At 40.3% G+C, this 144,179-nt stretch overlaps 1 protein-coding gene across 1 annotated transcript; it reads left to right on the top strand.

Annotated features, from left to right (window-relative positions):
* Positions 1–42,129: 42,129 nt before the first annotated feature.
* On the top strand, positions 42,130–128,792 carry SLC5A1 (solute carrier family 5 member 1). The gene is made up of 15 exons (XM_032311020.1): positions 42,130–42,458; positions 48,891–48,962; positions 69,636–69,740; positions 70,358–70,417; positions 71,614–71,718; positions 83,947–84,052; positions 85,200–85,280; positions 86,516–86,736; positions 86,966–87,101; positions 88,535–88,642; positions 93,300–93,450; positions 96,215–96,383; positions 100,708–100,923; positions 103,306–103,411; positions 126,652–128,792. The coding sequence occupies exons 1-15, from the start codon at positions 42,324–42,326 to the stop codon at positions 126,867–126,869; spliced, it is 1,989 nt and encodes a 662-aa protein (XP_032166911.1). The 5' UTR covers positions 42,130–42,323; the 3' UTR covers positions 126,870–128,792.
* Positions 128,793–144,179: the final 15,387 nt, after the last annotated feature.

Raw genomic sequence — 144,179 nt, 5'->3', positions numbered from 1 at the left:
TAGGCATAGAATGAAAATTTTTTTATTAGTTTCAGGGGTGGAATTTAGTGATTCATCAGTTGCATAAAACACCCAGTGCTCATTACATCAAGTGCCCTCCTTAGTGCCCATGACCCAATTACCCCATCCCCCCGCCCACTTCCCCTCCAGCAACCCTCAGTTTGTTTCCTAGAATTCATCATCCCTTACAGTGTGCCTCCCTCTCAATTTTCAGCTTATTTTTTCTTCCCTTCTCCTATATTCATCTGTTTTGTTTCTTAAATTCCACTCACAAGTGAAATAATATGGTATGTGTCTTTCTCTGACTTATTTTCCTTAGCATAATACTCTTTACTTTCATCCATGTCATTGTAAGTGGCAAGATTTCATTCTTTTTGATGGCAGAGTAATATTTCATTGTGTATATATAACACATCTTCCTTATTCACTCATCTATTGATGGACATTTGGGCTCCTTTCCATATTTTGGCTATTGTGGACATGCTGTTGGACACACTGGGGTGCATGTTCCCCTTTGAGTCACTATGTTTGTATCCTTTGAATAAATACCTAGTGGTATAAATGCTAGGTTGTAGTGTAGCTCTATTTTTAACATTTTAACTTCATACTGTTTAGAATGAAATGTTAAACTGTACTTCTCTTATTACTACTGAAATGGAGCATCTTTTTGTAGGTTATCAGCCCTTTAGGTTTCCTGATTTTTTTTTTTTTAAAGATTTTATTTATTTATTTGAGAGAGAGACAGTGAGAAAGAGCATGAGCGAGGAGAAGGTCAGAGGGAGAAGCAGACTCCCCATGGAGCTGGGAGCCCGATGCGGGACTCGATCCCGGAACTCCGGGATCATGACCTGAGCCGAAGGCAGTCGTCCAACCAACTGAGCCACCCAGGCGTCCCAGGTTTCCTGATTTTGATTTGCTTATTCATATCCTTACCTCATCTCTCCTCCCCTCACTGGGTCATTTTTTCCCTTATTGAATTATAAAAAGTCCTATAAAAAGTTATATACTGGATATTTATTTTTGTGCATTTGTTTATTCTTTGTCCTCACAGACTGCATAGTCAAATGAAGAAATAGGCAATGGAGTTTGATGGGTGCTATGAGACGTACACAGGGTTAAAGGGGTACAAGGAGAACACTTAAATCAGATTTCTGGGGAAGTGGGAGGATTTCCAGAATTTAATCTGAGATCCAGGGGGATGAGGTAGCCCATTGGGGGCAGGGCCATATCTTCTTTTTCTTTCCCTAAGAACTTTCTTTTCTTTTCTTTTAAAAAGGATTTAATTTATTCATTCGAGAGAGAGAGAGAGAGAGAGAGAGAGCGAGTAAGCAGGTGAAGGGACAGACAGAGAGGGAGAGACTCCTGAAGCAGACTCCCCACCAAGTGTGCAGCCTGATGTGAAGCTCAATCACAACCCTGAAATCATGACCTGAGGTGAAATCAAGAGTCAGATGCTTAACTAACTGTGCCATCCATGTACCCCTTGAACAATTTTTTCCACTGAGTACCTTCCATTTTTTGAGCATTATTAAGTTTTTGTGAAAGTGAAATGGAATTTCAGGCAGAGGAGAGATTTTGGGTATGTAGGACCCTGTAGTATCTCTCAAATTTTACTCAGCTGAAGAGTCTAGGGGAATTCAGCTTCCTCTGTGTTCAATGCTTGGAATGTCATGAATTTTAGAACAGATCTAGGCCTAAGAGGCTGTTGGATCTAATCTTTCATCCAGGGCTGGAATGCCCTGTATAAATTCTTAGATAAGGGGTTAACCCACTTCTGCTGATTAGTCTTTGAAGCTCACACCTTCATGAGGCATCCCATTCTATTTGCAGATGAACTGTTGTTAGAACTGGGTTCTGTGCCCTTTTCACCCATTGTTTCCTGTCTGCCCACTAGAAATAAAAAAAATATCTATTCTTTCCACCTGATCACCCTTCAGAAACCTGAAGACAATAACCTTGTGCGTTTTGAGTCTCCTTTTCTCCAAATGAAACATTTCTAGTGCAATCAACCTACACTTTCATTTTAAGGGATTCATGGATCATCTTTTCCAACCCAGTGGGTTTTTGTTACAGACCTCCTGGGTCAGACTTATTTTTTTGAGGAACCTGAGAAGAAAAAGTAGCTCTAGATATCTTATATACCCTTGTGGGGAAAAAAACTGCCTTGGGCTATGGTTCTTAAACTTGATTGCATATTAAAACCACGTGGTGATCACAGCTTTGTAGTAAAGCTTGAAATCAGGTAATGTGATGCCCCCCATTTTATTTTTGTTTTTCAACATTTCCGTAGCGATTCGGGGTCTCTTCTGATTCCATACAAATTTTTGGATTATTTGCTCCAGCTCTTTGAAGAATACCGGTGGAATTTTGATCGGAATGGCATTAAAAGTATAGATTGCTCTAGGCAGTATAGACATTTTAACAATGTTTATTCTTCCGATCCAAGAGCATGGAATGGTCTTCCATCTTTTTTTGTCTTCTTCAATTTCTTTCATGAGTGTTCTGTAGTTCCTTGAATACAGATCCTTTACCTCTTTGGTTAGGTTTATTCCCAGGTTCTTGGTGCTATAGTAAATGGGATCGATTCTCTAATTCAGATGTGCATTTTGAAAATACTTTCTCCTAGACTGTGGCTTGTCTTCTCATGCTCTTGACAATGTCTTTTGCAGAGCAGAAGTTTTGAATTTTAATGAATTCCAACTTATCAGTGATTTATTTTATGGATTGTTCTTATCTGGTTGTATCTAAAAAGTTATCACACACCTAAGGTCACCTAGATTTTCCCCTACATTGCTGTGTAGGAGTTTTATAGTTTTGCATTTTCATTTAGGTCTGTGAACCATTTTGAATTAGTTTTTGTGAAGTATAAGGTTTGTTTACCCAAATATTTTTCATTTCTGTTGCTTTATCTTTATTCCTGAAGTTTTAAGTTTTCCTCTGGGGTTACTTCTCTTCAATTTAAAGAATTTCTTTCTGCATTTCTTTTAGAGCAGGTCTGTATGCTGTCAAATTTCTCTTAGTTTTCTTTAATCTGAGAATGTCTTTGTTTCACCTTCTTTCTAAGGACAGTTTCACTGGATATAGAATTCTTTATTTTATTTATTTATTTATTTATTTATTTATTTAAAGATTTTATTTATTTGACAGAGAGAGATCACAGGTAGGTAGAGAGGCTGGCAGAGAGAGAGAGAGAGAGGGAAGCAGGCTCCCTGCTGAGCAGAGAGCCCGATGTGGGACTCGATCCCAGGACTCTGAGATCATGACCTGAGCCGAAGGCAGCGGCTTAACCCACTGAGCCACCCAGGCGCCCTAGAATTCTTTATTGATGGTTCTTTTCTTTCAACAATTTAAAAGGTTGTTTTACTGTTTTCTAGTCTCTGTGATTTCTGGTGAGAAAACTGTTGTCACTCAAACTGTGTTTCCCCTATATGTAATGTGTTGTTTCAGCTAAAATCTTATGGGTTGTGGGACTGAGTCCCACACTGGGCTCTGTGCTCAGTGGGGAGCCTGCTTGAGATTCTCTCCCTCTGCCCCTTCCCCCACTCATGCCCTCTCTCTTTCTCAAATACATAAATAAATCTTAAAAAATTTTTTTTCCTGTTTAATTATTATGTATTTTGACTTTTTTTTCAAGTTTATTCTGTTTGGAGGTTTCTGGGGTTCTTGAATTGGTAAAATTTATGTCATTCTCCCAATTTGGGAAAATTCCAACCATTATTTCTCCATTATTATTTTTTCTTCCTGTGCCAGTCTTTTCTCCTTTTCTTCAGGGACTCTAATTTCCTGAAGGCCAGGCCTTTTGGTATTGTCCCACATGTCTCTGAGGCTTTGTTAATTTTTTCAATTTTTTTTCTTTTTGTTTTTCAGATTGGATACTTTTTAATTCAAAAATCTGCAAATTTCTTATTTTCTCTACATCTTCATTCAGTTATTGAGGCCATCCAGTGATTCTTTTTATTACAAATATTGTATTTCTCTGTTGTAAATTTTCCATTTAGCTTATTTTCTATTGAGAATTTCTGTCTTTCCATTCATTCAAAAGTGTTTGTCTTTACCTTATACAGTATGGTTATAATAGTTTCTTTTTAAAAGATTTTATTTATTTATTTGACAGAGAGAGATCACAAGTAGGCAGAGAGGCAGGCAGAGAGAGAGAGAGGGGGAAGCAGGCTCCCTGCTGAGCAGAGAGCCCAATGCGGGGCTCGATCCCAGGACCCTGGGATCATGACCTGAGCTGAAAGCGGAGGCTTAACCCACTGAGCCACCCAGGCGCCCCTATAATAGTTCTTTTAAAAAAATGTTTTACAACTATAGATTTTTATTTATTTATTTTTAAAATTTAAATTCAATTATTGACATATAATATATTATTTGTTTCAGGGGTATAGGTCTGTGATTCATTAGTCTTATATAGTACTTAGTGTTCATTTCAACATATACCCTCCCCAATGTCCATCACCCAGTTACCACATCCCTTCAACGCCCCCCCCCCCCCGCCCCCCCGCCAATAACTCTCAGGTTGTTTCCTATGATTAGGAATCTCTTACGGTTTGTGTCCCTCTCCGGTTTCATCTTTTTTTTTTTTTTTTTTTTTAAAGATTTTATTTATTTGACAGAGAGAAACCACAAGTAGATGGAGAGGCGGGCAGAGAGAGAGAGAGAGAGGGAAGCAGGCTCCCTGCTGAGCAGAGAGCCCGATGCGGGACTCGATCCCAGGACCCTGAGATCATGACCTGAGCCGAAGGCAGTGGCTTAACCCACTGAGCCACCCAGGCGCCCCACTCTCCGGTTTCATCTTGTTTCATTTTTTCATCTCTTCTCCTATGATCTCCTGCCTTGTTTCTTAAATTCTACATTATCAGTGAGATCATATGATAATTATCTTTCTCTGATTGATTTATTTTGCTTAGCATAATGCCTTCTAGTTCCATCACGTCATTGCAAATGACAAGATTTCTTTCTTATAAAATCTCCCAGTTTTATTTCAATGCATATTCTAATATATGAGACTAATGCTTTATTATTAAACATTTATAGTCAAGATCTCTAACAGAGAGTTGTCTAATCATTCAGAAATAGTATATACATCCCACAGGCTTTCTGATATGATCAGAGGGAAAATACTTTTAATTATTATTTGATAAAATTGCTTATTCAGATCAAATAATATTAATTTAGGCTTTTTATCTTTTATTTATTTATTTATTTATTTATTTATTTATGTAATTTCTTTTCAGTGTTCCAGAATTCATTGTTTATGCACCACACCCAGTGCTCCATGCAATACGTGCCCTCCATAATATCCACCATCAGGATCCCCCAACCTCCCAGCCCCCGCGGCCCCCAAATACCCTCAGATTGTTTTTGCAGAGTTCACAGTCTATCATGGTTCGTCTTCCCTTCCAATTTCCCCCAACTCCCTTCTCCTCTCTATCTCCCCATGTCCTCTGTGTTATTTCTTATGCTCCAAAAATAAGCAAAGCCATATGATAATTGACTCTCTCTGCTTCATTTATTTCACTCAGCATAATCTCTTCCAGTCCCATCCATGTTGATACAAAAGTTGGGTATTCATCCTTTCTGATGGAGGCATAATAGTCCATAGTGTATATGGGCCACATCTTCCTTATCCATTCATCCATTGAAGGGTATCTGGGTTCTTTCCACAGTTTGGCCACTGTGGCCATTGCTGCTATGAACAATGGGGTACAGATGGCCCTTCTTTTTACTACATCTGTATCTTTGGGGTAAATACCCAGTAGTGTAATTGAAGGGTCATAGGGAAGCTCTATTTTTAATTTCTTAAAGAATCTCTGCACTGTTCTCCAAAGTGGCTGTGCCAACTTGCATTTCCACCAACAGTGTAAGAGGGTTCCCCTTTCTCCACATTCTCTCCAACACACGTTGTTTCCTGTCTTGCTAATTTTGGCTATTCTAACTGGTGTAAGGTGGTATCTCAATGTGGTTTTAATTTGAATCTCCCTAATGGCTAGTGATGATGAACATTTTTTCATGTGTCTGATAGCCATTTGTATGTCTTCATTGGAGAAGTGTCTGTTCATGTCTTTTGCCCATTTTTTGACATGATTATCTGTTTTGTGTGTGTTGACTTTGAGAAGTTCTTTATAGATCCTGGATATCAACCTTTTGTCTGTACTGTCATTTGCAAATATCTTCTTCCATTCCGTGGGTTGCCTCTTTTTTTGTGGACTGCGCAGAAGCTTTTGATTTTGATGAAGTCCCAAAAGTTTATTTTCATTTTTGTTTCCTTTGCCTTTGGAGACATATCTTGAAAGAAGTTGCTGTGGCCGATGTCAAAGAGGTTACTGCCTATGTTCTTTTCTAGGATTCTGATGGATTCTTGCTTCACATTGAGGTCTTTTATCCATTTTGAGTTTATCTTTGTGTACGGTGTAAGAGAATGGTTGAGTTTCATTCTTCCACACATAGATGTCCAGTTTTCCCAGCACCATTTATTGAAGAGACTGTCTTTTCTCCACTGTATATTTTTTCCTGCATTGTCGAAGATTATTTGACCATAGAGTTGAGGGTCCATATCTGGGCTCTCTACTCTGTTCCACTGGTCTATGTGTCTGTTTTTATGCCAGTACCATGCTGTCTTGGTGATCACAGCTTTATAGTAAAGCTTGAAATCAGGTCACGTGATGCCTCCAGTTTTGTTTTTCTTTTTCAACATTTCCTTAGCAATTTGGGGTCTCTCCTGATTCCATACAAGTTATAGGATTGTTTGCTCCAGCTCTTTGAAAAATTCTGGTGGAATTTTGATTGGAATGGCATTAAAGGTATAGATTGCTCTAGGCAGTATAGACATTTTAACAATGTTTATTCTTCCAATCCAAGAGCATGGAATGGTCTTCCACCTCTTTGTGTCTTCTTCAGTTTCTTTCATGAGTGTTCTGTAGTTCCTCGAGTACAGATCCTTTACCTCTTTGGTTAGGTTTATTCCCAGGTATTTTATGGTTCTTGGTGCTATAGTAAATGGAATCGATTCTCTAATATCCCTTTCTGTATTTTCATTGTTAGTGTATAAGAAAGCAAGTGATTTCTATACATTGTCTTTGTATCCTGCCACATGACTGAATTGTTGCATGAGTTCTAGTAGTTTGGGGGTGGAGTTTTTTGGGTTTTCCACATAAAGTATCATGTCATCTGCGAAGAGAGAGAGTTTGACTTCTTCATTGCCACTTTGGATACCTTTTATTTCTCTTTGTTGTCTGATTGCTAGGACTTCTAATACTATGTTGAACAAGAATGGTGAGAGCGGGCATCCGTGTCATGTTCTTGATCTCAACAGGAAGGTTGTGGGCTTTTTCCCATTGAGGATGATATTTGCTGTGTGTCTTTCATAGATAGATTTTATGAAGTTCAGGAATGTTCCCTCTATTCCTATACTTTGAAGCATTTTAATTAGGAAAGGATGCTGTATTTTGTCAAATGCGTTTTCTCCATCAATTGAGAGGACCATGTGGTTCTTCTCTCTTCTCTTATTGATTTGTTCTATCACATTGATTGATTTGCAGAGTTGAACCATCCTTGTAGCCCAGGGATGAATCCCACCTAGTCATGGTGGATAATCTTTTTAATGTGCTGTTGGATCCTATTTGCTAGGATCTTGTTGAGAATCTTAGCATCCATATTCATCAGGGATATTCATCTGAAATTCTACTTTTTGGTGGGGTCTTTGCCTGGTTGGGGGATCAGGGTAATGCTGGCTTCATAAAAAGAGTCTGGAAGTTTTCCTTCTGCTTCAATTTTTTGAAACAACTTCAGGAGAACAGGTGTTATTTCTTCTTTGAGAGTTTGGTAGAATTCCCCAGGGAATCCATCAGGTCCTGGGCTCTAGTTTTTTTGGGAGGTTTTTGATCACTGCTTCAATCTCGTTACTAGATATCATTCTATTCAGGTTGTCAGTTTCTTCCTGGTTCAGTTTTGGAAGTTTATAGTTTTCCAGGAATGCAACCATTTCTTCTAGGTTGCTTAACTTATTGGCACATAACTGTTGATAATAATTTTTTATAATATTTTCAGTGTAACAGTATTCATTGTTTTTGCACCACACCCAGTGCTCCATGCAATACATGCCCTCTCCAATACCCACCACCTGGTTCCCCCAACCTCCCACACCCTGTACCTTCAAAACCCTAGGTTGTTTTTCAGAGTCCATAGTCTCTCATGGTTCACCTCCCCTTCCAATTTCCCTCAACTCCCTTCTCCTCTCCATCTCCCCTTGTCTTCCATGCTATTTATTATGCTCCACAAATAAGTGAAACCATATGATAATTGACTCTCTCTGCTTGACTTATTTCACTCAGCATGATCTCTTCCAGTCCCATCCATGTTGATAAAAAAGCTGGGTATTCATCCTTTCTGATGGAGGCATAATACTCCATACATAGTGTATATGGGCCACATCTTCCTTATCCATTCGTCCATTGAAGGGCATCTTGGTTCTTTCCACAGTTTGGCGACTGTGTTCATTGCTGCTATAAACATTGGGGTACAGATGGCCCTTCTTTTCACTACCTCTGTATCCTTTGGGGTAAATACCCAGTAGTTCAATTTCAGGGTCATAGGGAAGCTCTATTTTTAATTTCTTAAGGAATCTCCACACTGTTTTCCAATGTGGCTGCACCAACTTGCATTCCCACCAACAGTGTAAGAGGGTTCCCCTTTCTCCACATCCTCTCCAACACATGTTGTTTCCTGTCTTGCTAATGTTGGCCATGTGTTGGATAATACTTTCTGATGATTGTTTCTATTTCCTTGGTGTAAGTTGTGATCTCTCCTTTTTCATTCATAATTTTATTAATTTGGGCCTTCTCTCTTTTCTTTTGGATTACTTTGGTCAATGGTTTACTGATCTTATTGATTCTTTAAAAAAAACCAGCCTCTAGTTTCATTGATGCTTTCTACTGTTATCTCTAATTTCTATCTCATTGATCTCTGCTCTAATCTTGATTATTTCCCTTAATGTGTGCGGAGTTGGCTTAACTTATTGTTGATTCTCCAGTTCTTTAAGGTGTAAAGGCAGCTGGTGTATTCTGGATTTTTCAATTTTTTTTGAGGGAGGCTTGGATGGCTATGTATTTCACCCTTGGGACCACCTTTGCTGTATCCCATAGGTTTTGGACCAAAGTGTCTTCATTCTCATTGGTTTCCATGAATTGTTTAAGTTCTTCTTTGATTTCCTGGTTGATCCAAGCATTCTTAATCAAGGTAGTCTTTAGCTTCCGGGTGTTTGAGTACCTTCCAAACTGTTCCTTGTGGTTGAGGTCCAGTTTCATAGCATTGTGATCTGAGAATAAGCAAGGAATAATCTCAATATTTTGGTATCGGTTGAGCCCTGATTTGTGACCCAGTATGTGGTCTATTCTGGAGAAGGTTCCATGTGCACTCAAGAAGAATGAGAATTCTGTTGTTTCAGGGTAGAATGTTCTGTATATATCTATGAGGTCCATCTGGTCCAATATATCATTCAATGCTCTTGTTTCTTTATTGATTTTCTGCTTGGATGATCTGTCTATTACTGAGAGAGGTGTGTTAAGATCTCCTACTATTAGTGTATTTATATCAATATGACTCTTTATCTTGATTACAGTTTTCTTATGTATTTGGCTGCTCCCATATTGGGGGCATAAATATTTACAACTGTTAGATCTTCTTGGTGGATAGTCCCTTTAGTAGTGTCCTTCTGTATCTCTGACTACAGTCTTTAGTTTAAAATCTAACTTATCTGATATGAGCATTGCTACCCCAGCCTTCTTTTGAGGCCCATTGGCATTAAAGATGCTTCTCCAACCCTTCACTTTCAGTCTGGATGTATCCTTAGGTTTGAAATAGGTCTCTTGTAGACAACATATGGATAGGTCCTGTCGTTTTATCTAATCTGATACCCTGTGTTGTTTTATGGGCGCCTTTAGGCCATTCACATTGAGAATGATTATTGAGAGATATGTTTTTACTGATATCGTGTTGCCTGTGAAGTCTTTGTTTCTATAGATTGTCTCCATATATTTCTGTTCAATGATATTCTTAGGATTTTTCCTCTTTTATAGCACCTCCCCCTTAATATTTCCTGCAGTGTTGGCTTGGTAGTCGCATGCTATTTTAAACCTTGCTGGTCTTGGAAGCTCTTTATCTTTCCATTCATTTTGAATATCAGTCTTGCTGGATAAAGTATTCTTGTCTGCATGTTCTTCTCATTTAGTGCCCTGAATACGTCTTTCCAGCCCTTTCTGGCTTTCCAGGTTTCTGTGGACAGGTCTGACGTTAATCTGATGTGCTTTCCTCTGTATGTAAGGGATTTCTTTGTCCTAGCTGCTTTCAAGAACTCCTGTCTACAATTCTGATTCATCATTCTCACTATCAGGTGTCTTGAGGTCTTTCTAGATTTTATGATCTTGGGGGGAGACCTTTCTGCCTCTAGGACATGAACGCTGGTTCCATTCATGAGATTGGGAAAATTTGCATGGAGAATTTGTTCAACTATATCTTCTAGTCTTCTTTCTTTCTCCTCTCCCTCAGGGATTCCAATAATTCTGACGTTGGAATGTTTCATGGCATCATTTATTTCCCTAATTCTGTTCTCGTGGCTTCTAAGCTGTTTGTTCCAGGTTTCTTCCTGATCCTTTTTCTCTATCTGTTTGTCCTCCAGATCACTAATTCTATCTTCTGCCTCAGCTACTCTAGCTTTTAGAGAATTTAGATTAGATTTGAACTCATTGAGAGCATTGTGAACATCATCCCTGGTAGCTTTCACTTTTGCCCTAATCAATTCCATTTTGTCATCCATGGCTTTCTCCAACCTAGCTATTGCCTGGATAGTTATTAGCTTGAATTCCCTTTCCAACATACTGTCTATGTCCATATCCAATAGCTCTGATGCAGAAGGCCCAGTCTCTGAATTTTTCTTCTGTTGGGCATTCCTCCTCCTAGTCATTTTGGTGAGAGATGGCTGAGCAGATGTGTAGCTGAATGTATCGACCATGGTGCAGGCAAGGTGCACCCTGGAATTCTTCTGAGCAATCAAGAGTCCCCACCCAAAAGAAAGAAAAAAGAAAAATAAAAGAGAGAGAGAGAGAGAGGAAAAAAAAAGGTAAAATAAAAGAGAAGGCCCAGCTGAAATGGGCCCGAAGGTAAGATTTATGAAGTATACAAACAAAAACAGACAAACAAAAAGACCGACAAAAGTAGATGACAAGTGAAAAAAAAATATATATAAGAATAAACAAACAAAAAAGAACCTCATCACAAAGAACCCCAAGTATAAGATTTATATACTACCAGGACAAAAACAAATACACAGAACCACTGACAGAAGAAAAAGATTGGAGAGTGGTTATAAATTCCCAGTGTGGGTGAGGAAGGTTATTTTTGTTTTTCCTGGATGTATCTTGATATCTTTGTTAAAGGACTCAACTTTCCTAAGATAAAGGGGGATCAAAAACTGGTTTATTACCCATAGGGATAGCATTGATTGGGGAAAGGGGATTATCTTGAAACTTATCTCTATATGAATATTAAGAAATAATAATAAAATAAAAAAATTAAAAAATAGAAAAGCAAAAGAAAAACAAAGGTATATATATCAAAAAGTTCAGGTTAAAAGGTTATTATGGAATTTGATGTACCAGACATCTCATTGTGATGGTAAATAGGTTAAAAATTTATACATATAAAAATATAATAAGAACCAGGATAGTGGGAACGAATTAAAAGCGAAAGTTGTATCTATGAAGTAGTGGTGGTTTTCCTCTTGTCTTTTTTTTTTTTTTGGTTGGCTTTTTGGGTGAGGGGCCTGCCATGTGGGTTTTCAGGCAATGATGTTCCTAGAGTTAAGTCCTCCTGCCCCCATCAAGGGGGTGGGCTCTGAGGAAACCGGTTTTTCAGGCTTTTGTTCTCTGGAGGTTTTTTGTTTGTTTGTTCCTTTGTTTTCTCTCCCCTTGGTGACTTTTGATGGTTTTTGGAGGTTTAGAGGAAAGCAAATTATAACCAGACCTCCCTCTCAGAGAGAAGCCTCAGTCTGTTCCCCTCTGGTTGCTCCAGAGCACATAAATTCCCCCTCTGCTGCTGGCAGAGCACATTCCTAGTCGTGGTCTCTGGGATCACAGGAACTCCCGCTTGTACCCCAAACCACAAGAAATACTAGCCTTGGCTGTCTGGGCAGGTCCAGACCACCAGAGAGTTCCCAAGCAGCGATAGCGCACTGAGATTTTCATGCTGGCCAGGGCTGGAAGTGCTCAGACTCTCCAGTCTGAGAGAGCACAGACTGGTGCCTGCGCATGTTCCTCTTTCAGGGGAGGGTGTGGGGCACGATTTAGACTCTGGTCACGCAGCGCACGCGTGGACAGTGCAAAAGGCTGTGGTTCTGCTGGCTGGCAAGCCTCCAGCGGCCTCACCCTCATGGGCGCAGCCACCCAGAAGCTCTCAGGGACCAAGACCTGGCTCAGCGCCAGTGGTGGTTGTCCTGGGTCGGTGGACTTAAGCCCTGTTCCTAACTGCCCGATTCCCACAATTTCCCCCTACGATCGTTTGCTCTTTTTGAGTGCTTTCAACCAGACTCCATGTTAATGCTGGTCCCCAATCACAGGGCACTCTCGAATTGGGGTATTACTTTCTAATGGGTGGCTTCTGATGGCTCCCTCCCCCTTTTGTTTATCTTCCGATATCAGTCCAATGTTCCCACTCCACTTTACCTGCCCACTGGCATCTTTTGCCCCCGTAGAGATCCAGAAATGTATAATTCTAATTTCAGGCTGATTTCATGGGTGATCAGAGTTCTTTGGTAGGTAATCAGCTCACTTTAGGGGACAGGTTGAAACAGTGCCTCCTCCTACTTCTCTGCCATCTTGTCTCTCCCATAGATGTCTTTCTATTTATGTAGTTGTTTTTTATTTGTCTTGAGTTTTTATTAATCAGTGGAAGAGATAGGTTTCATTGGGTTTACTTTATCTTCTTTAAAACCAGAAGACTTGAGAATTTTTCTTTGAATTTTCATGAATATTAATAGATGCAGGAATCTTGAAGCACAGCTGAGTCTTTGCAGAATGCCTAGTGATCCTTCTGGAACACTAGAGGATGGGAGACTTATGAAGTGCTGCTATGAGACCACCTCCTACTCACCTTATCTCCCTTGGGAGGCTGTCATGAAACAGTTTTTCATTGCTTACTGGAGTCTGATGAGATATGGGCTTTGCTGTTCTGCATCTCCTCAGAATAGAGCTGCAGAATGTAGAATCACTTAGCTGCAGTCAAGAATTAGCCCCTCAGCAATGGGATATCTCACAACTTACCTTGCAGTCATCTGGTTCTTTTTATTTTGATGTCATCTTTTGGTGTGTGGGACAAGTACCACAGGGAGCTGGCACTTATGCCAACACTTCTTTTTGCTCTTTATGTAAGTAATAAATTACCTGAATCTAAAAGTGGCTCATTGTATCTTTATTGACTGAAGTTGTCAGGCCTTGATCTTTGCTTTGTCTTGTCTTGTTTGTGCTCGACATCAGTTGTTATTACAAATGGGATCAGATGCTTACTAAAACCCATAATTGAAGATTAAAAAATATTTTATTTATTTATTTGACACATAGAGAGAAATAGCGAGGGAGAAAGCACAAGCAGGGGTAGTGGCAGGCAGAAGGAAATGGAGAAGAAGCCTCTCCACTGAGCTAGGAGTCCAACCAATCCCAGGATCCAGGGATCATGACCTGAGCTGAATCAACTGAGCTTAACCAACTGAGCTACCCAGGTGCCCCAAGTTGGACAATTTTTTAAAAAACATTTTTTTTTTATTGTGGGAAAATACATATAAAACAAAACTGATCATTTTAACCATTTTTAGTGTGTAATTCAGTGACATTTATTATGCTTTAAATGTTAGGCTGTTATTACCACTATCCATTTCAAGAACTTTTTCAACATCCAACACAGAAAATCTGTACCTATTAAGCAATAACTCCATTCTGCCCTCCTTTCATCCTTTGGTAATCTCTACTCAACTTTCAGTCTCTGAATTTACCTCTTTTAGATGCCTCAATATAAGTGGAATCATACAATATTTGTACATATATATGGCTTATTTTGGTTAGTATAATGCTTTCAAGGTTCACTTTCTTTGAACTTTTAATTTTGACAGGATTTTGGGGTGCCTGGGTGGCTCAGTCTATTAAGTGTCTGCTTTTGGCTCAGGTCATGATCCCAGGCTCCTGGGATTGAGCCCCGCATCAGACTCCTTACTCAATATTAGGGACCTGCTTCTCCCTCTCCCTCTGCCCACTGCTACCTCTGCTTGCGCCTCTCTCTCTCTGTCAAATAAATAAATAAATAAAATCCTTAAAAAATAATTTTGACATAATTTTAAACTTAAAAAAGTTGCAAGAATAGTACAAATAATTCTCACACACCCTTTACCCAAATCTTCCAAATATAACATTTTATCACACTGGCTTTTAATTTTCTCACATTCTCTTTCCTCTCTCTCCATATATATGTATATGAGTGTGTATACACACACACACAAACACACAAATAATTTTTTTTCTGGCCCATTTGAGAATTAATTGTAGGCATGATACCTCTTTACCCCTAAATACTTCAGTGTGATTTTCTTTTTTTTCTTTTAGAGAGGGAGAAGTGGGGGACGTGCAGAGGGAGAGAAAGAATCTTAAGCAGGCTCCATGCCCAGTGTGGAGCCTGACATGGGGTTTGATCTCACAACCCTGAGATCATGACCTGAGCTGAAATCAAGAGCTAGATGCTTACCCAACTGAGCCACCCAGCTCCCCCTATGGTGTAATTTTCTAAAAGTAAGGACATTATTTTTACAAAACTACCACAAATCAGGGATTAACATTGATGTAATACTACTAATACTACTAATTTATAATTAAATTATAATTTAATTTATAAATATTAAAGTAGTAATACTACTAATTTATAGACATTACTCATATTTTGGCAAGCATCCCAAGTGAAAAGAAAAAACCAGATCATGTGTTGCATTCAGTTGTCACATCTCTTTTTCTTTTCATCTTGAGTAGTTGCTTAGTCTTTGTATTGCATGATATTGCTATTTCTGAAGAGTAAAGACCAATTGTTTTGACCTGAGAGAGTTTTAAAAACTACTCCTGGCCTTCCCTTTACAATTTTCTACTAAATTGGGTAGAGGTGAGACTTGCACACTGGTATGTTAAAACTACAACGGATACAACTGAAATCTCCAGTTGGTTATAATATGGAGTCAGGCTGAGAAAGCCTGGGCTTTGGGACTTTAGAATAAGGGCAGAATCCTGCTGGGTGGGGTCAATTAGGTAAGGCAGGACTTTGACTGGGCCTCGAATGGTGGTTAGTTGGGCCAAAGGCACAGACTAAGATATAAATTCAGATGGCAGCTATGCCTCTTACTACCTGTGATTTGGGGGCAATTTACTTCACATTTCTTCATCTGTGAAACCTGGTAATAAAGCTTACCTTATAGGATTATTGCAAAAACTAAACTAGCCAATATATTGAAAAATGAGGTTGGGGGAAGATGAACCATAAGAGATTGGACTCTGAGAAACAACTGAGGGTTTTGGAGTGGAGACGGGTGGGGAGATGGGTGAGCCTGATGGTGGGTATTAAGGAGGGCACATATTGCATGAAGCACTGGGTGTGGTGCATAAACAATGAATCTTGGAACACTGAAAAAACAAAATAAAATGAAAAACATTAAGAGTGATCAAAAAGTGAAAAAAAAAATGACTAGCCTAGTGCCTAACACATAATTAGTAGCTGCCATAATATTAGCATGGTAGGGTTAGTATTTTCTTTCATATTGTTATTGGATGGAAGAGCATCTGAGCAGGAGTAAAGCTGTTGAGGAAGGAACAGTGAGTTATATAAGGAACATTTCTCCAGTAAGATGAGGGCTGTATATAGTTGACTCATCCTTGGTTTCCCCCAGCTGAACTATATGCAAAGTGTTGTTCAGGACAGGCTGGTGAGAATCAACAATGGGGTAGTTAAGGGAAGAGTGCTCTACCAGAGGAGTAGTGTCTAAAATCATTGGAAGTGGGCTTCATGAGTAGTAATCAGCTGGTGTTGTGAGGAGTCCTAGGAGGAGCATGGGACCCTTTTTTAGGAGTGAGGGCACAGCAAAATGTACCAGACTCTGAGAATTCTTTTGATGTCTTTCTCTTTTAAATACATACTGGGAGACTATGAGAAAGTTTATTTAAATACAAACCCACAAGATTATATGGTGGCCAAGAGTTTCTTTTTCAACTCATGACTTTTCACAAGACTATGGGACGTGACTCTCCAGCATCTGGCTTGGCTGCCTCCTCCTAACTGGATCTGGTTTAAGACAGGTCTGTTAGCTGCTCATGGCTCCCCTGCCCCAGGAGGGTGAATAGTGGGTCCCAAGGATATTCACATTTGAATCCCCAGAACCTGTAAGTGTTACTTTATATGTGATTTTGCAGATGTAATTAAGGATTGAGTTGGGGAGATTGTCCTGGGTTATCCCAATGAGCCCAGTGTCATCACAGGTCTTCTCATAAGAGAGAGACAGAGGGAGACTTGACACAGAAGACAGCAATGTGGTCACTGCAGCAAGATGGTCAAAGCTTTTGGCTTTGAAGATGGGAAAAGGCACAATGAACTGCAAGTAGTGAAGTTCTAGAAGCCAGAAAAGGCAAACAAATTCCTCTGGAGAAATTGAAGTCCTGCTGATAGCTCGATTTCATCCCAGTGAAACTGATTTTAGACTTCTGACCTTAGGGTCAAAATTGTAAGAGAATAGATGTGTATGTTTTCATTTTCAAATATGACTAATAAAAGGAAAATTTTTATTAAAAAGTGCTGAGTAACAAAATCAGGGTACAAAATTATATGTACATAATTTGCTCCCCAAATTATAATTATGTATGCCTCTGTGTGTGTGTGTGTGTGTGTGTGTATGCATACAAGTTGGGGGGAAGTTATACGTGCATACAATAACATAAATAAAACCTGTAAGGAAAATAGTAGAGTTTAACTTTGGATGTCGGATGATTTAAAAATACTTTTCAATAATCATATTCCATACCCTATGGAAATACTCAGCCACAGTTTGACAGTTGACATAGACGCAGCAGAGATGAGATCCACAGAATGAGGGATTTTTTTTTTTTAAAGAACAAGGGCGTCTTGATATCATTTGGCTTTCTGGATCCAGTCATGCATAAATCTAGCTCCCTTATTGCCCCTCCCATGATTTTGTTCAATATACAAATATGTTGCTTACACTTTGTTTTTTGCCTGTTTTGTTTTGCTTATATAGATTTAAACTGGGTTTTATCTCTTGAATCTAATCTCTGTGTTGTTTTAGGTTACCAGGTTTGTGGTAATTTGTTATAGCAGTTACAGGAAACTAATACATGTGCCCACTGCCATCTTCATGCCTCTTCCTTCTTGGAGCAGCTGGATAGTCAAGATGCCACTTTTGCATTTGTCAATCATACCATTGACTGTGGTTGAGATCTGGCCTATTACTTCTTCTCTAGGGCCACGTGCAATACTGAACCAGTTAATAAATGGAAAAGAATGAACCAGATATTTTGGGTTATATGATGCAAATAATTCAGATCGATTCAATGACTTTTTTTTTCCTAAGTAGCTAATTTAATACTGAATTAAACTATAGTTAAGAATACTCTATTATATACTTGAGAGTTGCTTAGAAAATAGATCTTAAATCTACTTTTGTTCTCAGCACGGTACAAAATGGTAATTATGTGAGGTGATGGAGGTGTTAACTAACTTTATTATGGTTATCATTTTGCAATATATACATGTATCAAACCATCACATTGTACACCTTAAACTTATACAATGTTATATATAAGTCAGTCATATCTCAATAAAACTGGAAAAATACTGAATCAACAAACTTGACTAGTATTATATTAATCAGGACTTTCCCCTTCAAAATGATTGTTTTAAAATGTAATTTATTTGTTTCTCATCAGATTAATCAAATTTATACTCACTGATGTTGCTTATTATTTTTTGTAAAAGATTTTATACATTTATTTGACTCAGAGAGAGAGATTACAAGTAGGCGGAGAGGCAGGCAGAGAGAGAGAGAGAGGAGGAAGCAGGCCCCCCACTGAGCAGAGAGCCCGATGTGGGGCTTGATCCCAGGACTCTGGGATCATGACCTGAGCTAAAGGCAGAGGCTTTAACTCACTGAGCCACCCAGGCACCCCTGATGTTGCTTATTTTTACCTTGAATTCAATGATTGCCCCTGTTCCCGCTCCAGTGCTCTGTGAATAGACTCTGAGACCATGTAGCTCCCTGAAATATCTGGGCTCCTCACCTTAGCTGTAAAAGGAAAATTTCCTTTTCAAAAGGTGTGACAGTGCTCATAAGGTGATCAGTGTTTTTTCTTCAGAGACAGGTTTGACCTGTAGAGGGTGGTGCCAGCCTCTTAGGCCAAATTCTTCCTGAATTGAGCAGGTAAAAACATGCTCCTGCCTGACTCAGCTGGAGGAACGGAGGAGTGCTATCCCAAAGCCTGATGTTCCTTTCCAAATAAAGCATCATGGAACTGGGGGTACCCTCATGAATCATCTGAGCACAATGAGCTCAGGGCAGAAGTGAGACTTTCCAAGTTTATATGCCATGATTAAGAGAGAATCCCAGCTCTGCTTTTGACCCAGGCTGTCTCTTATATGGTAAATACTTATTGAGCACCAGCTGTGTGCTCCAACTTGTCTGTATGCTCCTAGTCACAGCTGTACCTTCTTTCCCTCTAGCCCAGTTAGCTCCCGTCCCCTGGGTCATTATCACTGATCTTTTGTGACACTGCTTATATCACTCTTCTGGGGAGATTTTTCTAACTCCCTAGCTTCCAGGACACAGCCTTCATTCAGTGCCCTATCAAAAAGCTCTAGAGCACTGTGTGGGTGTCTTTGTCATAGCTCTGACTTATCAAACCTGCTGAAGGGTGAAATGGGGACCAATATTAAGGTGATGGCATGGGAGTGGAAGCCTTGAGTTCTGGTTCCAGGTAAACCAGGAGACCTCATTGGGCCTCAGTGTCCCAGTGGAGAAAGTTATGTCCTCTTTAGTGAACTTTCCAGGGATCACATTCAAGCTATGTAATTTCCAGGTCTTCAAGGAGCTTAGCGAGTTGTAACCAAGGAAAGCAGATTTATAAATGTAGACCAGTTGGCTTTCTGGGTGCAGTGAGCTGGCTTTCCCAAGACTTTAACTCTGGGCTCCTCAGTGAGGTAACTGAAGATCCATGATGGCTTTGTTACACATGTATAATCAGGGAGCTGTGATAATGGTATTCAATACTCTGCTCCAATTAAACATTTTTGCAGTGGGGTATGTTGGCATGACTTAGATTATCACATAAATTGTGTACCCTCTGAGAGGGGAGTGTGTGGTTTATTGACCTCTAAAAGAACCAGACTCATTATGTGATAAGGCTCAAGTTATGAGCCTTGCTAAAGGTCACAGGAAGGATCCAAGTGTTCTGAGCTGAGCAGAGCTCCCTGGAATCTCCTCTCCAACCCTCCACCCACAGGCCACCAAGACTTTGGACCCACATCAGAATCTGAGTCTGGTGCAGCTGGAAATGTGGGAAAAGGTGTGGTAGCATGATGTTGGGATCTCTGAGAGGATGAAGGAGGCCAATGAATCAAGGAGGTAGGGAGATGCTGGTGGAGCTGTGTTGCTGAGAATTTGATGGTTTCACAGAGGACCAGTAGGTCAGAGAGGGGAAGAGATTTGTTGGAGTGACACGGTGAGTGAGGAGTAGAGCAGGCACTGGAAGCCAACATTCTGAGTTCTTGCCCAGGGTTGTTTTTTTCCCCCTTCTCCTGGATACCTTCTCTGGGCACATTTTTAATTTCCTACTCCCTACCCCCTTTGCCAAAAAAATTGACCAAAAAAATTGTATATATTTAAAGTGTGCATTGCAATGATTTGATATTGTGAGCACATATTTTTAATGTGTGTTTAAGAGCAATGGGTTCAAATTCTAGTTCTGTCTTTTACAAGTTTCTTAATCTTTCCAAATCTCAGTGTTCTTATCTACAAATTGGGGATAATATTGCCTATCACATGGGGTGTTGTAAGAATTAAAGGGGGGTAATGTTTATAAAGCACTTGTTACAGTGGTGAATAAATGATAGCAAGCCATTGCTTAATGATAGTTCTTTTGTTGTTATTCTAACAATAGTCTCCAGAGAATCATCCCCTGGACATAAAGGAGTGAAGGTTTGATTCAAGGCCTTGAACTTCATCCTCTCCCTGGCTCTGCTCTCCTGCCCTGTATACTTTATCTCCTTTCTCCTACAGATTAGGACTTGTCCTGGTTGTGACCATCCCCTAACACACACACACACACGATGCAAGAAATCTGGAGGGCTCCAGGCCTTCCCAGGTCATATAAACATTTTTGAGGTGGTTTCCATATATGGTTTCTTGTACTTTCTGAGTCCTGCACTCTGGCCTTGAGTGGGGGCTGCAAAGTGATTTTGGTGATATTCGTGCTACCTCTTCCTTCCAACTTTTAGGGCAATTGACTTCCTCATTTACCACCCCTTTTAAAAGAGAGATTTCTTCCAAATGTTGAGGACCCCTTGTTCTCCCAGCCCTTCTATGGGTGTCACAGTCATATCCTTTCCCTTTTTGAAGAGAACTGTGCCTGTTCTTAATGGTTCCACACACTCCACCTTCCTTTGAGACTCCTCTGAAGATGGAGAGTTGCTTGCATTTGACTCATTTGGAAACTGAATCTCAGAGAGTTGAAGTCACTAGCCCAAGGTTAAAAAGCAAGTTAGAAGCAGACTCAGGACTTGAATTCAGGAATCTTCATTCTTCTTCCAAAGTTCTTGCCTTGTGTTAAAGTCCTGGAAGAATTCCTGCTACTGGATTAAGGGGCATCCAAGGCCTTTAATAACATAGTCTGGAGTCTGTCTCTCAAATCTTTATTCTCATTCTCTTCCTGTTCACCTCTCAGGGGGCTTGCATTTGCACTCTTTTTAAAAATTAACATATAATACATTATTTGTTTCAGGGGTACAGGTCTGTGATTCATCAGTCTTGCACAATTCACAGCACTCACCATAGCATGCACTCTCCCCAATCTCCATAACCCAGCCAACTCATCCCTCTGAACCTCTTGCCCTCCAGCAACCCTCAGTTTGTTTCCTGAGATTAAGAGTCTCTTATGCTTTGTCTCCCTCTCTGGTTTAATCTTATTTCATTTTCCCCTCTCTTCCCTATGGTCCTCTGTCTTGTTTCTCAAATTCCTAATATCAGTGAGATCATATGATATTTGTCTTTCTCTGATTGACTTATTTTGCTAAGCATAATACCCTCTAGTTCCATCTGCATTGTTGTAAATGGCAAGATTTCATTTTTTAAAAAAATTTTATTTCTTTTTAGCGTAACAGTATTCATTGTTTTTGCACCACACCCTGCTCCATGCAATCCATGCCCTCTCTAATACCCACCACCTGGTTCCCCCAACCTCCCACCCCCTGTCCCTTCAAAATCCTCAGATTGTTTTTCAGAGTCCATAGTCTCTCATGGTTCACCTCCCCTTCCAATTTCCCCCAACTCCCTTCTCCTCTCCATCTCCCCTTGTTCTCCATGCTATTTGTTGTGCTCCACAAATCAGTGAAACCATATGATAATTGACTCTCTCTGCTTGACTTATTTCACTCAGCATAATCTCTTCCATTCCCGTCCATGTTGCTACAAAAGTTGGGTATTCATCCTTTCTGATGGAGGCATAATACTCCATAGTGTATATGGACCACATCTTCCTTATCCATTCGTCCATTGAAGGGTATCTTGGTTCTTTCCACAGTTTGGCGACCATTTCTGCTATAAACATTGGGGTACAGATGGCCCTTCTTTTCACTACAAGATTTCATTTTTGATGGCTGCATAGTATTCCCGTGTGTGTGTGTGTGTGTGTGTGTGTGTGTGTGTGTGTGTATTACATTCATCTGTTGATGGAATCTAGGCTCTTTCCCTAGTTTGGCTATTGTGGACATTGTGGCTATGAACACTTGGGTGCACGTTACCCTTTGGAACACTACATTTCTATCTTTAGGGTAAATACCCAGTAGTGCAATTGCTGGTCATAGGGTAGCTCTATTTTCAACTTTTTGAGGATCCTCCATACTATTTTCTAGAATGGTAGCACCAGCTTGCGTTCTCACCAAAAATGTAGGAGGGTTCCCCTTTCTCTGCATCCTTGTCAACACCTGTCATTTCCTGACTGGTTAATTTTAGCCATTCTGACTGGTGTGAGGTGGTATCTCACTGTGGTTTTGATTTGTATTTCTCTGATTGCATTTGCTCTCTTACCTGGAAGGGCCTTCCCCCAGACATCACATGGCTCAATCCCTCATTCCTTCCATACCATTCATAAGGGGTCCCGCTTGATCACCACCCATTTTCTGGCCATCTTTATCTCTGTATTCTGCTTTATTTTCCTTTCTAGGACCTATCATTGCCTAATATATTATATGTACTATTTGCTTATTTTTTTCAAAATTTATCTTCTACAACTAGAACATGAATAAAGACCATATCTTCTTCACTGTGGTTCCTCTAATGCCTAGAGCAGTGTGTGTGGCACAGAGAAATTATTCAATAGCAGTTTATTCAATTATATAAACAGATACAGTAAGTTTCCATCCAAACTGGACGATTCATGTTTCCTGGCTTTTGTCCATGCAGTGCCTTACCTGTCATACCTGATGAGCTTTATACATAAAATAGCTATTTTTAATTAGATAGGTTTCTTTCTTTCTTTCTTTTTTTAAAAATTGAGATATAATTGGCATACAACATAATGTTAGTTTCAGGTGTACAATGTTCATGATTTTACATATATGTATATTGCAAAATGATCATCACAATAAGTCTAGTTAACATGTATCACCACATATAGTTACAGCTTTTTTCCCTTGTGATGAGAACTTTAAAAAAATACTCTCATACTCTCTTAGCAACTTTCAAATATGTAATACAGCATTATTAACTATAGTCCCAATAATGTTTATTATATCCCCAGGACTTATTAATTTTAAAACTGAATTTTGTACCTTTTGACCACCTTTACCCATTTTGTCCACCCCCAAAGCTCCTGCCTTTGGCAACCACCAGTCTGTTCTCTGTGTCTATAAATTCTTCTTTTTGGATTCCATGTACAAGTGAGATCATATGGTATTTTTCTTTCTCTGTCTGAATTCTAAATGGGTATTTTTATGTTGCCTTCTCTGTAAAGCCTTTCTTGGTTCTCCCAAAATACTAATAAATCTGTGTTAAACTCAGAATAAAAAATCAGTCCCTGGGATCATCTTCTGCCTACACCTGTGTTTATATAGGTGTACACTTAGGTACACCTTCCTCTATATAAGGCGTTATAAAAATCACAGCCTTGGACTCATGAGCCCAAATGTCAGGTTACTTTTTTTATTGATTGCATCAGAACAAATCTTGCCAACAGAATCACTTCTTGTCTTACAGATAGCCCGTTTGACATCCAGCAGTATAAGGACAGATTAGATGCAAGTCTTGTCTATATTCATTTTTTTTCTAATTATGCCTGTAATACATAATTTTATTAGGAAAAAAAAGGCCATATAGACAAGCCAAAAGAAAAAAAAAAGTTATTCTTAAGCCAATATCCTATAAGTTGTCACTGTTAACATTTGGTCCTTTCAGACTTTAAAATATGTATTAAATGCAATACACCTACATGTTAAACATATTCATATTTATATTATCTACTTATAAACAAGCATCGCATGTGGACAAAATGAGATTGCACTATGAATAACATTTTGTAGATCTAAACATCCCTTTTATGACCACAGATTATTTTAGCATATTGATATATTTATATTTATTTAATAAACACCTTGGTTTTGGATGTTTAGGCCATTTTAAGTTATCATTGTAGATAATACTGAGATGAATGTCTTTCACACTTGTCTGATAACTTTTTTAAGGATGAATTCCTAAGACAGGATCTGTTAGTCAAAGGGCTTGATTATTTTTAAGATTTTTAAGAGATTTTATTTATTTATTACAGAGAGAGCACAAGCAAAAGCAGGGGAGGCAGAGGGGCAGAGGCAGAGGGAGAAGCAGGCTCTCCACTGAGCAGGGAGCCCCGACATGGAGATTGATCCCAGAACCCTGGGGTCATGATCTGAGGGAATGCAGACACTTAACCAACTGGGCCACCCAGGTGCCCCTATTTTTAACATTTTTATATGTGACCCTAAGCTGTTCTGCAGATGACACTTCCCACCACAGAGTGTGAAATTGTGGGTTCTTGCACATTCTTACCCATAGTGGGATTTAGAATTTTCTTTTTGCAGGAATTTTTCTTTTTTTTATTGTGGTAGAGTATACATGATGTAAAATTTACCATTTTAGCCATTTTAAGTTCAGTGGCATTAAGTACATTCACACTGTTGAGCAACCATGACTACAAACCATCTTCAGAACTTTTCCATCATCCCAAACTGAAATTTTGTATCCTTGAACCTAGCTCTCTATTTCCCCTCCTCCTAGCTCCTGGAAACCTCAATTCTACTTTCAATTTCTATGAATTTGCCTATTCTAGGTACCCCATTTAAGTGGAATCATACAATGTTTTTACTTGGTAGTTTTCCAGACCAGCAAGGAAGGCCCATGTTCCTCTCCCTCCCACTTTTACTGTGGCAAAATAGACATAACTCAAAATTTACAATCGTAACAATTTTAAAGTGCAAAATTCAATGGTTTTAACTATATTCATACTTTCTGCAACCATCACCACTCATCAACATAGGAATTTTGGGGAGACACATTCAGATCATGGCATATGCTTCGACTTCTCTTGAACAAATATTTAAAAGTGTAATTATATTTGCTTTTGTTTCCTTTGCCTTTGGAGACATATCTTGAAAGAAGTTGCTGTGGCCGATGTCAAAGAGGTTACTGCCTATCTTCTCCCTAGGATTCTGATGGATTCCTGCCTCACACTGAGGTCTTTTATCCATTTCAAGTTTATCTTTGTGTATGGTGTAAGTGAAGGTCGAGTTTCATTCTTCCACACATAACTGTCCAATTTTCCCAGCACCATTTATTGAAGAGACTGTCTTTTTTCCACTGTGTATTTTTTCTTGCTTTGTTGAAGATTATTTGACCATAGAGTTGAGTGTCCATATCTGGGCTCTCTACTCTGTTCCACTGGTCTATGTGTCTGTTTTTATGCCAGTACCATGCTGTCTTGGTGATCACAGCTTTATAGTAAAGCTTGAAATCAGGCAACGTGATGCCCCCAGTTTTGTGTTTGTTTTTCAACATATCCTTAGCAATTCAGGGTCTCTTCTGATTCCATACAAATTTTAGGATTGTTTGCTCCAGCTCATTAAAAAAAACTGGAATTTTGATTGGAATGGCATTGAAAACATACATTGCTCTAGGCAGTATAGATATTTTAACAATATTTATTCTTCCTATCCATGAGCATGGAATGATCTTCCATCTTTTTGTGGCTTCTTCAATTTCTTTCACGAGTGTTCCTCAAGTACAGATCCTTTCCCTCTTTGGTTAGGTTTATTCCCAGGTATCTTATGGTTCTTGGTGCTATAGTAAATGGAATTGATTCTCTAATTTCCCTTTCTGTATTTTCATTGTTAGCGTATAAGAAGGCAACTGATTTCTGTACATTGATTTTGTTTCCTATCACATTACTGAATTTCTATATGAGTTCTAGTAGTTTTGGGGTGGGTCTTTTGGGTTTTCCATATAAAGTGGATAAAGAAGATGTGGTCCATATATACTATGGAGTATTATGCCTCCACCATAAAGGATGAATATCCAACTTTTGTATCAACATGGACGGGACTGGAAGAGATTATGCTGAGTGAAATAAGTTACGCAGAAAAACTCAATTATCATATGGCTTCACTTATTTGTGGAGCATAAGGAATAACATGGAGGGTATAAGGAGATGGAGAGGAGAAGGGAGTTGGGGGGAATTGGTGAGGCAGACAAATCATGAGACTGTGGACTCTGAGGAACTAACTGAGGGTTTTGGAGGGGAGAGTGTGGGAGGTTGGGTGAGCCTAATGGTGGGTATTGTGGAGGGCACGTATTGCATGGAACACTGGGTGTGGTGCATAAACAATGAATTCTGGAACACTGAAAAGAAGGAGAAGATATTTGCAAATGACAGTACAGACAAAAGGTTGATATCCAGGATCTATAATGAACTCCTCAAACTCAACACACACAAAACAGACAATCATATCAAAAAATGGGCAGAAGATATGAAGACACTTCTCCAATGAAGACATACAAATGGCTATCAGACACATGAAAAAATGTTCATCATCACTAGCCATCAGGGAGATTCAAATTAAAACTACATTGAGATATCACCTATACCAGTTAGAATGGCCAAAATTAGCAAGACAGGAAACAATATGTGTTGGAGGGGATGTGGAGAAAGGGGAACCCTCTTACACTGTTGGTGAGAATGCAAGTTGGTGCAGCCTCTTTGGAGAACAGTGTGGAGATTCCTCAAGAAATTAAAACTAGAACTTCCCTATAACCCTGCAATTGCACTACTGGGTATTTACCCCAAAGATACAGATGTAGTGAAAAGAAGGGCCATCTGTACCCCAATGTTTATAACAGCAATGGCCACGGTCGCCAAACTGTGGAAAGAACCAAGATGCCCTTCAACGGATGAATGGATAGGGAAGATGTGGTCCATATACACTATGGAGTATTATGTCTCCATCAGAAAGGACGAATACCCAACTTTTGTAGCAACATGGACGGGACTGGAAGAGATTATACTGAGTGAAATAAGTCAAGCAAAGAAAGTCAATTATCATATGGTTTCACTTATTTTTAGCATAACAAATAGCATGGAGGACATGGGGAGATAGAGAGGAGAAGGGAGTTGAGGGAAATTGGAAGGGGAGGTGAACCATGAGAGACTATGGACTCTGAAAAACAGTCTGAGGGTTTTGAAGGGGCGGGGGGTGGGAGGTCGGGGTACCAGGTGGTGGGTATGATAGAGGGCACGGATTGCATGGAGCACTGGGTGTGGTGCAAAAATAATGAATACTGTTATGCTGAAAATAAAAAATAAATTAAAAAAAATAAAAATTAAAAAAATAAAAGTGTAATTATAAGTCATAGGATAGGTATAGCTTTAACTTTATAAGAAATTATAAATTTGTTTTGAACAAAGTTTTTGGAGAAGACAGAGCACTGGATTAGGAGTTCAGAAACCATGCTATAGATTTGGACAAGTAGCTCTTCCTCTTTGGGTCTCAATTTCCACTACAGAATGAGAGGGTCAGTTGAATGCTTTTCAACCAAAAGAGTCTATTATTCTTAGAGGTTGTAGAAATGGAGAACCTGACATATGCCCAATTCAGGCATTACAAAACTGGTTCTTTAGGCTACTCACTAGCAGCATCCTATGGTCAAGAAAGTACAAACAGTCCTCCCATATCAGGGCTATGTAGGTATAATCATGTTGTATTCAAAGAAGCCTTTGACTCAAAGAGCTCACAACTCTTTCACATGGGACTGTGACTTTGGTGAATACTGAAGGAAACCCTCCCAGCCCAGGTGCTTTCCCAAGGAGTGGAAGTGGGAAAAAAGTGGGTAGTGACTCAAAGAGAGTCAAAATAAGACATTGAAACCAAGACCTGGAATGACTACTGCTGGCTGGAAGGCAGAGCAAATGGGCTTTACAGTGGCCCTCCATTAAAAATGAAGTCCTATGGCAGAAGCCCATATAACAAATCCTGTCTTTTCTACTCTTCCCAAGCACAACCCCTAAACCAAATCCCTCCCCTAATATCAGTGACAGTTTTAGCAAGGACCAATTCCTTGTCCTGCCTTCCTCTCAGAGCTGAATCTGGAAGGTCAACCAACAGGCACTCCTCCAATTACGGAATCAGCCAAAGACAGAGATTTTAGGATTTTGCATTTTGAATCATCACAGAAGTGTAGAAAATCCAAAATTAATGGTTCTTTGTCTCAGATTTATATTCTGTGCTTTGGGGTTGACATTTGTGTATATGCCTATATGGGTATATATGTATTTCTGTATGTATAGTTTCACTCTTAAACATGTTATATAATAATTTAATCAAAACCAACGACATCTTTGTCATCCAGGGTAGTGAAATTGACACTTCTTGCTTCCTGGTAGGATTTCCCAAACTTGGAAAAAACCTACTGAGGAGTTTGCCCAAGACTTTTAGAAAATCCAAGAGATCAGGGACACTTGACTGTGGGTTAGGTTTTCCCCTCTTGCTCAGACAGAAGATCATTTTTTACCTGGGTCTCTGCTTTATTGCTTTTCTTTAGTATTTTTCATGTCTGAGCAGGAGCAGATGAATCATTGCTTGGAATGGTGTGTGTGTGTGTGTGTGTGTGTGCACGCACGCGTGTGTGTGTGAACAGTAATTATTTATAATCACTCATAAATAATTGTATGAGTATAGGATGAAGATAGTATTAAATAGCATTGAGAGATCTTTTCTTTGGCTGGCAATGACTATTAGCAAGTTTTCTATTGGGCGCCTGGGTGGCTCAGTGGGTTAAGCCACTGCCTTCGGCTCAGGTCTTGCATCAGGCTCTCTGCTCAGCAGGAAGCCTGCTTCCCTCTCTCTCTCTTTCTGCCTACTTGTGATCTCTCTCTGTCAAATAAATAAACAAAATCTTAAAAAAAGTTTTCTATGTGTAGGAAAGGAAAGCTCTTTCTGAGAAGCCAGTTTTGTGGTTATCTCCATACTCGTAAACATTGTGTAATCAAGTCCATTTCCCTTGCTTTATTTAAGCCCAGGGGAGATAATGAAACCAAACAGGAGCCAATAGACCTGGGTTTCAGCCCTGACTCTTCCACCAACAAGTTGTTTGACCTTGACCAGGGTCCATCCATTCTCTGGTCTCAGTGCCTCACTGGTAAACTGTAAGGTCTTTCCCCATTAGATTGTGTATCTTTGTACCTTTGCATCTTGTTATCTATGGCAACTGGAACAGTGCCAGACATGTACAGGACACTTAAGATAAATTTTTTGAGTGAGTGAATATATTACTGAGTCAAGTCTGAAGATCTCTGAGGTTCCTAACTGCTTGGATATTCAGTGATCCTAGTGTAGTATTTATTCTCCTTCTCTCTCTTGACTTTCTTCCCTACCTCCCTACCTCCTGCTATCTATTGATCCAGTAAACAACAAATTTCCATGATTCATAAAATACATAAATATATATAGAGAAAGCCTCCAAGTTATCCAACTTTTCTCCCTAACGCCAATCAATTTTGCCAGTTTCCTGTGTATCCAAGAGATTTTTAATATACTTGTAAGCAAATCTGTATCTATATTCTCCCCACCCTCTATTTTATACTGTTAGCATACTATATATATTGTTCTGCAAACTTTGGTTTTTTTAACCTAAAAAAATCATTTTGAGATCAATCCACATTCATACACAGATTTTTCTTTTCCTTTTTTAAAAAAAAAATCATTGCAATGTATCCACTAAGTGGATAAACCATAATATATTCAACCAGTTGTTTATGGTTGGGTGTTTACATTGCTTCTAATCTTTTTCTATTACAAACAGTGATGCAATAAATAATTTTGAACACAGGTCATTTTATCTTTATGTAAGCCTATCTGTAGTATAAATTCTTACAAGTAGATATGGTCCATATATACAATGGAATATTATGCCTCTATCAGAAAGGACGAACATCCACATCCAACTTTTGTATCAACATGGATGGGACTGGAGGAGATTGTGCTGAGTGAACTAAGTCAAGCAGAGACAGTCAATTATCATATGGTTTCACTTGCTTGTGGAGCATAAGGAATAACATAGGGGACATTAGGAGAAGGAAAGGAAAAGTGAACTTGGGGAAATCGGAGGGGGAGATGAACTATGAGAGACTGTGGACTCTGAGAAAAAAACTGAGGGTTTTGGAGAGGAGAGGGAGTGGGGGAGTTAGGTGAGCCTGGTGATGAGTATTAAGGAGGGCACATATTGCATGGATCACTGGGTGTTGTACATAATAAATCTTGGAACACTGAAAAAATAAATAAAAAATGTTATCTCCTGATTCCTCAAGAAATTAAAACTAGAACTTCCCTATGACCCTGCCATTGCACTCCTGGGTATTTACCCCAAAGATACAGAGGTAGTGAAAAGAAGGGCCATCCGTACCCCAATGTTTATAGCAGCAATGGCCATGGTCACCAAACTGTGGAAAGAACCAAGATGCCCTTCAACAGACGAATGGATAAGGAAGATGTGGTCCATATACACTATGGAGTATTATGCCTCCATCAGAAAGGATGAATACCCAACTTTTGTAGCAACATGGACGGGACTGGAAGAGATTATGCTGAGTGAAATAAGTCAAGCAGAGAGAGTCAATTATCATATGGTTTCACTTATTTGTAGCATAACAAAAAGCATGGAGGACATGGGGAGTTAGAGAGAAGGGGGTTGGGGTAAACTGGAAGGGGAGGTGAATCATGAGAGACTATGGACTCTGAAAAATAGTCTGAGGGGTTTGAAGTGGCAGGGGGGTGGGAGGTTGGGGTACCAGGTGTTGGGTATTATAGAGGGCACGGATTGCATGGAGCACTGGGTGTGGTGAAAAAATGATACTGTTATGCTGAAAATAAATAAATGAAAAAAAAAAGAATTTGTTTGAAGCAGCAGGGGGTGGGAGATTGGGGGAACCAGGTGGTGGGTATTAGAGAGGGCATGGATTTCATGGAGCGCTGGGTGTGGTGCAAAAACAATGAATACTGTTATGCTGGAAATAAATAAATAAATAAAATGAAAATAAAATGGGCAGAAGATATGAACAGACACTTCTCCAATGAAGACATACAATTGGCTTTCAGACACATGAAAAAATGTTCATCATCACTAGCCATCAGGGAGATTCAAATCAAAACCACATTGAGGGGGCGCCTGGGTGGCTCAGTGGGTTAAGCCGCTGCCTTCGGCTCAGGTCATGATCTCAGGGTGCTGGGATCGAGTCCCGCATCGGGCTCTCTGCTCAGTGGGGAGCCTGCTTCCCTCTGTCTCTCTCTGCCTGCCTCTCCATCTACTTGCAATTTCTCTCTGTCAAATAAATAAATAAATAAATAAAAAATTAAAAAAAAAAAAACCACATTGAGAACCACATTATGCTGAAAATAAATAAAAAATAAATTAAACAATATGTATATCCCTACAATGGAATTATTTAGCCTTAAAAAGGAAGGAAATTCTAACACATGCTACAACACAAATGAACTCTGAGGACATTATGCTAAGTGAAATAACCTAGTCACAAAAGGATGAATACTATATGATTCTACTTTTTAAAAAAAATTTTTAATTTTTTTGAAGATTTTATTTATTTATTTGACAGAGAGATCACAAGTAGACAGAGAGGCAGGCAGAGAGAGAGAGAGAGGGAAGCAGATGCGGGACTCGATCCCAGGACCCTGAGATCATGACCTGAGCCGAAGGCAGCGGCTTAACCCACTGAGCCCCTCAGGCGCCCTCTTTTTCTTTTTAAATATGATTCCACTTCTGTGAGATATCTGAAGTAGTCATATAGACAGAAAATACAATGGTGGTTGCCAGAGGCTGGGGAGTTATTGTTTAACGGGTATAGAATTTCAGTTTTGCAAGGTAAAAGGAGTTCTGTGGATGGATGGTGGTGATGGCTGCACAACAATGTGAATGTATTTAATGTCAGTAAACCACACATTTAAAAGTGGTTAAGATGGTAAATTTTATATTATGTATGTTTTACCACAATTAAAAAACACACACAGTTAGATTCATTTAGCCAACAGATATTTATTGAGCTTTATATGTTCCAGGCCATGTGTAATAGGCACCAGAGATAGAACCTTGAACAAGACAAAGTCCTCTCAGGTGAAAATAGGCAGTAAGCAAGTAGCAAAGAAATCAGCAAGATACTTAAATTTTGTTATAAGTACTATGAAAGTCACTGAATTGGAAGAGGGATGAGGCTGTTTTAGTTAGGGTGGTCAGGGAAGGTGCTGGTTCTTAATTTTTTTGGAGTCACTGATCTGAGGATCTGACAAAAAACGGAAAACATAAGAAAACACAAATCTGACCATAATTGTACATGCAATTTTAGAATCCATGGAATTTCAAAATCCATCTCTGATGGGCATATGAGGTCAGAAATCCCTGCTTTACTGGCTTCCCAGTATTCTATGGGAGAATTCCAGGATGCTTAATATGCCACAAAAAATCTCCTGTGGTCTAATTTCTGCCCACATCTCTGGCCTTATCTCCTGCTATTCTACCCAGTCATGCAGACCACAACTACTTACCATTCTCTGAATGTGCATACTGTGTGTTCTCACATCTCAAAACCTCAAATTAGCTGTGTTACCTCAGGAACTCCTCCTACTTAGCCCTAAAGATTCAGTGCAAACATACCCTCTTAATGATTATTTCTCTTACCCCTCTCTCCATATCCCTTAGCAAGATAAAGTAAAGCATGTTCTGTCTCACCTTCCCTTACTGCTAGAGCATCTATCACATTACAGTTGTTCATGTTCTTTGTTTTAATTCACATATGCACCCAACTAATATCTATTGAGCATCCACTATATGCCAACCCTAGTACTAGCACAGTGATGGCTAAGAGACCCTGGCACTTCCCTCATGATGCTAATAGTCTTGTGGGATTCATAGACAGTAAATACAGCTATGCAACTAAATGTGAATTATAAACTGAGACAGGAAGGATGAGAATAAGTCTTGGAAACTGAGTTCTCTGAGACTTTCAGGCTAAGGGAGGGATGCAGGTCAAGAAGCTTCTTGGAAAAAATTTAAGTTAACATGAAAGAATTATGACAGTTAGCCAGGTGAAGAGCAGGGAAGAAAGTGTCCTTGCATAGAGAACAGCATGTGCATATCAGATGTAAACTTTCTTTGATGAACTGGGAGGGCCCCAAGGCAGAGATTGTTTCTTTTTTTTTCTTTTGGCTAGTGTGTATTTTCTTCTTTTCTCTCCCCTTACTTTCTTGAGGTGTAATTGGTAAAATTGTATGCATTTAAGATGTACATGTGATGTTATATATATATATATATATATATATATATATATATACATATTAAATGTATGTATGTACTAAATGTGTATATATACTATATATACACATATTAAAATGTCTACTACAATTAAGTTAATTAATATATTCACCACCTCACATTATTTTTTATTTTTTATTTTATTTTTTAAAAATTAATTAGTTTATTTTCAGCATAACAGTATTCATTATTTTTTTACCACACCCAGTGCTCCAAAATAATTTTATTTATTTATTTGAGAGAGAGAGAGAGAGAGCATGAGAGGAGAGAGGTCAGTGGGAGAAGCAGACTCCCTGCCGAGCAGGGAGTCTGATGTGGGACTCGATCCCAGGACTCCAGGATCAGGACCCGAGCCGAAGGCAGTCGCCCAACCAACTGAGCCACCCAGGCGCCCACCTCACATTTTTAATATCTAAAAAATGTAAGGGACTCTGAGAGGTCAACAAGTACATGAAGTGTGCTTGACATCACTAATCAATGGGGAAATGCAAATCAAAACCACAATTAAATATTATCTCATGCTTTTTAAAATGGCTATTATCACAAAAACAAGAGATAATTGTTGGTGAGGATGTGGAGAAAAGTGAAACTTGAGCACTACTGTAATGTAAATTGGTGTAGCCTCTATGGAAAACATGGAGTTTCCTCAGAAAATAAAGAATAGAATCCACATATGAGTAAAATAATATGGTATTTGTCTTTTTCAGTTTGACTTATTTCATTTAACATAATAATCTCTCATCCATGTTGTTGCAAATGGCAAGATTGCGTCCTTTTTTATTGTCTGTGTAATATTCCAGGGCATGTGTGTGTGTGTGTGTGTGTATGTGTGTGTGTGTGTGACGCACATCACATCCTTATCTGTTTGTCTATTGATGGATACCTGGGTCACTTCCATATCTAAAATACAAAACAAGCGAGAATCAGACCTATAGATACAGAGAACAGACTGATGGTTGCCAGGGGGAAGGAGGGTCGAGGAATGAGCAAAATGGGTGAAGGGGAGTCAGAAGTACAGGCTTCAAGTTTTGGAATGAGTAAGTCACAGGAATGAAAGTCACAGCATAGGGTGTATAGTCAGTGATACTGTCAAAGTATTGTATGGTGACAAATGGTAGCTACAATTGTAGCTAACATAGAGAGAAGTTGAATCACTATGTTAGAGGGAGAGAGAAGAGAGAATCCCAAGCAGATTTCACGCTGAGCATGGAGCCTGACTTGGGGCTTAGTCCCAGGACTCTGGGATCACAACCTGAGCCAAAGCTGAGAGTTGGATCCTTAACTGACTACACTACCCAGGCACCCCTACCCAAATAAAAATATTTTTAGAAAGATAAATATAATAAAAATAGAACTGCTATATGATCCAGCAGTTCCACTTCTGGGTATATATACCAAGAAAGCGAAATCAGTATCTTGAAGAGATAGCTGCACCTTTATATTCATTGCTGAGACTGTCTTATTCAAGATTGTAACCCCAATATCAGTTGTCGAATGGATACTGAAGGAATGCATGAATGAAGTTTCTTAATGTAGAATTATGAGGGCAAGCCATTAGATGGGAGAGGATATTCTTTTGATGGCGAGATAAATTCACCTTTTCATTCTCCTCAAATGACTAGTTGAATAAATGAATGAAACTCATGAAATTTTAGGACCAGTCCATAAGTTGGGAAGAAATTATCTGGGAGGGAATTGACTTTTTATTGTCTCCAGGCATAATGCCTTGCGCATGATTATGGGTTTTTATTTTTTATTTTTTAATTGAGGTGAAATTCACATAATATGAAATTACTCATTTGAAAGTGAATAATTATTCATTGTGGCATCAAGTGCATGCAACTGTTGCTTCTGTCTACTGTCATCATTCCAAAAGGAAACCCCATGCCCATTAAGCACATGCATAGATTTTAAGCTCCTGAAAGACAGGGGCTACATTGATTTTGCTTCCTTTGTACCTCTGATGTCTAGACAGATGTGCAACTAGTATTTGTTGAATGAATGAATGATTTGCCTTTCCCACTGTTACCTTTGTGGATTTTCCAATGCCCAAGGATTTTTGAGCCTGGTTTTCATGTTCCTGGAATCCTAGCCTCAGTGTGGATTGATGGATGGGTGGCAGTTAGCTGTGTGGGGATAAGGTTCACAGGTGAGAACACTGATGAATTCCTCAGCCAGTACCTGCAGGCCTCTGGCTACCTGGGAGTTGCTGCTTCATTGTCTCATCTCTTAGAGGGAATTAGAACACAGTGGGTGATGGTCACAATGAGGTGTGGCTGTCAGAAAGCTCTCAGAAAGCCTTCTCTGGGACTTGAGTTACAGTTAACTTTGCTACGTCACCTGCTCTCATTCTGGGCTGTGGATTTTCAAATACACCAGGGTGTTTGGCAGAAGATAGTGGCTGTAATATTGCTGGCTTTTGCCTGCATCTGTTATAACTAGTGACTCAGTGAAATGTCTCACACCTACAGGGAGTTGGGGCCAAATGCCAACCCTGGATGAGGCAGGGGAAGAATAGAGGGATGCTACCTGGGGAGTAGGCTTGGAATCAGGGCTAAGGTTTCACTTTCTCTTCTTCTCCCCTTCTTTACCTACCTTCTTGTCCAGTAGTTAAAATATAAGCTTTGATGTTACACTACAGGGGGTAAGCCCCAGCTTGGCCAAGTTACTTAACCACTTTTGAGTTTCAGTCCTTTATCCATAAAATGGGATAACAATAGGGTCATTGTAAAGCTTAAAGTTGTACCACTTGTCCCAACATAGAGTATAGGTTTTCATTTTTATTTAGATCTGTCTTCTCTCTTTGAGGGCAGGGCCCCAGCTCAAATTCCCATGACTTTGAGTCTAGATAAGTGATGAAGTCGAAGATTAAAGTTAACATTTGATTGAGCACCAAATATGTGCTTGGTAGTGTGCTGAAATATTTTCCATATAAGGCACAATTCCAGCCAGGTAGGCTTCCCACACTGCTTTAGAGCTTTAGGATGAGGTGGGATTGACATGCTTCTGACATGCAACTATCCAAGGCTTACTATCCCCAGTTTATAAATGAAAGACTGAGGTACAGGGAAATTCAGGGCCCTGACAGGAGTCATAGAATTGGTACCAGGATCTTTCTTAAGAGACCAGTTGGTCAAATTCTGCCAATTTGATAGTTAAGAAAACAGTTTTAGAGGGTGAAGTGACTGCCTAAGGCCACTTGGCAGAGTAACCAGTGTCTGAACCCAGGTCTCCTGATTCTGGGCCATGTGCTATTCCTGCTGCCCTGGGCTAAGGACCAGGGCTGATTCAGTACCCTGTGAAAAGCTCTGGGGAAGGTAGGCTAAGACCTCTTGCAGCATCTAATCCTGCAACTTCTTCCTGAAGCTTTTCTGGGATTTGGAATATAGAGGAAAGAGCTACAGCCCACCACCAACCAACCTGGGTTTTGGTCCCAGCCCAAAGCTGACATGCATGGTGGGAACTCAGCAAGCCTCTATTAGCTCAAATTGAATCCCCACGGTAGAGGTGATTCCCAACAAACATTGGGGGCTTTCCCAACATGACCCAGCATGGCAGAGGCCTCACTAGGGCTCAGATGATTGGATGGAGACCACCAGGGGTCAACTCCTTATTGATTTCAGCTCTAGAGGGAGGGCCAGGAGCATTTTGTCCTTCTCTTTACTCCCTTCATGCCCAGATACCAGGTTAGGGGGCTGGGGAGGAAGGGCAGGCAGCCTGGGGCTACCTCACTGATTCCCTCTCCTGGCCCCTCTCACTTATCCTCACTTCCTCTTTGCCTGACAGCTTTTTGGCTTTTACACTTCTGGACCTTGACTTATCCCCTCCAGCAGTGCCCTCCTCCTCACTCCACCCTTCCGAAAGCATCTCCAATCCTACTTCCTCCATCAAATCCTTCTACATTCATACTCTTTCACCATCATTGATTGCAGTAACTGAATAATGGCCATCCAAATATACCAGGTCCTAAATGTTGGAACCTGTAAATGCTACCTTATTTAGAAGAAGGTCTTTGCACATATGATTAACTTAAGGATCTTGAGATGAAGATAGATGATCCTGAATTATTGGTGGACCCTGAACACCATCACAAATGTCCTTAGTGACCAAGGGAGATTTGACAGATGAGGAAGAGAAGACAATGTGAAGATAGAGTAGATTGTATGATTCTTCTTGTATAAAGGTACCTAGAATAGTCAGATTCATAGAGACAGAAAGATGAATGGTGGTTTCCAGGGGAAGGCGAGAAGTTAGTGTTTAATTGATGTTTCTGTTTGGGATGATGAAAAAGTCATGGGGTAGGGGTAGTAGTGATGGTAGCACAACATTGTGAATATATTAATGTCACTGAATTGTGCACTTACAAAGGGTTAAGATGGGCAATCTTATGCTATGTGTATTTTACACACACACACACACACACACACACACACACAGATTGAAGAGATGTGACCATAAGCCAAGGAATGCTGGCAGCTACTAGAAGAATCAAGGAAGGATCTTCCCCTAAAACCTGAACAATACAGCCCTGTTGACACCTTGGTTTCACTGGTATAATCAGTTTTGGACTTCTGACTTCCAGAACCCCAAGAGGATACATTTCTATTGTTTTGAGCTGTTACATTTGTGGTAAATTTTTAACAGCAGCCACAGGAAGATAAATCACTGATCAAACAGTCTGCTTCCCACAACTGAGCTTGCAACAAGGAAAAGGAAAAAGAGAAAATCATAGCAGCCCTCTCAGTCCCTCATCTTTGCCTTTTTGTTGTCAATGAGGCCTCTTTGCACCTTCCTCTAATTTGGACCTCATACGTACAGAAAATAGTCTTTGTCTATGACATTTTACAGATGTTCAAATGGAAGATCATAGGTGTCAAATGAGCTATCCATGGTCTGCTGCTGGTTGATGACTGAGCTAAGATTCAAACCAGCCATGTGGTTTCCCCTCTTCAGATAACTTCCCAAACTCATAGCCTCTGTACATAGACTGTTCATTTCACAGTGTGGCAAGAGTTCAGAGGCTGGCCATCACACCATGGGATTTCTTGCCATGGAGAACAGTTTGGTCAGTGAGAGGTGGACACTGAACATTTGAGGCCTGCTGGGGAAGAGCTCCTGGGTTGATAAAAGTAGGTAGGGACCCCTGTGGGACCTGGACAGATGAGTAGTGTGGAAGTGAGGCCAAGAAGAGGAAAGAGAATTTCCACTCAGTGATGAGTCACTATGCTCCAAATCTGGATTCCTCCCTTGCCATCTGTAGATGTTACCTTAGTGACCTCAGAGTCATTTGAATAATCTTCTTTCAACAGTCAGGTTTAATTTTTAATCTGTGAGCACCTGGTTTTTCAAGATTAGGACTCCAATCTGACTCAAGTTTGTGAACCTGTATGGACTCAGATGAGGTCAGCATCTTGCTTTTAAGTCTATCTTTCCTCATCACCCTCATCTTTCCCACAGCCTGTCTTTTTGGCCAGCTTTTTTCTTTCTCTTGGGATTCTGGTAGTAATGTCCCTTTTTGTGACCAGATCCTGATTTGGGTTGGTACCAGTGAGGGGAGGAGAGAGGCCAAAATGATCTTTACTAATTAGCAGTGGTCCAGCAGCTCTGGCCAGCTTTAGGGGGCATGTAGTACATCATATTGTGTCCCCCTGGAAGCATTTGCATAGGAGAAATAATTCTTTTCTTTAAAAATGAGGCTGTACAGCATGGTTTTTAAAAAGGTGTACAATGTGATGATTTAATATATGCACAATACATGCATCCAGCAGCTCACATAGTTATCATTTTGTGTGCTTGTGTGTGTGCATGTGTGTTCATGGTGAGAACACTTAAAATCTCCCTTAGCAACTTTCAAGTATACAATACAGTATCGTTTACTATAGTCATCATACTGTACATTAGATCCCAGAACTTATTCATCTTACAACTGTAAGTTTGTAACCTTTGCCCAACTTCTCCCCATTTTTCCCACCCTCTAGCCCCTGGTAACGTAACCATCATTCTACTGGTTCTATGAGTTTGACTTTTTTTAGATTGCACATACCTGTCTAGCTCATTTTATTTAGCATAATGTCCTCCAGGTTTATCCGTAGTGATGTAAAGGACGTGATTTCCTTTTTTTTTTTTTTTTTAAGATTTCATTTATTTTATTTGACAGATGGAGATCACAAGTAGGCAGAGAAGCAGGCAGAGAGAGAAAGGAGGAAGCAGGCTCCCTGCTGAGCAGAGAGCCCGATGCGGGGCTTTATCCCAGGACCCTGGAATCATGACCTGAGCCGAAGGTAGAGGTTTAACCCACTGAGCAACCAGGCGCCCTGATTTCCTTATTTTTTATAAATGAATAATATTCCACCACACACACACATACACGTATGTGATACATACATATACCACATTTCCTTTATCCATTCATCTGTTGATGGACACTTGAAGTTGTTTCCAATTTGGCTATCGTGAATAATACTTCAATGAACATAGGAGTGCTGATATCTCTTTAAAATACTGATTTCATTGCCTTTGGATATATAGCCAGAAGTGGGATTCCTGGGTCACATGGTAATTCTATTTTTAATTTTTTTGCAGAATCTCTGTGCTGTTTCCTTTCTTTTCTCTTTTTTTCTTTGTGCTCTTTTCTTGAGTTAAATTATCCTTTTAGAGGAGATCAGTGAGGAACAGAAACTGCAGAGGGACCTCAGGCATTCTGTAGATCTCTTGCCCCTGTGCTCCCCACCCACCAAATGAGGAGGTTACTTGCTGGTTACATGCTTATTTATTTATTTATTTATTTGGAGGGAGAGGGAGGGACAGAGGGAGTGAGAGACAGGGAATCTTATGCAAGCTCCACGGCTAGTGTGGAGCCTGACATGGGGCTCAATCACATAGCGCAGAGATCATAACCTGAACCAAAATCAAGATTGGTGTGCTTAACCAACTGAGCCACTCAGGTACCCCTATTTATTTTTTATTTTTACCCCCAGCTTGACCTCTCCTGGTATCCCTCCTTCCCACCTTACCTGGCTCACTCCTCTTGCATGAACAGAAACTTCCAGGCCTTCTCCCAACTCCACCTCATTCCCAGGTCAAAATCCTTGCTACACATTTGGAACATGTGTCTCTTTCAAAGCACATACCACAATACTAAGTTTATAGGTATTTGTCTCATTTTTGATGATGGTCGATCTCCCCCACTAGACTAGAAGACTTGTGAGGGTGAAAACCCTATGAATTTTGTGCACAGTTGTATCCCCAGCATTGGCACACATGACCTGGTAACATAGAAGGTATTTTTCTGTTGCAAGGATGAATGAATGAAGGAATGAAGTGAATTACGTTTTCTGGTCTCTTCCAAGGTGCCCTTTCTTTCCTTCTTTGGCCATGTTTTCCTGTCTGAAAAAGATTAGGTGATAGCTCTCTCTCTCCTTTGAAGTCTTTTAGTACTTCAGGTCCTTCCTCCTGCTCACTTTTCAGATTTGCTCATTGCCAGACTTCATTTTTGGAAGTTAGCACAGGCTGGCTGCCTGCAGCTGGGCGTTCAGGGCTGGACTTTTGCTGTGGATGAGCTCACTTCCAGACCAGACTAGATGTTCCCGGAGGGCAAGGGCTTTGCTTGGTCAGAACCAGGTGAAAATGCTCTGCCAAATTTGGGAGCAGATGCACGTGGATGAAAGGCAAGTTGCTCTAAGCTGCGGCTGATGGCTAAGCTCAGAGTTTTGGAAGGCATCCATGTTGAAGAGTCTCTGCTTCCAGGTTCTCCAGAAGAGGAATTCCTTATCCTGTGGCCAAGCATTATGATGGGTCCTGGCCAATGGGTGGGGGGAAATGGGGAAGACCTACATGGATGCTGCATAAATAATGATTCTCTGACTGCAACCTCAATAGGAAGAACAAGTGCTGATGGGGGGGAAGGGGACTGGACCTCAGATTCAGTGAGGTACAAAGGAATGAGTTGCTGGTGTTTGGGCATTGGATGGTTGTCTAGTGGTGGGAAGGGAGGGCTTGAGGCAGAACAGAGTCCTAGCAGGGCTTATATGGTCACATATCACACCAGCATGGTTCCCCTCTCCAAAGTGACTGCTCTATGACCTCCAGCGCCAGCTCCTGAGAGCATCTCCAACCCTTCTCTGAACTAGGCCTGCCATGGCCTAGACCATCGCTGTCCAGCTGTCCATGTCCTAGACCAGCGCTGTCACTGGCTTACTTACCTTGGGTGAGTCATGCCTCCTCTCTCAGCCATCTCTGTGTTGAGCCCTGACTTTCAGCTTAGACATGTGTCTCCAGATGGGCAGGTTGAGTTCCCCAAAAGGGTCAACGTTTGATGAGTTCCATGGAAAGGATTCTCTAGTATCTTCCCTCAAACTTGGCTCATAAGGGCCCCAAATCACACTGCTGGGGGAGGCAAAGGGCAAGGAAATAGCTCCCAGCAGGATCCTCTTTCTTTATCCTTACCAGGAGTGGGGGCGGGGTGGATAACATTGCCTCTGGGGGCTGCAGGGGAGTCAGAAAGGTGGGTAGGGAGGTGGCTGTCCCTGTGGTCAAGAGACTGCAATTGTTCTGAATTTCTTTCCAGCAATATTTGACAACTGATCTTCCCCAGAGTTTTCTCCATAGAGACCAATAACTTGGCTGATTCCTAGGAACAGTCCTGCACCCATTTTACACATGAAGAAGCCTGTCCACAGAGGGCTTGGTACTGATCCAGTGGCAGGTGACCTGAAGCCGTTAAGCCCCTGGCCTCAGGCAGCCTGGTTCTTCAATGAAGCCGCACCCTCTCTGCACCCCAGCAGAGCAGGCGAAGCTGCTGAAGCTGCCGGGCCAGGTGCCCGCTGCCGGAGCACAGCGGGCCTTTGTGCTAGGCGGGCACCGCCCCCTGGCCGGCCCCTCCCCACTCACCGAACAGCCCTTACCTGCCCGCCTGCCACCTTTCTGCCAACAGATCCGTCTACTCCTCCTTCAGTGTGGTTTGCGTCCAAGGCTGCTTCCCGACGGCGCGGTGCAGGAGATCCGGGGCTGGGACGTGACTTCGAGGGTGCCTTCTCCCCGCCTAGCAGGGGCTGATCATTAACCCAGAGGCAGTATAAAGAGCAAGGGGCCTGGGCTGGAGGAACGCATCGCCGCCGCCGCCGCCGCCGCCGCCATGGACAGTATCACCTGGAGCTCCATGACCAACGCCACTGCCGCACCCGTCGCGCCCCACGAGCGCATCCGCAATGCGGCCGACATCTCTGTCATCGTCATCTACTTTGTGGTGGTGATGGCTGTCGGGCTGTGGGTATGTGAGGGCCCTGAGACATGGGCTAAGGGGACAAGGGCCACCAGGAGGGACAAGGGGGGCGCACAGAGGAGCGATGGCACCGGTGAGCTGTGAGGAGGGGATGATGGGCTTAAGGGTCTGGGGAGCGGGTTGAAAATAACTTGGAAGCGTTTGAGAGGGGTTTAAGGGGGCACAGTGTGAGGTGAGGGGCAGGCAAGGATGAGCAGAAAGAAGAGGGTTGCCCATGGGAGCTGGTGAGGAAGATCCAAGGAGGATACCCCTGGCCTGTGAGCAGAGAAGGAGGTGGGGAGGAATTGGAGAGGCCGAGGGCCAGTATTTTGGCTTGGGAGATAAACCCCAAGGAGTCTAGGACTATTCTGCCTCTTCTTAGTCATAGAGTTTTGATTGGAAAATAAACAATTCAGAGCAGGAAGGACACAAACCTCTGCCACCTGCAGGGGCTGCTGTAGGGGTCCTCCTGGGAAAGGCTGACCTGCCAGTGGAGGGGCTGGAATGAGTGAGAGTTGGCAAAGTTGGGTGGAGGAGGAATAGGAGGAAGACCGGAAGGTGGCCTGGTGCTGGGGAGAGGAAGTGTCTGTGGCTCCCCTTGGGGACTGGGGACACACCAAACCAGAGAAACTTGTTCTTAGCAGCCTTGGAAATTGGAACTTAGAAATTTCACTATGACAGTCTCTGGCACACCCAGCAACTAGAAGATGAGGTGTTTTAAATGTGCACATATTCCAGGGGCGCTTGGGTGGCTCAGGCAGTTGAGCCACCGTCTCTTGGTTTTGGCTAAGGTCACGTTTCATGGGTCATGGGATTGAGCCCCTCTTTGGACTCCAGGCTTGGGGCTCTACAATCCAGGAGTCTGCCGGAGGATTCACTCCATCTGCCCCTCCTCCCACTCCTGCATGCACTTGAGCTCTCTCTTAAATAAATTTTATAAAAAGATTTTATTTGTCAGAGAGAGAGAGAGAGAGAGAGAGAGAGAAACTAATGGGGGGGGGAGGGACAGGCAGAGGGAGAAGCAGGCTCCCCACTGAGGAGGCAGCCAGATGTAGGACTTGATCCCAGGATCCCAGGATCATGACCTGAGCCAAAGACAGACTCTTAACCGACTGAGCCACCCAGGCATCCTTGAATAAATAAATCATAAAAAAAATATAAATGAGCACATATTCCAGACACTCTCAGTGGCTTTGGTTGGGGTGTTGGGCCAGGAGGCTGCGAGGGCAGCAGGTAGTTGAACTCTTGATTTAGAGGGGAGGAGGGTGGACATTAGCCCTTCCATGGCCACAGAGTTTTGTTTCATTTTTTTTTTTTCCTTAGGGATAAAAGGAAGTTGGTGTTTTTTTTTTTTTTTTTTTTTTTTTTTGGTTTGTTTGTTTTCTAAGTAATTATAGAAACCAGATGTGAGTAAAAACCTCTTCTAGTGTTCCAAGGGGTCAGTGTGACTGACTGTTCCCCAATAGTCTCACCTTCCCAGAAGTGTCCAACTAGGAACCAGGATTCTCAAGTTTTTTTTTTTTAATTTTATTTTTTCAGTGTTTCAAGATTTATTGTTTATGCACCACACCCAGTGCTCCATACAATACATACCCTCCTTAATACCCACCACCACGCTCACCTATCTCAAGTTTACTACTGGCTTTGACATGGTTCTAGCTCTACGACCCTGGGAAACCCACCTCAACCTCAGTTTACTCCGGTGTAAATAGGTTCAATTTTACCTATTCTTATGATTCCCCAAGGTTGTTTTAAAGCTCTGCAGAGATGAACCTGAAAATTCTCTATGGAGAAGTCTTTTAAATACTATTAATCGGGGCACCTTGGTGGCTCAGTTGGTTGAGCAGCTGCCTTCAGCTTGGGTCATGGTCCCAGGGTTCTGGGATAGAGTCCCACACTGGGAATCCTTGCTCACTGGGGAGTCTGCTTCTCCCTCTTCCCCTGCCCCATTTCTGCTTGTGCACCCTCTCTCTCTCAAATAAAATCTTAAAACAATACTATTAATCATTTGCCTTCCATGATATGAAGCAAGCCCTGAATTGTTTTTGTCCTTTTAAGTAAAATGGGCAAAAACGATCAACTGGGTGGTGCATCTTTACAGGAAGCCTCAAGAAAAGGAGGGCAGGAATGTTAATCCCAATTTAGAAGAAGGAAACTGAAGGCCCATGTGGTTGTGGTTTGTCCAAGGTTGCAGTACATGGAATTGTTCCTGGAACTCAGGTCTTTTGACTCTTGGTTTTCCACAGTACCAGGGGCTTTGCCACCTTGCCTGCCTTCCTCCTCACCCCTCCACACCTTATAAGTGCTGTAGTGAAGATGCAAATCCATCATTTGCTAGCTGTGCCATACTGCCTGTTTCCCAGACAATCACTGATAATCTCTCTTTCCCTAACCAATCTTATTTTAGCCTCTGCCAATGCTGTTGATTATGGTGTTTACACTTTTCAAATATCTGTGAATCAGTATCACTTGTCCTGTTAAATGCTACTTAATGAGTCTGCTGATATTTGTCTACATTTAATCTTCCCCATTTGTCAGTGTTTCTGGGCCCCGATCATTTAACGTGCTGGATTTCTTCCAGTTTACATTCCTCTTTTTTTTCTACTGGATTATCAAAAGTGCCTTGGTTTAGGGATAGGCACCTTGATTCCTGTATGATCTCTGGGCTGCCCAGAGAGAGCAATCCTGGCCTGTTGTGCTTCCTCATCTTAGAAAAGACACTCACAGCTAAAGTCCCTCTCACCATCCTCATCTCTTCCAACATTATTTTGTTCTGTTTTACCCTCTTCCAGGGCTGCCTCATCCAACTATACAATATGGTATTATAAACTATGGTCACCATGATGTAAGTTAGATCTCCAGAATTTATTCACATTATAGTTTTACCTTTCACCTTTTAAAAAAATTTTATTTATTTATTTTTAGAGAGAGAATGAGAGCACAAGCATGAGTTCACGGAGAGGGGAGGGGCAGAAGGAGAGGGAGAGAGAGAATCTTGAGCAGACCCCCCACTGACTTGGGGCTCCATCTCATCACCCTGAGATTATGACCTGAGCCAAAACCAAGAGTTGGCGGCTTAACTGACAGAGTCACTCAGGTACACTTACCTTTTACCTCTTGATCAAAATCTCTCAGTTTCCTCCACCCCCAGCCCCTGATGATGAATATGTATTTCAAAATATCACATTGTATCCCTTAAAAACAAATAATTTTTATTTGTCAATATGCATTAATAAAGCTGGAAAAATTGTAATATGGTAACACAGAGTAAAAAAAAAAATGTAGGGGTTGTGAATGAGGTATGGAGGAAGTTCTCTAGATGTTTACAGAAGAGAGATTATTTTTGTTTGGGAAGGGGAAGAGGCCATAGGAGAGGAAGAAGTTTCTGTGAAGGAGTGTCAGATAAAGTTTTATGGGGGAAGGTCACATTTGAGGGACCTTGCAGGATGGCTATGCAGGGTCTGGGCTTGTGGAGAGGAGGGGATGAACATTCTAGAGAAGAGAAGTCCTGCTTTAGAAACACCTCTCCTTGTCTTTTATCTATCCCTAACATCTTTCCTGAATTATCCAGTTCCCCACTCTAGTCTCTACTCTCACATTCTTCCTCTAAGCTCTTTATTTCTGAGACCAGCTTGGAAATGTTGTCTCTGGGCCCCAAATCCACTTTTTGTGTCCCTCTGATACCACGTGGGGCATATCCATATGCTTTGACTTCAGAGTGACTTTCAGAATGGCCTTTCCCTGGCAAACTTCCATAGCCTGAGTCCTTGGGACATGTTTGTTGAGCCCCTAGCTACCTTCTTTGCTCCTTGGGTCTGTTAGCCCTTTTGTTATTAGAGAAACCTCTATGGAAACCCTAAGAGTATGTCCTCTGGGAGGGAGGACCCTGCCAGGAATCCAGAAATATCTGAGCATGATCTCGCTGGCACTGCCTGGCACACAGGGGTGCTTACCAATCAATGTTGGTTGTTGGATGTATGAATGACCCTGCTTCTAAAGGACTGAGTCCAGTCCATCTTTGGAGTCTGAGCACTCAGCAACATGCAATCTGTAGTAGACATGTTTGCTGAATAGATGGCGACTTTCCAGTGTTTGAAATGTCCCATCTGAGGTTAATTCCTTTGGACCAGTGATACTCTTTGGCCTCAGGGGTCATGTGTGAAAATGCAAACACCTTTAAGAAGGCTAAGTTATTTCTTTAATTCATACCCCATGTTTACCCCATTCTCTCTCTAACTGTTCCACTATGTTCTCTTTTTTTTGTTTTTGGGGTGGTTTTGTTGTTGTTGTTGTTGTTGTTATTGTTGTTTTTTCCCCTCCTGGATTGTTTTTATTATTTATTTTCTGTTTTCTATCTTTGGCCTTTTGCTCATGCGTCAGAAATGGCCTCAGTTTTATTTTAGCAGTTTCTATTATATATATATATATTTTTAATTTTTTATTTTTTATAAACATATGTTTTTATCCCCAGGGGTACAGGTCTGTGAATCACCAGGTTTACACACTTCACAGCACTCACCAAAGCACATACCCTCCCCAATGTCCATAATCCCACCCCCTTCTCCCAAACCCCCTCCCCCCAGCAACCCTCAGTTTGTTTTGTGAGATTAAGAGTCACTTATGGTTTGTCTCCCTCCCAATCCCATCTTGTTTCATTGATTCTTCTCCTACCCACTTAAGCCCCCATGTTGCATCACCACTTCCTCATATCAGGGAGATCATATGATAGTTGTCTTTCTCTGCTTGGCTTATTTCGCTAAGCATGATACGCTCTAGTTCCATCCATGTTGTCGCAAATGGCAAGATTTCATTTCTTTTGATGGCTGCATAGTATTCCATTGTGTATATCTACCACATCTTCTTGATCCATTCATCTGTTGATGGACATCTAGGTTCTTTCCATAGTTTGGCTATTGTGGACATTGCTGCTATAAACATTCGGGTGCACGTGCCCCTTTGGATCACTACGTTTGTATCTTTAGGGTAAATACCCAATAGTGCAATTGCTGGGTCATAATATTTCTGGATTTAAAAAAAAAAAAAAAAAAGAAAAGAAAGAGGAAGTGGATTTATTTGTTTTAGTTACCACTCCAACAAAAGTCTATTTCTTCCGCTAATTAAGATTCCATTCGCTAATTTAAATGTTATGCTAATTAAAGTATAATTCTGGAAATGTAAAAAGGACTTAAAAAAAGAGAAAGAAAAAACTGGGTTGGCCTTTAGGAATTACATTAAATTTATTGCGTTGTAAAAAAAAAAAAAAAAAAGAAGGCTAAGTTATTATCAGCCATTAACATTTTCAGGAAGATTAGCAGCTAAGAGAATGCCACAGACATAGATAGTGGGAGGGCTGTACTGGCTAATGGAATTCAAGTAAATAAATTAAAACAAAAAGAAAGAGGGAGGAGGAAGGAGCCCATGGACAGAGGCACTGTCCCAGTTTTGAGCTGGAAGACTGGGCCTGGGCCTGAGCTGCGCCAGGAATAAGCTGAATGGTTGAGAAGGAACATTCCAAGGGTACTGGTGGTCATTTGTTGAAGATGCATGTCATTCTTCTCCTCATAAACCTTCAGTGGCTTCCACACTGCCTATGGAATAAAGGCTATATTTTTCAGCCTGGCATTTGAGGGTCTGTGATCTGCTCTCACTTCTCACCCTTCTCCTCATTCATATGCCTCAGCCAGGTTCACCAGGTAATACTGTTTACTCTTCCCTTCCTCCCCACACTGCTGCTGTTGTATCTCTGGGTTATTGCTCATGCTGTTCCCACCATCTAAAATGTCCTTTCCTTCTTTTCTCTAATAAATCCCATTCTATCTTCAAGACTTGTTGAAGTGCTGTTCCTTCTGTGAAGGTTTCCTGACACCCCAATCAGAAGGAATCCCCTTCTTCCTCTGCATTTATAATAATCATCATTCTACAGGTACTCACAATATGTTGTAAAGTAATGTTTCCAGCAAGCTCCTACCGACATCATGGAGAGGAAAGTTTTGATTGAGTTTGAATGTTCCATCTTTAGTGTATTTAGTATGAGCACCAAGCATTCCTATAGCATTTTTCTTTTTCTTTTTGTTTTGATAACTATATAGATATATAGTTCACATACTGTATAGTGCTTTTTTCATTTCCCTTTTTTTAACAAATAGGTCCGGGTTGGGTGATTTTCTTGGAGCTGTACTGTGAACCCTATTTCAGAGCTAGCACAAGGGCAAGCTGTTTAAACCTTTTGAGCTCCAGTCTTCTTGTCTGTCAAATCTAGATCCCTGCCTCCTTCTTCTAAGTATAGAAGAGCTCCAAGGGAGTAAGGAATGTGGAAGTATTTCAGCACATGAAGTGGATAAAAGAAAGTGCAAGTATATGTGGATGGAGAGGTGGGTCATTTTGGCTGGCAAAGTCACTCTGTTCTATTTTACTATTAAATGTTTGACCTTTCCTCCTCAGGCTATGTTTTCCACTAATCGTGGGACTGTTGGAGGCTTCTTCCTGGCAGGACGAAGTATGGTGTGGTGGCCGGTAAGTTTTCTCTGAAAAACCACCTGCTTAACTATAATATTCTTCATAGGAGGCCCTTTTCTTCTTGGTTTTGGGAGGCACTGATTCTTCCTTCCTGCCTTAAGTCTCTGAAAATGGGTCTTCTGATCACCAGGTCTCCTGGGTACCCTTAATCTCTTATGGTAAGGGTAAATAAATAATGCTTGGAATCTTTCACGGTTTACATAGAGGAAGAGACTGCACAAGGTGGACAGTGTGGAGAAGCAAAAAGAGCACACAGACTGAGATGATCTTGGGTACATTTGAGCTTCCATTTTTGTATGTATAAAAACAGGATGGTAATAGTTGCCTTCTAGGAGTGTTATGAGAAATGGATAATTTTTTGTGGGGTGGAAACTCAATAAATAGCTCTTTCACTACAGTAACCTTTTTGTTACTTTATGTCTCATGATAGAGACACTTTATTTGTCCCAAGTTGGGAGCCTAATGCAATGCCTGATACACAAGGGAACCTCAAGAAGCACTCATAGAACAGATGGAGGAGGAGACCCCTACTGTTCTTACAGTTTTCTTCATCTCTTTGAGGATTTTGTGTTTTGTATATTTGAGAGGTATTTTTCTTGTACATGGGCAGAGCTATCTCAGTCAAAGGACACGTACATGCATGGAAGAGAAACTGGGAAGCCCCTTCCATCCTATCAGCACAGAGCTCTGGCTAGCTTATCAGTTCAGTCCAATGACTATCTCAACTCAGAGTTCTCTCCAAAATGACTGGTTGACCAGATTGGCCAAGTTGTCCAGTTCCTTGGACATAAGATACAAGCAAGACTAGCTGGTGAAAGAGGTGGGTAATGAAGCATAGAAACAATTAGAAGAAAGTGAGTGTGAGTTGGCTGGAGGAAGAGAAGAAATTAAAAATTGTCACAGTCATATGCAGAGCATGAGAAGAGTTGCAAGGAAATCACACCACACCCTGCAGTTGGCCTTTGATCAGCTGTTTTGGGATGGACTTTAATAACTGAAATCTTCACAGTTGCTTGGATTATCCCTGAAGTCATTTCTGTCTTATCCCTAAGGTGGCCAAGAATACTGGGCAGATGCTGATTTATATCATGGGTCCCTCATGGTGCTCTCTCCTGATATATTTTATCTTCTCAAGCTTTGTACTTTGGTGCTTTCCTAAAAGTTGGTGTTGAATAGGCAGCTCTGATCACAAAGTTCAAGACAAGTCTAGGGTAGTCCCTCTAGAACCGAGCTGTCCAGTATAGTAGCCACTAATCTCATGGGCTACTTAAGTTGAAATTAAAATTAAATAAAATTAAAAATTTCTTTACTCAGTCCTACTCGCCATATTCCAAGTGCTTAATAGCTACATGTTTAAACCTGGCGATTCACAGACCTGTACCCCTGGGGCTAATCGTACATTATATGTTAATAAAAAAATAAAAAATTAAAAAAATCTTAAGTTTAATAGAGAAAAAAATAGCTACATGGGGGTAGTGTCTGCCATATTAGACAGTACAGATCTAGAATGTTTCTATCATCATAGAAATTTCTATTGGACAGGGTGTTGTACAGATTTCAGGGCCAAGGCTGGATGAAATCTTAGTGGACTTGAGATTTGCTGAATTACAGAGCCGGATAGGAAGTTCATTTTTAGTTATTTTGAAAGCAGTGCACCCCCACCCCTTCTAATGCGTCAGTAAACCTGCCAAGTACTCAGCTGCCCTCAGTTTGATCCAGAATTGCTTAATCTCCCCTCCCCACACTGTGACAAGAAACTCTCATATGTCTTTATATAAAATTTCTAGGGCTGATTTATTGGGGATAAAACATCAACTTCTAATCTCTGGGTCGTGGAGAAGCCAATGAGAGTGTATGTGTGGGGCTAAGAATGGGACAGAACCATCCTTAGGAAATTTGCATTTTGGGCTTGGTCTGGCAACACATCACATCTTAACTAGCAATGATGTTTTTCTTCCTGATACCACCTGGGAGTGCGTCTGGGCTCAGATTTGGTTGGTGAGAGGAATTAGTTCTTCCCAAAGCATGTAGGGTCAATGATTCATGTGGGCTTTCCCGTAGGTGTTGCTTTCATTGTTAGATTATGTTTCATTGTTAGATTATTCTAACTAACAGAGAAACATGGCATCATTATTCTTTTGTACAGAAGTCACTACTTCCTTGATGGGGCTGAAATTCAACTTCTTCTTCCAATAATGGTTTCCATCTAAGGCTTTGTGAGATTGCATAAGTGGTTTGCAAACTTGTCCATGTATCAGAATTATCTGGGTGTGCTTACCAAAGGTACAGATTTCTAGGCCTTACTCCAGACCTATTAAAAAAAAAAAAACCAAAACCAAAAACCAACCAAGCAAGCAAAAAAACCTTGGAAGAGAGGCCTAATAATTTGCATTTTAAAAAAGCGTCCAGATGCTTTTTATTATCAGGCAGGTTTGATAATTACTGGTTTGGGTAGACTCTTATCTATCTGGTCAGATATACTGAAAACATCATCTGCTAGGGATGCTGGAGAGAGGAATTCTTGAATGGAGGATCAATGACTTCTAAGTCCTTCTCAATTTTGAGAATGATTTAATTCTAAAAAATTCTATAGAGAACATGTATGGGCTTTGAAGTCATCATATCTGATCTGCCACATTTATTAATTGTATGCTTTGGCTAAGTCACTGACCTTCCCTGAGCTTCAGTTTCTACCTCTAAAAAGTAGGAGAATAGTGCCTACCAAATTTGGAGTGTTTTCGTCAGGATTAAATGAGATAATCCATGTATTCCATTCCGCACTTGGCAAGTACTCAGTAAATGAGACTATTAAGAAATGGAAGGAAGGTTAGGAGCATTAGGGCAGCCTTCCCGTTGGCATTTGTTTGGGGGCATAGCACTTAGTAATGCCCAATAAATGAAAACTATCATTTATGTGAAGCTAGTGCTGCTGCTTCACTTAAATTTAGCTTTCAGATTGACCATGTCAATAAATGAGCATGATTTCTATTTATCTTTATTTATACTACTATAATCATCAATCCCAGCTACACACTGACCTCATTTTGACATCTTTGAGATTGGCTTGTGTGTTATAATCCATCAGTGGCATGCCATAGCTTAAGTGGCAATGCTTTTTCTTTCTTGGTGCTACATGGTATGTCTTATAGTAGTTGGTGTCTTAGATTCAATTAAGTATGGTTATATTCTAAAACAGTGTGTTTGCAAATATGTTCACTGCAGAAATATCTCAAAGGCTGCCCTCTTCCTCTTTCCCAGCTAACTGACTTTTATTTATTTTATATAAGGGGAATCTGCAAAGATTTTGTTTGAGAACAAGGTTCTACTAATTTATAAAATTTAAAAACTGTTAATTTATAAGGAAAATAAGCATGATAATTTTTATTCTAAAATTTTAAATGGTTTTAAATTATATTGCAATACATGCTTGAAAGGAGGAGTTAAAAGAGAAGATGTGAATCTAAGGACTTTCCCTCTAAAATTGAAAAAGAATTGATACTATATTAAACCTATACATCTATATTTCTCTTCATGTTAAAATACAAAGTCAATTCAGTCCTGTCAGGCTTGGAAGTTAATACTTGTAATATAAATTCCCAAAAGTGCAAGCCCAAGGAGAACATTACAGAGATAACAGGCTTCCAGGAGCTCACATCTCTGTCAGTAACCTACTGGGACACTTTGTCCCCTCCATCTGCCTTTAGTCATGTTGCTTTGTGATGTAGTAGGAGTGAACAACCAGAGAAGTTTTGGGTAAAGAGTTCTTAGGTGATTTGAGGAAGGGAGGACCTGGGATTAATACACCAGAGGCCAGGAGGACTTTGGTACTCACCCATAAAAAAAGTAGGAGGAAATCGTACCTTGCAAAGTCTGAAAAGAGATTGAAGAAAGAGGTCCGCTGGGGACATTCTTAGGAGCTTAGGAGTCTGAAGGAGAAGTTATGACCTGTAACCAGTGAATATTTAGGAGCTCTGGAAAAAGACCCTATTCCTAAAAAGTTAATAAGCCTGAGAGAGAGAAATCATTTGTGCCTTGCCTTAAGAAAAGAAGAGCCATCCATTCCCCAATGTTTATAGCAGCAATGGCCACGGTCGCCAAACTGTGGAAAGAACAAAGATGCCCTTGAACAGAGGAATGGATAAGGAAGATGTGGTCCATATACACTATGGAGTATTATGCCTCCATCAGAAAGGATGAATACCCAACTTTTGTAGCAACATGGATGGGCATGGAAGAGATTATGCTGAGTGAAATAAGTCAAGCAGAGAGAGTCAATTATCATATGGTTTCACTTATTTGTGGAGCATAACAAATAACATGGAGGACATGGGGAGATGGAGAGGAGAAAGGAGTTGAGGGAAATTGGAAGGGGAGGTGAACCATGAGAGACTGTGGACTCTGAAAAAACAATCTGAAGGTTTTGAAGGGGCGGGGGGTGGGAGGTTGGGGTACCAGGTGGTGGGTATTATAGAGGGCACGGATTGCATGGAGCACTGGGTGCAGTGCAAAAACATGAATTCTGTTACGCCGAAAAGAAAAAAAAAAAAAGAATAGAAGTGAGGGACAATTGAAGAGGAAGAGCAAGCACTCCAAGGCTGGGTTACAAGAGGAGATAGCTTACACAGTGGGCCAGGCAGGGAGGCCTCCAGAAGCCTGAGTCACACTTGAGCAAGCCAAGCCAACTGAGTAATATGAAACCATGAAGCTATACATTTTGTAACTTTAGGTTGGTTGATGGCTCAGGATTCCCTTCTGTGGTTGGCAGCTTTTAAGAAACAGTTGCCTGTATGCTATGTTGTAATGATTATTTGGGGATGTGGGAAATGGGGAAGCAGGAATGTGAGCATTGAAGGGGAAATTCCCTACTCCTTGTCTAGTGGTAGCAGAAATTAATCAGAGGGGCTGGGCCTCAGATACACCGCCCAGTGGAGAATTCTTATTTTGGAGGAGGATTTGATTATACTTACCTGAGTCAGCTCCAAGGGAGAAGTGGGTTATAATGGGGTTGATTAAACCCTTTGACAACCTCCTTCAAGGCAGAAATAAGCACTCCAGAAGGAGTGGGAACCTTACAAAGAAACCAAAGGACTTGGTTTGTCCCAGCTTTGTGACATCGGGCCAATCATTAACTTCTCTCAGTCTCAGAGTTTCCACTGTAATGGGGGACAGTCAGATTGAGGATCTCAAAGTCTCCTCCAGTACTAAAAGTTTACGAGTCCACACCACAGGGAAGGAACCAAGAATGAGTGTGGGCATGTTAGCCAGTCTATTGCCAAAGAGGATCTGGAAAATTGAATGGCTGTGGATCTCTCAATAGCCACAGTTCCTTTCCTTCTTTTATTATTAGAGAATCATCAGAGAGGAGTATACCGCAGTGATGTAGGGTGAGGGTTGAAAAACATTCTCTGTAATGCGCCAGATAATAAATATTTTGGCTTTGTAGGCTATATGGTCTCGTCACAACTATTCAACTCTGCTATTGTAGCATGAAATTAGCCATGGACAATACATAAATGGATGGCCATTACTATGTTCTAAAAAAACTTTATTTGCAAAAAGAGGCAGAGGGCCAGGTGTGTTCTATAAGCCCTAATTTGTCGACCCCTTGTTCGGGCCTAGGATCTGGAGTCAGGCTGCTAGAGTTCAAGCCTAGCTTCTGCCTTTTAATTGTTGTGTGACCTTGCTTGAGTTACTAAGCATCTCTGTGTCTTACATTTGCTATCTCTACAGTGACAATAATGGTACTTACTTAAGATTGTTGCTGAAAACTTTTTAAGACTATCATCTTGAGTGATCCAGCAAGAATGAAGATTAACCCCACAGGTTGCCCAAGTTCATACAAGATAATTACAGAGCTAGGACTCTTTCTCTTTTTCTGATTATTCAGCTCCTTTCTTCCTATTCTTTGGGTTGGAAATTTGTGAGATCAATAGGTATAGTCTAAAGGTTTATCTGAAAACCAAGAAATTCTTTTCTTTAGGATTGAGTAGAGACCATGATGAAAATTTTCCCTCAGGAAAGAAGACAGATTCCCCCCACCTCCATTTTATTTATTTTATTTTTCAGTGTTCCAGGATTCATTGTTTATGCACCATACCCAGTGCTCCATGCAATACGTGCCCTCCATAATACCCACCACCAGACCCACCCAACCCCCCCATCCCCCTCCCCTCCAAAACCCTCAGTTTGTTTTTCAGAGTCCACAGTCTCTCATGTTTTGTCTCTCCCTCCAATTCCCCCCAACTCACTTGTCCGCTCCATCTCCCAATGTCCTCTGGGTTATACCTTATGCTCCACAAGTAAGTGAAACCATATGATAATTGACTCTCTCTGCTTGACTTATTTCACTCAGCATAATCTCTTCCAGTCCCATCCATGTTGAAACAAAAGTTGGGTATTTATCCTTTCTGAGGGAGGCATAATACTCCTTAGTATATATGGACCACATCTTCCTTATCCATTCATCCATTGAAGGGCATCTTGGTTCTTTCCACAAGTTTGGCAACTGTGGCTATTGCTGCTATGAACATTGGGGTACAGATGGCCCTTCTTTTCACTATATCAGTATCTTTGGGGTAAATACCCAGTAGCACACTTGCAAGATCATAGGGAAGCTTTATTTTTAATTTCTTAAGGAATCTCCACAGTTTTCCAAAGTGGCTGCACCAACTTGCATTCCCACCAACAGTGTAAGAGGGTTCCTCTTTCTCCACATCCTCTCCAACACACGTTGTTTACTGAGAAGACAGCTTTTTTTTTTTTTTTAAAATTAATTTTTTATTTTTTATAAACATATGTTTTTATCCCCAGGGGTACAGGTCTGTGAATCACCAGGTTTACACACTTCACAGCACTCACCAAAGCACATACCCTCCCCAATGTCCATAATCCCACCCCCTTCTCCCAAACCCCTCCCCCCAGCAACCCTCAGTTTGTTTTGTGAGATTAAGAGTCACTTATGGTTTGTCTCCCTCCCAATCCCATCTTGTTTCATTTATTCGAGAAGACAGCTTTTTATACTCACTAAACTTTCTTGAGTAAAATATATCTGATTTGATATTTAAGTCTTTAAATCCTAATGATCAAATATCTATTAAGATGCTACTGGAGTGGGTCTTGAAAGAGTCTAGCAGGCCTAAGACCTAGGTGGTAACTCATGAATGAGAGAAAGAGCATGAACTATGTGAATGGACACAGAAGAGGCCGAGAGCTCACCAAGGGAACAAAGTTCGGGAAGATGTGAGACCCAGGACAGACAAGTACTTGACCTTCATAAGATTTAATAGAAGTGACCACTAAGTCAAGTTGACCCTTTCTTCCTGCTCTGATTGTTTTCTACTTGCATGTAGCTCTGTGTGCTTTTGTTTATCCCAGGGCTGAGGCTATGTTTTTCTTAATCTTTTTTTTCTTCTTCTAATACCTAGTCTACGACCCTGCATCTAGTGGGCATTTGAGAAATATGTGCTGAATTAAAGAAATAGGAGGAAGGAGAAGGACATGTCCTTAGACACTCTTTTTTTTTTTTTTTTTAAAGATTTTATTTATTTATTTATTTGTCAGAGAGAGAGAGAGAGAGCGAGTGAGAGAGCGTGATAGTGCACAAGCAGGCAGAGTGGCAGGCAGAGGAGGAGAGAGAAGCAGGCTCCCTGCTGGGCAAGGAGCCCGACGTGGGACTCGATCCCAGGACCTGAGCCGAAAGCAGCGGCCCAACCAACTAAGCCACCCCGGCGTCCCGTCCTTAGACACTCTTGCTGGATCCCCTTGTTAATGTCACCTAAGACCTTAACCTGCATTCTGCTCTCTGGCCACTGGCCACAGAGTGTAGGCTGTAAGAATTTAGGAGGTTAAGAGGGCGCTGGGTCCAAGTCAAGCCTTCGTCCAGCAGTGCTCCACATTTCTGTTTCTGTGTACAGAGAAAAAATTTTTTTCTTCGGACTTTGTCTTTTTAAGGCTCATGGTAGTAAAATTGAAAAAGCAAACCAGCCCCATTCAGAGTGCCTGATTTCGGCCCTATTGGACCCCTTGGAAAAGTCTGGTATGACTATGCTTCCTTAATGTCTCAAACATTTGGTTTTTCTCAGGTTGAGTCAAGATTTTGTAAAACTTGACTGTTTACATAGATATGTATCCCTTTTCTGATGAGGGTTTTTTGCTTAATGTGACAGTTGCTGCATTGCTCTTCAATAGCCTGTTCCCTCTCTTCTTCTTCTTTTCATCTCCTACCACCAAGTCATCCTTCTCCTCTTTCTTTTCCTTCCCTCACTTTCTCTCCCTGCCTTTCTTCCTCTCTTTTTGATAGGGCCATTTATTTCCCTGTCGCTCTTCATGACTTAATCCCCTCTGAGGAGTTTCTCTGATTAATGCACAGCCACTCACCACCCCATGTATTCTTTGTGTTCTTAGGCATCAGTTGATGGGTGTGTAGCCAATTTCCTGTCATCTAGTTGGTGCATAAACTCTTGGTTTTTCCTTTCTCTCTGGATACCTTCCTAGCATTTTTTTTTTTTAAACACATCAGCACTTTCCCAGACAGAGAAAGGAAAAAGTAAATTATAAACAACATTTCTAGTCGTGTTCAAGACAGAAGAGTGCTGAAACTATCAGCTAAGATGAAGACTTTGGGTTATTCATGTTAGATATATATCTGGGCTTTCCCATTCTACCATTGGCATGGCACATTTTAGGTCACCTATGTTTCTCTTTGTTTGGGTAAATTTTATATTAGTGAGGTGATTTAGAGTTTAGACTAAGACCGGGGGCCCTGGAGCCAAGCTGCTTTATTTTGAACCCTAGTTCCCCCATTTCTAGCTTAAATGTTGGGCTGAAACTCATGACCCTAAGATCAAGAGTCATATACTCTACAGACTGAGCCAGACAGGTGCCCCCATCGTCATCGTTATTATTTTATCTCATCTCCAGACCTTCCTTCTTAAACTTAATTCTTAAACTTCCTTCTTAAAGCAAATTCAATTATTTATCCATTTATGCATTGTTATTATTTCATTCTGTATTTACATGTTGATTACCTACTATGTGTTATGTTCTATGTTAGGTGCTGGCATATATTTTTGTGTGCGTGACGCACATTCTTACAAAATATATCCACAATTACAAATAGTGATAAGTGTTAAGAAGGAAGTGTATTTGAATCAAGGGTGAGAGGGAAGGAAAGTGGTCTTTCTCAACCTACATAAGAGGATCAGGAAAGGCCTTTCCGAGGACAGAGTATTTAGGTTGAGACATGAAGGATCAGGAGGCAGTCATAGAAAGATTGGGGAAAGAATAATCCAAGAAGAGGGAACAGAATGGTCAAAGGCCTGAGATGAAGAATCTTGGGATAGTTGAGGAACTGGAAGGGGGCCAGAGTAGGGGAGATAATGCATATCGATCAGACCCTTTGAGTGAGGGACCCCTAGTGTTGATGATCCCAAAGAAGAGCCCATCTGAATTGGTGAGAGGGTTGATCTCTAGCCTCCTTGACCTATGAATGCCACCAGAAGACCTCACCTGACTTTTGTGCCAATAACCTGTGGGAAAGTGCCAGCCTTGGCAGTGGTTTCCTGATTTCCTGCCCTTTTGGTTCTTAGGGCAAGGAGAGAGATTTAAGAAGATAATGAGTGAATGGCCACCATTGTTCATGAAGGACATAAGCTGATATAAAGTAAACAGAGATTATGATGGCTCTGGAGCAATGTGTGTGTCTAAATATTTACCAGAATCTCAAATAAAATGGTCTGAATATATGAGCCTCACCCTCTTTTCTGTCCCAGGCCAGGAATTGTGATCCTTAAGAGATGGCAAGAGTCAAAGTTTAAATCTTTCCAAACCTCTCCTATGAAAAGATATAATAGAATCAAAATACTAATTCAGATTAAAGACCATTTCCCCAGAGGATGAGGGAAGAATCTGAAATATAAGCATGATGCAGATGTATACATGCTGTTTCTAAATTTATAGTGAGATGGGTAGGGGAGTCTGACCCGACTGTGCCCCTTCAGGGATGTTCAGAAGCGAATGTCTGGGGAAGAAGGGGAAAGTCAGAGCAGTGGTATGGCCTTCCTTTCTCTCTCCTGGATGTTGGTCAGTTTGGCTATGGAACCTTGGGCAAATCACTATTCTGGTTTTCAGTCTTCTCACCCGTAAAATGAAGATGAGAATAATTCTTATCTCACAGACTATAGTGAGTATGATGTAAGTTAAAGTGAATGAGGTGCCTGGCCCCACACTTGGCCTAGAGGAGGCACTGCGAATTTTAGTCATTTCTCTCCCTTTCTTGTTCTCCCAGGACAGGCCTCTCAAAGTGTGGTGCCCACAACAGCAGCAGCAGCAAGACCTGGGCTCTAGTTAGAAAGGCAAAATTTCCAGCTTTAACCCAGACCTGCTGTATCAGAAAGTTGAAAGGATGGGATTCAACCGTCTGTGGTTTAACAAAATTTCCAAATGACTGTGCTTAGAGTTGCCAGATTTAACAAATAAAAAAATAGTGGCTCATTAAATCTGAATTTCAGAGAAACAACGAATACTTTTTTAGTGTAATGTGTCTCATGCAATATTTGAACATAGTTTTATTAAAACTGATTTTGTTGGGCGCCTGGGTGGCTCAGTGGGTTAGGGCACTGCCTTCAGCTCAGGTCATGATCTCAGGGTCCTGAGATCGAGTCCCGCATCGGGCTCTCTGCTTGGCAGGGAGCCTGCTTCCTCCTCTATCTCTGCCTGCCTCTCTGCCTACTTGTGATCTCTCTCTGTCAAATAAATAAATAAAATCTTTAAAAAAACTGATTTTGTTTATCTGAAATTCAGATATAACTGGGTGATCCATATTTTTACTTTAGATACTGATGCATGCTCCAGTTTGAGAACAGTTGAAGGCAATCATCTAGCACAGCCCAAAGACAGGGTGGAGAGGAAGCTCTGGGATATTTTGTTTCATTCCTTAAAGGGAAGATAGAAACTGGAGCAAAAAGCCATCTCCAGAGGTCTGGGCATTCTGGGTATTATATGGTCCATTAACAAAGAAAAACAGTTTCTTGAAATTAAGTGAGTTTATTTTCCATTTGAGCCGTGAAGATCTTGCTCCCTCTAAGAGAAAGTGACCACTCTGTCTCTTTCAGGAAATTTGGGGGCACTCCATAAAAACATGGGCTGTATTAAAAAAAAAAAAAGCATGATCAGTATTTCTCCAGAATAACATAGCTTTATGGAACAAAACTTTTCTTTTTATAAATTAAATTTCAATTAGCCATCAATAATACATCATTAATTTTGGAAGTAGTGTTTGATTCATTAGTTGTATATTACACTCAGTGCTCATCACATCACAGGCCCCCCCTTAACTTTCCTTTCTTTTCCTTCCTTCCTTTCTTTCTTCCTCCCTCTCTCCCTCCCTCCCTTCCTTCTTTCTTCCTCTATCATCTCTCTATCATCTATCTTTCTTCTTTCTTTCTCCTTTTTTTCTTCCTTTCTTTCTTTTCCCTTCTTTCATTTCTTCTTCCTTTCTCTTTTTATCTTGCCTGACACTTCCCTCATACAGTGGGAAAACTTTCTTGAAGACATATCTTATTGGGTGCCTGGATGGCTCAGTGGGTTAAAGCCTCTGCCTTAGGTTCAGGTCATGATCCCAGGTCCTGGGTTTGAGTCCCGCATCAGGCTCTCTGCTCAGCGGGGAGCCTGCTTCCTCCTCTCTCTCTGCCTGCCTCTCTCTCTGCCTGTTTGTAATCTCTGTCTGTCAAATGAATAAATAAATAAAATCTTAAAAGAAAAGATGTCTCTTATCCGTCATGTCATTTAAGCCTGACAACCTCCTTGTTGTCAGGATTCTTTTTTTTTTTTTAAAGATTTTATTTATTCATTTGACAGACAAAGATCACAAGTAGGCAGAGAGGCAGGCAGAGAGAGAGGGGGAAGCAGGCTCCCTGCAGAGCAAATGCCGGGCTCAATCCCAGGACCGTGGGATCAGGGCCTGAGCCGAAGGCAGAGGCTTTAACCCACTAAGCCACCCAGGCGCCCCAAGCTAAGGATTCTTATCCTTAGTTTATTGTGGAAGAAACTGAGGTTCAAGGCAAGGAAGTGACTGGCTCATGGTCATAAAATTTGTTTTGACAGAACCAAGATTAGAACCAGTTTGGAAGTCTCCCAGTGTTCTTGGATGGAAGGAAAAACAGTGGGGTCCCTACCACTTATTTATATTTTCAGGCATGATTATTGATCCAGGATACTTTTTGCAAATCCATTGGCTGCCTCTGATGGTGAAATAAGGAAGACAGCCGTTGTCCTTTGCCATAAGCAATTCTTGACTCTTGGGTGAGTGGTTTGGAGTGTCATACTATCCTACTTTCCTAAAGGTGTGAAACTAATTGTAGCATTAATGGTAAACTTGAATCACATTCTTCCTCAAGGCTATAATTTTGTTTTCATTTGAAAATAACAAGGTTGACCTTAATTATTTCCAAGGTAATTCCAGCTCTACCATCAGATGACTGGATGTTGGCAAGTAAATAGGCTGTTCCATATAGTTCCCATTTTCTTTTTCTTGTCACACAAAACACAATTTTTAGGTAGCATTTTATGACATTTTCATGTCTTTTCTTATATTACCCCCACCAAACACAACTTTCCTGCATGTTTTGTTCTCAGGTTCTGCAAATGAATCTGAGACAGCTCAGGGAATGATTTCCCTTTATTGTCAAAGGTTTTACTAATTGTGGTCTGTTTATAAAATTACACAAACTGATTGTGGAAAGATTAGAAAAGTACAAAAAAAGTACAAAACCACATTCATTGTTTTCTCTTTCAAAGATAACCACTGTTAAATGTGGAAATGTATCCCTATCTCTATCACTATCTCTCTCTTTAAAACTTTGTATATTATTTTTTATTTGACATTTTATCACTTTCATCTTCCCATCATAACAGATTCTTCAAAGGAATGATTTTAATGGCTGTGTAATAGTCTATCACAGGTATATACCTTCATCTATCTGGTTGTCTTCCTATTATGGGGACTTTATGTTGTTTCCAAACTTTCCTGTATTATAAGTAACATGGCAATGAACATACTAAGAAATACTTTTATATAAATGTTTGTCTGTATTTTTGATAACTTGCATAAGGTAGAGTACTAAAAGTAGTATCATATGGTGGAGGGAGATGAAATTTTGATATGTACCAACAAAATACTTTCCAGAATTACATTTATGTCAGAAATATATGGGAGAACCTATTTACTTGACTCTTTGAGGGACTAACTCAGAAGGTCAGATTCCACTTGAGGTCTTGTTTCTTTTTTTTTTTTTTTTTTTTTTTTTTTTTTTTTTAAAGATTTTATTTATTTATTTGACAGAGAGAGATCACAGGTAGGAAGAGAGGCAGGCAGAGAGAGAGAAGAGGAAGCAGGCTCCCTGCTGAGCAGAGAGCCCGATGCGGGACTCGATCCCAGGACCCTGAGATCATGACCTGAGCCGAAGGCAGCGGCTTAACCCACTGAGCCACCCAGGCGCCCCGAGGTCTTGTTTCTTGTTCTTACTAACACTGATCTTACAGGTCACCATATTAACATCTCAGAGTAGTGCATAGTCCTAGCATGCCCCATAGTTCCCCTGGGTACCATCTGGGCTTGGCAGGCCAAGTTTATTGCCTCTTCCTCAGGAGAGAGCCATCCTTGACATGTCACTATGAAGAGTCCCAACTCTATGCAGACAGTGGGAATAAATACAACTCTAAGGCAATTTGTCGCCACCACCCTAGGAATTGATACACTCACTCACTCACTCAGTCAGCAGACTCTTACGGCATGCTTGTCATGTGCAAGAAAGGTTCTGTGCTAAGCAGAAGCAGAAATGCTCTTTGAGGACTAGAAGATATGGGAGGGGGGCAACACTTGTGCGGAAGCAGTATGATGCCCAGGAGAGTGCAACAGATGAGGAGTGGGAGTTAGAGATTGGAGGAGGAAGAGATCAGCTCTGAATGGTGTCAGTGGAGAGATGGCATTGGGATTCCTTTTGAAGACTGGGTCAGTGTTTTGGGGACATCATAGTTTGATGGAGAGGAGGTTCACGTAGAGGGCAATGGCATAAATAAATAAAAATAGAAGGTAGGAAAGCCCAGAGCATATCTAGGAAACTGAGTCAGTGTAATTTAACTGGAGTGCAGGGGATATGAAATAGTATGGAGAGGCTTCTGGGGATGGAGAAGGAGGAGGGGGTTGGATTGCAGACAGCCTAGAAGGCCTGTAATTTCTAGTGAGATAGATTCAAGTCCATGGCCAGTGAGAAGCAGACATATGAGAAGGGGAAGCTTAGCTTTGAGAAGATTTGTGGGTAGGCACAACCCCTTTCCTTAGATATTGGAAGAGCTGGCTTACGGGAGAGAGATTTGACTTGTTCTCTATCGCTCCAGAAGGCAGAAATAGCCAGATGGGTAGACTTCAGCTCAAGGTAAAGGAGAACTTTTTAACCATTAGAATTTTTCCCATATGGTTTCAGCTGCCTTGTAAAGTGGGGAGCTCTCTGTCACTAGAAGTATGCATTCAGAAACTGACCATCACTTGCAGGGTGTTGCAGAGGGAATTCAAGCCATGACATTTGTGGGTCCAATACAACTCTGGAAGACTTACAATTCTCTAATTTCTCCATATATTTCCTCTCCTGCCAACTTTTTAGGGTAGGAAGTTTAGGAAGTCAAATGTGATTATGAATTTCCCAAAATTCAAAGGAAAACATAGTCTTTTTGCCATTTTCATTGTCACATTATGTTATTTCCCCAATTACCTTGCTATCAAACCTGTTGAGTGTGGTCAGACCCAGCTCAACTTGCACAGTGACGGCAAAGCCATCTAAATACTTGTAATAGCTTCTTGAACCCCATCAGGGGATGAGAAAGTCTTGGAAAGAAGTTAGTCAGAAGCAAGGTCAAGCTGGGGAAATTTTAGATGAAGTCTAAAGTCCTGAACTCAGAGGGACTGTGGGAGGAAATTATAGAGAAGAACATAATTATTCATATCACTGGGTCACCCCGTGGATGGGACACGTTTCCCAAATGGGCATGAATGTGAGTGAGGAGTAGACAGAGAGTGTTTGGGAAATCAGAGTGATGAAAGCATTGTTAATGAACTTTAGTGAGAGAAAGGGCAGAGTAAAAACCTGGCAGGGGAGTGGAAGTGATGAAGCAGTGGTGTCTGTTACTACAAGCCTGCTTGTACTGCCCTGACAAAATACCATACACTGGGAGCTTTAAACAAGAGGAATTTATTTATCCACATTTCTGGATGTTTTCCACATCTTCCACATTTCTGGGGGGTTGGTTTCTGGTGAGACCTCTTTTTCTGGCTTGTAGATGATTGCCTTCCATCCATGCATTCACATGGTCTTTTTTCTGAGTAGAGAATGAAAGAGAGGAAGAGAGGAATGGTGGGAGGGAGGGACGCACGGAGAGGGAGGGAGAGAGGGAGAGAGAGAGAGAGAATGATGTCTCTTTCTTATAAGGATCAGTCCTATCATATTAGGGCCTCACCCTTATGACTTAATTTAATCTTAATTACCTCCCTAAATGACCTATCTCCTAATAAAGTCATATTAGAAGGTTAAATTTTGGGGAACACATACATTTTGGGGAACACAATCAGTCTATAACAGTGTCCATTGTAGGTCTTATGAATTGTCTTTGTCCTCTTGGAGGAGAGAAAGGACTCTGATTGAGTGCTGGCTAAATGTCAGTCATTATTGACTGATAATCTCATTTGACTCCTGAATAACTGTGTCATGAAAGAAGATTGAAGCTCACAGATATTATGATCACCCAGATAGTAAGAGGTCAAGAAAGTATTCAAACTGTAATTTTTAATTTCAAACTTCTCACTGGAGGGGATTTTAACTTGAAATCTTGTTGAATTCCTAAGACTACATCTTTTTTTAAAATATATTTTTAAAAGATGCTATTTATATATGTATTTAAGAGAGAGAGAGAGAAAGAGAGAGAGAACATGAGCGGGGGAGGGAGGGCAGGAGAGGGAGAAGCAGCCTCCCCAGTGAGCAGGGAGCCAGACATGCGACACTGGATCCCAGGACCTGGGGGTTATGACCTGAGCCAAAGGCAGATGTTAACCGGCTGAGCCACCCAGGCACCCTGAGGACTACCTGGAACTTCCAGGAAGACTGCCTTGGCAGGCCCATCTGGGGGTTGGGGAGGGTCTCTAAATATGGAAATGTGGTTTGATCAGAGCTGTACTTCGTGGAACCAGCCATGTGGGTAGGGGAGAGTGGAGATCATCTAGAAGCCTACTGAGAGATAACCCCAGCCTTTACAGGGGCAGTATAAGAAGTGCTAGATGCCTTTAACATTGTGAAGACAGAGTCAGGGTTTTGGTAAATGATTGAGTGAAGGCCAAGGGGTGAAGGGAGGAAGTCCAGAATGAAGACAGGGTAAGTGACTGGGAAAATAGTAGTGACCATGACAGAAATTAACTGACTCTGGGCAGGACATGTGGTACCCCCAAAGCTCTCCTGATCCCCATTCTATCAGATGGTGAGGGGGTACTGCAACTGCTTAAAGTCCAATGTTCCTCTTTGGAGGGATGTTGGAGAGGACTTCTTGAACTTAAGGTTAATCTAATGCAGTTAATCATTACTGGTAATTATGCCCTTAATAGTACAACATTATGCTTAATAATTTATCAAGTGAGAGATGATAAATAAAAGGATAATGGGCCAGGACAGGCAGAAGGGAATTCTTTTTTTTTTAAAATTTATTTTCAGCGTAACAGTATTCATTGTTTTTGCACCAACACCCAGTGCTCCATGCAATACGTGCCCTCTATAATACCCACCACCTGGTACCCCAACCTCCCACCCCCCGCCCCTTCAAAACCCTCAGATTGTTTTTCAGAGTCTGTTTTTAATGTGTGTTGTGTTCACTGGATGAAGTAGTTCCCACTGAAATCTCCAGAGGAGAAAGAATAGAAAAATGGAAGTAGCATGTATATCTCCTGGAATCTCATTCTCTGATGCATCTGTTTTTCTTCACCCATGTGGTAGAGCTTTCTTTGAACTTAGTGAGTGTTCTTTGCTATACAGTGATAAAGGGGAGTATGGAAGTGATCATAGTTCAGTGCACGGAGTGAAGAACAAGAGTATTTGGCTTCAAAAGAAGTCAGTTTTCAAAGTTTTATCTCCCTTCAATGACACACTCTTACCAAAGGGCAGACTGTCACAGAAAAGACCAATGAAATAAATGAGCAACTGAAATTCTCACATTAGAAACAGAAAAAAAAAAATTCAATTGATGGCAGGATCTCTTCTTTGTTCCTTAAATTGCAATTAAAATATTAATACATACTAACAAATATTAACCTCCAAAAATAAAAAGTAAAAGTGGACTGTTATCTCCACCAAGCTTTGATAAGAAAGAGGTGAATGTCTCTGAACAGTCTGTTTTCCTCCGATTTCCCCTTCTTCTTTTTAAAAATTCGAGTATAATTAACATACAGTGTTATATTAACTTTAGGTTATATTCAACAATTCTATACAATTCTCAGTGCTCATCAAGATAAGTGTACTTTTAATCCCTTTTATCTATTTTACCCATCCGCTCCAAACTTCCCTCTGGCAATCCCCAATTAGTTCTCTGTATTTAAGAGTCTGTTTTTTTCCCCCCTTCTTTTTTCTTTGTTTTGTTTCTCAAGTTCCACATATGAATGAAATCATATGGTATTTGTCTTTCTCTGACTGACTTATTTTACTTGGTATCATACTCTCCAGGTCCATTCAAGTTGTCACAAATGGAAAGATTTCATTCTTTTTATGGCTCAGTAATATTCCATTATATATATATCATATATACATATGGTTATACATATAATAGAATATATATATACACATGTGTATATATATATATATATATATATACACACACACATATATGTATTCCATTATATGTATAATCAAATCTTCTTTATCCACTCATCTATGGATCCATTTTTCCCCTTAATAAATGGCATCCACCTACCAAGTCCTGAATCTAGGAGTTACCTTTGATTACTCTCTCACTCATTTCCCACATCTGATCCATTAAGAGTAATTCCGAACTGAAAAACAATCTGAGGGTTTTGAAGGGACGGGGGGTGGGAGGTTGGGGTACCAGGTGGTGGGTGTTATAGAGGGCACGGATTGCATGGAGCATGGGGTGTGGTGCAAAAATAATGAATACTGTTATGCTGGAAAAAAAAAAGAATCTATAACAACATATTAAAAAAAAAAAAAGAGTAATTCCAAGAGTCAGGACTCCTGTCAACTTTATTTCTAAAACACACTTCAATCTCTACACTTGCCTTTGTCTTGACTGCTATTACCAGAGACCAAGCCACTGTCCTTTCATGCATATAGAGCATTAGCCTACATACAGTTTCTCTGCTTCCTCCCTTGCCCCAGCGCTACATTATCCACATGCCTGAGAACAATCTTTAAAACGAAATTAAGTTCTGTCTCCACTGATTAAAACCCTCTAGTGGTGGGGTACCTAGGTGGTTTAGTTGGTTAGGCATCTGACTTGATTTTGACTCAGGTCATGATCTCAGGGTTGTGCTGGGTGTGGAGGGAGCCTGCTTAAGATTCTCTCTCACCCTCTCCCTCAGCCTTCCCTATCTCCTTAAAAAACTCTAGTAGCTTCTCACACTTAGAATAAAATCCAAACCTCCTATCCTTGCCTGCTAGGAGCTACATGATGTCTGCCTGCCTAACTTCCCAGCCACATCTCACAACACCTTCCTCCTTGCCAGCAATACTCCTTTTGGCCTTCTTTCTGCTTCTCAACAATGACAACTTTTCTTCTGATTTTGGGATTATGGACTTCTTTTATCACTTCAGTCTTAACTTAGAGGTCATCCACATAGAGGGATCTTTCCTGACTCTCCAGTTGTAAATAGTTACTCTATCACATCCTCTCTACTCGCCTTTTTCTGATCTCTCTTTTTAAAAAAACTATATATATTTCCTCTGTTAAGAATTCAAGCTTCTAGAGAGTAGAGATTTTGTCTGTGCTACTCACAGCAGAATCTCCAGGGTCTAGAATAGTGCTTGATACATTGAGTCAATACCAAATTAATATTCATTGAGTGAATTAATGAATGTGCTTTTATACAATTATCTTATCATTCCAGAGACCTTCTGGCCTGGCCTTCAGTGAACTCCTTTTTCTCTGACTAAACTATTTGGTACTAAGCAACCATTGCCTCATATTGGGGATAGGGGCTAATATATTTAGGACAGTTTCTTGGAGTAATCTGTCTTTTGGGAAATGGCATTCTGTGTTTTGTTCCAGATTTGTTACATGTTAGGGATATTAGACAAATAATTACCAACCTTCTCTCACTGCTCAGCAAGAATGGGGATAATTATACTAGTTTGGTACTTATCAAATGGTGCTATGCCTCTCCTCCTGGGTATGGAAGGACCCTTGAACTTTCTAGAGTTCTCTTGGACTTTAGATGCATTTGAGTTGAGCACACAGTATCATCACTGGTTAGTGCAAGATCCCTCTCTTGTTTTACTGGATGTTTTCTCCTTCATCTCCCATTCACAGTTTCATTCTCCTTTTTCCTTCTAGGCTTCTAATCTTGGGTCTTTAATATATATCCTTCCTGTCTTCTAACCTATGTATTTAGATATATATGTCCTTGAAAAATGCAGTGTTTTGGGAGACAAACCATAAGTGACTCTTAATCTCACAAAACAAACTGAGGGTTGCTGGGGGGAGGGGGGTTGGGAGAAGGGAGGTGGGGTTATGGACATTGGGGAGGGTATGTGCTTTGGTGAGTGCTGTGAAGTGTGTAGACCTGGCGATGCACAGACCTGTACCCCTGGGGATAAAAATATATTATATGTTTATAAAAAATAAAAAATAAAAAAAAATGCAGTGTTTTGTGCATGTGTCCGTGGGGTCTAGGAGACCTTTATAAAAAATAAAAAATAAAAATACTATATTGTTTTAGAGAGTTATTATTAGTAGCATCTCATGTTACTTGGGGGCACATGGGATCATAGAATTTTTAAAAAATTTTTATTTAAATTCCATTAACATATAATGTAATATTGGTTTCAGAGGTAGAGGCCAGTGATTCATCAGTCTTATATAATATCCAGTGGGGATCATAGAATTTAATAATTAGGAATCATTTGTTCTACCCCTTGCCTTCTCTAATAAGTAAGAGGACTAAGGCCCAGAGACTTCCTTTTAATGAGTCCTTTTATCAAAACTGTCCACATTTACTGAAAGTCAGTTTGGTCAGGGTCATATGTCAGAAGTGTTGAGGACACAGAGATGAATGGCACGGGGCCTGCTTATGAGCAGACAGCCTCTTGGAAGTCTTATAAGGAAAGCTCAGTGGGCTGTGGGTCCTCTTTGTTATTGGCCATTGGGTTGACAAAGGATCCACAGATAATCTACTTAGGGGATACACACTGCTTCTTCCCCAATCCTCTCTTTTTCATCTTCACTATTACCCAAGACCCCACATCCACCTTGTGCATCAGTGGTCTCTACAGACATACAGTCAAGTTTCCAGCCTGCCTCTGCTCTTTCTTGTCCTTCTTGTGGGTGATATGCCTCTTCTCTATTTAGTCTACCTTTGAGTGTCCTGGTGGAGCATAGAGTCCTTACCAGACTTTCTCTTTGTGTTTCCAGATTGGAGCATCTCTCTTTGCCAGTAACATTGGAAGCGGCCACTTTGTGGGGCTGGCTGGGACAGGAGCTGCTGCAGGCATTGCCATGGGAGGCTTTGAATGGAATGTGAGTAACATCAGAGACACTGGGTCTTGGAGCTGGAAGGAAGTTTAGCAGTCAGCCAGTTCAGTCTGTTCTTGGAGATGCTCTAAGTGTTAGGGAATCAACCAGGGCCTCCCTCTGATGTAGCTGGAAAAGGGGCACAGCTTCAGGAGCTCCATGGTCCCATTCCACTTCCACCAGAGTAGTGTGAGAAAACTATATAATGATATAATGGCAATAGTATTTTTTTCTTCTCTTAAAAATCCAAGTCCTCTTGTACCCTTTTGGCCATATTGGAGGTTTTGAAATTCTTACCACCAGATGTCCATTATCATTATTATTAGTAGTATTTGGAAGTTCTCTAAGTAGTATTTTACTCCTTGTAAACCTGAGAAGAGGCCAAAGGGGCTATGCTGTCAATGGCGGACCCCTGGGGTCCCTCTGCTATTGCCCAACTACCATTCCTATGGGCCAATCAGGCAGCAAAGGCCTCTTTCATTTTCTGATGGCCACTTGGGGAGTTGTCCCCAGAGCCCCAAGAGAATATGCTTGGTGATTTTCCTGTAGTAATTGAGGGCAGATAGCAGAATGGGCTAAGGTTCCTCCTGGTTTGATTCTACCTATTGTTTTGTTTGTTTCAGGCACTGATTTGGGTGGTTGTCTTGGGCTGGGTGTTTGTTCCCATTTACATTAAGGCTGGGGTAAGTATCTCCTCTGTTATTCCATTTCATGCAGTATATATATATATACACACACACACACACACATACATACATACACACACACACCCCCCCCACACACCCACATATATATATAATACAAATATATTATTATAATATATAATATATGACATATTATTATATATTATATATAATACAAATATTATATATAATATGTATCTCATACACACACACATACACACACACATATAGTATGAGCTCCATCCTCCTGAAAGACGAAGGAGACTTTATAGCATAAATGGCAGAGAACACCTGTGACTTGGTTCTCTTTTCCAGGTTATAAAATTTTTGACCACTTTTAGGGACATTCAACAGATCCACTCAGCCATGACTTGACTGTCTAAGAAGGCCCCTAAACAACCTCATTCTATGCAGCGCCCTCTTAAGCATCACATCCCTTCACCTTGGGTGTACACTTGCAAGGCACTGCCATGCATTTGCTCATGTGTGCCTCTGCTCCTGGAAGGGAAGCAGCATGTGAAAAGAACTGTATTTCCTTTTCAGTAGCTCTTGCAGCTGCTACTCAACTATTGAATGCATGCTAAGTCTCTTGACTAAATATCTCTGACATTTCACACAAGACAGCTTTGGTGGTATCTGTTTAGTGAGATATAATGAATACCTACATTAGGAGCTGAAAGCAATACAGAAAGAACACAGGACAGACTCCACATCTTTTGGAGGCTCATGGACTATTGGTGACACGTGTGTGATCCCAGAAGACAGCAGGCTCAGGGTTGAGCGAGTGAGACAGAAGTATAGTCAGAATTTGCAGAAAGGAACTGGGAGAACAGTTGAGCAGGACTGCAGTGACAATCTTTGGCAAAGCCTGTGTGCAAAGCAGAAGAACCGTACACCCAGCCTGGCTACTTGTTCACAGTAGGCACTCTGTGTAAGAATGTATATCTATTTCCTCTTCCTTCAGGGTGAAGATCTGCTTTCTTGGTTAGGTGTTCATGTGTCCATTTAAAACAGTGTCTTTTGAGCATCTTCAGTGTCCTGGGATAATACCCTACCCTTGCAGGGGTAGGGCATATGGGATCGAGTTTGGATTGAAGAATGGGGCCATCTGGCTACCTTACAGATTTCTCTGACCCTTCTTCTTTGAGTCTTCTGGTCAATTTGGCTGATGATGACCTTTCTTACATCCCATGCAGGTGGTGACAATGCCAGAGTACCTGAAGAAACGATTTGGAGGCAAGCGGATCCAGATCTACCTCTCTATTCTGTCCCTGTTACTCTACATTTTCACCAAAATCTCAGTGAGTCTACTGCCCTGGGGACGGGCATTAGCTGTCTCAGAACCTGCCCACTCCTGTTCCTCAGCACATACTGGACCACCAAGGCACAGCAGTATTTGTTTTATTAACTTGGTCCCTTAGGTCTTCTTGCTTCTTAAGGTAAAGTCCTATTTTATGCATCAAGAAGTCAACATAGGAACTCCTTACACTCCATCATGTGGAAGGTTAAAAACATAAACAGGCTCGAGTTTCAGTGAAAACTGTTCTTAATAGAACATTGAAAGGGAATTAGCAGTATCTAAGGGCTGGTTCCAACCTTGTAGTTAGCTGTGAGCCTTTGTGCTTGAAGGGATCACAATCTGGCTTTGGTGATGTTTCTAATACACTTAAACAAGGCCAGTCAATGACAACTCTTGAAGGGACTTCAGAAATTCTGCCTCTTCTTTTTGGGACAGGGAAATGAAACCTGGGAACTGAAAATACTTGCACAGGATCCTGAATCAAGAGTAGAACTCAAACTTCTGGCTCCACCTCACTGTCCTTTTCATTGCACGAGGCTTTTCTTGTTTTTTTTTAATCTTTTTTTTTTCCTGATGTTGCTCATGCTTTTTGTGTCATTTCTAAGAATCCATTGCCAAATCCAAGGGTTGAGAGAAAAGTGGCATTTTCTGAGACCACATAGGGTGTTACAAAGCACTCACTGCTCTATCAGAGGAGTTTTCTCATTGACTATGATCAGTTTTCCTGTCCTTCCCTATTCCTTGTCCTTCCAAAGGTAAGACTGGATCAATCTCAGCATCTTGGAAAGATCTTTCCTGGATGAAATTTGAGTCAGGTTGGATCTGAAATTAGCCTTCTGCTCTAGCTATGTAGCGTGCTGAAAAAATAGCTGCTATTGCTTTTATTTTTGTGGTCCCTTAAAGCCAAGACAAGAGCAATATTAAATAACATTTGCAATTTTATTTATTTTGGAAAATTTCAAACATATACACCCAGAGATAGAATAGTATAATGAACACTAATGGACCAATACTTATCACTCAGCTTTAACAGTGATTATCATTTTGTCATTCTTGTTCATCTATTTCTTCTACATTTTTCCTCCCAGCAGTACTTTAAGTCAAATCCCAGACATTATGTCATTTTGCTATGAATTTTTCAGAATACAGCTTTGCCTTTTAAAAAACATAACCATTGTGCTATTATCACATAGCAAAATCCAAGGGAATTTTCTAATTTAGGTGGCTTAATACCTGGTCCATATCCAGATTTTCCTGATTATATAAAAAATGTCTTCTTACAGTTGATTTGTTTGCACCAGAATCTAAATGAAGTATATACATTGTATTTGACTATACTTTCTTTAAAGGAAATATCTATATCTTCAACTTAACATAATTTTTTTTTCTTCTATGCCATTACCTCCCAGCCCTAGTCTGGACCTACAGGCACATACTTTTTCTTTTTTTTAATTGGGTTGTTTTTCTTTTTTTGTTGTTGAATTGAAAGAGTTATTTTTTTTTAAATATAATTTTTAATTTTTCAATTAACATATAATGTGTTATTAGCCCCAGGGTTACAGGTCTGTGAATCGCTAGGTTTACATACTTCACAGCACTCACCATAGCACATACCTTTCCCAATGTCCATAACTCTACCACCCTCTCCCTACCTGCCCCCCCGAAGCAACCCTCAGTTTGTTTTGTTACTAAGAGTCTTTTACGGTTTGTCTCCCTCCCGATCCCATCTTGTTTCATTTATTCTTTTCCTACCCCCCAAACCCCCCACGTTGCCTCTCAACTTCCTCATATCAGGGAGATCATATGATAATTGTCTTTCTCTGATTGACTTATTTTGCTAAGCATAATACCCTCTAGTTCCATCCATGTCATCGCAAATGGCAAGATTTCATTTCTTTTGATGGCTGCATAGTATTCCATTGTATACATATACCACATCGTCTTTATCCATTCCTCTGTTGATGGACATCTAGGTTCTTTCCATAGTTTGGCTATTGTGGACATTCCTGCTATAAACATCCAGGTGCATGTGCCCCCTCGGATCACTACATTTGGATCCTTAGGGTAAACACCCAGTAGTGCGATTGGTGGGTTGTAGGGTAGCTCTATCTTCAACTTCTTGAGGAACTTCCATGCTGTTTTCCAGAGTGGTTCCACCAGCTTGCATTCCCACCAACAGTGTAGGAGGGTTCCCCTTTCTCCGCATCCTTGGCAGCATCTGTCATTCCCTGACTTGTTAATATTAGTCATTCTGACTGGTGTGAGGTGGTATCTCATTGTGGTTTTGATTTGTGTTTCCCTGATGCCGAGTGATGTGGAGCACTTTTTCACGTGTCTGTTGGCTATCTGGATGTCTTCTTTTGCAGAAATGTCTGTTCATGTCCTCTGCCCATTTCTTGATTGGATTATTTGTTCTTTGGGTGTTGAGTTTGATAAGTTCTTCATAGATTTTGGATATTAGTCCTTTATCTGATATGTCGTTTGCAAATATCTTCTCCCATTCTTTCAGTTGTCTTTTGGTTTTGTTAACTGTTTGCTTTTCTGTGCAAAAGCTTTTGATCTTGATGAAGTCCCAATAGTTCATTTTTGCCCTTGCTTCCCTTGCCTTTGGTGATGTTCCTAGGAAGAAGTTGCTGCGGCTGGGTCGAAGAGGTTGCTGCCTGTGTTCTCCTCAAGGATTTTGATGGATTCCTTTCTCACATTGAGGTCCTTCATCTGTTTTGAGTCATGTGTGGTGTAAGGAAATGGTCCAGTTTCATTTTTCTGCATGTGTGGTGTAAGGAAATGGTCCAGTTTCATTTTTCTGCATGTGGCTGTCCAATTTTCCCAACACCATTTGTTGAAGAGACTGTCTTTTTTCCATTGGACATTCTTTCCTGCTTTGTCGAAGATTAGGTGACCATAGAGTTGAGGGTCTATTTATGGGCTCTCTATTCTGTTACATTGATCTATGTATCTATTTTTATGCCAGCACCATACTGTCTTAATGATGACAGCTTTGTAATAGAGCTTGAAGTCTGGGATTGTGATGCCACCAACCTGGCTTTCTTTATCAATACTCCTCTGGCTATTCGAGGTCTTTTCTGGTTCCATATAAATTTTAGGATTATTTGTTCCATTTCTTTGAAAAAAATGGATGGGATTTTGATAGGGATTGCATTAAAAGTATTCTCTATATGTTCTAGGTACTAGACCCTTATCAGATAAAGGATTTGCAAATATTCCACTCCCCCCGACGTCCCACATGCTGTGGGTTTTCTTTTCATTTTCTTTTAAAAATTTATTTATTTAATTAATTATTTTTAATTTAATTTAATTTTTTCAGTGTTCTAAGATTCATTGTTTATGTACCACACCCTGCCCTCCATGCAAATTCTATAATGTCCTTTGAGGCACAGAAGTTTTAAATCTTGATGAAGTTCATATCTATTTTTATTTTTGTTGTTTATGCTTTTAGTGTCATTTCTAAGAATCCATTTCTAAATCCAAGATCATGAAGATTGACTCCTCTATTTTCTCTGAAGAGTTTTATACTTTTAGCTCTTACATTTAGATCTTTGATCCATTTTGAGTTAATTTTTGTATATGATATGAGGTAGGGGTTCAAGTTCACACATGTCCAGTTCTTTCAACACCATTTGTTGAAGAGACTATTTCTTTTTCTTTTTTTTTTTTTTAATTTTCAGCATAACATTATTCCTTGTTTTTGCACCACACCCAGTTCTCCATGCAATCTGTGCCCTCTCTAATAGCCACCACCTGTTTCCCCCAACCTCCCACCCCCCGACACTTCAAAACCCTCAGATTATTTTTCAGAGTCCATAGTCTCTCATGGTTCACCTCCCCTTCCAATTTCCCCCAACTCCCTTCTCCTCTCCATCTCCCCTTTTCCTCCGTGCTATTTGTTATGCTCCACAAATCAGTGAAACCATATGATAATTGCCTCATTGAATGGTCTTGCACATACATTTCTATACAACTCAATGTAAACATGCTCTTGCCTATAAGGCTGATAGAACTTTGTCTTGGAGTTGGGACTGATTCCCAGAGTACTACTTCCTCCCTGCCCAGCTTTTTGACTCAAACCACTACTGCTCTTGACTGGTGCCTATGCGTTTTGCCAGCAATGTGATGATTTTACCACCTTCAGTTTCTTCTCCCCTCCTTCAGGGTTGGTCTTTAGTTATAAGATGAAGATGCTGGGCTTTTTAGTGCTATGTCATTAGATATCAATGTGCAGAGCCTAGATTCAGAAATGCTGTGAGGGGTGGAGAAATCAGGCTTCCTGAGGTAGAGAAGAGCAGATGTAAGAGGAGGAAAAGGAATGTAAGCGGAGAGGAAGAGGAGGTTACTCTGGAGCTAGGTGGGGATTGGCAAGGGAACTGCTCCTTGGTTCAGCTTGTGAGGTGGCACCTGTCTAATGGGGGCGTAGAGGAGGCTACTGGGATTCCCCTTCTTTGAATCAAGTCTTCTCCAGGTCCACAGTTCAAGCGGGTAAAATCTGTTGACTGTAGTTGCCATGTAAGGGTACTCTTTATCCTTGGAGCTGGTGTGGGGTAGTCATATAAATAAACTAAATACCCAATCTCTCTCATTGCCTTCCAATCACCTCATCTATTGTTCAGGTTACTGATTAAACATTCTGTGACTTGGGAACCCCCAGATAGCTGAGGGGCAGTCTTGCTTAGCTCACATCCTGATGGAGCTCATTCCCCACCAGTCAGCCTTTTCTGAATTTTGGTTTTGAAAAGTACTTGGTACAGGTTGCTCCTTCTCTGCATGATTTCTGGGCCTCCTTGCTGGAAGCGTTGCCCAGAATCTTATATTCTCCACCTGCTACGCAGAGGCAGCAATCTTTTGAATAATGTGTAAGAAGGATGATAGCTGCCTTTTATTTAATGTTGGTCTCTTTGCTTAGATTCTGATAGAGGTTTTACTTATTTCATCTCCAGTTTACATGAGCATTGCCTGGTAAGGATTTCTATTTTATTTTCCACTTCATGGATAAGATAACTGAGCCTCAGAGAAGTTAGATAATTTGTCTCAAATCACATAGCAAGTGTGTGGCAAAACCAGGATTGGAACCCATGTCTCTCTAGTCCCAGAGTCTGTGTTCTTCTCACAGTTCTGCTCTATGTTTGGATGCACAGCATGATGGATTGGGATTGATCATCTAGTGCTATGTCCTATGCTCTCATTTTATAGCTGGAGAAACAGGTCCCAAGAAAGGAAGGGACTCTGTGGGGTTAAAGAGTAGCAGAACTATGAACAGCAGGGTAACTGTTATTGACACAAAATCTTTGGCATTATGTGGTCCCTGACTTCTAAATTTTTCATTCCTTTATTACAGGGTCTGTTAAAATTCAAGACCTTGGGAAAAATTAAGATAGCCAGTTAAATGACCTTACAATATGAACAAGTTTCTAAGAGTATGGATTTGAGAGGACTGTGAGGAGAGAACATTGACTGCACACTGGTATAAGAAGGATCTGAAGGAGGGACATTTAGGCAGGGAGAGAAGGAGGGAAGGGTTGACACGTGAGACTTTATAAGTTTGGCTTACTTCAGGTTCATCATGAGTCATAGAGCATGAAATCATTAAAATAATTACACTGATGTTGAATGTACCTCCTAGGAACTCACATTAAGATACACATGAAATCAAAGTTCATAGACAAAAGAAAATAATTGTTAGCGAACAAAGTAAGATACGTATTTATATTGCACACAAAGATTAATCAGTCTTGTTGGGTGTGTGTTGAGGCATGGACAATTTGTGATGGGCAAGAAAGAAGAAGGGTGGCCCTGTGAGATCAAAGTCTCCCAGGAAGTCTTCGGGGAGGATATAGGGATTCAATGTATGTGTAATTGATAGGAGAGAAAAATCATTTCAGTTGGAGAGCCCAGATATAACCCAGCCACTGAGCAGCAGTGGTGTGGAATCTTGACTATGGCCACCATCTTGTGGCTAGGTTTTGGACTCTAAGACTCAGATTTGATTATTTCTCCATGTACTCCTCTGAATTTTATTGGCTCTCTGCTGTCCCCTTCCTGGAACCCTGCCTTATCAAGTTCTGGATGCATTTTGCTCTATAGAATTTCCCAGTATCATGTATCTTATTTAAGTGTGCGCAATCACTTGAGATAAGCCTCAGATTTTATGAATTACATGTGATGACTGAATGTCCCTGTTTATATTTCCTGGGGCTGTTAACATGACTGCAATAAACCTTTACAGCAACTCCACTGTCCATTTTGGATCCTTGAGTGAAAATAAGAGCTTTGGTTTTTACTTAAGGTTTGAATACTCATTACCTGAGCCATTCACTTTCACAAATGAAAAGAGAAATTTGAGCAATGTGGCTCTCCATCTCAAATGTCGTTGCCAGGCAGGATTTATTGGGTGCTCAGATATAACTCGGACCAGAATGGGCTGCAAAGCAAACATATAAAAATCATAGGATCTCAAAGCATCAGACAAGTAATTTATGCAAGTCTCATGGTCAGAGACTCAATTACTCTTAAGAGGTTTCCCAACTGAATCTGTAATTTTATTATTCCCCATGAGTCTCATGGACATTGTTCAGCCAACTTTTCACCAAAGGGATGGGAATAAAGCCTTTGAGCTGAATCCAACTGCCTCTTTTTGTAGATATAGTTTTTTTTTTTAAACAGTTTATTTATTTGAGAGAGAGAGAGAGTGTGAATGAGTGCAGAAGCAGCAGGGAGAGTCGGAGAGAGAAGGAGAAGCAGACTCTCCACTGAACAGGAAGCTCAATCCCAGAACCCTGGTATCATTCCTTGAGCCAAAGGCAGATACTCAACTGACCGAGCCAACCAGGTGCCCCTGTAGATATAGTTTTATTGGAACATGGCCACACTGATTTGATGTATTATCTATGGCTGCTTTCATGCATCAACTTCAGAACTGAGCAGGTTGGACAGAGACTATATGGTATATAAAACCTAAAACGTTTATTACCTGAAACTTTATAGAAAATGCTTGCTGAACTTTGGTCTAGAATATGGTAATTTCTATTTCAAGTTGGTTTTGCTTAGCAGCATTGGGGAAATTTGCTTATTTCCTTCCTTCCTTCCTTCCTTCCTCCTTTCTTTTTTCTTTATTAAGGGCTAAGAGAAATTTAGAGAATGAGCAATCTGGGAAGAGCTGTGAAACAAATGGTCTCATAGGATTATAGGAGAATTCTTTACTATCATGCTGGTGGTATATGTCCTTAATCATTCCCCTACTTATATAAATAAAAAAATAACAAAGTGCTTCAAACATACAGAAAAGTACAAAGACTAATGTAGCAAATACCCCCACCCTGATTCTATAGATCTTAAAAAACTCTTCATTTTTAAAAGGAAACAAATAAAATATTACAGATATTATGGAAGACTTATTTCTACCCTTCTTTTTTAAAAAAGATTTTATTTTTAAAATTTCTTTTCAGTGTTCCAGAATTCATTGTTTATGCACCACACCCAGTGCTCCATGCAATATGTGCCCTCCATAATACCCACCACCAGGCTTACCCAACCTCTCATCCCCCTCCTCTTCAAAACCCTCAGTTTGTTTCTCAGATTTTATTTATTTATTGGAGAGAGAGAGAGAGTGAGCACAAGAGGGGGAGGGGCAGAGGGAGAAGGAGAAGCAGACTCCTTGTTGAGCAGGGAGCCTGATGTGGGGCTCAATCCCAGGACCTTGGGATTTTGACTTGAGCCAAAGGCATACACTTAATTGACTGAGCCACACAGGCTCCCCTATATCTACCCATCTTGATCCTGTTTCCTTCTTTATTAAAAGTTATACATGTCTTAAACTTACTGTGTTTTCCTATGGTCTGCTTTTATATTTTTACTACCTAAATATGTATATTTATATACCCATAAGGAATATAATGTGTGTTAAAATTTTTGCTCTCCCCACTTTTGAAACTATAAGAAAGATGGGACAGGAGTATTTAAGAAAGTCTAGAGTGGAAAAGCCTCCTTAATCCCATGACTCTAATACAGATATTTCATATTGTTTCTTTGCCCATATGTGTGATTTCTTTTATAGAATTGCAGTCAGAATGTGCATACCATTTGTCATCTTTCTTCCCCATCTTAGCATCAAACTGTATACATTTTTCCATGTTTCCATCTTCAAAATTATTATTTTGGGTGGATGTGAAACTTAATGATTGATATATAATTTTCAGCAAGACATTTAGAAATCTTCTGGTGGATCAAAAACTCTCAACAGTGGTCACTGTTGGCCCAAGTGATGGAAGTAAGGACACTTTTACTTTTCAGTGTATAACTTTCTGGGTTGTTGCCCCCCCCCCCCCCCGACTATACTCATAAGTTATTTTATTTTAAAAGTAAGTAAAAAATGTTTTTTTTAAACAATAAAAGATCTTGCTCTCTGCAGAAAATATTCCAGAAAAAAGAAATTTTACCTTTTAGTGTTGTGGGAAAGACACTGGATTTGGACACAAAGAGCCGGATTTTAGCTATTGAGTTTGTCATTAATTTTGTGTCTCTCATCTGTAGAGTAGAGCCAATATATTTGTCCTATTACCTTGTCTTGGGGATCAAAACAATGAATGTACCTGAAAACATTTGGTAAATTCCCTGGTTATGGGGGAAAAAAACCTAGTGAAGCAGAAAAGCTCGGGCACCTAGGATTCAAAGACTAGTATCAGAGCACCTGGGTTAATGTGAGCTTAGGTATAGCCAGTATCCTGAGTCACTCCTCCTGGCTTTTAGAGTTCTAAGGGAAGAATTTATTCCTGAGGTTAGATGTATAATCAATAAGTGGGGCCCCCCCTTTAAAAAATTTTTTTAAATTTATTTTCAGCATAACAGTATTCATTGTTTTTGCACCACACCCAGTGCTCCATGCAATACGTGCCCTATACGTGCCCTCTCCAATACCCATCACTTGGTTCCCCCAACCTCCCACCCCCTGCCCCTTCAAAACCCTCAGATTATTTTTCACAGTCCATAGTCTCTCATGGTTCACCTCTCCTTCCAATTTCCCTCAACTCCCTTCTCCTCTCCATCTCCCCTTTTTCTCCGTGCTATTTGTTATGCTCCACAAATCAGTGAAACCATATGATAATTGACTTTCTCTGCTTGACTTATTTCACTCAGCATAATCTCTTCCAGTCCTGTCCATGTTGCTACAAAAGTTGGGTATTCATCCTTTCTGATGGAGGCATAATACTCCATAGTTTATATGGACCACATCTTCCTTATCCATTCGTCCATTGAAGGGCATCTTGGTTCTTTCCACAGTTTGGCGACCGTGGTAACTGCTGCTATAAACATTGGGGTACAGATGGCCCTTCTTTTCACTACCTCTGTATCTTTGGGGTAAATACCCAATAGTGCAATGGCAGGGTCATAGGGAAGTTCTATTTTTAATTTCTTGAGGAATCTCCACACTGTTCTCCAAAGAGGCTGCACCAACTTGCATTCTCACCAACAGTGTAAGAGGGTTCCCCTTTCTCCACATTACCTCCAACACATGTTGTTTCCTGTCATGCTAATTTTGGCCATTCTAACTGGTGTAAGGTGGTATCTCAATGTGGTTTTAATTTGACTCTCCCTGATGGCTAGTGATGATGAACATTTTTTCATGTGTCTAATAGCCATTTGTATGTCTTCATTGGAGAAGTGTCTGTTCATATCTTCTGCCCATTTTTTAATATGATTGTCTGTTTTGTGTGCATTGAGTTTGAGGAGTTCTTTATAGATCCTGGATATCAACCTTTTGTCTGTACTGTCATTTGCAAATATCTTCTCCCATTCCATGGGTTGCCTCTTTGTTTTGTTGACTGTTTCTTTTTGCTGTGCAGAAGCTTTTGATTTTGATGAAGTCCCAAAAGTTCATTTTCACTTTTGTTTCCTTTGCCTTTGGAGACATATCTTGAAAGAAGTTGCTGTGGCTGATATCAAAGAGGTTACTGCCTATGTTCTCCTCTAGGATTCTGATGGATTCCTGTCTCACGCTGAGGTCTTTTATAATAAATTGGACCCCTTTAAATGAAATAACTTTTTGTGATTTTAAAGAGGCATGGAGGGGAGGGTTCAGCATTATGAATACTCATTCCAATTCCTATGGCTCAGTGTGCAGACGCAGGACAGAGTGGCCATTTCACCTTTAGCGAAGCTGATGTGCAGCTGGAGGTCCTTTCTTCCTCTCTGGCTATAGAGGATAGGATGGAACAGATCCAGGACCTGGGAGGGGAATGCTTCCTTTGGCTACAGGGCTTTCCCACTTCCAGCCACTGAGTATCATAAGCACTCAGAGTCAGAGCTTCTTACTTTAAAGATGAGAACACAGAGTCATGGAGAGGTGAAATGTTTTATCTAAGGTCAGGCCTATAATGGCAGCACTGGTGTTACAACCCAGATCTTCTGACCACTAGCCTTTGTGTGTATGTGTGTTTTCTCTTTCTAAGTCACCATTCTCTCCTTACCTTCTGACTCTGCATCTCCTCCTCCACCAAGAAAGACAATGATATTAGGTCTCCTGGGGCTAGAGAATCTGCAGGGGAGCTAAGAAACCAGTCCTCAGAAGACCTGTCTTGGGAGAGGGAGTTGTGCATTAGCATATAAGCTTGGAGTTGGTGTGAGGCAGTCTCTCTGCCAACTAATAGAGGCAGGGAATAGGAGATGTGATTGGTGGGGAGCTGAGCCATTGGAGGGCCCCAAGGAGCTTAAGGAGGCTAAGATTGGAGAGGAGATGCAAGGGCATCATTCCCAGGGTTATGACCTGGTGGCCCTTTACACACCCTGAAACATACTAGGTTTTATGCAACAAAACAGCTTGTTCATTGCATCTAGGGGATGTCTATTTTCTTTCATACTTAGCAATTTGGAAATAAAAGATTTACCATGATCATCCCTTAATACTACCTGTCCTGGTAGTATTTTGGAGCTGCTATGAAAATTCATTTTGGGTGATTCTGGTACTCTCTGTTTGGTTTAAATTAGCAGCTCACCATCTGTCAGGTAGAAGGTTTTTTATTGGATTATATGAGGCAGGGAAGAGAAAGAGAACTGCATCAAGAACATAACTGGTGAATTTGGGGGTGAAGAGGAAACAATTCTTTCTAAAGTTTCATGAGATAATCTAGATAAAAGCACCTAGAATCAAGCCTGCCATATAAGAGATTCTTGGTGATGTTCTTGTTGTGTTTGAGTCAAGGTGGACTCCATTTGGGTTGAGCAGATAAAACTGATGTTGCTGAAGTTTCTCTCCATTCCAGAGTATGGGTGGGTTTTCCTTCTCATGGACTCTTTAGTACCTGTTTTTGGGAATAGATCTAATAAACCTTTGCACACTGAGGTGTAAATGATGGAGAATAGCTTAGATCAGCAGTCTACAAGTGGGTTAGGAGGAACTTCAAGGTGTTAATAGTTATTCCTTGGCAAACAAAGTTCTATAGTTAAATAAGTTTGTGAAGGGTCATTTACCATGTTACCCTCCTGGGGATTCATAGTACATACTGTATATTAAAGGCTCAGGAGAGTTGTGTGGTGAGTAAACTGTCTTAACGTTGCTTAAGCATTTTACAGATCTCTGACTAGGGAATCCTTTTTTTCCGCCCATGGGATATCTATTATCATCTTGAATAAAGCCTGTTGAGAAACTTAGGAATAGAACATGGCTCTGCGGAGTTTCTGTGTTTTTTTCTTTAATTAAAGAAATTTTTTTTCTGGTAAGAACACTTAACATGCTATCTGTCCTTTTGACAAATTTTAAGTATAAAATACATTATTGTTGACTATAGGCACAATGTTGTGTGGCAAATCTCTAGAGCTTATTCATTGTACTTAACTGAAACTTTATGCCTGTTAATTAATAATTCCCCATTTCCTTCTCCCCTCAGCCTCTGATATTCACCATTCTAGTCTTTGATTATACAAATTTGAGTGTTTTAGATAGCTTATATATGTGGAATTGTGTAGTATTTGTATCTCATATTCTTATCCAGAGATAAAAATATGGACATTTAATTGGGGTATTTAACCAAAGGGCGAGAGGGATGTGAACCAACATTGGGCCCAGAAATCACAGGCATTGACAATACTCAGGAGACATCTTCTGCTACTCCCTTCAAGTTTGCCTCTTTGTCTCTGCAGCTGAAGTGCCTCAACCAGGCTCTGGGTGCAGCCTGCAGCCAGCTGGCCTCCTTCACCCCTAACTCTGCCTCTTTTCTTCTTCTAGGCAGACATCTTTTCTGGGGCCATATTTATCAACATGGCCTTGGGTCTGGATCTGTACCTGGCCATCTTTCTCTTATTGGCAATCACTGGCCTTTACACAATCACAGGTGAGTCCATACAAATGACTCAGCCAAAGCCCAGGAAAGGAGAAGAAAGTAGGAGACATAGCTTTTCCTCTTGAGGAAGAGAGATACACCCAGGAAACAGTTTTAGGATGGAGTGTTTGTTTAGTCTCAATGCTCAGACCCTAACAAGTTATATAGAGACCCCAGAAAACTCTAGTGTTGGCTGGAATAGTCAGTGTAACTTCTTCTAGGAAGTGTGGTTGGGACTGGCCTTCCAGGTTGTGGCTAGAAGTTGGTTGGGTTGGGAGAATCAGAGAGGGAGTGCCAGGTGCAGGGACAGGGAGAGCAAAGGAATGGAGTCAGGAATGGGCATGGCATGGCGCTGGGGCAGGGTGAGCAAGCAGGTGCATTTAGTTGGAGAAGGATGGTCAATGGGAGGTAGCTGAGGTGGGGGTGTGTGGAGTGATAAGTCCAGGTAGTTCAAAAAAGGTCACAGTGCAGGGAGTTTGGAAGCCAGAAGAAGGCCTTGGGTTTGATGAGATAGGCACTGGGAGGTACTGTAGGTGGGAAGGGAGGGAGTGATGCACAAAAAAAGAGATTTTAGAGGAAGACTTGAGAGGTGACTAGAGAAGCTGGTAACAGGAATAGCAGTTGGGGTGTTACTCTGCTCCTGATGGTGGGCCAGGGTCAGCAATGGAATTTACTGCCCAACTGCAGCCCCCCAGTTTTGGGGACAAGAAGTTACTTAAGTGGTATGAGTAAAGAGAGAGCAGACATGCATGGAAGTAGCCCTTCAAAAAGCGCTGATTCATTAACACCCTAACACCCTGTAGAGATAGACACTCTTTGCTCTTCCTTGCCTTTGTGGGAGAAAGTTCTTACCAGAGCCATCTCCTTTACGCCTTCTTCTGCCTTCAATCACATCAAACTCTTCTTCCTCAAATAGGGAGAAACATTCTCCTTTTTCCAAGGTCTTCCCAGCATTTCTGTGAAAAGTAAAGGTATAGAAACATGTTGGGTAGTAGATTGCTATAACAAGACAAGGGAGGAAAGGAAAGAAAGGCAGACAGGTGACTGAGAGGTGTGCTCAGAGGATGTGCAGAGGGAGAGGGGCAGGGAGTGGGCAAAAGACAGACACAGGTGTTCCTCCTATGTGAGGTCACATGTATTATTTCCTTTGCCTGTTTAGGGGGCTTGGCAGCTGTGATTTACACGGACACTTTGCAGACGGCGATCATGCTGGTGGGGTCTTTTATCCTCACTGGGTTTGGTAAGTGGGGCTGGGGCAGACTGAGGAGGCAGGGAGGCAGAAACAGAGGCCTAGGGAGAAAAAAAGCAAGTGTAGCATCCCTGCTTGCTGCTGGCCCAGGCAGTGAGCTGGGTATCCTCTGCCTTCCCCAGGGAGGTGGTCAAGCCTGGATTGCCTACCATAGTGAATGTCTGGGGCAACTTCCTCAGCCCTGGGAAGCTCAGTCTGGGCCAGGCTCAGGCAATACCTGGTCCCTACTGCCCTCTTTAAATGAACTGAGCCAGAAGTCCCCAATGTGGACCTCTGATGTTGTGGTCTGCTCTCCGTGGAGAAAGTGGACAAAAAAGGGATATGTTTAAATATGCATCAGGTTAAATATATTCAATGTTGTATCTTAAACCTTAGATTACATCTTGTCTATATTTGATGTTAAATGTCCTTTATTTTATGAATTGATGATAGTAAGTGATCATTTTCTTGTTTATGTCCTTATTTGACAAAATTTAAACAATTAGCCAGTCTATATTGACCCCTGACCCCAACTTTGAAATTTTATTTGTCTATAAAAATCCTAAAGACAAGACTGGAGACTCTAGATCTAGTGATACTAATTATGGGAGAATCTAAAATGCATTTTTTAAAAAATAGGGCTCATACTCTCTGTGGGTCCTGTGAAGCTTCTTATCTACTCTCTATTCCCTGTTTCCAAGAGCTTCCATTTGATTTTCCCCAGTGACGATGGTGGTGGTAGTGGGTTCTGCAGGACAGAGGCTAGAATGACTTATTCAAGGGCACACAGCAAAGAGGTGGTAGGGTTCTAGACTCCTCCCCCTTTCTCTGTCTATCCTACCACACTTCTGTGACCAGGGATGGTATGGCTGAGTCTGTGGATCTCCAGGTTGCTGTGCAGGATTTTAAAGGCTGTTGCTGACAGTGAAGTGTGAGGGGAAAAACATCTTTGAGTCTTCAAAACCAAAGCCTCTCGTTTAATAAATTCAAATACTTTCCCTTTTTGAAAAGGTCTGTGGTTGGAATACTTTCACACATTACTGCTTTAGACCCTCACAGTCAACCCCCCACCCCAGGAAGCTGGGCAGGATTAATAATCCCATTCTATGGATGAGAGAGCTGAGGCCCAGAATAAGAAAGCGACTTGCCCAAGATCACACAGGGAGGATGGTTTCTCAGGCATTCATAGGAAGAAACCTGCATGAAGAGCTGAGAGTTTTAGGTTGCTTGTTGCTGATGTTTTCCAGCTTTTCGCGAAGTGGGAGGGTATGATGCCTTCATGAAAAAGTATATGAAAGCCATTCCAACTGTGGTTACTGCGGAAAACATCACCATCAAAGAAGAATGTTATACACCAAGAGCTGACTCCTTCCACATCTTCCGAGATCCCATCACAGGAGACCTGCCGTGGCCTGGGCTCATCTTCGGGTTGTCCATCCTTGCCCTGTGGTATTGGTGTACAGATCAGGTACCCATGTTGGATGTGTGGGGTGGACAGGGTGTTCCCAGGTCTCTACAGGGACTCTTATCTAAGGCTTGTGGTGTTGGATACAGTAGGGCAGGGCTCATATGGTCTGGGGTCACTGAACCTTGTGACAAGGGAATTCCAAGGACATGTGGGCAGGGAGCTGAAGGTAGCCAGAGAGCAATGAGAGGTCTCTGGCCTGTACCCCTCTCTTACGGGCTTTCCCTGGCAGGTCATTGTGCAACGCTGCCTCTCAGCCAAAAACATGTCTCATGTGAAGGCCGGCTGTATCTTATGTGGGTACATGAAGCTGCTGCCCATGTTCCTCATGGTGATGCCAGGAATGATCAGCCGCATCCTATACACAGGTGATGCCTCTTGCTGGACTCAGCAGCCACTCTTTCCCACTTTCTTCTCTCTGTGTCACTTCTAAAGCTCTGTAGCTTTCTGTTCTTTCTCTTCTGCCCTCTTCTTTTTTTCTTGCCACAATTACCAAACATTATTGTTTCCCCTTTATATAGCAAAAACTTGAGGTCACAGGACCTGTGGGGTTGTCTTCCCTGCTTCCTAACATTGACAATTACTTTAGACCCTTTTGCAAATTTTCTGAAGTTATGATACACCTCCAGCTGCAGTTTCTTCCAACTAATATTTGCTAACTTTTTGCTCAGTCTTCCTCAGGCTCTGGTAGTGTGTACGATGTCTTTAATGTCAAAGGACCCTGGCCAGTCTCTAACCCCGTTTCTTGGGCCATTTCTTTGAAGAGTCCAGAGCCTTGTACTTTACTATCTAGGGTATTAGAGTCTTTTTGACCATTTTGTGGCTTCTTCAGCTTTGCCAGTTGCATTGTTTTGGTCAGCCATCATAGGTCCAAACTGTTTCTTGGAATGTGAAATAATGGCAAAAAAAGAGAGTGCCAGGGAGTAAAACTTTGGTGAGCTCCCAAAATGAAGATAGGACAGTCTGGGGCACTTGCTGCCATTGGCTCCTTTTAGGTATACTCCTATACTGGCTCACCTGTCATGAGAAAAATATTTGTAACTGAATAATTTATATTTGTAACTGAATAATTTATATTGTAATAATAATATATAATTAAATTGTAAATTATATATTATATAATTTATATTGTACAACACACACAAAAATATTTGAGATAGTGCTATAATGAATCGGCAGTCTCTATGGAGCAGCACTAAATGATATAACTGTAGTAGGTACCTAATAAATGTTTATTGATTTAATTCTAAAGAAGTTACTGGAATTTTCTCCAAGTCTCTAGATCATTTTCCCTTCCCATATCAGGTTACTTTTTATCTTTCTCTAACCCAGATTTTTCACATTTTGGAAGTACTGCCCAACATCCCCCCACTGAAGAATTCCCTCAGTCATCTGGGTGTTCAATCCTACTTGTAAAAATGCTGCTGCAAATAAACCTCAAATTAGGAGCCATGGGTCACTATGATCATCAGGAGAAACAAGACAATAGTCACTGCTATGTTGTAGGGAGGTCTAGCTAAAGTCTGAAGACTGTGCCCCCTCTCTATCCACCCTGAGCATTGTTTTATTTTCTCCCTCCTCTACCTAAGAACTCTTTTCCCCCAGTCAGATCTTGGATATGGTCATACCAGTAGGGCAGGGGCATGGTGTTGTAGGGCTCAACTTGAAGTTGCACTCTCTGTGGAACCAATTCAGGGCCTTGGGCAGGAATGTCCTGTTTGAAGTCTTATTTTAAGAAAGTGAATCTTGGAAATACTTCCTTGATTTCTGCTTGCTGACATGGCTCTTCATCTTTTCCCAGAAAAAGTTGCCTGCACCGTCCCCTCGGAATGTAAGAAATATTGTGGTACTGAGGTTGGCTGTACAAATGTTGCTTACCCGACGTTGGTGGTGGAGCTCATGCCCGATGGTGAGAGTCATTTTTCTGGCAAAGTCTTTCTTTGGAGGCTGATTTGGCTTCCTCTTTATGTAGATTTCTGTGGCCCTCTGGGGAAAAGCCATTTCTGAGCTTGGGAGCCCAGTAGGGAAGGCTTTCCTCTGGTGTCCTCAGCTTTTGAACACATCTTCCCTCATTGGAAAAGAGACATATGTTTAGGTTGAGCTCTGTGAGGTCTAGCATGTGTTCATCAGTCAGGTGTTGGAAAAGAGGTGATCTGAAAATGTGCTAGTGAAAAACACAGCTTTTCTGTGCTCATCTAGAAGATCTTTCAGAACTCTCCAACAGACATTAACATGAAAGCTTGAACTAAGTGGAATTTTCCCTTGGAAATGCATTAATATTCCAAGGAAAAACCTGGAGGGAAAGGCAAAGCAGTTTTAACTATAGAATAAGGAAGTTTTAAAAACTTCCCAAAGAGGCAACTTATGGAATGGGTGAAGATTTTATTTGCAAATGACACTACATATAAGGGGCTGGTATTCAAGATCTATAAAGAACTTCTCCAACTCAAGACACAAAAAACAAAGAATCAAGTCAAAAAATGGGCAGAAGACATGAACAGACACTTCTCCAAATAAGACATAATGGCTAACACACACATGAAAAAGATGCTTGGCATCATTAGCCATCAGGAAAATTCAAATCAAAACCACATTGAGATACCACCTTATAACATTTAGAATGGCAAAAAATGAACAAGGCAAGAAACAGCAAATGTTGGAGAGGTTGTAAAGAAAGGGAACCCTCTTACACTGTTGGTGGGAATGCAAGTTGGTGCAGCCACTTTGGAAAACAGTGTGGAGGTTCCTCGAAAAGTTAAAAAGAGAGCTACCCTTTGACCCAGAAATTGCACTACATGGCATTTACCCCAAAGATGCAGATGTAGTGAAAAGAAGTGAAAAGACATGCACCCAATGTTCATAGCAGCAATGTCCAGAATAGCCAAACTGTGAAAGGAGACTAGATGCCCTTCAACAGGTGAATGGATAAAGATGTGGTCCATATAAACACTGGAATATTACTCAGCCATCAGAAAGGATGAATACCCAACATTTGCATCAACATGGATGGAACTGGAGGAGACTACACTAAGTGAAATAAGCAGAAGAAGACAATTATTATATGGTTTCACTTATTTGTGGAAAATAAGGAATAGCACGGAGGACATTAGGAGAAGGAAGGGAAAAATAAAGTGGAGGGTAACCAGAGGGGTAGATGAACCACGAGGGACTATGGACTCTGGGAAACAAACTGAGGGTTTTAGAGGGGAAGGGCTTGGGAAATGGGTTATCCCGGTGATGGATATTAAGGACACATATTGCAATGAGCACTGGGTGTTATACACAAACAGTGAATCACGGAACACTACATCAAAAAATAATGATGTACTGTATGGTGACTTACATAACATAATAAAAAAATTAATAAAGAAATAAAATAAACAACAACAACAACAACAACAACAACAAAGGATGAGGAAGTTTGAGGCAGTAGATGGATGGGCCACAAGGGGGCTACAGAGAATGTGTTATCCTTGGAGTCCAGAATAATTAGAGTTTTGGGGTAGGCCTGTAGGGTTACTGTTCATATTTCATTTCGAAGAAGAAATCTAATTCTGGATCAAGGGATGTAAACCTAATTAGGTTAAGGGGTCTCAGGAGACTAAAAATTCAAAGGTACTGAACAGGAAAATTTGCAATAAACTTACGAAATTTTATCATTGAGAAGAAACCTAGAGACTAGTCAAACCTCTCCATTTCATAGTTAGGGAAAACTGAGACCTACAAAAGGAAAATGATTTTTTCCAAGGCCACACAGCAATTCAGTATCTGGCTTGCTTAACTGTGCTCAAGGCTGGAATTGAAGATTTTTTTTTTAAACTGCAAACTGGATGTGTGACCTTGTACAAACCATTTGCATTCAAATTCTATAAAAATGGGGGTAATCGTTAACAATTCTACTGAACCAGGCTGCTTATTAATTAAGGTTGCAATAAGAAGAGTCACATGGCTGGTTCTTTTAGAGTTCTGGTTTGGATTACACTGTAATTTATTTATGTTATTTTTCTTTCTCTCCTTTTTTTTTAAAAAGATTTAAATGATTTACTTATATTTATTTATTTATTTTAAAAAGCTTTTATTTATTTATTTGTCAGAGAGAGAAAGCACAAGCAGGGGGAATGGCAGGCAGAGGGAGAAACAGGTTCCCTGCTGAGGGACCCTGATGTGTGGGACTCAGTACCAAGACCCCAGGATCATGTCCTGAGTCAAAGACAGGTGCTTAAGGGACTGAGCCACCCAAGCGTCTCTACTAAGTTATTTTAGAGAGAGAGCATGAGTGAATGGGGGAGCGGCAGTAGGAGAGAGTGAGAGACCCTTGAAGCAAACTCTGCTCAGCGCAGGGCCCCACATGGTGGTCAATCCTAGGACCCTGAGATCATGATATGAGGCAAAACCAAGGAATCAAGTGACAGAGCCACCCAAGTTCCCCTAAAAATTTTTTTTAAAGTAGGGGTGCCTGGGTGGCTCAGTGGGTTAAATCCTCTGCCTTCTGCTCAGGTCATGATCTCAGGGTTCTGGGATGGAGCCGCACATCGGGCTCTCTGCTCAGCAGGAGCTGAATTGTGTGCCTTAAGTGATGAATCATATGTATGTGAATTATAGCTCAGTAAAGATTTCAATGGAGAAAAAAAAAAAAAAAAAAGACAAGGCTGTATTCCCAGCTCTGACCCTAAGCAAGTTATGCCAACCTGGGCCTCACTTCTTGGTATGTTGAATGGGGATAATACTACCATTCCCAAGTCAGAATAAGGGATTGTTCTTTTTTAAAATTTCTCCCAATCATGGGGGCACCTGGGTGGCTCAGTGGGTTAAAGCCTCTGCTTTCGGCTCAGGTCATGATCCCAGGGTACTGGGATCAAGCCCCACATCGGGCTCTCTGCTCAGCAGGGAGTCTGCTTTCCTCCTCTCTCTCTCTGCCTGCCTCTCTGCCTACTTGTGATCTGTCTGTCAAATAAATAAATAAATTAAAAAAAAATTTCTCCCAATCATGGCCAGCATGGTTTGCTATAATCTCTATTACTATTTCCATACCAAGGAGAACATAAAGGTGTCCCTGCTAGGGAATTTTTGTTAGTATATTCAGAGGTGTGCAACCATCACCATAATTTTAGAAAACTTTTATCACCTCTAAAAAATCCTGCACCTATTATCACCCCATATTTTTTCCCATCCCCTAGGCAACTGTTCATCTACTCCCTCTCTCTATGGATTTGCTTATTTTGAGCACTTAACATAAACAGGGTTATACGATAGTTGTTCTTTGTGTCTGGCTTATTTCACTTAGAAGAATGCAAGGTTTATCTACATTATAGCATGCATTAGTACTTCACCCTTTTTTATTGATAAATAATATTCCATTGCATGGATATATCACACTTTGTTTATCATCAGTTGATAACATTGTCTTGTTTCTACTTTTTAGCTATTATAAATAATACTACTATGAACATTCATATTTGAGTTTTTAAAAAGATTTATTTATTTATTTTAGAGGGAGAGAGAGTGGGGGGCACAGAAGAAGAAGGAGAGAGAAAATCCTAAGCAGACTGCCCACTAAGCATGGAGCCCAATGAGGGGTTCAGTTTCATGACTCTGAGATCATGACCTGAGCCAAAATCAAGAGTCAGACACTCAACCGACTGAGTGTTGTTCACGTCCAAGTTTTTATGTGAACATGTTTTTATTTCTTTTGAACGGATACCTAGGAGTGAAATTAATGGGTCATATGGTAACTGCATGTTTGATTTGAGAAACTGCTAGAGTATTTGCAACAGTGGCTGTGTCCTTTTACATTACTGCCATCAATATGTGAGGGTTCCTATTTCTCCACATCTTCATCCACACTTGTTGTTATTTGTCTTTCTTTCTTTTTTTTTTTTTTTAAATTATACCCACCCTAATGGATACAGAGTAGTATTTTATTGTGGTTTTTGGTTTGAATTTCTTTGATGTTGAGCATCTTTTCATGTGATTATTAGCCACTTGTTTATCTTCTTTGGAGAAGCTTCTATTCAAGTTCTTTGTCTATTTTTAATTGGATTATTTGTCTTTTTTTATTATTCAGTTATACACGTCCTTTTTATATTCTGCACACTAGACCCTTATTAGACATATGAATTGCTAGTATTTCTTTCCATTCTATGGAGATTTCACTTTATTGAAAACATCATCTTTTGAATCATAGTTTGAATCTTTCAGCTATACCATGAATTTTTTAAATAAAAGACCTTATAAAATTCCTCTTAGATGGAATCGCACATACCATCAGCACCATCACCATTAACCATTATCACCCCATCACCACCACCACCACCATCATCATCATCATTCAGTTGCAAAGTATTTACTCATATATATTTTGTCCTTAGCTCTTTGTTGACTGCTTTGGGCTTACAGTATAATTTAAAGCCACAATTCTTTCCTTGAAATACCTAGTCTTTCTGGAGAGACAAGTTGGAGAACATGGCATGGTATTGGAAGGCAAACAAACCTTGAGTTCTCACAATTTCCAAGTACAAAAGAGCTGAGTTTTTGTGTGTGCCACTCAGATCCTCCTTCTCTTTCAGGACTAAGAGGCCTGATGCTGTCAGTCATGTTGGCCTCTCTCATGAGCTCCTTAACCTCCATCTTCAATAGTGCCAGCACCCTCTTCACCATGGACATCTACACCAAGATCCGGAAGGGAGCATCTGAGAAAGAGCTCATGATTGCAGGAAGGTAAGTGCAGCATCTTCTTGCCACCCACCATGAAAGTTTGAATGATCTGTACTATCCTTCAAGGTAGAGAAGACTGGTACATGCTTGGGTATAATGGCAGTAACCTCTGTCATTAGTTATATTTACACTTTAGTGACATTTAACTTTAAATTGAGGATCATCAGGGTGCCTGGGTGGCAGATGGTTAAGCCTCTGCCCTTGGCTCATGTCATTATCTCCAGGTCTTGGGATCGAGCCCCATGTTGGGCTCCCAGCTTGGTGGGGACTCTGCTTCTCCCTCTCCCTCTGCTTCTCCCCCTGCTTGTGCTCTCTCTCTTTCTCTGCTTGTATCTCTCTCAAATGAATAAATAAATTAAAAAAAAGAAAAATATAAATTGAAGATCATCAAACAATGCCTGTCTGGAGTAAGATATGACATCAGAAATCATCCAATCTAACCCTCAGTTTATCAACAAACAAAAGGAGGCTTGTCTTGCCTAAATCCATGTAGTCTGGACAGTGGCAGAAACAGGACTGGAATTCAGGCCAACTGAGTCCTTGTTCACGTCCCTTTATGCTACCCCATGTGGCCCTCCTCAGCCCTCTACACTGTAGGTCTTCACATGGGCCATCTTCAAGGCCCAGACGCCTCTGGAGGCCCTCGAGGGGGCAAGCCCATTGGAGGAGGTCCAGGATGAGGCATTCCAGGTGGTGGTCGTGGTGGTGGCTGCCCCCCAGAGCCTGGAGGCCCAGCAAGGGGGTGTCCTAAGCCATGAGGGCCATGGTGGGCCAGCTGCATCTGAGACATCCCTGGATGGGGCATCCCACCCGGTGGGAATGGGTGAGGATGTGAGTGCCCATGTCCAGGATGTCCAGCCCCTGGGGTTCCTGCTGATGGTGGGCCATGCCCTCCAGTCCCAGGAGGCATAGGTGGCGGGGGCATGGCTGGGGGTATCCCAGGTGGAAGGGCTCCAGGAGGCGGCACTGGGGGTGGGAAGTGTTGCTGCAACATTTTTGCATTTGACTGTGAGGGTCAAGTGATACTGGGAACATGCTCTGTAAAGTCTAAAACACCACGCTATATGTACATTTGTTATTGCAAATGAGATAGTGGACACAACAGAATACTGAAAGACAGAAGGGTTGATACATGGCTCAGAGGTACTCATAATCTTGACTATCCATTGAGCAGATACTTGGAGAGAGGACTAACTAAAGCTCTGCTGTGTCTCTTTCTGGGGCTCTGGCAGGTCAACTTCCTCGGAGCAGAGGAATCAAGTCCCTGTGAGGTCAGTCAAGGAAAAGTTCCATAGTGAGTGTGGGAGGGGTATGGGCTGCCACCTCATAGGCCCCATCAATAAGATTAGGGCAAAGGAAGGAAAGGGGACAGGCCACTGTCAGGTGTTGAGACACCTAGCACTCAGGGAATATCTAACCAGGCCTGAGTCTACTCCTTTGCTTCACAGAAATCAGAACCGTCATCCTGACTGGTTTTCCCTTAGAAAGGACTTTAGTTTTTCCTGTTTCTCCCCTCCTCCCTTATATCTATAAGATGCAACATGAGAAGAGAACCATTTTGTTGCTTTGCTCGGGGATGGCCCCCTTGGCTCTGAGATTGTTGGGGCCCACACTCTTGTTCATCCCACGACTGCTGCCCTGGATTTTATCCCTGCCCTAGATGAGCTTATAGAAAATAAATCCAGACTTTGCTATTGTGACTGTAAGAGCAATCAAGGGCTCAAAGAAGGAAGAGGTGAACATGGCATGCAGTAGTTGGGGAAAGCTCCTGGAAGAGGGAGGCCTGACCTGAGGCCAAAATGGTAGGTAGGATTTGGGTATATGGGGGCAGTGGAAGGGGATTCCAGGAGAAATATATGAGTGAAAACACTGCTTTGTAAAGGTTAGTGTAAGATTCTTTTGCCTTAAATTCATGTAAGATAAAGGAATCATAGCCATCTTTCTAATTAAATCAAAAGCACAAGTAAGGGGAGCTTGTAAGGGAACCCTCCAATCTCTTCATGACTTGAAGTGAAATTCAAGAGGAGAGCTGGAAATACTTGGTACTGTCCCTTTCTTTCTAGACTGTTTCTTTATAAACTCTTCTTCATTGTGGTCTTCACTTTATTATGAAGAAGAGGAGGAGAAGGGAAAGGAGGAGAAGGAGAAGAAAATAAAAATTATGGCCTTTACTATTTACTGTTTGCTAGGTGTTTTATTATAGCTGATCCTTATTCTAGAATTGCAAGGTCAGTCTTATTGTCCCCAATTCACAGACAGAGAAATTGAGATTCAGAGAGGTTAAGCAACGTATCCTATGTCACACATAGAAAAGAAAAATTTGAGTCCAGGACCCTTGTTCCTACATTCTACTACTTGTCAAAGTGTGATTCTCTTATGGCAGTTACTGGTTTAGGTTTGTCAAGTGCATTTCATTTATTCACAGGCACAGATGACTTTCTCATAGAGGCAGAATACAGATGGAAAAAAAGCCTCAAGAGTGAATTTGCTAATTATTTTTCCTTGCCTATGGTAATATTACACACACACACACACATAATATGTATATATAATATACAATAAATAAAATGATACACACACATATAAATATCTACATTTGTGTGTATATATATTTGCTATATATATTATATATATATACACACATCTGACATATAGTAATCATACACATATGATACATAGATATATATCATACATCTGACACATAGTAATATGTATTTATTCATATAGAGCCATTTATTGACGTTGTATTGGGGGATTTTGATTTCAGGTTGTTCATCCTGGTGCTGATAGGTATCAGCATTGCCTGGGTACCCATTGTGCAGTCAGCACAAAGTGGGCAGCTCTTCGATTACATCCAGTCCATTACCAGTTACTTGGGACCACCCATTGCAGCTGTCTTCTTGCTTGCTATTTTCTGGAAGAGAGCCAATGAGCCGGTAGGTTTCATTTTTGCATGTCCTGAAAAGCCACTCTGACACAGAAGTGTCACAGCTCCACCTGGAGCACCATATTCTGTATGGGAGGGATTCTATTTCCCAGAGATCTCAAGCAGAAATAGATGTGCTGCTGAAGGTTTTTATGGCAAAGCCTTCAGGGACTCTCCTGGGTATACATTCTTTTGGATTCACCTCCCCTCCTTGCTGCAGGTTCCAAACTCATTCCCAACTAATGATATACATGTGCCATCCAACCTGAGTGACTTTGGCCTGTTAACATGGCACTAGCCGGGAAGTTTGTATCCCAGGCGAGCCGCGCCAGAGGAAGTCCTAGCACAGGCTCCCTCTAGTGGTTCCTTTAAAAAAATTTCCTTTTTAAAAAAAGTTATATTCAGCCACTGTATGGTACATCATTAGTTTTTGATGTAGTGTTCCGTGATTCATGAGTTGCATGTAACACCCAGTGCTCATCACAACACGTGCCCTCCTTAATACTCATCACCTTGTGACCCCATCCTTTCACCCGCTTCTCCTTTGTAAACTTCAGTTTGTTTCCCAGGGTTTGTAGTCCCTCAGGGTTCATCTCCCTCTCTGATTTCTCTCCCTTCTGATTTCCCTCCCTTCCCTAATGATCCTTTGTGCTATTGTTTACATTCCACATATGAACAAAGCTATATGATAATTGTCTTTCTCTGCTTGACTTATTTCACTTGACATAATCCCCTCCAGTTCCTCCCATGTTGATGCAAATGGTGAGTATTCATCCTTTCTGATGGCTGAGTAATATTCCATTGTATATATGTACCTCTAGTGGTTCTGCAGTGAGCTTGGCTTTCCAGCCAGCACCTCTCAAGGCCCAGTGAAAAATGATGTCCTGGTGCTCAAGCAATTTATATGCAAAACAACATAAGGTAGATAATAATTAAGGGATAAAACACAGCATAGAATATGAGAAGGATTCACAGAAAGACTATATTAGCATGGGCTGAACTAGAGGGAAGGGAGGGTGTGCAAAGCAGAGAGAGAACAGCACCAGAACTTGGAGGCAGAAGTGCAAGGATAAGCATGAGGATGAGGAGTTTGAAAGGCATTTCACATGACTTGAGAAGGAGTTTGTGTGTATGGGTTAATGGAAGAAATGCTAGACAAGAATGTTGAAGTTAAATTAGGAATGGCTCCTTTGAAAAAGCCAGGCCAGAGGGTTTGGATTTTCATTGGGGTGCTGTTACAGGTTTTGAAGCACCATGAAAAGGATGCCTTTGGATATGGCTTCTGACTGGGGTGTTGCTCACCTGTCTCTGTATTAAACCATCTGCACACTCAGGGAAGGCTGGGATCGATTGGGGGTAATAACTGTGTAGCCCATTTTCTGAAGCAGTATCAATGATGACATATTTTTGGTTAGAGACAACCCCTTTCTCCCAATAGGACAGAAACAAATATACACTTGGGAAATACCTCACTGGAATGACCCAGCTTTGAAGTGTAAAATTATGTGTGTTTCTCTTCACTCAACATTTGACATTAGGAACATAGTCCAGATTTGCTGGCAACACAAAACTGCATGCAGTTGAGAGATCAGAATTAAACCTGCAAGTGATCATGACTGGTTTGAGAAATAGGCACACTCTTCAGATTTATTTCAATAGGGATTGGCAGAAGCTGAGAGATTTCTAAAATACAAGTTAGTATAGTGTGGCTAGAAGCCCATCTGGGTATTGCTGTGGACTAAAAACAGATTCAGTTCAACAAAGGACTGTGGCAGCCAAAAAATAAGGCTAAAAATTGGGATAGAGTGTACTGGTTCTCACTGGGGGAGATTTTGCCCTTCCCCAAGGGAACTTTTGGCAAAGTCTGGCAACATTTTTGATTGGCTTTGATTCAGAAAATGCTACTAGTATCTATTGTGTGGAAGCCAATACACAGGACAGCTCCCCTCAGGCTCAACCCCCAGTCACAAAAGAATTATCCAGCCCAAATGTCACAGGTCTGAGGGTGAGAAGCCATTGCTAGAGTCTCTGGAGAGCAGCACATAGAGACTACAAAATGATTCTCAGGACCGGTCAGGGATTGTGTTTAATAAGGGGTGACTCATTAAAGTCTTGAGGAAAATGTCAAAATTTCCCAGATTTTTCAAGAGCCTCTTGAGAATAAATTGAAAGGAACAGGAAGATACTAATTGCCAAAAGAGAAGGACTATATGTTGGCTAATTCAATTAAATAATTAATTGAAATGAAATGAAAATTGAAATTAAATTTAAAAAGTTTTATTTATTTATTTGTCAGAGAGAGCGAGCGAGCGCACGCACAAGCAGGGGGAGAGCCAGGTTAGAGAAGGCAAAGGGAAAAGCAGGCTTCTGGTGATCAAGGGACCCAATGTGGGACTCAATTCCAGGACCGTGGGATCATGATCTGAGCCTAAGGTAGACACTAACCAACTGACCCAGACATCCTGCTAATTGAATTTAAATAAAAAGAAAAAAAATCAAAAAATCAAAAGAGAAGAAAAACTTTATAGCAGATTTTATCAATACTATTCATACAAACTAAAGTAAAAAAGTAATTTTTGAATGAATATGTGTGTGGGGAATGAATGGGGGACATCTTTTTCCTCATCTATCTATCTATCATCTATCTATCTGTCTATCTATCATCTATCCTTTACCATCTACCATCACTATCTACCTAGCAGATACTTCCAGATGTCAGACAGAGAGCTGACAACACAAAGGGAATAAATCTTGGTTCCTTCCCTGGGCAAATTCCCAGTTCAGATGGGGAGAGAGAGAAGTGATTGAGTGATTCCACAGAAGGGGAATTGGTGCTGGAATTGGAGGTGTGTCTATAGTGCAGTCACAGCACGGAGGATGGGTCCATCCAATTCTGTCTTAGGAGAAGAGGGGACATTTAAGCTAGAACAAGGTTACCAGGAAGGGAGGAGCTTGTGTTCTCCCAGATAAAGAGTGACCTGTACAAAGACATAGGACATGAATACACTGATAATTGAACACACCTGGGATATAAAGTGCAGGGGTACCCATGGCTAGGAAAGTTCAAGGATCAACATTTGACATGAAAGCTCTTTTTTACCACCCTTCTATGAGCTCACTGTACTTTGTCACTGATCCTTTTAAAATGTGGCCTCTAGATTTAGACCTGGTTCTCTAGGTGAGGCCTGACTGAAAAGGAAGCAAGAGGAAATAAGGAAGGAAGGAAAGGAGGGAAGGGGTTTAAAAAAAACCCTGAAAAATTGTACCCCTGTATTTTTAGTCTCTTAAAGGATTTCCATATTTTTAATATGCAAACCCAAAACTTAATGTAAAGACACATAATATAATCTTGTGTTTTCAAATTAAAAACAGTGACTTTGGATCTATAAAAGGGGCTATGAAGAAAGTAGTATTTATATTTTGATGGAAACATTCTTTTCTCTTCCATCCCTCAAAGACCCAATTTGTTTTTCAAAGGCTTCAAGGAAAACAAATTATTTCATAAGTAATTACATTACCTTTGAATGTGCTTAAATCTGGAGGCTGATGGTGATAGCAGCTACAGGAACCAGAGTCAAATTATTTATTTATTTAAAAAAATTTTTTAATTTTTTATAAACATATAATATATTTTTATCCCCAGGGGTACAGGTCTGTGAATTGCCAGGTTTACACACTTCACAGCACTCACCAAAGCACATACCCTCCCCAATGTCCATAACCCTACCCCCCCTTCTCCCAACCCCCCTCCCCCCAGCAACCCTCAGTTTGTTTTGTGAGATTAAGAGTCACTTATGGTTTGTCTCCCTCCCAATCCCATCTTGTTTCATTCATTCTTCTCCTACCCCCTTAACCCCCCATGTTGCATCTTCACTTCCTCATATCAGGGAGATCATATGATAGTTGTCTTTCTCCGATCAGAGTCAAATTATTATTATAGAGGGCATGGATTGCATGGAGCACTGGGTGTGGTGCAAAAATAATGAATACTGCTTTTCTGAAAATAAATAAATTAAAAAAAATAAAATTAAAAATTAATTTTTGGAATTAAGGCTTTGGGTTGACACTAGACACAAGTTATTAGACATTGTTACCCCATTATATTATGAATCTTGTTTTATGACCCAGGTAAAATCATCACTGAAACATGATGAACACACCTTCAGGCTTGGCCTGACATCACACTCTTAGCCATATTCTGAACGCCAGCATTCTGGCTTCAGAAGGCCTGAAGCTATCATTTGTCTCATTTTTGTTCCTTTTTCTCTGTCTCCCAGGAATGCCCTGATGTTTTGTGTGTTTGGTGTTAATTAACCCAAGGTTTTCTTTCACAGGGAGCCTTTTGGGGACTGGTCATAGGATTTCTGGTTGGGGTGTCCCGTATGGTGACTGAATTTGCCTATGGAACTGGGAGCTGCATGCAGCCCAGCAACTGTCCCACGATTATCTGTGGTGTGCACTACCTGTACTTTGCCATCATCCTCTTTGTCATATCTGTCATCGTCATCGTGGTTGTCTCTCTCTTCACCAAACCAATTCCAGATGTGCATGTGAGTATCCGTTTTGGGGAATGTGTCCTTCCCTTGTTTCATGCTCATGCTACAACACCCACCTTGTTGCCCTTTCCTCAATTAAACATCTCACACTCACATGACTAAAACAGTCCTTGCTTACCGTTGGTTTTACATAGAAAGACATAAGCCAGAAAACACGATGTGCTAGCAAGGTGGTGTCAAGTGTGTGTCTTCTGTAGGAGTCCTCACCACAGTTATTTCAGTCCAGGGGCTAATCTCTGGATCCTGCTCACCAAGTAACAGCACAGGTGCAAGGGAATGAGATCACTTGGGTGAGTACAGGGACTAGCCTGTTTTAGATACTCATGTCTCAAATAGAAACTTAGATTTCTTCTAGTAGACCCGTGGCATAACTTTCAGGGGTCTCAGCAAGGGACATAGTTACAAAAAAACCATGCTCAGGGAAATCTGAAGTATGATATACCCTTAATTTTTTCCCCTATTAACCCTCCAAACAATTATCCATATAATTTGAGGAATTTCAAACAATATCAAAGTGCAACTGATTCAAGACTCCAAAATGGCAAATAGTCTTCTTTAATTCTAGATGTCACCCTTGGTTTAGGATTTATTCATAGCTCTCCCAATGCAGATGAAAATTTCTAATTATAGGTCACTTTTACCATAAACAATATAATTTGGGCATCCAACACAGCTAATACTTAACCTTTTTCAGGTTTCTAAGAACAGAGCTAGAGTTAACCCAAGATCATGTTAGTCCATAGAGAAAGAGAAGGTTTTTTTTTTTTTTTTAACTTTTTACTCATGCATATACAAATACAGGGACTTATGGAATCCCGAAGAGACCTTCGACCTCCTTGCCAAATTTTCAAAACTGTACCTAATCTTAATGTCAAACAAAGACTGCTTTTATAAAAGAAGAATCACCATTATGTTTATTGGCTGAATCTGTCAATAGGCTTTCTTTGTGCTGTATTAACTGCTTCCTGATGTCTCAGTGTTTGCAAGTATTGCAGCCCTAAACACATTTAGCCCCAGGATTCCTCTTTTTTTTTTTTTCCTTAAAGATGTTATTTATTTATTTGACAGAGAGAGACACAGAAGGAGGGGGAGTGGGAGAGAGAGAAGCAGGGTTCCTGCTGAGCAGGGAGCCTGATGCAAGAAGTCTCCGAACTAGGACCCTGGGATCATGACCTGAGCTGAAGGCAGACAGCCAGGCACCCCATCCATGATTCCCCTTGAAGTAGAGAAAGCAACGTAGTCATCGAAGAGGGCATAGCTGGAATGAATACATTTCATTGACTTTCAGACTTCTTCAAGTTTCTGGTTTCATGTTCATAGAAACTGTCTCCAGTGCTACTCAATTCTAATATGGTTCATGATTCTACAGATTATCTTCTTATAATGTGACAAACACATGGTGCAAACTCTGCTCTACACTTCTGGTCTGGAGAAATGGGTTTTTGGTCTTCTTTCTTAGCACCAATGCTAAAAGGAACAAATTTAGTCATCATATATAAGAAGAGTTCATTCATTCAAGACAGACATTTCTTTATTCAAGGCAATCTCTTAGTCTTTGAATATTATAATAAGGGTTTGTATATTCATGTGTGTAATTTACATCGAAGTGCTCAACTTATTTAGAGATAATGTGGATAGAAACTGTTATCTATGTTTTGGTCAGTACTAAGAGACCACGGTACCTTTTTGTTGTTGTTTGCATTTTTTAAAAAATTTTTTATTTTTTATAAACATATATTTTTATCCCCAGGGGTACAGGTCTGTGAATCACCAGGTTTACACACTTCACAGCACTCACCAAAGCACATACCCTCCCCAATGTCCATAACCCCACCCCCCTTCTCCCACTCACCCTCCCCCCAGCAACCCTCAGTTTGTTTTGTGAGATTAAGAGTCACTTATGGTTTGTCTCCCTCCCAATCCCATCTTGTTTCATTGATTCTTTTCCTACCCACTTAAGCCCCCATGTTGCATCACCACTTCCTCATATCAGGGAGATCATATGATAGTTGTCTTTCTCTGCTTGACTTATTTCGCTAAGCATGATACGCTCTAGTTCCATCCATGTTGTCGCAAATGGCAAGATTTCATTTCTTTTGATGGCTGCATAGTATTCTACTGTGTATATATACCACATCTTCTTTGTTGTTTGCATTTTTAAATGAGTTTCATTCAGCAAACACTGACCAAATCAATGTTTTAAAAGGGGCATCTCCAGTATCCTCTGTGTTCTAGAGCAATAACTAATCATCCACTGACACCTTTAGGAAATGATGCACTTTTTCTTTTCTTGAGCACATTTCTTTTTTTCTCTCAACTTCTTGGCACCAGACACTGTTTGGTTCTTTCTGCCAACCTGTTTTGCTTTTTCCACAGCTCTACCGCCTGTGTTGGAGCCTGCGCAACAGCAAAGAGGAGCGTATTGACTTGGATGCAGGGGAGGAGGACTTTCAAGAAACCCCAGAAGAGACCATTGAAATAGGTAATTTGTGATTTAGAGCCTATCCCAAGCCCTAAAATGTTACTCCTCCAACAGAAAGACTACCTTACTGAGGTCTTTGCAAAATGCCTACATCAAAGCTCAGATCTCTCTTTATAAGTGAGTGAGGTGGGGGATGAGATAGATAAATGGATTTTGGGAAGTTCAATCTGAGGTCTGGTCAAGAGGAATAGAGAGGTGCAGAATCTCCTCAGCCTCCTTATACCTCATAGTTCAGAATGCTCTTTAAGTATGAGTGGTGTATTTTCTACCCTGACTTGACTGGGGCATGACATGGGAGAAGGAAAGAGTCAGAGCCTGTGAACTGAAAGCAGATGGAATCTAAGCTATGGTCAGTCTAGTGACACCAGAAGGATGGTGAGAGTCTCACTGGTGTCTTATATCCACATAAGATTTAGAAAATTAAATTTCTCTGAAGTCCAGTAAGATAATGCTTAGTCAGTATTCAGAGATTTATCCTGATCATGGAGAAAAGTTTTCCTCAGCTTATGTATTAGAACTTTTTCTCTTTAGTTGGGACTGGTGCACACATGGAGGATGGTTGTGGAGATGTATGATGTGCCAAGGTGTGGGAGTACAAGGTCATAGGTGCTTTATCTGCAGGACTAGAGGTCTCATCACTCCATCTGAAGGAAAGTACAGGTACAGCAGAATAAATTCTGAATATGGCCATCAGAAATATCAGAGAATCCTAGCTTTGGAAAGGGCCCTAAAGATCATTTATTCTTATGGTCCTATTTTACAGATATGTAAATTGAGGTCAGAGCCTATTATCCCAGCTCTGATATAATCTGCTCTTAACCAAGACATTTTAGTTCTGAAACCTGCAACTCTGCATGTACTAGAAGGAACCTGGAGCCATAGGCAGTTGACTAGGTTGTTGAAAAAGGTAGACCTTTTCTGCTTCCTTGGAACAGGGAGGCATCAATATGCTGCCTGCTTCTCCCACCTCCAAAAGTGTCTCCACACTGAAGGAGAATATAACAGATTTGAAAGACTGACTTATTTCATTTAGCATTATATACCATCCATGTTTTGGCAAATGACAAAATTTTATTCTTTTTTATGGCTGAGTAATATTCCATGGCATCTATCATGATATATATCTCACATCTTCTTTATCCATTCATCTATCAATGGACTTGGACTGCTTCCATAAATTGGCTATTGTAAATAATGCTTCAATAAACATATGAATAAGTTCTTCATATGTTTTGGATACTAACCTTTTATCAGATATATCATTTACAAATATCTTCTCACATTCAGTAGGCTGTCTTTTAGTTTTGTTGATTGCTGTGCAGAAGCTTTTTATTTTTTTTATTTTATTTTAATTGATTTATTTATTTTCAGAAAAACAGTATTCATTATTTTTTCACCACACCCAGTGCTCCATGCAATTCGTGTCCTCTATAATACCCACCACCTGGTACCCCAACCTCCCACCCCCCCGCCACTTCAAACCCCTCAGATTGTTTTTCAGAGTCCATAGTCTCTCATGATTCACCTCTCCTTCCAGTTTCCCCCAACTCCCTTCTCTCTAACTCCCCATGTCCTCCATGATATTTGTTATGCTCCACAAATAAGTGAAACCATATGATAATTGACTCTCTCTGCTTGACTTATTTCACTCAGCATAATCTCTTCCAGTCCCATCCATGTTGCTACAAAAGTTGGGTATTCATCCTTTCTGATGGAGGCATAATACTCCATAGTGTATGTGGACCACATCTTCCTTATCCATTTGTCCGTTGAAGGGCATCTTGGTTCTTTCCATAGTTTGGCGACCGTGGCCATTGCTGCTATAAACATTGGGGTACAGATGGCCTTACTTTTCACGACCTCTGTATCTTTGGGGTAAATACCCAGTAGTGCAATTTCAGGGTCATAGGGAAGTTCTATTTTTAATTTCTTGAGGAATCTCCACACTGTTCTCCAAAGAGGCTGCACCAACTTGGATTCCCACCAACAGTGTAAGAGGGTTCCCCTTTCTCCACATCCCCTCCAACACATGTTGTTTCCTGTTTTGTTAATTTGGGCCATTCTAAATGGTGTAAGGTGATATGTCAATGTGGTTTTAATTTGAATCTCCCTGAGGGCTAGTGATGATGAATTTTTATTTTGATGTACTCCCAATAGTTTATTTTTGCTTTTGTTTCCCTTGCCTCAGGAGACATATCTAGAAAAATATTGCTATGGCTGATATCAGAGAAATAATTGCCTGTGCTCTCCTCAAGCATTTTTAGAGTTAAGGTCTCGCAGTTAGGTCCTTAATTCATTTTGAGTTTATTTTTGTGTATGGTGTAAGAAAATGGTCTAGTTTCATTCTTTTGCATGTAGCTGTAGCTGTCCAGTTTTCTCAACACCGGTTGTTGAAGAGATTCTTTTTCCCATTGCATATTTTTGCCTCCTTTGTTGAAGGTTAATTGTCCATATATTTATGAGTTTATTTCTGGGCTTTCTATTCCATTCAGTTGATCTATATGTCTGTTTCTGTGTCAATACCATATGTTTTGATTACTACAGCTTTGTACTGTATCTTAAAATACAGAATTGTGATACCTTAAAGTTTGTGATCCTTTCAGTTTTTTTCTTCTTTTTCAAGTTTGCTATGATTATGTGAGGTTTTTTTGTGGTTCTATACAAATTTTAAGATTATTTATTCTAGTTCTGTGAAAAATGCCGTTGGTATTTTGATAGAGGTTGCTTTGACTAATATGGACATTTTAACAATATTTATTCTCCCAATCCATGATCATGGAATATTTTTCCATTTCTTTGTACTGTCTTCAATTTCTTTCACCAGTGTTGTATAGTTTTGAGAGTACAGGACTTTCACTTCCTTGATTAAGTTTACTCCTAGGTATTTTATCATCTTTGGTGAAATGGAATGTTTTATTGATTTCTCTTTTTGCTACTTCATTTTTAGTATATAGAAATGCAATAGATTTCTGTATATTGATTTTGTATCTACAACTTTACTGAACTCATTTATTAGTTCTAGTAGTTTTTTGGTGGAGTCCTTAGGATTTTCTACATATAGTACCATGTCATCTGCACATAGTGAAAGTTTAAGTTCTTCCTTACCAATTAGATGCTTTTTATATCTTTTAATTGTTTAATTGCTGTGGCTAGGACTTTCAATACTATGTTGAATAAAAGTGGTAAGAGTGAGCATCTTTGTCTTTTTCCTGACCTTAAAAGAAAGGCTCTCAATTTTTCTCTAGACTGTAATACCTGTAGGTTTTTCATATATGGCCTTTATTACATTGATATGTTCCCCCTAAACTTGCCTTGTTGAGGGTTTAATCATAAATGGATGTTGCACTTTGCCAAATGTTTTCTCTGTTTCTTTGAAATGATCATATGGTTTTTGTTCTTTTTCTTATTGATGTGTTGTACTATGTTGATTGATTTGTGATAAATGAACCACCCTTGCATCCTAGGAATAAATTCCACTTAATCATGGTAATGATTTTTTTTAAAATGTATTACTGGATTTGGTTTGCTAATATTTTGTTGAAGATATTTTCATCTATGTTCATAAGCATTATTGACCTGCAGTTCTCCTTTTTTGTGGTATTGTTATCTGGTTTCGGTGTCAGGATGATACTGGTCTCATACAATGAGTTTGAAAGCTTTATTTCCTCTTTTGTTTTTTGGAACAGTTTGAGAAGACTGGGTATTGACTCTTTTTAAAAATGTTTGGTAAAACTTACCTGTGAAGCTCTTGGTCCTTGACTTTTGTTTTTTGGGAGTTTTTTTGATTACTGATTCAATTTCATTGCTTGTAATTGGTCTATTCAAGTTTACTTTTTCTCCCTGATTCGGTTTTGGGAGTTCTACGTTTCTATGGAGGTTTATCCATTTCTTTTAGATTGTTCAATTTTTTGGCATATAATTTTTCATAATATTCTCTTATAATCCTTTGTATTTCTGTGGTGTGGGTTGTTTTTTTCCCTCTTTCATTTTTGATTTTGTAGTCTTGAGTTCTCTCTCTGTCTTTATCTCTTCTTTGATGAGTCTGGCTAAGGTATGTTAAGTTTGTTGGTCTTTTCAGCAAACTTGGTTTCAACAAACCTGACTCTCGTTTCATTGATCTGTTCTATTGTGTGTGTGTGTGTGTGTGTGTGTGTGTGTGTGTGTGTGTTTTAGTTTCTATTTTGTTTATTTCTGATCTAATCTTTATTATTTCCTTCCTTCTACTGGCTTTGGGTTTTGTTTGTTCTTCTTTTTCTAGCTCTTTTAGGTGTAAGATTAGGTTGCTTATTTGAGATTTTTTCTTGCTTCTTGAGATAGGCCTGTATTGCTATAAACGTCCCCCATAGAACAGCACTTGCTGCCTCCCAAAGATTTTGGACTGTTGTGTTTTTAATTTCATCTGTCTCCATGTAGTTTTTTATTTCCCCTTTGATTTCTTGGTTGACCTATTCATTGTTTATAGCATGTTATTTAACCTCCATGTTTTTGTGCTTTTCTCCAGATATTTTTCTTGTGGTTGATTTCTAGTTTCATAGCATTGTGTTAAAATGGATGTATGATATGAACTTTTTTTGTTGTTTTTGTTGTTGTTGGGGCTTATTTTGTGGTTTAATATGTAATCTATTCTTGAGAATGTTCCATGTGCACTTGAGAAGAGTGTGTATCCTGCTATTTTAGGATAAATGTTTTGAATATGTCTGTTAGATTCACTTGGTCCATGTGTCATTTAAAGCCACCAATTCCTTGTTGATTTTCTGTTTGGGTAATCTGTCCATTAATGTAAGTGGGGTGTTAAAGTCCTCTACTATTATTGTATTGTATTGTATTGTATTGTATTGTATTGTATTACCAATTACTTCTTTTATGTTTGTTTTTAGCTGCTTTGTGTATTTGGGTGCTCCCAGGTTGGGTTCATAACTATTTGCAATTGTTATATCTCTTGTTGGATTGTTCCCTTTATGATTATACAGTGCCCTTCTTTGTGTCTTGTAATATCCTTTGTTTTAAAGTCATTTTTTTTCCAATGTAAGTACTACTACTCTGGCTTTCTTTTCACTTCCATTTGCGTGGTTAAATCTTTTCCATCCCTTCACTTTCGATCTGCCTGTGTCTTTCAGTCTGAAATGAGTCTCTTATAGCAGCTTACAGATGGGTCTTGCTTTTTTATCCATTCTGCCACCCCATGTCTTTTGACTGGAGCACTTAGTCCATTTACAGTCGAAGTAATTATTGATAGGTATGCACTTATTTCCATTTTGTTACTTGTTTTGTGGTTGTTTTCGTAGCTCTTCTCTGTTTCTTTCTTCTCTTGTTCTCTTCTCTCATGGTTTGTTGGCTTTCTTTAGCAATATAGTTGGAATCCTTTTTCTTTATTTTTCTTTATTTTTTTTTAAAATTTTTTATTTTTTATAAACATTTATTTTTATCCCCAGGGGTACAGGTCTGTGAATCACCAGGTTTACACACTTCACAGCTTCCAATTTCCCCCAACTCCCTTCTCCACTCTAAGTCCCCATGTCCTCCATGCTATTTGTTATGCTCCACAAATAAGTGAAACCATATGATAATTGACTCTCTCTGCTTGACTTATTTCACTCAGCATAATCTCTTCCAGTCCCGTCCATGTTGCTACAAAAGTTGGGTATTCATCCTTTCTGATGGAGGCATAATACTCTATCTCCAGGGGTACAGGTCTGTGAATCACCAGGTTTACACACTTCACAGCACTCACCAAAGCACATACCCTCCCCAATGTCCATAATCCCACCCCCTTCTCCCAAACCCCCTCCCCCCAGCAACCCTCAGTTTGTTTTGTGAGATTAAAAGTCACTTATGGTTTGTCTCCCTCCCAATCCCATCTTGTTTCATTGATTCTTCTCCTACCCACTTAAGCCCCCATGTTGCATCACCACTTCCTCATATCAAGGAGATCATATGATAGTTGTCTTTCTCTGCTTGACTTATTTCGCTAAGCATGATACGCTCTAGTTCCATCCATGTTGTCGCAAATGGCAAGATTTCATTTCTTTTGATGGCTGCATAGTATTCCATTGTGTATATATACCACATCTTCTTGATCCATTCATCTGTTGATGGACATCTAGGTTCTTTCCATAGTTTGGCTATTGTGGACATTGCTGCTATAAACATTCGGGTGCATGTGCCCCTTTGGATCACTACGTTTGTATCCTTAGGGTAAATACCCAATAGTGCAATTGCTGGGTCATAGGGCAGTTCTATTTTCAACATTTTGAGGAACCTCCATGCTGTTTTCCAGAGTGGCTGCACCAGCTTGCATTCCCACCAACAGTGTAGGAGGGTTCCCCTTTCTCCGCATCCTCGCCAGCATCTGTCATTTCCTGACTTGTTGATTTTAGCCATTCTGACTGGTGTGAGGTGATATCTCATTGTGGTTTTGATTTGTATTTCCCTGATGCCGAGTGATATGGAGCACTTTTTCATGTGTCTGTTGGCCATCTGGATGTCTTCTTTGCAGAAATGTCTGTTCATGTCCTCTGCCCATTTCTTGATTGGATTATTTGTTCTTTGGGTGTTGAGTTTGCTAAGTTCTTTATAGATTCTGGACACTAGTCCTTTATCTGATATGTCATTTGCAAATATCTTCTCCCATTCTGTCAGTTGTCTTTTGATTTTGTTAACTGTTTCCTTTGCTGTGCAAAAGCTTTTGATCTTGATGAAATCCCAATAGTTCATTTTTGCCCTTGCTTCCCTTGCCTTTTGCGTTGTTCCTAGGAAGATGTTGCTGCGGTTGAGGTCAAAGAGGTTGCTGCCTGTGTTCTCCTCAAGGATTTTGATGGATTCCTTTCGCACATTGAGGTCCTTCATCCATTTTGAGTCTATTTTTGTGTGTGGTGTAAGGAAATGGTCCAATTTCATTTTTCTGCATGTGGCTGTCCAATTTTCCCAGCACCATTTATTGAAGAGGCTGTCTTTTTGCCATTGGACATTCTTTCCTGCTTTGTCGAAGATTAGTTGACCATAGAGTTGAGGGTCTATTTCTGGGCTCTCTATTCTGTTCCATTGATCTATGTGTCTGTTTTTGTGCCAGTACCATGCTGTCTTGATGACGACAGCTTTGTAATAGAGCTTGAAGTCCGGAATTGTGATGCCACCAACGTTGGCTTTCTTTTTCAATATCCCTTTGGCTATTCGAGGTCTTTTCTGGTTCCATATAAATTTTAGCATTATTTGTTCCATTTCTTTGAAAAAGATGGATGGTACTTTGATAGGAATTGCATTAAATGTGTAGATTGCTTTAGGTAGCATAGACATTTTCACAATATTTATTCTTCCAATCCAGGAGCATGGAACATTTTTCCATTTCTTTGTGTCTTCCTCAATTTCTTTCATGAGTACTTTATAGTTTTCTGAGTATAGATTCTGTGCCTCTTTGGTTAGGTTTATTCCTAGGTATCTTATGGTTTTGGGTGCAATTGTAAATGGGATGGACTCCTTAATTTCTCTTTCTTCTGTCTTGCTGTTGGTGTAGAGAAATGCAACTGATTTCTGTGCATTGATTTTATATCCTGACACTTTACTGAATTCCTGTACAAGTTCTAGCAGTTTTGGAGTGGAGTCTTTTGGGTTTTCCACATATAGTATCATATCATCTGCGAAGAGTGATAATTTGACTTCTTCTTTGCCGATTTGGATGCCTTTAATTTCCTTTTGTTGTCTGATTGCTGAGGCTAGGACCTCTAGTACTATGTTGAATAGCAGTGGTGATAATGGACATCCCTGCCGTGTTCCTGACCTTAGCGGAAAAGCTTTCAGTTTTTCTCCATTGAGAATGATATTTGCGGTGGGTTTTTCATAGATGGCTTTGATGATATTGAGGTATGTGCCCTCTATCCCTACATTTTGAAGAGTTTTGATCAGGAAGGGATGCTGTACTTTGTCAAATGCTTTTTCAGCATCTATTGAGAGTATCATATGGTTCTTGTTCTTTCTTTTATTGATGTGTTGTATCACATTGACTGATTTGCGGATGTTGAACCAACCTTGCAGCCCTGGAATAAATCCCACTTGGTGGTGGTGAATAATCCTTTTAATGTACTATTGAATCCTATTGGCTAATATTTTGGCGAGATGTTTCGCATCTGTGTTCATCAAGGATATTGGTCTATGGCTCTCTTTTTTGATGGGATCCTTGTCTGGTTTTGGGATCAAGGTGATGCTGGCCTCATAAAATGAGTTTGGAAGTTTTCCTTCCATTTCTATTTTTTGGAACTGTTCCAGGAGAATAGGAATTAGTTCTTCTTTAAATGTTTGGTAGAATTCCCCCGGGAAGCCGTCTGGCCCTGGGCTTTTGTTTGCTTGGAGATTTTTAATGACTGATTCAATCTCCTTACTGGTTATGGGTCTGTTCAGGCTTTCTACTTCTTCCTGGTTCAGTTGTGGTAGTTTATATGTTTCTAGGAATGCATCCATTTCTTCCAGATTGTCAAATTTGTTGGCGTAGAGTTGCTCATAGTATGTTCTTATAATAGTTTGTATTTCTTTGGTGTTAGTTGTAATCTCTCCTCTTTCATTCATGATTTTATTTATTTGGGTCCTTTCTCTTTTCTTTTTGATAAGTCTGTCCAGGGGCTTAGCAATTTCATTAATTCTTTCAAAGAACCAGCTCCTAGTTTCGTTGATTTGCTCTATTGTCTTTTTGGTTTCTATTTCATTGATTTCTGCTCTGATCTTTATGATTTCTCTTCTCCTGCTTGGCTTAGGGTTTCTTTCTTGTTCTTTCTCCAGCTCCTTTAGGTGTAGGGTTAGGTTGTGTACCTGAGACCTTTCTTGTTTCTTGAGAAAGGCTTGTACCGCTATATATTTTCCTCTCAGGACTGCCTTTGTTGTGTCCCACAGATTTTGAACCGTTGTATTTTCATTATCATTTGTTTCCATGATTTTTTTCAATTCTTCTTTAATTTCCCGGTTGACCTATTCATTCTTTAGAAGGATGCTGTTTAGTCTCCATGTATTTGGGTTCTTTTCAAACTTCCTTTTGTGGTTGAGTTCTAGCTTTAGAGCATTGTGGTCTGAAAATATGCAGGGAATGATCCCAATCTTTTGATACCGGTTGAGTCCTGATTTAGGACCGAGGATGTGATCTATTCTGGAGAATGTTCCATGTGCACTAGAGAAGAATGTGTATTCTATTGCTTTGGGATGAAATGTTCTGAATATATCTGTGATGTCCATCTGGTCCAGTGTGTCGTTTAAGGCCTTTATTTCCTTGCTGATCTTTTGCTTGGATGATCTGTCCATTTCAGTGAGGGGAGTGTTAAAGTCCCCTAGTATTATTGTATTATTGTTGATGTGTTTCTTTGATTTTGTTATTAATTGGTTTATATAGTTGGCTGCTCCCACGTTGGGGGCATAGATATTTAAAATTGTTAAATCTTCTTGTTGGACAGACCCTTTGAGTATGATATAGTGTCCTTCCTCATCTCTTATTATAGTCTTTGGCTTAAAATCTAATTGATCTGATATAAGGATTGCCACTCCTGCTTTCTTCTGATGTCCATTAGCATGGTAAATTCTTTTCCACCCCCTCACTTTATTTATTATTATTTTTTTAATTAATTAATTTATTTATTTATTTATCTATTTATTTATTTATTTTATTTCCAGCATAACAGTATTCATTATTTTTGCACCACACCCCGTGCTCCATGCAATCCGTGCCCTCTATAATACCCACCACCTGGTACCCCAACCTCCCACCCCCCGTCCCTTCAAAACCCTCAGATTGTTTTTCAGAGTCCATAGTCTCTCATGGTTCACCTCCCCTTCCAATTTCCCCCAACTCCCTTCTCCACTCTAAGTCCCCATGTCCTCCATGCTATTTGTTATGCTCCACAAATAAGTGAAACCATATGATAATTGACTCTCTCTGCTTGACTTATTTCACTCAGCATAATCTCTTCCAGTCCCGTCCATGTTGCTACAAAAGTTGGGTATTCATCCTTTCTGATGGAGGCATAATACTCTATCTCCAGGGGTACAGGTCTGTGAATCACCAGGTTTACACACTTCACAGCACTCACCAAAGCACATACCCTCCCCAATGTCCATAATCCCACCCCCTTCTCCCAAACCCCCTCCCCCCAGCAACCCTCAGTTTGTTTTGTGAGATTAAAAGTCACTTATGGTTTGTCTCCCTCCCAATCCCATCTTGTTTCATTGATTCTTCTCCTACCCACTTAAGCCCCCATGTTGCATCACCACTTCCTCATATCAAGGAGATCATATGATAGTTGTCTTTCTCTGCTTGACTTATTTCGCTAAGCATGATACGCTCTAGTTCCATCCATGTTGTCGCAAATGGCAAGATTTCATTTCTTTTGATGGCTGCATAGTATTCCATTGTGTATATATACCACATCTTCTTGATCCATTCATCTGTTGATGGACATCTAGGTTCTTTCCATAGTTTGGCTATTGTGGACATTGCTGCTATAAACATTCGGGTGCATGTGCCCCTTTGGATCACTACGTTTGTATCCTTAGGGTAAATACCCAATAGTGCAATTGCTGGGTCATAGGGCAGTTCTATTTTCAACATTTTGAGGAACCTCCATGCTGTTTTCCAGAGTGGCTGCACCAGCTTGCATTCCCACCAACAGTGTAGGAGGGTTCCCCTTTCTCCGCATCCTCGCCAGCATCTGTCATTTCCTGACTTGTTGATTTTAGCCATTCTGACTGGTGTGAGGTGATATCTCATTGTGGTTTTGATTTGTATTTCCCTGATGCCGAGTGATATGGAGCACTTTTTCATGTGTCTGTTGGCCATCTGGATGTCTTCTTTGCAGAAATGTCTGTTCATGTCCTCTGCCCATTTCTTGATTGGATTATTTGTTCTTTGGGTGTTGAGTTTGCTAAGTTCTTTATAGATTCTGGACACTAGTCCTTTATCTGATATGTCATTTGCAAATATCTTCTCCCATTCTGTCAGTTGTCTTTTGATTTTGTTAACTGTTTCCTTTGCTGTGCAAAAGCTTTTGATCTTGATGAAATCCCAATAGTTCATTTTTGCCCTTGCTTCCCTTGCCTTTTGCGTTGTTCCTAGGAAGATGTTGCTGCGGTTGAGGTCAAAGAGGTTGCTGCCTGTGTTCTCCTCAAGGATTTTGATGGATTCCTTTCGCACATTGAGGTCCTTCATCCATTTTGAGTCTATTTTTGTGTGTGGTGTAAGGAAATGGTCCAATTTCATTTTTCTGCATGTGGCTGTCCAATTTTCCCAGCACCATTTATTGAAGAGGCTGTCTTTTTGCCATTGGACATTCTTTCCTGCTTTGTCGAAGATTAGTTGACCATAGAGTTGAGGGTCTATTTCTGGGCTCTCTATTCTGTTCCATTGATCTATGTGTCTGTTTTTGTGCCAGTACCATGCTGTCTTGATGACGACAGCTTTGTAATAGAGCTTGAAGTCCGGAATTGTGATGCCACCAACGTTGGCTTTCTTTTTCAATATCCCTTTGGCTATTCGAGGTCTTTTCTGGTTCCATATAAATTTTAGCATTATTTGTTCCATTTCTTTGAAAAAGATGGATGGTACTTTGATAGGAATTGCATTAAATGTGTAGATTGCTTTAGGTAGCATAGACATTTTCACAATATTTATTCTTCCAATCCAGGAGCATGGAACATTTTTCCATTTCTTTGTGTCTTCCTCAATTTCTTTCATGAGTACTTTATAGTTTTCTGAGTATAGATTCTGTGCCTCTTTGGTTAGGTTTATTCCTAGGTATCTTATGGTTTTGGGTGCAATTGTAAATGGGATGGACTCCTTAATTTCTCTTTCTTCTGTCTTGCTGTTGGTGTAGAGAAATGCAACTGATTTCTGTGCATTGATTTTATATCCTGACACTTTACTGAATTCCTGTACAAGTTCTAGCAGTTTTGGAGTGGAGTCTTTTGGGTTTTCCACATATAGTATCATATCATCTGCGAAGAGTGATAATTTGACTTCTTCTTTGCCGATTTGGATGCCTTTAATTTCCTTTTGTTGTCTGATTGCTGAGGCTAGGACCTCTAGTACTATGTTGAATAGCAGTGGTGATAATGGACATCCCTGCCGTGTTCCTGACCTTAGCGGAAAAGCTTTCAGTTTTTCTCCATTGAGAATGATATTTGCGGTGGGTTTTTCATAGATGGCTTTGATGATATTGAGGTATGTGCCCTCTATCCCTACACTTTGAAGAGTTTTGATCAGGAAGGGATGCTGTACTTTGTCAAATGCTTTTTCAGCATCTATTGAGAGTATCATATGGTTCTTGTTCTTTCTTTTATTGATGTGTTGTATCACAGTGACTGATTTGCGGATGTTGAACCAACCTTGCAGCCCTGGAATAAATCCCACTTGGTCGTGGTGAATAATCTTTTTAATGTACTGTTGAATCCTATTGGCTAGTATTTTGTTGAGTATTTTCGCGTCTGTGTTCATCAAGGATATCGGTCTATAGCTCTCTTTTTTGGTGGGATCCTTGTCTGGTTTTAGGATCAAGGTGATGCTGGCCTCATAAAATGAGTTTGGAAGTTTTCCTTCCATTTCTATTTTTTGGAACAGTTTCAGGAGAATAGGAATTAGTTCTTCTTTAAATGTTTGGTAGAATTCCCCCGGGAAGCCGTCTGGCCCTGGGCTTTTGTTTGTTTGGAGATTTTTAATGACTGTTTCAATCTCCTTACTGGTTATGGGTCTGTTCAGGCTTTCTATTTCTTCCTGGTTCAGTTGTGGTAGTTTATATGTTTCTAGGAATGCATCCATTTCTTCCAGATTGTCAAATTTATTGGCGTAGAGTTGCTCATAGTATGTTCTTATAATAGTTTGTATTTCTTTGGTGTTAGTTGTGATCTCTCCTCTTTCATTCATGATTTTATTTATTTGGGTCCTTTCTCTTTTCTTTTTGAGAAGTCGGGCCAGGGGTTTATCAATTTTATTAATTCTTTCAAAGAACCAGCTCCTAGTTTCGTTGATTTGTTCTATTGTTTTTTTTTGTTTCTATTTCATTGATTTCTGCTCTGATCTTTATGATTTCTCTTCTCCTGCTTGGCTTAGGGTTTCTTTCTTGTTCTTTCTCCAGCTCCTTTAGGTGTAGGGTTAGGTTGTGTACCTGAGACCTTTCTTGTTTCTTGAGAAAGGCTTGTACCGCTATATATTTTCCTCTCAGGACTGCCTTTGTTGTGTCCCACAGATTTTGAACCGTTGTATTTTCATTATCATTTGTTTCCATGATTTTTTTCAATTCTTCTTTAATTTCCCGGTTGACCCATTCATTCTTTAGAAGGATGCTGTTTAGTCTCCATGTATTTGGGTTCTTTTCAAACTTCCTTTTGTGGTTGAGTTCTAGCTTTAGAGCATTGTGGTCTGAAAATATGCAGGGAATGATCCCAATCTTTTGATACCGGTTGAGTCCTGATTTAGGACCGAGGATGTGATCTATTCTGGAGAATGTTCCATGTGCACTAGAGAAGAATGTGTATTCTGTTGCTTTGGGATGAAATGTTCTGAATATATCTGTGATGTCCATCTGGTCCAGTGTGTCGTTTAAGGCCTTTATTTCCTTGCTGATCTTTTGCTTGGATGATCTGTCCATTTCAGTGAGGGGAGTGTTAAAGTCCCCTAGTATTATTGTATTATTGTTGATGTGTTTCTTTGATTTTGTTATTAATTGGTTTATATAGTTGGCTGCTCCCACGTTGGGGGCATAGATATTTAAAATTGTTAAATCTTCTTGTTGGACAGACCCTTTGAGTATGATATAGTGTCCTTCCTCATCTTTTATTATAGTCTTTGGCTTAAAATCTAATTGATCTGATATAAGGATTGCCACTCCTGCTTTCTTCTGATGTCCATTAGCATGGTAAATTCTTTTCCACCCCCTCACTTTAAATCTGGAGGTGTCTTCGGGCTTAAAATGAGTTTCTTGGAGGCAACATATAGATTGGTTTTGTTTTTTTATCCATTCTGATACCCTGTGTCTTTTGACAGGGGCATTTAGCCCATTAACATTCAGGGTAACTATTGAGAGATATGAATTTAGTGCCACTGTATTGCCTGTAAGGTGCCTGTTACTGTATATGGTCTCTGTTCTTTTCTGATCTACCACTTGTAGGCTCTCTCTTTGCTTAGAGGACCCCTTTCAATATTTCCTGTAGAGCTGGTTTGGTGTTTGCAAATTCTTTCAGTTTTTGTTTGTCCTGGAAGCTTTTAATCTCTCCTTCTATTTTCAATGATAGCCTAGCTGGATATAGTATTCTTGGCTGCATGTTTTTCTCGTTTAGTGCTCTGAAAATATAATGCCAGCTCTTTCTGGCCTGCCAGGTCTCTGTGGATAAGTCAGCTGACAATCTAGTATTTTTACCATTGTATGTTACAGACTTCTTTTCCCGGGCTGCTTTCAGGATTTTCTCTTTGTCACTGAGACCTGTAAATTTTACTATTAGGTGACGGGGTGTGGGCCTATTCTTATTGATTTTGAGGGGCGTTCTCTGAACCTCCTGAATTTTGATGCTCGTTCCCTTTGCCATATTGGGGAAATTCTCCCCAATAATTCTCTCCAGTATACCTTCTGCTCCCCTCTCTCTTTCTTCTTCTTCTGGAATCCCAATTATTCTAATGTTGTTTCGTCTTATGGTGTCACTTATCTCTCGAATTCTCCCCTCGTGGTCCAGTAGCTGTTTGTCCCTCTTTTGCTCAGCTTCTTTATTCTCTGTCATTTGGTCTTCTATATCACTAATTCTTTCTTCTGCCTCATTTATCCTAGCAGTGAGAGCCTCCATTTTTGATTGCACCTCATTAATAGCTTTTTTGATTTCAACTTGGTTAGATTTTAGTTCTTTTATTTCTCCAGAAAGGGCTTTTATATCTCTCGAGAGGGTTTCTCTAATATCTTCCATGCCTTTTTCGAGCCCGGCTAGAACCTTGAGAATTGTCATTCTGAACTCTAGATCTGACATATTACCAATGTCTGTATTGATTAGGTCCCTAGCCTTCGGTACTGCCTCTTGTTCTTTTTTTTGTGTTGAATTTTTCCGTCTTGTCATTTTGTCCAGATAAGAGTATATGAAGGAGCAAGTAAAATACTAAAAGGGTGGCAACAACCCCAGGAAAATATGCTTTAACCAAATCAGAAGAGATCCCAAATCGTGAGGGGTGAGAAAGGGGATAAAAAGAGGTTCAAAAAGGAAGAAAGAAAAAAAAAGAAAAAAGACAAAAAAGGAAAAGAAAAGAATTAAAAAAAAACAAATAAGAAAAATATAAAAAAGAAAAAAAATATATATTGGATAAACTAGTTAAAAAACGTTAAAAAAGAAAAAGGTAAAAGTTAAAAAAAAATTTACCAGAAGGCGAGAAAAAAAAAAAAAAATGAAAAAGAAAAAAATTAAATTAACTGCAAGACTAAAAAAAAATCACAAGGAAAAAGCCATGAGTTCCGTGCTTTGCTTTCTCCTCCTCTGGAATTCTGCTGCTCTCCTTGGTATTGAAACCGCACTCCTTGGTAGGTGAACTTGGTCTCGGCTGGATTTCTTGTTGATCTTCTGGGGGAGAGGCCTGTTGTAGTGATTCTCAAGTGTCTTTGCCCCAGGCGGAATTGCACCGCCCTTACCAGGGGCCGGGGTGAGTAATCCGCTCGGGTTTGCTTTCAGGAGCTTTTGTTCCCTGAGCGCTTTCCGTAGAGTTCCGGAGGACGGGAATACAAATGGCGGCCTCCTGGTCTCCACCCCGGAGGAACCGAAAGCCCAGGGCCTCACTCCTCAGTGTGCCCTCAGAGAACAGCGCCCAGTTACTCCCGTCTGCCTGACCTCCGGCCGCGCTCTGAGCTCACCGAGCCTGCGACCGGTTCAAGGTCACCCCGAGCTGCGAGCTTACTGTCCGCTCTGTCTCTGTAGTCGGCTTTCCCGTTCCAATACTCGCAAGCTCTTCGACACTCAGACACCCCAGATCCTTCTGTGACCCTGCGGGACCTGAGGCCACGCTGACCCCGCGTGGGCTTCACCCCGGTTTAGCCTCTGGAGCGATGTCCCTCAGCGGAACAGACTTTTAAAAGTCCTGATTTTGTGCGCCGTTGCTCTGCCGCTTGCCGGGATCCGGCCCCTCCCCCCGGGGTCTATCTTCCCGTCGCTTTGGATTCACTTCTCCGCTGGTCCTACCTTTCAGAAAGTGGTTGTTTTTCTGTTTCCAGAATTGCTGTTCTTCTTCTCTTCCATCTGCCGATGGATTTTCAGGTGTTTGCAATCTTTAGATAAGCTATCTAGCTGATCTCCAGCTAGCTGAAGTAGTCTCAGCCTGCTACTTCTCCACCATCTTGACTCTATCCTTTTTCTTTATTTTTTGCATACCTATTACTGGTTTTCGATTCGTGGTTACCGTTAGGTTTGTATATTACATTTTATGCCTATACAGTCTACATTAAATAATGGTTGCTTAAACTTGAACCCAGTCTTTATTCCTCTCTACCATTTTTCAAGTATATGGTGTCATATCCTTTTATTTTGTGAATCTCTTGACTGATTTTTATAAATATACTTATTTTTATTGTTTTTTGCGTTTCTTATTTTTCTTACTCCTACTTTCTTTTCCACTCAAAGAGTGCCCTTTAACATTTCTGGTTTTGTGGTCATGAATTCCTTTAATTTTTGATTATCTGGGAAACCCTTTATCAATTCTGAATGATGGTCTTGCTGAATAGAATAGTCTTATCTGTAAGTTTTTTTTTTTCCCTCTCAGCATTGGGTATATCATGTCACTCCCTTTCAGCCTGAAAGTTTCTGCTGAAAAATTAGCTGATAGCCTTATGGGGTTTCCCTTGTACATAGCTGTTTTGTTTTATTCATTATTACTATTATTATTATTTTGCTGCTTTAAAAATTATCTCTTGACCATGGACTCTGAGAAACAAACTGAGGGTTTGGAGAGGAGGGGTTTGGGGCGTTAGGTGAGCCTGATGCTAGGTACTAAGGAGGGCATGTATTGCATGGAGCACTGGATGTGGTATATAAACAATGAATCTTGGAACACTGAAAAAATAAAATTAAATTAAAAAAAATTCTCTCTTTACCTCTACTTTTTGCCATTTTATTTATTTATTTTTTATTTTCAATTGTATTTATTTATTTTTTAGATTTAATTTTATTTTTTCAGTGTCCAAGATTCATTGATTATGCACCACACCCAGTGCTCCATGCAATACGTGTGCTTCTTAATACCCACCACCAGGCTTACCCATCACTCCACGCCCATCCTTCCAAAACCCTCAGTTTGTTTCTCAGAGTACACAGTCTTTCACCAAACTGTGGAAAGAGCCAAGATGCCCTTCAACAGACGAATGGATAAAGAGGATATGGTTCATATATACAAGGGAATATTATGCTTCTATCAGAAAGGATGAATATTCAACTTTATATGAACATGGACAGGATTGGAGAAGATTATGTTGAGTGAAATAAGTCAAGCAGAGAAAGTCAATTATTTATTTTTAAATTTTTTGTTTAAATTCAATTTAGTTAACACACATGTATTCCTATGTATTATTAGTTTCAGGGGTATAATTTAGTATCATTTACATATAACACTCAGTGCTCATTATATCATTACCTAGTTTCCCCATCTGCCCCCCCACCTCCTCTTCAGCAACCCTCAGTTTGTTTCCCATGATTAAGAGTCTCTTATGATTTGTATGTCTTTGGAGAAATGTCTGTTCATGTCTTCTGCCCATTTCTTGACTGGATTTTTTTGCAGGGGAGGGGTGTTGAGTTTGTTAAGTAATTTATAGATTTTAGATACCAATTCTTTTTTTTAAAAAAAAATTTATTTATTTATTTGACAGAGATCACAAGTAGGCAGAGAGGCAGGCAGAGAGAGAGGAGGAAGCAGGCTACCTGCAGAGCCTGATGTAGGGCTCGATTCCAGGACTCCGGGCCCATGACCTGAGCCGAAGACAGAGGCTTTAACCCACTGAGCCACCCAGGCGCCCCTAAATACCAATTCTTTTTTTTTTTTTAAATATTTTATTTATTTGACAGAGAGAAATCACAACTAGGCAGAGAGTCAGGCAGAGAGAGAGGAGGAAGCAGGCTCCCCGCCGAGCCGAGAGCCTGATGCGGGTCTCGATCCCAGGACCCTGGGATCATGACCTGAGCTGAAGGCGGAGGCTTTAACCCACTGAACCACCCAGGCGCCCCCCTAGATACCAATTCTTAATCTGATAAATCACTTGCAAATATCTTCTCCCATTCTCTGGGTTACCTTTTAGTTTTTTTCACTGTTTCCTTTGCTGTGCAAAAGATTTTCATCCAGATGAAGTCCTAATAGTTCTCTTTGCTCAAAAGACCACCTTTAGTATTTCTTGCAGGATTGGCTTTAGCCAAGCCTGGCTTGCAGGCTTCCTTCAGTTTTGTTTGTCCTGGAAACTCTTTATCTCTAACTTTAACTCTTTATATCTATTCTGAATGACAGTCTTGCTGGATAAAATATTCTTGGCTGTGTATTTTTCCCATTTAGCACGCTGGATATGTCATGCCAGTCCTTCTTGGCCTGCCAGATCTCTATGGACACAAATGCTGTCAACCTTATGTACCTTCCCTTGTAGGTTAAGGACCTTTTGTCCTGAGCTTCTTTCAGGATATTCTCTTTATCTTTGTAATTTGCAAACTTGACTATAATATGTTGAGGTGTTGATATATTTTTGTTGATTTTGGGGGTGATCTCTGTGCCTCCTGGACTTGAATGCCTCTTTCTTTCCCCAGATTAAGAAAGTTTTCAGCTGTAGTTTGTTCAAATAAACCTTCTGCCCCTTTCCTCTGCCCCTTATCTTCTGGGACTCCTATAGTATGAATAATATTTCACTTTATGGAATCGTTGAGTTCCCTCAGCCTGCCTTTGTGCTCCAGTAGGTTTCTTACCCTCTTCTTTTCAGCTTCATTATTTTCCATCATTTTATCTTCTGTATCACTGATTCTCTCTTCTGCTTCTTTCATCTTCATTTTTATGGCTTCCACTTCGGACTGCATCTTGGTAATAGCATTTTAAATTTTGGCCTGACTAGATTTTAGTTCTCTTGATCTCTACAATAAGGGATTCTCTAGTGTCTTTTATGCCTTTTTCAAGCCCAGTCAATATTTTTATAATCATTGTTTTAAATTCTAGTTCAGAATTTACTTATATATGTTACTTATATATGTATTGATTAAATCTCTGACAGTGAGTACTCCCTCCTCTTCTCTCTTTTGGGGTGATTTTTCTCCATTTTATCATTTTGTCCAGAAAAGAAAGGAAGAAAAAGAAAACAACCAAAACAATAGTAAGCAGCAGTAGAACAACAACAACAACACTCCACTAGATTCTGGGATTCTGGGTGTGTTTTGGTCTGCTTGTTAAAAGAAATTAGGTCTCAAATAAGAAAGAAACACACACACACACACACACACACACACAATACAATGTAAGAAAAAAATTTTAAAAATATAAAGTATATATAAAAATTAAGAATAAAAAAGAACTGAAAAGAGAAAATAACCAAAAAATAATACTAAGAAGACCAAAAAATAAGAATACAAAGAATGCTATATACTATTTTCCCCAAGAGCTGAAGCTTTGCAGCCCTCATGCAGCCCTCAATGATCAGTAAACTTGGTGAGAGTGAGTTGTTTGTGGGAGTGGTCTGTTGCCTGAATTCTCAGGTGGACTTCCCTAGTGGAAAAGAGGCTGTAGTGAGCAGAGGCAGAGCCCGGAGTAAGTGGTTCCAGACTCTACTAGCTGGTGCTGTTTTGTTCCCTGAAGGCTTTCAGCACTGATAGGTGGGATGAATATGCCTGTGTCCTCTTCTCTAACCCTGGAGCTGAAAATTTGCACCTGCCCTCTTCAGTGAGCCCTCACAGAAAAGCAACCAACTCACCTTGTCTTCCTGGTTTCTGTCAGAACTCTGTGTTCACCTGGTCTGTGACCAAGCATTTTTTTTTTTTTTTAATCTTAAGCATATGAATGAGTTTCAAAACTCCAAATTTTATGGACTCAGGCAGTGTGGACCCACACTGTTCCTTCCAGGGGAATGGGGGAATCTCATGAGACTTCTGCCTTTTGCTCAACCCCTCCCAAGAATGTGGTTACATGACCATTCAGTGGTTCATAGTTTATGACAACATAGCAGAAAGCCAGCACCTAGAGTTGTTCTCAGCCGGCTTCCCCACTCCTATGCCAGGGAAGTAAGCCACACAGGAACCACCTGTTTTTCTTAAGACCCCAGGGATCCTCTGACCTCACTGTCACACCTAGGATTCTGCCCTGCTTCACCACCTGAGCACCTTTAAGCCAGGCACATCCCCCACCATAGAAGATTTCTAAAAGTTTTGTTGCTTATAATGCTTTTGGTAGCCTCCTTAAGCAGGGTCCCTCCTCTGTGCTATATCCTCAGCTATATCACACCAGATTCAAGTCTCCACACCTCCTGTCTTCCAAACTGTGGTTCACTGGTAGACTTGAAGCATTTGTTTTCTCAAATCTCTGATTTCTCGAGTGTTCAGAATGATTTGATAACTATCTGGTTGTACTATCTGGTTGTATCTGAGGAACAAGGCAAACAGGGTCCCCTTACTCCTCCACCATCTCAACTCCTCTACATTTTGCCATTTTTATTACTATGTGTCTTGGTGTGGACCTCCTTGGGTTGATTTTGTTGGAGGTTCACAGTGTCTCTTGGGTCTGGATTTCTGCTTCCTTCCTCAGATTCAGGAATTTTTCAGCCATTTTTTCTTCAAATAAAATTTCTGGCCCCTTTTTTCTTTCTTTTCATTCTGGGATCTTTATAATGCAAATGTTATTACACTTGATGGTGTCACTGATTTCCCTAAGCATATTTTTATTTATTGTTATTATTACTCATTACTATTATTATTATTTTTCTTGCTCTTTTTCAGTTTGATTGCTTTCCATTACTCTGTCCTCCTGGTCACTGGTCTGTTCTGCTTCTTCTAGTCTACTATTCATTCCCTCTAGTGTATTTTTAATTTCAGCTATTGAGTCCTTCATCTATGATTGGTTCTTTTTTGTTTTCTGTGTCTTTGTTAAGGGTCTCACTGAGGACCTCCACTCTTTCTCAAGTCTAATGAGTATTTTTATGACCATTACTTTAAATTCTCTATCAGGCATATTACTTATCTTCATTTTGCTTAGGTCTCTTGCTGTGGTGTTGTCCTGCTCTTTCATTTGGGACATATTCCTTTGTCTCCTCATTTTGTCTAATTCTCTGTGTCTGTTTTTATGTATTGGAAAATCAGCTATGTCTCCTGCTCTTGAAAGTAGTGACGTTATGAAGAAGAGGTCCTGTTGTGCTTTGTAGTTCAATGTCCTCTGTTCACCAGACTGGAAGTCATCCAATCTTAACTCAATGTGAGGAGGCAGGATAGTGCAAACACATAGTGTGGGACTGGGATTCAAGAAGAACTGGGATTGAATCCTCACTTCTCTACTCACTCCTTGTGCAAGTGATTCCATTTTTTCCTAAAGCTTAGGTTCTTAATATAAAAGCATTCTAAATGATAGCCTATACCTTATAGTACTGTTGGGAATATTGAAAGAGATAATGCTTCTTTATAAGAATTGACTATAATTATTACCATTATGATTGCTACTAAGGAAGAATTTTCTGAGTTGATTTGAAAAGGGTGAGCAGCAAGTGTACATCTATCAGAGATTCCGTAAAGGAGATTCCCACTGGCTAGAAAATTGGCTTAGTGACTTCTGAGGTTCATGGCAACACTTGAATTCTGTTGTTTCTTGGTCAATTCATGGTGAAAACAGATGGAAGGCCCTGGCTCATTAAAGTAAAATAAATTAAGATCTCTTGAAGGCTTTTATAGATAATGGTTGTCACCATCTCCATTATCTGAGAAACAGGAGCATGACGCTGTATCTTCAACCCCATATTGTTATCATCACTGTCATTGTCATCATGATTGATTATGATATGATCATGTCATATTTTAATTATGAACACCTTACTCTAGTGATTAATTTAAGCACCATATCTTACTTGTAAGGTAGATAACACAAATATAATTCTTTCAACTTTACAGATGGGGAAAATGATATATAAAGACTTTCTCAAGGCCACTCAGATAACCACTCATTTCTCCCTTGGGCTGGTCAGTGAGTCCAACTATTGTTATTCCTTCTCCATGATTCTATTTTGGTGGGATGGCCAAAGTGGAGGGGTACATGGAGACTTACCTCTCTTTTTTTATGTGCATGGGAGAAAAGAGAATAGGACACTATTACTTCTTGACATCTATTACACACTGGGCATTCTCTCATAAAATCTTATAATGAAGAAGGTATTATTTATCCACATTTTAACTGAACTTGAAAATAAGACAGGTGAATTAGCAAAACCATAAACATGAGTTTTGATTCTGGTATATGTATGTGCTTAATTACTAAGGTTATTTGCAATTCTAAAAGTCTGTGACTCTTAAAAATGGGAGAGTATAGATCAGTCATCTCTGACTACAGTGTTGAAAACACAGTGGGCTTGATTTCATATCTAGTGAGCTGTAGACCTGGGATTCTATTAATACCACACCTTGGCTCAGAGTAGAGCATAAGTTCCCTTGGTGGGCACCCACTTCGAATGGCAGGACCAGTTAGGTGGTTTGATTCAGCAATATTGTTATGCAACATCAGATCTTAAGCTCTGGAAGTGTTCATTGTTGCTAGCCTGTATCAGGGAGTATTCAGATCAATCATTACCACATGGCTGGATCTGTTGTAAAGATTTGGAACTTTCAGGTGTAGCTTAATATGCTCCTGAGTCATGCAAGTCTCACTGCTTTCCAATGATGTGGTAAACAGATATTTTTATGTGATTCAGAGGTAGATTTTCCATGTTGTTCTATGTCATAGTTTCCCAGCCCATTGTTAACATTTCTTCTCATAGACTATTATTGCCTGGTTGATTCTGACTTTTTAAAAATCAAAATGTATTTGCATTGGTCTGGTAGATATAGGCTTAATTTAGTTGATCATAAAGATATAGAATCCATCTATTACCATCGTCTTATAATTAAGTTCATTCAAATATTTTGTACCATTTCCATCCTTGCAAATAAGAAAATTGGGAAATATCTGAAGACTGCAGATGTTTCCCTTTTGTGGTGTCTTTCCTGAACCTTTCCTTGTACCTCCTTCTTCTGCATCTAACCATCTTTTCTTTACCTTTTCCCTGACACAGAAGTTCCTGAGGAGAAAAAAGGATGCTTCAGGCGGGCCTATGACCTATTTTGTGGCTTGGACCAGCAGAAGGGCCCCAAGATGACAAAGGAAGAGGAGGAAGCTATGAAGCTAAAGATGACAGACACCTCTGAGAAGCCTTTGTGGCGAACAGTAGTGAACATCAATGGCATCATCTTGCTGTCTGTGGCTGTTTTCTGCCATGCATTTTTTGCCTGAGCCTTGCCTTCTGTGGCAGGTTGTATTCAGGAAGGCCAGACTTTTTACTCTGCCTCCTTTAGGTCTATTCTGTGGTGTTAAGCTGGTGATAAAACAGTCAGTTGTAAATTTTGCCTTGTTGATAAGTGTGTACAGCTGTAATTACTGGGCTAACTAAAGAAAATCATTAATTTGCTGTTAACTTAAGTTTTTGAGGCCAGTGTGGTATCATCAGCTGTTCATATTAGAGCAGCAGAAGGAAAGCCCAATTCAGTCATGTCCAGGAAAATGAGCACCAAGAAAGAAACCCTGCCATGTGTGATGCAAGTTTTTCTCAGGTAGATTCAGAATGTCAGTGTTGTTTGTGATTATTGAATATTATTTTAAGATTGTGATCTCCCTGGCTCATGCTCTTTTCCCTTCATGACCATCTTTTCTTAAGAAAAATATTTACCCTCTCATATCCTTGCCAAGTTTTTCCTGGCACAAGAAAAATCAATCTGATAAACAGACGAAATGCATTGAAGCTGAAGATGGGAACTTGATAGGGTCCCTGTCCTGGATGCTTTGCTCTTTGAAGGGAAAGCTTGAGGATGGCAGGACTTACCCCAAATGGAGGAACCCAGGCACCAGCCTTAGGCCAGTATGGAAAGTGGATAATCTTGAGTCAAGGGGATTTTCTGGCTTTCTTTAAAATGTCTGTTGTGAGTTCTTTATGTTTGCGATTTCACTTGTCATTTGCTTTGTCTAGAATGTCTTGGGCACTCAGCAATGCTTATGGACCAAAGGAATGATTTGGGCAGTTACTTATAAATACTTGCTTTATTTTTATGTAAGCCTGGCCCTTGGTTGATCTATGTGTGTATGTGTGTGTGTGTGTGTGTGTGTCTGCACAAAGTACCCAGTACAAAATCTGATGACTTTCATCAATTGGAAGGCATTTTCTAGAGGCCACTCTTCCCCACAGCGTGGATGTTGACAAATGAGCTTACTGATCTATCTCACATAATAGAACAAATGTACCTCTTAGGGCATCTGTCTTCTCAAAGCAGCCACATTCTCCTGTAACATGGTACCAATTACCCAAGATCCTCCTCTCCATGAGTTCATGTGACCACAGCCTTTCCTTTTTGGGTATCTTAAGTGGTGATCATCTATTGACCAAAGTTAGGGTAGGTGGTCTCTGTTCTGAGTGGTAACATTGAACACTTTCAGTTGACAGAAGTATATTTGTTCAACCTAGGGAGACGTTTTAAAATATAATTGTAATTAATTAATTAATTAAATTCTTTTAGTCCCACCTATGAAATCTCAATTATGTTGTAATATAAACATTGAAATTAAGAAAAATTTACATTAGTATTGACCTACTTCAAGCTAGTTTAGGAAAGAGCTGGAATATGAGATTCTGTGTTGCTGAGAGTGCTTTCTAGGCATATAAATGGTTCAACAGACAAAGGGATGGCTTGTTCTTTTAGAAGGTAGGACACTATTTGATACACCCTCCATATTGCCCTTAAGTGAGGCACAGAGGAGGCAAACATGGAGAATTTCATGTGGCTGGCATTACTCAGCAGACTCAGTTTCATGTGAAGTTTGCGGTATTTTTGAGCTTTGAGAAGATAAAGGGAAAGGATTGAAAGCAGGTGGATGAAATGAGCACAAAGTAGATTGTCCTGGATTAAGTTTCTGGCATTGCCAATGATTCATGTGTATATTGTGGTAAATTATTTTACCTCAACTGTGTATTTTTCTCTTTGAAAAATGGGGACCTTGGTGCTTATAGCATCTACCTACCTCCTCTGGATGTGACTAGATCACTTTATAAATGGTATGAAAGATACATACCTGAAAGATGCAAAACAGATGTTATATTAAGCTTCATTTAGTCCCATAAATTAAAATGCATTACTTTAATACTAATAAAAAACATTAAAAATGTAACATCCGGGTTTCCTGTTTTCTAGATATTCTAAATACTTAGTTGGCAAAAGATGTGGATTAGGAAATAGGAGCCAAAAAAAGGTGAGAATGGAGTCTGGCAAATTGAATAAAAGGTAGCAAAGGAGATGATGTCAACCTCAAGATCTCTAGTAAATATGAGGTAATTCTACTTTCAATGCATAATGTCTGTTTAGGACAGACTAAGTTGTTTGGGTGACCAGGGGCCAGTAAGAAGTACAGAGGAAGTATAAAGGAGTACAAAGAAGAGCTACTTTTTTCCCCCTGAAATGGAAGATGGGTATAGAACTGAAAAATCAACAAATCCAAAAGGAAATCAAACAGAAGAGCAGCAATTCTAGAAACTGAAAACCAACCACTTTCTGAAAGGTAGAATGTGCAGAGAAGCGAATCCAAAGCAACGGGAAGATAGACCATGGGGGGAGGGGCTGGCTGCCAGCAAGTAGTGGAACAATGGAGCACAAAATCAGAAGTTTTAAAAGTCTGCTCCACCGAGGGACATTGCTCCAGAGGCTAAGCAGGGGTGGAGCTCTTGTGGGGACAGCATGGTCTCAGGTCCTGTGGGGTCACAGAAGGGTTGGGCATGTCTTAGTGTAGCAGAACTCACAGGTATTAGAGAGGGGAAGCTGATTACAGAGATGGAACTAAGGAGTGAGCTCTCAGCTTGGAGTTACCTTAAACTTTGATCCGTGACACAGTCAGTCCACTGCTCTTTGTGGCAGATCTGGGGAGACCTCCCTGGAAGAGCAGAGCAGCAGAAATCTCCAGGGCTTGGGGACTCCAAACAGGCTGTTTGCCAGAGACAGAAACGCTCGGTCACAGGCTGGGTGAGTTTGGAGTGTGGCCAGAGACTAGGGAGAGGCATGTGATTGAGTGCTTTTCTCTGAGACTGTGCTGAGGAGTGAGGCCCTAGCTCTTGGCTCCTCTCGGCCAGAGATCAGGAGGCCGTCATTTTCATTCCTGTCCTCCAGAGCTCTACAGAAAACGTTCAGGGAACAGAAGCTCCCGAGAGTGAACCCAAGCAGATTACTTAGCGCAGTCCCTGGCAAGGGTGGTACAATTCTGCCTTGGGCAAAGACACTTGATAATCACTATAACAGGCCTCTCCCCCAGAAGATCAGCAAGAACATCCAGCCAAGACCAAGCTCACTGTTCAAGGACAAGAGTGGAATTCCAGAGGAGGGGAGAGCAAAGCATGGAATGCATGGCTTTTCCCCCATGATTCTTTAGTATTACAAAGTAAATTTAATTTTTTAATTTTTTTATTCTTTTAATTTTTTTTTAAAGATTTTATTTATTTATTTGACAGACAGAGATCACAAGTAGGCAGAGAGGCAGGCAGAGAGAGAGGAGGAAGCAGGCTCCCTGCTGAGCAGAGAGCCAGATGTGGGACTCGATCCCAAGACCCTGAGATCATGACCTGAGCCGAAGGCAGCGGCTTAACCCACTGAGCCACCCAGGTGCCCCATTCTTTTAATTTTTATTTAAAAAAAATTTTTAAATTTTTTTAATTAAAATTTTTTTGAACTTCTACTCTATCCTTTTTTAACTTTTTAAAACTAGCTTATCGTAAGAATAACTTTCTTCCAGTCCCATCCATGTTGCTACAAAAGTTGGGTATTCATCCTTTCTGATGGAGGCATAATATGCCATAGTGTATATGGGTTTTTCTTCTAAAGAGATTATGCTGAGTGAAATAAGTCAAGCAGAGAGAGTCAATTATCATATGGTTTCACTTATTTGTGGAGCATAACAAATAGCATGGAGGACAAGGGGAGTTAGAGAGGAGAAGGGAGTTGAGGGAAATTGGAAGGGGAGGTGAACCATGAGAGACTATGGACTCTGAAAAACAATCTGAGGGGTCTGAAGGGGTGGGGGGGTGGGAGGTTGGGGGAACCAGGTAGTGGGTATTGGAGAGGGCACAGATTTCATGGAGCACTGGGTGTGGTGCAAAAACAATACTGTTATGCTGAAAATAAATAAATAAGTAATAAAGAAAGAAAGAAAGAAAGAAAGAAAGAAAGAAAGAAAATTAAAAAAAAGAATAACTTTCTTAAAAATCTTTTTGAAACTTCATTATTATAGTCATATTTCATCCTTTATTGTATCTAACTTTCTTTTTGTATACATATAGGATTTTTCTTCTAAAAGATTTTGGGATACAACTTCTTTTAATTGATCAAAATATACTCTAAATCTAGCATAGGGCTTTGTTCTAGTGTTCAGCCTGAGCAAATTCTCACCACTTTCTTTTTCTTTCTTTTCCCAACCAACTTATCTTATCAACTCCTTTTTTAGAACTTATTTTTAAAAAATTTTTTATAAACATAATTTATTTTTATCCCCAGGGGTACAGGTCTATGAATAGCCAGGTTTACACACTTCACAGCACTCACTGTAGCATATACCCTTCCCAATGTCCATAACCCCACCCCCCTCTTTTGACCCCAATCCCCCCAGCAACCCTCAGTTTGTACTGTGAGATTAAGAGTCTCTTATGGTTTGTCTCCCTCCCGATCCCATCTTGTTTCATTTATTCTTCTCCTACCCCCCTAACTCCCCACGTTGCATCTCCACTTCCTCATATCAGGGAGATCATATGATAGTTGTCTTTCTCTGATTTACTTATTTCACTAAGCATGATACCCTCTAGTTCCACCCATGTTGTCACAAATGGCAAGATTTCATTTATTTTGATGGCTGCATAGTATTCCATTGTGTATATATACCACGTCTTCTTTATCCATTCATCTGTTGATGGACATCTAGGTTCTTCCATAGTTTGGCCATTGTAGACATTGCTGCTATAAACATTCGGGTGAATGTGCCCCTTCGGATCACTACATTTGTATCTTTAGGGTAAATACCCAGTAGTGCAATTGCTGGGTCATAGGGTAGTTCTATTTTCAAGTTTTTGAGGAACCTTCATACTGTTCTCCAGAGTATTTCCACCAGCTTACATTCCCACCAACAGTGTAGGAGTGTTCGCATTCTCCACATCCTTGCCAGCATCTGTCATTTCCTGATTTGTTAATTTTAGCCATTCTGACTAGTGTGAGGTGGTATTTCATTGTGCTTTTGATTTGTATTTCCCTGATGCTGAGTGATGTGGAGCACTTTTTCATGTGTCTGTTGGCGATCTGGATGTCTTCTTTGCAGAAATGTCTGTTCATGTTTTCTGCCCATTTCTTGATTCGATTATTTGTTCTTTGGGTGTTGAGTTTGCTAAGTTCTTTACAGATTTTGGACACTAGTCCTTTATCTGATATGTCGTTTGCAAATATCTTCTCCCATTCTGTCAGTTGTCTTTTGGTTCTGTTAACTGTTTCCTTTGCTGTGCAAAAGCTTTTGATCTTGATGAAGTCCCAATAGTTCATTTTTGTCCTTGCTTCCCTTGCCTTTGGTGATGTTCCTAGGAAGAAGTTGCTGCGGCTGAGGTCGAAGAGGTTGCTGCCTATGTTCTCCTCAAAAATTTTGATGGATTCCTTTTTCACATTGAGGTCCTTCATCCATTTTGAGTCTATTTTTGTGTGTGGTGTAAGGAAATGGTTCGATTTCTTTTTCTGCATGTGGCTGTCCAATTTTCCCAACACCATTTGCTGAAGAGGCTGTCTTTTTTCCACTGGACATTCCTTCCTGCTTTGTCGAAGATTAGTTGACCATAGAGTTGAGGGTCTATTTCTGGGATCTCTATTCTGTTCCATTGATCTATGTGTCTGTTTTTGTGCCAGACCATACTGTCTTGATGATGACAGCTTTGTAATAGAGCTTGAAGTCTGGAATTGTGATGCCACCAACTTTGGCTTTCTTTTTCAATATTCCTTTGGCTATTCAAGGTCTTTTCTGGTTTCATATAAATTTTAGGATTATTTGGTCCATTTCTTTGAAAAAAGTGGATGGGATTTTGATAGGGATTGCATTAAACATGTAGATTGTTTTAGGTAGCATAGATAATTTCACAATATTTGTTCTTCCAATCCAAAAGCATGGAACATTTTTCCAATTCTTTGTGTCTCCCTCAATTTCTTTCATGAGTACTTTATAGTTTTCTGAGTATAGATTCTGTGCCTCTTTGGTTAGGTTTATTCCTAGGTATCTTATGGGTTTGCGTGCAATTGTAAATGGGATTGACTCCCTAATTTTTCTTTCTTCTGTCTTGTTGGTGTAAAGAAAAGCAACTGATTTCTGTGCATTGATTTTATATCCTGACACTTTACTGAATTCCTGTACAAGTTCTAGCAGCTTTTGGAGTGGAGTCTTTTGGGTTTTCCACCTATAGTATCTTATCATCAGCAAAGACTGATAGTTTGACTTCTCCTTTGCCGATTTGGATGCCTTTAATTTCTTTTTGTTGTCTGATTGCTGAGGCTAAGACTTCTAGTACTATGTTGAATAGCAGGGGTGATAATGGACATCCCTGCTGTGTTCCTGACCTTAGCGGAAAAACTCTCAAGTTTTTCTCCATTGAAAAGATATTCGCTGTGGGTTTTTCATAGATGGCTTTGATGATATTGAGGTATGTGCCCTCTATCCCTACACTTTGAAGAGTTTTGATCAGGAAGGGATGCTGTATTTTGTCAAATGCTTTTTCAGCATCCATTGAGAGTATCATATGGTTCTTGTTCTTTCTTTTATTGATGTGTTGTATCACATTGATTGATTTGCGGATGTTGAACCAACCTTGCAGCCCTGGAATAAATCGCACTTGGTGGTGGTGAATAATCCTTTTAATGTACTGTTGAATCCTATTGGCTAATATTTTGGTGAGAATTTTTGCATCTGTGTTCATTAAGGATATTGGTCTCTAATTCTCCTTTTTGATGGGATCCTTGTCTGGTTTTGGGATCAAGGTGATGCTGGCCTCATAAAATGAGTTTGGAAGTTTTCCTTCCATTTCTATTTTTTGGAACAGTTTCAGGAGAATAGGAATTAGTTCTTCTTTAAATGTTTGGTAGAATTACCCTGGGAAGTCATCTGGCCCTGGGGTCTTATTTGGGGGATATTTTTGATGACTGCTTCAACCTCCTTGCTGGTTAAGGGCCTGTTCAGGTTTTCTATTTCTTCCTGGTTCAGTTTTGGTAGTTTATATGTCTCTAGGAGTGCATCCATTTCTTCCAGATTCTCAAATTTGTTCGCTTAGAGTTGCTCATAGTATGTTCTTATAATTGTTTGTATTTCTTTGGTGTTAGTTGTGATCTCTCCTCTTTCATTCATGATTTTATTTATTTGGGTCCTTTCTCTTTTCTTTTTGAAAAATCTGTCCAGGGGTTTATCAATCTTATTAATTCTTTCAAAGAGCTAGCTCCCAGTTTCATTGATTTGTTCTATTGTTTTTGTTTGTTTGTTTCTATTTCATTGATTTCTGCTCTGATCTTTACTATTTCTCTTCTCCTGCTGGGTTTAGGTTTTATTTGCTGTTCTTTCTCCAGCTCCTTTAGGTGTAGGTTTAGTTTGTGTATTTGAGACCCTTCTTGGTTTTTGAGAAAGGCTTGTATCGCTATATATTTTCCTCTCAGGACTGCCTTTGCTCTGCCCCACAGATTTTGAACAGTTGTGCTTTCATTATCATTTGTTCCCATGAATTTTTTCAATTCTTCTTTAATTTCCTGGTTGACCCATTCATTCTCTAGAAGGATGCTCTTGAGTCTCCATGTACTTGGGTTCTTTCCAAATTTCCTCTTGTGATTGAGTTCTATCTTTAGAGCATTGTGGTCTGAAAATATGCAGGGAACGATCCCAATCTTTTGATACTGGTTGTGACCTGTTTTATGACCCAGGATGTGATCTATTCTGGAGAATGTTCCATGTGCACTAGAGAAGAGTGTGTATTCTGTTGCTTTGGGATGAAATATTATGAATAGATCTGTGATGTCCACCTGGTTCAGTGTTTCACTTAAAGCCTTTATTTCCTAGTTGATATTTTGCTTAGATGATCTGTCCTTTTCTGTGAGAGGGTTGTGAAAGTCCCCTACTATTATTATATTATTGTCATTGTGTTTCTTTGATTTTGTTATTAATTGGTTTATATAGTTGGCTGCTCCCATTTTATGGGCATAGGTATTTAAAATGTTAGATCTTCTTGTTGGACAGACCCTTGAGTATGATATAGTGTCCTTCCTCATCTCTTATTATAGTCTTTGGCTTAAAATCTAGTTGATCTCTTTCTGTTGTCCATTAGCATGGTAAATTGTTTTCCACCCCCTCACTTTAAATCTGGAGGTGTCTTTGGGTCTAAAATGAGTTTCTTGTAGATAGCATATTGAGGAGTTTTTTTTTTTTATCCATTCTGACATCCCTGTGTCTTTTGATTGGGACATTTAGCCCATGTACATTCAGGGTAACTATCGAGAGATTTGAATTTAGTGCCATTATATTGCTTGTAAGGTGACTGTTATGTATATTGTCTCTGTTCCTTCCTGATCTACTACTTTTCCGCTCTCTCTTTGCTTAAAGGACCCCTTTCAATATTTCCTGTTGGGCTGTTTTGTTGTTTACAAGTTCTTTTAGTTTTTGTTTGTCCTGGAAGCTTTTTATCTCTCCTTCTATTTTCAATGATAGCCTAGCTGGATATAGTATTCTTGGCTGCATGTTTTTCTTGTTTAGTGTTCTGAATATATCATGCCAGTTCTTTCTGGCCTGACAGGTCTCTGTGGATAAATCTGCTGCCAATCTAATATTTTTACCATTGAATGTTACAGACTTCTTGTCCCAAGCTCCTTTCAGGATTCAGGATTTTCTCTTTGTCGCTAAGACTTGTGAATTTTACTATTAGGTGATGGGGTGTGGACCTATTCTTATTGATTTTGAGGGGGTTCTCTGCACCCCTGGATTTTGATGCTTGTTCTCTTTGTCATATTAGGAAAATTCTCTACAATAATTCTCTCCAATATACCTTCTGCTCCCCTCTCTCTTTCTTCTTCTTCTGGAATCCCAATTATTCTAATGTTATTTCATCTTATGGTGTCACTTATCTCTCGAATTCTCCCCTCATGGTCCAGTAGCTGTTTGTCCCTCTTTTTCTCAGCTTCTTTATTCTCTGTCATTTGGTCTTCTATATCACTAATTCTTTCTTCTGCCTCATTTATCCTAGCAGTGAGAGCCTCCATTTTTGATTGCACCTCATTAATAACTTTTTTGATTTCAACTTGGTTAGATTTTAGTTCTTTTATATCTCCAGAAAGAGCTTTTATCTCTCCCGAGAGGTTTTCTCTAATATCTTCCATGCCTTTTTCAAGCCTGGCTAGAACCTTGAGAATCGTCATTCTGAACCCTATATCTGACATATTATCAATGTCTGTATTGATTAGGTACCTAGCCTTTGGTACTGCCTCTTGTTCTTTATTTTGTGGTGAGTTTTTCTGCCTTGTCATTTTGTCCAGATAAGAGTATATGAAGGAGCAAATAAAATACTGAAAGGGTGGCAAAGACCCCAGGAAAATGTGCTTTAACCAAATCAGAGGAGACCCCAAATCATGGGAGGGAGAGAGGGGATAAAGAGAAGTTCAGAAAAAAAAATTTTTAAAAAGAAAACAAAGAAAGAAGAAAATATAAAAAAGGAAAAAAATATATATTAGATAAACTAGTTAAAAAACGTTAAAAAAGAAAAGGGTAAAAGTTTAAAAAATTAAGCAGAAGAAAAAAATAAAATTTTAAAAAATTAAATTAACCACAAGACTAAAGAATCATGGGGAAAAAGCCATGAGTTCCGTGCTTTGCTTTCTCCTCCACTGGAATTCTGCTGCTCTCCTTGGTAGGTGAACTTGGTCTTGGCTGGATTTCTTGTTGATCTTCTGGGGGAGGGGCCTGTTGTAGTGATTCTCAAGTGTCTTTGCCCAAGGTGGAATTGCACCACCCTTCCCAGGGGCCAGGCTAAGTAATCTGCTCAGATGTGCTTTCAGGAGCTTTTGTTCCCTGAACACTTTCCGTAGAGTTCTGGAGGATGGGAATGAAAATGGCGGCCTCCCAGTCTCTGGCCTGGAGGAGCAGAGCTTGGTGCCTGACTCCTCAGTGCGCCCTCAGAGAAAAGAACCCAATCAATCCTGTCTCCCTGGCCTCTGGCTGTGCTCCAAGCTCACCCAGCCTGCGACCAGTTCAAGGTAACCCCGAGCTGAGAGCTCACTCCTCAGCTCTGTCTTGGTAGCCAGCTTCCCTGGTGTAATACCTGTGAGGTCTGCGACTCTCAGACACCCCTGATCCTTCTGTGACCCTGCAGGACCTAGGGCCATGCTGGCCCCACGTGGGCTTCACCCTGGTTTAGCCTCTGGAGCTTTGTCCCTCAGTGGAGCAGACTTTCAAAAGTCCTGATTTTGTATTCCTTTGCTCCACTGTTTTGCCAGGAGCAGGACCCTCCCCCTGTGGTCTATTCTCCCGGCGCTTTGGATTCACTTCTCCACCAGTCCTACCTTTCAGAAAGTGGTCGATTTTCTGTTTCTAGAATTGCTGTTCTTCTTCTCTTCGATCTCGTTGGATTTGTAGGTGTTTGCAATGGTTTGATAAGCTATGTAGGTGATCACCTGCTACCTGATGTAGTCTCAGCCTGCTACTTCTCTGCCATCTTGACTCCTACCCCTCCTTTTTAAGAATTTTAAAAAATTTTCATCTTTACAGTCATATTCCATCCCTTCATCATGTTTACTCTTATTTTTTTGTATATATATATATATATATATATATGTATATATACATTTGTATATATACATATATATATATATGTATATATATTTAAATTTTGGGAGGTAGTTTCTTCTAAGAGGCCAAAATACAGCCAAAATCAAGTGGGCAGCTCTGTTCTATTCACTAGTCTAATATATATATATATATATATATATATATATATATATATATATATATATATATATTTTGTTTTGTTTTTTAATTTAAAAAAAATGTTGAAGTTCTTTGTATCCCATTTCTTCTCCCCACAGTTTAGGGTCTCTTCTGATTTGGTTAACACATTTTTCTGGGGTCTTTCCCACCCATTCAGTATTTTATTCTCTCGTTCATATATTCTTCTCTGCATAAAATGACAAGGCTGAAAAACTCACCACAAAAAAAAGAACAAGAGGCAATACCAAAGGCTAGGCACCTAATAAATATGGACATTGATAATATGTCAGATCTAGAGCTCAGAATGACAATTCTCAAGGTGCTAACTGGGCTTGAAAAAGGCATGGAAGATATTAGAGAAATGCTGTCTGGAGAAATAAAAGCCCTTTCTGGAGAAATAAAAGGACTAAAATCTAACCAAGCTGAAATTTAAAAAAAAGGTATTAATGGGGTGCAATAAAAATTAGGGCCCTTATTGCTAGAATCAATGAAGCAAAAGAGAGAATTAGTGATATAGAAGACAACATGACAGAGAATAAAGAAGATAAGCAAAAGAGAGACAAAGAATTACTGGACCACAAGGGAAGAATTAGAAAGATAAGTGATACCATAAAATGAAACAACATTAGAATAATGGGGATTCCAGAAAAAGAAGAGAGAGGAGGGCAGAAGGTATATTGGAGAGAATTATTGTAGAGAATTCCCCCAATATGGCAAAGGAAACAAGCATCAAATTCCAGGAGGTGCAGAGAAATCCTCTCAAAATCAATAATAGGTCCACAACCCATCATCTAATGGTAAAATTTACAGTCTTAGTGACAAAGAGAAAATCCTGAAAGCAGCTAGGGACAAGAAGTCTGTAACATACAATGGTAAAAATAGCAGATTGGCAGCAGACTTATCCAGAGACTTGGCAGGTCAGAAAGAACTGGCATAATATATTTAGAGCTCTGAATGAGAAAAACTTTCAGCCAAGAATACTATATCCAGCTAGCCTATCATTGAAAATAGAAGGAGAGATAAAAAGCTTCCAGGACAAACAAAAACTAAAAGAATTTGTAAACACCAAACCAGCTCTACAGGAAATATTGAAATGGGTCCTCTAAACAAAGAGAGAGCCAAAAAGTAGCAGACCAGAAAGGAACAGAGACAATATACAGTAACAGTCACCTTACAGGCAATATGATGGCACTAAATTCAAATCTCTCAATAGTTACCTAAAGACACAGGTTATCAGAATGGATAAAAGACAAAACCCATGCATATGCTGTCTACAAGAAACTCATTTTAGACCCAAAGATGCCTCCAGATTTAAAGTGAGGGGGTGGGAAACAATTTATCACGCTAACGGCCATCAAAAGAAAGCTGGGGTGGCAATCCTTCTATCAGATAAATTAAATTTTAAGCCAAAGACTATAATAAGAGAAGAGAAGAGACACTATAGCATACTCAAAGGGTCTTTCCAACAAGAAGATATAACAATTTTAAATATGTATGCTCCTAACATGGAACAGCCAAGTATATAAACCAGTTAATAACAAAATCAAAGAAATACATCCACAATAATATAAACCAGTTAATAACAAAATCAAAGAAATACATCCACAATAATACAATAATAGTAGAGGAGTTTAACACTCCCCTCACTGAAATGGACAGATCATCCAAGCAAAAGATCAACAAGGAAATAAAGGCCTTAAATGACACACTGGACCAGATGGACATCACAGATATATTCAGAATATTTCATCCCAAAGCAACAGAATACACATTCTTCTCTAGTGCACATGGAACATTCTCCAGAATAGATCACATCCTCAGTCCTAAATCAGGACTCAACCGGTATCAAAAGATTGGGATCATTCCCTGCATATTTTCAGACCACAATGCTCTAAAGCTAGAACTCAACCACAAAAGGAAGTTTGGAAAGAACCCAAATACATGGAGTCTAAACAGCATCCTTCTAAAGAATGAATGGGTCAGCCAAGAAATTAAAGAAGAATTGAAAAAAATCATGGAAACAAATGATAATGAAAATACAACGGTTCAAAATCTGTGGGACACAACAAAGGCAGTCCTGAGAGGAAAATATATAGCGGTACAAGCCTTTCTCAAGAAACAAGAAAGGTCTCAGGTACACAACCTAACCCTACACCTAAAGGAGCTGGAGAAAGAACAAGAAAGAAACCCTAAGCCCAACAGGAGAAGAGAAATCATAAAGATCAGAGCAGAAATCAATGAAATAGAAACCAAAAAACAATAGAGCAAATCAACGAAACTAGGAGCTGGTTCTTTGAAAGAATTAATAAAATTGCTAAGCCCCTGGCCAGACTTATCAAAAAGAAAAGAGAAGGACCCAAATAAATAAAATCATGTATGAAAGAGTTGAGATCACAACTAACACCAAAGAAATACAAACTATTATAAGAACATACTATGAGAAACTCTATGCCAACAAATTTGACAATCTGGAAGAAATGGATGCATTCCTAGAAACATGTACAAACTACAACAACTGAACCAGGAAGAAATACAAAGCCCGAACAGACCCATAACCAGTAAGGAGATTGAAACAGTCATTAAAGATCTCCAAACAAACAAAAGCCCAGGGCCAGACGGCTTCCCGGGGGAATTCTACCAAACATTTAAAGAAGAACTAATTCCTATTCTCCTGAAACTGTTCCAAAAAATAGAAATGGAAAGAAAACTTCCAAACTCATTTTATGAGGCCAGCATCACCTTGATCCCAAGATCAGACAAGGATCCCATCAAAAAAGAGAGCTATAGACCAATATCCTTGATGAACACAGATGCGAAACATCTCGCCAAAGTACTAGCCAATAGGATTCAATAGTACATTAAAAGGTTTATTCACCACCACCAAGTGGGATTTATTCCAGGGCTGCAAGGTTGGTTCAACATCCGCAAATCAGTCAATGTGATACAACACATCAATAAAAGAAAGAACAAGAACCATATGATACTCTCAATAGATGCTGAAAAAGCATTTGACAAAGTACAGCATCCCTTCCTGATCAAAACTCTTCAAAGTGTAGGGATAGAGGGCACATACCTCAATATCATCAAAGCCATCTATGAAAAACCCACCGCAAATATCATTCTCAATGGAGAAAAACTGAAAGCTTTTCCGCTAAGGTCAGGAACACGGCAGGGATGTCCATTATCACCACTGCTATTCTACATAGTACTAGAAGTCCTAGCCTCAGCAATCAGACAACAAAAGGAAATTAAAGGCATCCAAATCAGCAAAGAAGAAGTCAAATTATCACTCTTTGCAGATGATATGATACTATATGTGGAAAACCCAAAAGACACCACTCCAAAACTGCTAGAACTTGTACAGGAATTCAGTAAAGTGTCAGGATATAAAATAAATGCACGTAAATCAGTTGCATTTCTCTACACCAATAACAAGACAGAAGAAAGAGAAATTTAGGAGTCAATCCCATTTGCAATTGCACCCCAAACCATAAGATACCTAGGAATAAACCTAACCAAAGAGGCAAAGAATCTATACTCAAAAAACTATAAAGTACTCATGAAAGAAATTGAGGAAGACACAAAGAAGTGGAAAAATCTTCCATGCTCCTGGATTGGAAGAATAAATATTGTGAAAATGTCTATGCTACCTAAAGCAATCTACACATTTAATGCAATTCCTATCAAAGTACCATCCATCTTTTTCAAAGAAATGGAACAAATAATTCTAAAATTTATATGGAACCAGAAAAGACCTCGAATAGCCAAAGGGATATTAAAAAAGAAAGCCAAAGTTGGTGGCATCACAATTCCGGACTTCAAGCTCTATTACAAAGCTGTCATCATCAAGACAGCATGGTACTGTCACAAAAACAGACACATAGATCAATGGAACATTATAGAGAGCCCGGAAATAGACCCTTAACTCTATGGTCAACTAATTTTCAAGAAAGCAGGAAAGAATGTCCAATGGAAAAAAGACCGCCCCTTCAATAAATGGTGTTGGGAAAATTGGACAGCCACATGCAGAAAAATGAAATTGGACCATTTCCTTACACCACACACAAAAATAGACTCAAAATGGATGAAGGACCTCAATGTGAGAAAGGAATCCATCAAAATCCTTGAGGAGAACACAGGCAGCAACCTCTTCGACCTCAGCCGCAGCAACATCTTCCAAGGAACATCGTCAAAGGCAAGGGAAGCAAGGGCAAAAATGAACTATTGGGATTTCATCAAGATCAAAAGCTTTTGCACAGCAAAGGAAACAGTTAACAGAATCAAAAGACAACTGACAGAATGGGAGAAGATATTTGCAAACGACATATCAGATAAAGGACTAGTGTCCAAAATGTATAAAGAACTTAGCAAACTCAACACCCAAAGAACAAATAATCGAATCAAGAAATGGGCAGAAGACATGAACAGACATTCCTGCAAAGAAGACATCCAGATGGTCAACAGACACACAAAAAAGTGCTCCATATCACTCGGCATCAGGGAAATACAAATCAAAACCACAATGAGATATCACCTCACACCAGTCAGAATGGCTAAAATCAACAAGTCAGGAAATGACAGATGCTGGCGAGGATGCGGAGAAAGGGGAACCCTCCTACACTGTTGGTGGGAATGCAAGCTGGTGCAACCACTCTGGAAAACAGCATGGAGGTTCCTCAAAATGTTGAAAATAGAACTGCCCTATGACCCAGCAATTGCACTATTGGGTATTTACCCTAAAGATACAAACGTAGTGATCCAAAGGGGCACGTGCACTCGAATGTTTATAGCAGCAAAGTCCACAATCGCCAAACTATGGAAAGAACCTAGATGTCCATCAACAGATGAATGGATCAAGAAGATGTGGTATATATACACAATGGAATATTATGCAGCCATCAAAAGAAATGAAATCTTGCCATTTGCGACAACATGGATGGAACTAGAGCGTATCATGCTTAGCGAAATAAGTCAAGCAGAGAAAGACAACTATCATATGATCTCCCTGATATGAGGAAGTGGTGATGCAACATGGGGGCTTAAGTGGGTAGGAGAAGAATCAATGAAACAAGATGGGATTGGGAGGGAGACAAACCATAAGTGACTCTTAATCTCACAAAACAAACTGAGGGTTGCTGGGGGGAGGGGGTTTGGGAGAAGGGGAGTGGGGTTATAGACATTGGGGAGGATATGTGCTTTGGTGAGTGCTGTGAAGTGTGTAAACCTGGCGATTCACAGGCCTGTACCCCTGGGGATAAAAATATATGTTTATAAAAAATAAAAAATTAAAAAAAAAACCAAAGAAAAACCACGTTGAGATACCACGTGACACCAGTTAGAATGGCTAAAATCAGGAAGACAGGAAACAACGTGTGTTGGAGAGGATGTGAAGAAAGGGGAACCCTCCTACACTGTTGGTGGGAAAGCAAGTTGGTGCAGGCACTTTGGAGAACAGTGTGGAGATTCCTTAAGAAACTAAAAATAGAGCTTCCCTATGACCCTGCAATTGCACTACTGGGTATTTACCCCAAAGATACAGAGGTAGTGAAAAGAAGGGCCATCTGTACCCCAATGTTCATAGCAGCAGTAGCCATGGTCTCCAAACTGTGGAAAGAACCAAGATGCTCTTCAACCAACGAATGGATAAGGAAGATGTGGTCCATATGCACTATGGAGTATTATGCCTCCATCAGAAATGATGAATACCCAGATTTTGTATCAACATGGATGGGACTGGAAGAGATTATGCTGAGTGAAATAAGTCAAGCAGAGAGAGTCAATTATCATATGGTTTCACTTATTTGTTGAGCATAAGAAATAACACAGAGGACATGAGGAGATGGAAAGGAGAAGGGAGTTGAGGGAAATTGGAGGAGGAGATGAATCACATGGGACTATGGATTCTGAAAAACAATCTGAGGGTTTTGAAGGGGGGCGCATGGGAGGTTGGGGGAGCCTGGTGGTGAGTATTATGGAGAGCATGTATGGCATGGAGCACTGGGTGTGGTACATAAACAATGAAATCTGTTACACTGAAAAGAAATTAAATAAAAAATAATTGAAGAAGGTAAAATAATTTATTTATTTATTTGAGAGAGAGTGAGAGAGTGGGGGAAGGAACAGAGAGAGAGGGAGAGGCAGAGACTCTCCAGCAGACTCTGAGCTGAGCTCAAAGCCCAGTGTGGAATTTGGTCTCATGACCCTGAGATCATGGTCTGAGCTGAAACAAAGAGTCCAACACTTAACCAACTAAGCCATTCAGGTTCCCCTTATTTACTTATTTTAGAGACAGAGAGGAGGATGCAAGTTGGGGAGAGGCAGAGGGAGAGGGAGGGTGGAAAGGAGAGAAGCGGACTCTATGCTAAGGTCGGAGTTGGACCCCACAACCCTGAAACATGGCCTGAGCTGAAGCCAAGAGTCAAACGCTTGACCAACTGAGGCACCCTGGAGTCCCACTGAATTGTAAACTTTACATAGATGCATTTTATGATATGTGAATTAATTTTATAAAGTAGTTTATCAGATCAATGACTTAATATGCTA

Source organism: Mustela erminea, chromosome 13 (genome assembly GCF_009829155.1).
Source record: "Mustela erminea isolate mMusErm1 chromosome 13, mMusErm1.Pri, whole genome shotgun sequence".
Classification (NCBI taxonomy): Eukaryota; Metazoa; Chordata; class Mammalia; order Carnivora; family Mustelidae; genus Mustela; species Mustela erminea.
Note: the sequence above shows the minus strand (reverse complement) of the source record. Positions and strands in the feature narration are given on the sequence as shown.

Coding starts and splice junctions, on each gene's coding strand:
- SLC5A1 (XM_032311020.1), top strand. CDS start 42,324: ATGGACAGTATCACCTGGAGCTCCATGACCAACGCCACTGCCGCACCC. Junction 87,102..88,534: donor CAGCCGCATCCTATACACAG/GTGATGCCTCTT, acceptor ATCTTTTCCCAG/AAAAAGTTGCCTGCACCGTC. Junction 96,384..100,707: donor GGAAGAGAGCCAATGAGCCG/GTAGGTTTCATT, acceptor TTTCTTTCACAG/GGAGCCTTTTGGGGACTGGT.